The sequence below is a fragment of the Bombina bombina genome, chromosome 2 (assembly GCF_027579735.1).
Source record: "Bombina bombina isolate aBomBom1 chromosome 2, aBomBom1.pri, whole genome shotgun sequence".
NCBI lineage: Eukaryota > Metazoa > Chordata > Amphibia > Anura > Bombinatoridae > Bombina > Bombina bombina.
Genome location: NC_069500.1, coordinates 852,313,646 through 852,457,824, shown reverse-complemented (window position 1 = coordinate 852,457,824; position 144,179 = coordinate 852,313,646). Strand labels below are relative to the sequence as shown.

The 144,179-nt window shown below is 39.9% G+C and overlaps 1 protein-coding gene across 1 annotated transcript; it reads left to right on the top strand.

The window, feature by feature from the left end:
- The first annotated feature begins 25,305 nt into the window (after window positions 1–25,305).
- Window positions 25,306–142,566, top strand: LOC128647336 (YY1-associated factor 2-like). The gene is made up of 3 exons (XM_053700121.1): window positions 25,306–25,662; window positions 122,612–122,675; window positions 141,538–142,566. Exons 1-3 carry the CDS (start codon window positions 25,306–25,308, stop codon window positions 142,038–142,040), a joined length of 924 nt encoding a protein of 307 aa, XP_053556096.1. The 3' UTR covers window positions 142,041–142,566.
- The last annotated feature ends 1,613 nt before the right edge of the window (window positions 142,567–144,179 follow it).

The window sequence follows — 144,179 nt, the reverse complement described above, 5'->3', positions numbered from 1 at the left end:
TAAATTACTTGGTTATCCTGTTGCCCAGGTTCAAAGTTTTTCTGTTTGCTTCAATGCCTCAGGGTAGCGTGGAAGAGAAAAATAAAGAAACAGCCAATAGTGCAATACTGTATATTTAATAATAACTTGTAACAATCTTTGTATATTACATGTGCACATGAAGCAACCTCAATATAATCAGCTAGATTATGAGTTGAGCGTTATGAGTCAAATAGCAGCGTTATGGGCCATAACGCATCATTTTCCATAACGCAGCCAGTTTCCGTAGCGCCACAAAAATCCCCATCTACGCTCAAATCCATAACGCTCTCCCAAACCAGTACTTATTGGTATATCGCTACCATAAACATTCACGAATTAATTCAAAAATATTATACAATGTACACTTACACTCATACACTGTACAATTTTAAATTTAAAAAAAATATATATTTTTTTAAAAATATAACGGATAAAAGATAAGAGATCTCGGGTGTTACAAAAAAAATGTACACAAACCCATTTTACATTGACTTACATAGACATACGTGAACGTACTCATATTTAGCTACATCTATGTACAAATATCATCACATACATACAGAAATCAATACATACAAACATATACAACACAAAACATTTTTTTAAATATGAAATTAACACGATTTCGGTACTTTATCTCAGAATGACATGACGTCACTCACTTTACGCTCAACAGAAGTGTTGGAAGATTTTTTCTTTCAATTTCTAGCCTTCATTGACTTCTATGGGGAATACGCGCTCGTGCATGTGACCGGCCTCTTTCCGTAACGCACACAATATTTTTCTCTTTAAAAACTTGTAATGGCAGAGTTACTATTTGACACTGGAGTTATGTGTTTTACTTGTGTGAACATCAGTACAACATCACATTCTTTTAGGAAATTACATTACATCAACAATAAATCACGATCAATTGTATCATCACCAATACGAAATCTGTTTCAAGAATTAACTCATATTTAAATGGACATGAAAAATACTTTTTAAGATTTCATTATTCAGAAACAGCAGGCAATTTTAAACACTTGTATCATTTATGTCTATTATAGCATTTCATTTATTCTATTCCTATGCTTTGATGAACAGCATATCTAGATAGGCTCACAGATGATGATTGATGGCTGCACATAGATGCCTTTTGTCATTGCCTCACACATGTGCATTGCTATTTATTCAACAAACAATATATAAACAATGAACACATTTACATCATACAAGTACATTGGAAGGTTGTTTAACATTGGTTTCTCTCTCTGAATCATGAAAGAAAAATGATGGCTTTAGTGTCCCTTTAACATCAGGATTTCAATATAATATAACATTAGGAATTCTGTATCATTATAAGATATCATTAGAAAATATTATAGTTGTCGCTTTTTTGGAAGGAACAACAATGCAATACTGCTTTATATAAATGAACATATGTGGGAGAGAATCACAATACATAACACATATCACACAACAACTAAAAACACACATTTATCTTTTTTATCATCACACAATAAGAATGTTGCAAACTAGAACAAGAGAACGAAGATTTGGAAAGTAGATAGGCATGTAGCTAATATGATGACATCATTCTAAGCTTCAACCATACAGATTCCAGAGTTAGGACTGTACTGCCCCTTTCATCAGTTTCTCACTCAATATTACATATACGTAGACGAGAGGTTTGGAAGATCATCATTATTATTGTGATTTCAATGAGACACGTAAAATACTGAAATCTTGCCAATCACTTATATATATAATATTATAGATGTCAGCCTTTACTTTATCGTTTTCCAACAATATTGCAGCAACATTGCTCAATCAGATTCTATGCCATGTCTATGCACACATTATACACAAGTATGCACTTTAAATCATGTTATCGTGAACGTGTGGTTTTTAATATAACTTCACGTTTACTAAGTATTTGCTACGCATATCAATAAACATTACAAAGATGCACTGTATATGTTAGATTTTACACTTTAACACTTTCACATTATGATTTATTGGGGAAAACCAAAATTTCATCAAACACAAAAAAAACACCCACTTTCAAAGCATTCACGCCACTCAGATACAATCAAGTGTATACAATCAGCAATCATTTTGAACACGCTACCATTGGACATTTTGCACTATAAATCACCCAAACATCATGGACAAAGCATTCCTTGTGATCGACATTGTATCAAATCACTTTTGTGTGTTTGCATACCTTGTAATTCCTTGTGTGTTTGCTCTGCTGTTTGGCTTTGTGCTGCTTGGCTTTGCAAATATGGATAACCCCCAGTTAGAGTGTGTAGGTGCTGTTGGACAAGTTTTGTACAACAGAATCAAGTCAGCTCAGCGTCTCCAAGAGAGGCGTGGGGAACGTCTGATTAGGGGTACTTAAACCTTATCTGGAGCAACACAGATGTATGCGCACTGCTATTCCTGGCCTGTCCAAGATGCTTTGCTGCATACATGTCCTGGCATCCAGAAGCTTTCAATCCTCAGAGGGGTACATTTCTGGGTTGTCCCAGGGTACCTTTACTGTGGTTTTTGACAAGTTTCTGAACGCTATGATACGAATTAGTAGGCTTTACATAGGATTCCCTCAAAATGAGGACAATTGGAGGTGACTCAAGAGGGAATTCTATGCAATAGCTGAAATGCCCAATGTTTTGGGAGCAATAGATTGCACCCATATTGTGCTGTGGGCTCCAGCAGAAGAGGGCCCCTAGTGAAATCGCAAACACATTCATAATTTGAACGTGCAGTTCGTTTGTGATGCACGGATGAAAATTATGCAGGTGTGTGCGCATTTCGGGGGGGCCAGTCATGATGCCCATATTCTCAGGCAGTCGTCACTTTTATTTGTCTCTTTCAGCAAATGTCTAGTTTTAGCTCCAAACAGATATGTAGCAGGTCATAGCTTAAATGTGCAGGTATAGGATGCGCTTTAACCATTTTTTGTCTCTTTCACCAAATGTCTAGTTTTATCTCCAAACAGATATGTAGCAGGTCATAGCTTAAATGTGCAGATATAGGATGTGTTTTAACCATTCTTTGTCTCTTTTACCAAATGTCTAGTTTTAGCTCCAAACAGATATATAGCAGGTCGTAGCTTAAATGTGCAGGTATAGGATGCGCTTTAACCATTTTTTTTCCCTTTCACCAAATGTCTAGTTTTAGCTCCAAACAGATATGTAGCAGGTCATAGCTTTAAGAAACAGTCTAGTCCAAAATAAACTTTCATGATTCAGATAGGGCATGTAATTTTAAACAATTTTCCAATTTACTTTTATCACCAATTTTGCTTTGTTCTCTTGGTATTTTTACTTGAAAGCTTAACCTAGGAGGTTCATATGCTAATTTCTAAGACCTTGAAGGCCACCTCTTTTCAGAATGTTTTTCACCACTAGAGGTTGTTAGTTCATGTGTTTCATATAGATAACACTGTGCTCATGCACGTGAAGTTACCTGGGAGCCAGCACTGATTGGCTAAACTGCAAGTCTGTCAAAATAACTGAAATAAAGGGGCAGTTTGCAGAGGCTTAAATACAAGATAATCACAGAGGTAAAAAGTATATAAATATAACTGTGTTGGTTATGCAAAAGTGGGGAATGGGTAATAAAGGGATTATCTATCTTTTAAAACAATAAAAATTCTGTTGTAGACTGTCCCTTTAAATGTGCAGATATAGGATGCGCTTTAACCATTTATTTGTCTCTTTCAGCAAATGTCTAGTTTTAGTGAAAAATGCATATGCAGAAGGTCATAGCTTAAATGTGCAGATATTGGATGTGCATTAACCATTTATTTGTCTCTTTCTGCAAATGTCTAGTTTAGGAGATTTTCGTATACACAAATGAATTGTTTAATTTTATTATTTACTTAAATGTATTTTTTCATATCGTCATTATTAAGATATTTGTAATATTGACATTTTGTAATGTCAATTATTTATAGGTGATTCGGGTTACATGAGCTGGCCTTGGCTCATTACGCCATTACGTAACCCAGCTGACGAGGCCAGGTGCGCTATAGTGGAGATGCCTAGACAGGTCTGGAGGAGTCCTCCAATACAGCCCTAGTAAGGTGGCGAAGATCGTTATAGCCTCCAGCGTCCTTCATAACATAGCTCAGCAGGCTTGGATGCTGTAGGCCGTCCAGGCACCCCGAGCCCTCCTCCAAGATGAGGAGAATGACGCAGTTCTAGAGGGGCCATTCCAGGATGAGGGGGTCAAAGTCAGAGACAACATCATCAGCCGCCACTAGACGGTAAATACTATAAGTTATATTGGAGCATTGTGAATATGTGAGACTTTTAGTAAAATTAAAGTAGAATTGTGCAAACATGTTATGATTGTTCAAGAAATGAATATAGGATTTTTCCCAATGATCCATCATATGTAGGCTGACCATATTGCCGCTTTAAAAAGGGACACATATGAAAAATACATATGTCAGGGTTCTTATACAAAACATTTCTTTAAACAACCCTGAAAATAGCCCTGACATATGTATATTTCATATGTGTCCCTTTTTAAAGCGGCAATATGGTCACCCTAATCATATGGCATACAATTAGTTTACATGTATTTAGTTTAGAAATTATTAGATTTTTGGTATTCTGAAAGGGATAAATGCCACAGAGAGCAGATAAAGGGACACTGTGAAACACATAGAATTGACAAAGTCATACATCAGAGGTTAAGTATGGACAATGTATGTGTAAAGATCATATTTGTGTATAACCTTTAAACTAATTTCCTCTATGCCAGGTAATCATGTCAGAGAAAAGAAATAAATTAGTTTTTGTATCACTAGGTAAACCAAACAAAGTTTGCAGTTTCCCTTAGTAAAATTTAGTTTTAGCCTCGGATAGAGTTCAAGTTATACTAACCAAGTAACATAACAAAATCCAGAGAGGCTTATTAATCAATAAGATAAACACAAAATATAGCGAGATTATAGATATGTGGAAATAAATTGCCTAACTAAATACTGACTAAATGTGAATGAAATATCAGGCAATAGCGTAACAATAAAGTGTGGAAATAGTGGTTTAAGTATTGGTTCAATCTGACCTGATACTGTTTGGAGTTTGGGAGAGGAGCCGGAGAGCTGCAGCGGTGAGAGTTCAGCGTGCACGCTGTGAGACACTGAGGTAGAGAGAGGAGCTGCGGGCCGTAGCTGATGACGCGTCAGGTGACACGTCTGAGTAAGGGTTCAGGATGAGCTCGGAGCGCTCCGGCAGTTGCTTTACTTTCCACAGCGGTGGAACAAAGTTGTTTTCCAGGTGAAGGTATTTCCTTGAACAACGTGTAGGAAGGATATCCGGAGATAAGGTTAAAGGCAGGAAGCTTGAGCAGCTAGTAGGAAAGTGGCATACTCAATTAACCAGCAAAGGTAGCTGGTTAACAACATGTTTAAATAGGGCTAAACAGGAAGAGGAAGGATCCAATAACTGTCACAGGGAATTAACCCTTACAGAGCCCCCCACTTAAAGAACCACAGCGAGGTTCAGGGTCTAGGCCTATCAGGATTACGTCGGTGGAATAAGGATACCAACCTAGGAGCAGACAAATTGGAGGCAGGTTCCCATGTGTCATCCTGATGACCATAACCCTTCCAGTGTACCAGGTAATAGAGTACCCCATGTCTAGAACGAGAGTCCAAAATGCTGTGAACTTCATACTGTTCGTCTGGATCCACAGTATCAGCTGGAAGCGGTGAAGCTGAATCAATAGGAGGGGTAGCGCAGGGTTTAATCAAAGAGACGTGGAAGGTTGGATGGATCTTGAATGAGGTAGGGAGCTGTAAAGTAACAGTGACTGGACTAGGTACTTGTAGGATACGGTAGGGTCCAATGAATAACTTGCCCAATTTCTTACATGGGTAAGGAATTCTTAAGTTCTTTGTGGACAACCAAACGAATTGCCCCACAGAGTAAGTGGGGTTAGGCCGATGACGTAAGTCATAGTATCGACGTTGGGATGCTTGAGCTTGAAGTATGTTGTCATGTACGACAGTAAGAGTGGCAGCTATGTTATTTACCAGATCATTTACCTCAGGACTTGGAGTCTCCACTCTGGGCATGAGAGAGAATGAAGGATGCATACCATAATTCACGTAAAAAGGACTGAATCCAGTTGTAGAGCTTTGATGGTGATTATAAGAAAACTCAGCTAGCGGCAAATAGGCAGCCCAGGAATCCTGTTGATGTGAACAGTAGCAGCGTAGGTACTGCTCTATCCACTGGTTCACCCTCTCCGTCTGCCCATTTGTTTGGGGATGGTATGAGGTGCTGAGTTTGCATTCGATGTGAAGTGCATCACAAAGATTTTTCCAGAATTTGGACGTAAATTGGGTTCCGCGATCACTTACGAAAGCCTTAGGTATGCCATGCAATCAAATGACATTCTGGATAACTAGATCACAAGTCTGTTTTGAAGTGGGCAATGTAGTGACGGGGATGAAATGTGCCATCTTAGAAAGCAGGTCCACAACAACGAAGATAACAGTATAACCATTCGACAGAGGGAGATCCACAATGAAGTCCATGGATACTACTTCCCAAGATCTGTGAGGAATAGGCAGGGATTGCAGGAGTCCCATCGGAAGTTGTTTGGAATGTTTGGAGGTGGCACAAATAGTATATTGAGTTAAAAAATGTTTTAAGTCGATTAGCATGGTAGGCCACCAATATGATCTCCTGAGGAGTTCTGTAGTTTTAACTTTTCCCATGTGACCAGCTAGGGGAGAATCATGTACAGACTTGAGTATCGCTGGTCGTAAGGTAGGAGGTACATACATTTTATCTTCCTTGTACAATAAGCCATCTGAACTTGTGGAGAGACCTGGTAGAGGCAGTGAAGTATCAGATTGTAGGGCGTCTTTGAAGTCTTGATTAGAATCAGTGAGTAAGCCCAGAATACAATGTTTAGGAATTATTGTCGAATTTAAATTTTCTGTTTTAATCTTTTGTCCTTGTCTAGATAGAGCGTCTGCCTTTCCATTTTTCGATCCGTTTCTGTAGGTGATAACATATTGGAATCTTGAGAAATATAAACTCCAACGGAGTTGTCTAGAGGATAAAGTACGGTTTGTTTGTAAATATTGAAGATTTTTGTGGTCTGTATATATAACTGTAGGGTGAGTGGACCCTTCCAATAGATGCCTCCACTGATCGAAGGAAGACTTGATCGCGAGTAATTCTTTTTCTCCGACTGGATAATTTAATTCAGCTGGTTGCATCAATCTGGAAAAATAGGCCACTGGATGGAGAGGTTCCTTAAATGACTTCCTCTGTGAAAGAACAGCTGCGATAGCAAAATCGGAAGCATCAACCTCTAATATGAACTGTTTATCCATATCGGGATATTGTAGAATAGGTGCCGTGGTAAATTTTGATTTTAAAAGGTTGAATACAGTTTGAGTCTGGTTGGTCCATTTGAATGGATGATCCAACTTGGTGAGTTCAGTTAAGGGTTTGGTTATAGATGCGAAACCAGGGATGAACTTTCGATAAAAGTTGGAGAACCCTAGAAATCGTTGTACATCTTTTTTAGTGCGGGGAATTGGCCAATTAAGAATTGCTTGAATTTTATCCTTTTGCATCTTTATGCCGGATGGGGATATCTGGTATCCTAAGAAGGATATATCGTTAGACTCAAAAGTACACTTTTCGAGTTTAGCATACAAGTTGTTATTTCTTAATCTGGTTAAAACCTCTTTTACATGTAGTCGATGTTGTTCAAGATTTTGAGAATAAATCAGAATGTTGTCTAAATAGACTACAATGTAAACATCCAACACATCCCTGAATAGATCATTGATGAGGCACTGAAATGTTGCTGGAGCATTACAAAGTCCGAATGGCATCACTGTATACTCAAATAACCCATATCGGGTTCTAAAAGCAGTGAGCCATTCGTCTCCAGCCCTCATTCGTATCAGATTATAGGCTCCACGGAGATCTAACTTAGTGAAAACCGTGGCACCCCTTAATCTTTCAATCAACTCGGGAATGAGTGGTAATGGGTATTTATTCTTTCGAGTACGCTTATTAAGTTCTCTGTAGTCGATGATGGGTCTTAAAGAACCATCCTTATTTGTTACGAAAAATATACCTGCGCCTGCGGGGGAGGTACTGGGTCTTATGAAACCCTTTTTTAGGTTTTCATCTATGTAATTTTTAAGATGTTCCAATTCTGGTTTGGAGAGTGGATATATATGCCCAAAAGGGATGGAAGCCCCTGGGAGTAAGTTAATAGGGCAATCATAGGCCCTATGGGGTGGTAAAGTTTCTGCATCTTTTTTGTTAAGTACATCAGAGAATTCAGAATATTGTGAAGGTAAATTGGAATCTTCCATATGCATAATACACATTTCATTTTTGATTTTAGAGGGGGTTTGAATATTAGGGAATGAGAGTGTAGAGTCAGCCCAATTTATATGGGGTTAGTGTGTGCACAACCAATTGATACCTAGTATAATATTAAACATGGGTGAAGAGATCACATCAAAGGAGATAGTGTCAGATACCTGTGGGTTAAAGATTACCTGTAGGGGAATGGTTTCATGAATGACCGGTCCTGATGAGAGTAAAGTGCCATCAATAACCTTAACAGAGACAGGTGTATGCTTATTCAAAACTGGAATTTTATTTTTTGTGACAAAATCTTGGTCAACAAAATTTTTACATGCACCAGTATCCACGATAGATTCAGTGGTGATCTTGTGTTGATCCCACTGCAAAATAAGAGGTATAGTGATGTAAGTAGTGTTATTAGACTTTGTTAACAGGTTAACAGATGGTTTTAATGTCGTACCCTTCTTGTTCTTTAATAGGACTGGACAGTCCTTAACGTCATGGGTAGGACAGGCACAGTACATACATAAACTTAATTGTTTCCTTCTGGATTTCTCTTGAGATGTCAAGGGACCTTTAAGGATTCCTATATCCATAGGTTGAGATGCATCTCGTGTCTGATAGGAGGTGGTTGAAAGGTAGCCTCTGGAGGAACTAGCCCTTTCAATTCGCCTTTCCCTGAGGCGTCTATCTATACTGATAGTCAAGGCAAAGAAATCTTCTAATGAAGTAGGGATTCCTATGCGTGACAGTTCATCTTTAATTTCTTCAGAAAGTCCTAATCTGAACTGAGTTTTTAGTGAGACTTCATTCCATTCTGAGTCTCTGGCATAAATTTTAAATTGAGTAATGTAAGTTTCTACTTGATTCTTTTTCTGCTTGAGAGAGCGCAAGGCATTTTCTGCCGATATCTGCCTGTAAGGATCATCGTATAAAGCTGACATTTGGGTAAAGAAGGCAGTAAGGGAACCCAAAACAGAATCCTGAGACTCATAAAAAGTATCAGCCCAAGCCCTTGGCTCTCCCCTGAGGTAAGATATTACCGTGAGAACTCTAGATCTTTCAGATGGATAGGTTCTGGGCTTCATTTCAAACATTAACATACATGAATTTTTAAATTCCCTAAATTGGGAACGATCTCCAGAAAATCTTTCTGGGGGAGAGACTAAAGGCTCAGGGTGAGTTTCTGCAGTTGGGGGTTTAGGGGCAAGTACTTCCCTTAAACAGGCTTTCAGGGCCTGATTTTCAACCTGCAGCTCATGAAATGAATTAGATAGAGAGTCCATCCTGTCATTGAGTGCTTGTATTCTATTACACATTGTTTCCTGATCCATAATTGTTATTTTTCAAGGAAAATCTATAGGAACAAAATAAAGTTTTAAACTCTAATTCCTAACTTTTTATGGCTGGTTAATTCTGTAAAGATCATATTTGTGTATAACCTTTAAACTAATTTCCTCTATGCCAGGTAATCATGTCAAAGAAAAGAAATAAATAAGTTTTTGTATCACTAGGTAAACCAAACAAAGTTTGCAGTTTCCCTTAGTGAAATTTAGTTTTAGCCTCGGATAGAGTTCAAGTTATACTAACTGAGTAACATAACAAAACCCAGAGAGGCTTATTAATCAATAAGATAAACACAAAATATAGCGAGATTATAGATATGTGGAAATAAATTGCCTAACTAAATACTGACTAAATGTGAATGAAATATCAGGCAATAGCGTAACAATAAAGTGTGGAAATAGTGGTTTAAGTATTGGTTCGATCTGACCTGATACTGTTTGGAGTTTGGGAGAGGAGCCGGAGAGCTGCAGCGGTGAGAGTTCAGCGTGCACGCTGTGAGACACTGAGGTAGAGAGAGGAGCTGCGGGCCGTAGCTGATGACGCGTCAGGTGACACGTCTGAGTAAGGGTTCAGGATGAGCTCGGAGCGTTCCGGCAGTTGCTTTACTTTCCACAGCGGTGGAACAAAGTTGTTTTCCAGGTGAAGGTATTTCCTTGAACAACGTGTAGGAAGGATATCCGGAGATAAGGTTAAAGGCAGGAAGCTTGAGCAGCTAGTAGGAAAGTGGCATACTCAATTAACCAGCAAAGGTAGCTGGTTAACAACATGTTTAAATAGGGCTAAACAGGAAGAGGAAGGATCCAATAACTGTCACAGGGAATTAACCCTTACAGTATGTGACTCTGCTTCACAATTTATTGTTATCACATAACACAAAAGATGCTACATACGCTTGGTAGGCTATTGATATAAATATTTTAGGAAATAGTTAGGGGGAGGGATGCAGAACTATGTACCATTTTATTAGAGATTTGATTTACACTTTATTTTCCATTAGGGATATTTACTTCATCTACAGACTGAAAGTGAAGAATACCAGCCTAAAAGTGAAGAATGCCTGTGTAATCATGTCTGTGGCATTGTATTTCAACTGTGCTGACTTCGAAAAACCATACAAAGACACGTCCACATGGTAAGTGTACACAATTGTCTGGACTGGGGATGCAGGATACATCCTATGGGAAACACTTATGTTTCCTCATTTCTTTTAGATGTTATTTCACAATCCTCTATTTGGAAAGTGATGAATGTGACACATAATGAAGATAAATTGATATTTTTAATAGAATCGACTTTTAAAGATCACACATCCAGGTTAGTTTGCACAATGCATGCTATTGGTAAGAATAATAGGAGGAATAATGTAAAAATAGTTCATAATATATTGAATGTGTCAGACAATTTTCACCATGTCCTATTTTTGAAGAAATGTATTTAATAAATATTCCCCCTACTTTGTGCTAGAGAGGACTCAGATTGTGATCGATCATACAGATAAAGGGATACATTTCATAGGTGACATTTAGGTTTATTAGTTTTTGAAGGGTCAGGAAATATTACATTCAATTATGTCCCTCATACAATTGAATAATTTGGAATTTTAGAACAAAATAGGATATTAGGCATTATTTTGTCTAATTTTAAATGTTAATATCTAAGTCAACGCTTGATTAGACAATTTAATGTGATTAATTTAAAATTATGTATATATATATATATATATATATATATATATATATATATATATATATATATATATATATATATATAGATAGATAGATAGATAGATAGATAGATAGATAGATATCCAGTCTGAGCCTGGCTTTAATATCAGAACAAACAATAAATGTTAGAGCATAGACAGAAGATGACTTTACAATTATTATACTTACAAAATATTTTTTTTAGTCATGTGTTATGAAATAACATAATTGCTTTCAGATTCTAATTATTTTTTTCTTTTTTCTTAGATTTTCAATTTTGCTGAATTCCCAAAAGAATATTGTTTTATTGTTACAATCTGTTTTTTTTTTAAAAAAAAAAAAATATCTTTGCATACTATAAGGCCTATTTATCAAGCCGATTCCGCAGCGTAATTGTGGCGAGCCTGATTTGCCTCATTTATCAAAGCCTACAGACCGGAAAAAGTTTAAATCTGTGACGTAACATATGTTCCGCCGGTCTCAATCCATCACAGATCGATGATTACGTCATTACAGATGTTCCGAATACAAATTCGGCACTATCTGATAACTTTTGCAAGTTATCAAACTTCTAACAGGTACGCTCGCCACTATTCCTGCCCAGCGTACCTGCTTTTTAATCCGCCGCCCTGGAGGCCGCGGATGTCATAGGAATCAATGAGAGTCTGAAAGCAGCGAAAGCTTATGTTCGCTGCTGCCCGATATCCCATTGATTTCTATGGGAGGATAAAAGTTAAGTTTACACCTAACACCCTAACATGTACCCCAAGTCTAAACACCCCTAATCTGCCACCCCGACATCTCCGCCACCTACATAATATTATTAACCCCTATTCTGCTGCTACCCGACATCGCCGCAACCTACATAATGCTATTAACCCCTTTCCCGCTGCTCCCGGACCCCACCGCCACCTAAATAATGTATTAACCCCTATCTCGCTGCTCCCGGACATCTCTGCAACTAAATAAAGTTATTAACTCCTATTCTGCCGCTCCCGGACCCCGCCGCAACTAAATAAAGTTATTAATCCATAAAACCCTGGCCTCCCACATCACTACCACTTATTAAACCTAATAACCCCTAAACCGCCAGCCCCGACATCGCCATAAACTAAATTAACCTATTATCCCTAAACAACCCGCTAACTGTACATTAAAATTACATCATCCTTATCTTATAATAAATTTAAACTTACCTGTAGAATTAAATTAAATTATATTAAACTATTAATTAACCTATCCTAACTATTATACTAAAATTACAATAAACTATATTAAACTATTAATTAATCTACCCTAACTATTATACTAAAATTACAATAAACTATATTAAACTATTAAATAATCTACCCTAACTATTATACTAAAATTACAATAAACTATATTAAACTAATAATTAACCTACCCTAACTGTTATACTAAAATTACATTAAACTACAAATTAAATTACCTATATTATATATTTAATAACCTAACCCTACTCAAATTATTTAAATCTACTATTAAAAATTACAGTTGCAAAGAACTAACAACTAAGTTACACGAAATAAAAAACACTAAGTTACAAAAAAAATAAACACTAAATTACACAAAATAAAAAATGATCAAATATTGAAACTAATTACACCCAATCTAAGAGCCCTATGAAAATAAAAAAGCCCCCCCAAAATAAAAAACCCTAGCCTACAATAAACTACCAATGGCCCTTAAAAGGGCCTTTTGCAGGGCATTGACCCAAAGAAATCAGCTCTTTTACCTGTAAAAAAAATACAAACACCCCCCCAACAGTAAAACCCACCACCCACACAACCAACCCCCCAAATAAAATTCTATATAAAAAACCTAAGCTCCCCATTGCCCTGAAAAGGGCATTTGGATGGGCATTGCCCTTAAAAGGGCATTTTGCTCTTTTTCCGCCCAAAGTCCCTAATCTAAAATTAAAACCCACCCAATAAACCCTTAAAAAAACCTAACACTAACCTCCGAAGATCCACTTACAGTTTTTGAAGACCCGACATCCATCCTCAATGAAGTGACAGAAGTCCAAAGCGAAGCCGGCAGAAGTCTTCATCCAAGTGGGCCGAAGTCTTCATCCAACCAGGCAGAAGTCTTCATCCAGACGGCATCTTCTATCTTCATCCATCCGGCGCGGAGCGGATCCATCTTCAAGACATCCGGCGTGGAGCATCCTCTTCTTCCGACGTCTTCTGGAACAATGAAGTTTCCTTTTAAATGACGTCATCCAAGATGGTGTCCCTTACATTCCAATTGGCTGATAGAATTCTATCAGCCAATAGGAATTAAGGTGGAAAAAATCCTATTGGCTGTTGCAATCAGCCAATAGGATTGAGCTTTCATCCTATTAGCTGTTGCAATCAGCCAATAGGTTTGAGCTCGCATTCTATTGGCTGATTGGAATTCAGCCAATCGGAATGTAAGGGACACCGTCTTGGATGACGTAATTTAAAGGGAAACTTCATTGCTCCAGAAGACGTCAGAAGAAGAGGATGCTCCGTGCCGGATGTCTTGAAGATGGAGCCGCTCCGCACCGGATGGATGAAGATGGAAGATGCCATCTGGATGAAGACTTCTGCCGGCTTGGATGAAGACTTCGGCCCACTTGGAAGAAGACTTCTGCCGGCTTTGCTGAGGACTTCTGCCGCTTCGTTGAGGATGGATGTCGGGTCTTCAAAAACTGTAAAAGTGGATCTTCGGGGGTTAGTGTTAGTTTTTTTTAAGGGTTTATTGGGTGGGTTTTAATTTTAGATTAGGGACTTTGGGTGGAAAAAGAGCTAAATGCCCTTTTAAGGGCAATGCCCATCCAATTGCCCTTTTCAGGGCAATGGGGAGCTTAGGTTTTTTAAATAGAATTTTATTTGGGGGGGTTGTTGGGGGGTATTTGTATTTTTTTTTTACAGGTAAAAGAGCTGATTTCTTTGGGGCAATGCCCCACAGAAAGGCCCTTTTAAGGGCCATTGGTAGTTTATTGTAGGCTAGGGTTTTTTTATTTTGGGAGGCTTTTTTATTTTCATAGGGCTTAGGTGTAATTAGTTTAAATATTTGATAATTTATTTTTTATTTTGTGTAATTTAGTGTTTATTTTGTTTTGTAACTTAGTGTTTATTTTTTTTTTGTAACTTAGTGTTTTTTATTTTGTGTAACTTAGGTGTTAGTTTTTTGTAACTTTGTAATTTTTTATAGTAGATTTAAATAACTTGAGTAGGGTTAGGATTTTAAATATATAATATAGTTAATTTAATTTGTAGTTTAATGTAATTTTAGTATAACAGTTAGGGTAGGTTAATTATTAGTTTAATATAGTTTATTGTAATTTTAGTATAATAGTTAGGGTAGATTAATTAATATGCAACTATACTTTAAAAGAAAGGATTGAGAACCAGTGACTATCAATCAAAGAAGGACAAATGCTGCACAGTGGTTTCAAACATTTATTACTACAATGGGTGTAGCTAGTCATTTCAGACCGTCTATCCTTCACCCAATTTCCAAAAGGCAAAAATCAACATAAAAATAAAAGTCTAAAACCTCAGGCTGTGTATAGTGAATGCACTTACAAGTGGAGATCACCTTACAAGTGCGCCCCTTGATAACTAAAAGTTCAGTCTAGTGCATACATGCAAACTACAAGTTCACTGTGGTGATATCCACTTGTAAGTGCATTCACTATACACAGCCTTTAACATTGCCATTGCTACGAGATAGATACAGCTTGTGCTATATAAGATGTCAGAGTATGCAGCAAACTTGTGACTGAAACATTGCAGTTGCTACAAGATAAATTCAGCCTGTGCTATATAAATACTTAATATGTAAATCGCTACAATTACCTTGTAACTTGCAAGCATGTGTTAAGCTAAACTATGAGTTATCAAAGTATGCACCAAACTTATCACTTTAAACATATCAAATGCCATAGATAGAAACAGCAAATGAACAATAACACTTCACAAGTGAAAAGTATGGGGCACCAATACTGCTGTAGAGTTTTTATAGTCTCTGAAACCAGGCACTTAGTGTATAAAACATGCTCAGGTATAGTTATTTCCAAAGACTGACTGTAAATTCCACTCAAATGTAGACAGCGGATAGCCATTTCTTTTCCTTCCAATAATAGCTATTGCGGCTAACAGTCACTTTACATCAAAGTAGGTCAGCAGGCTTGGTTAGTTTAACACTAATTACTTCAGCTATCCCTTCAAAGTACACAGAGTCCATGTAGTATGGATACCAATCCGGACCCGTATGAAGTTAAACAAGACTTTGAAGCCAAACCTTACCGTGATTACAGCATTTTCTCTTCCGCTAGACAGCCAACCCAGCACCCAGTATCTGTTAGAACAGCGGTTGTTGCTTTTGAAATTCAGCGGTAGGTTGGCGTCTTCACTTGCAGGCGGGACTTCGCTGGTGGTTTCTCCTTGTGCAACGTTCACACAGCCTGTGTAATCACCGTTACGTCAGTGTAGATCCTCAGTCATTCAGTCATGACGCGTTTCTCCCCTCCCACACAGGGCTGAATGTCGGTGCTTTGCTAGATAGGTTTTTAAATATATTTGTAGTTTAATGTAATTTTAGTATAACAGTTAGGGTAGGTTAATTATTAATTTAATATAGTTTATTGTAATTTTAGTATAATCGTTAGGGTAGATTAAATAATAGTTTAATATAGTTTAATTTAATTCAAAAGGTAAGTTTAAATTTATTATAAGATAGGGATGATGTAATGTTAATGTACAGTTAGTGGGTTGTTAGGTTTAGGGGTTAATAGGTTAATTTATTTTATGGCAATGTGTGGGGCTGGCGGTTTAGGGGTTAATAGGTTTAGTAAGTGGCAGTGATGTGGAAAGCCAGGGGTTTAGGGGTTAATACATTTATTTAGTTGCGGTGGGCTGCGGAAGCGGAGGGATAGGGGTTAATAACTTTATTAGAGTTGCAGTGGTCTCCGGGAGTGGTGGGATAGGGGTTAATACATTAATTTAGTTGCGGTGGTCTCCGGGAGTGGAGGGATAGGGGTTAATAACTTTACTAGAGTTGTGGTGGGCTCCGGGAGCGGAGGGATAGGGGTTAATACATTTATTTAGTTGCGGTGGTCTCCGGGAGCGGAAGGATAAGGGTTAATAACTTTATTAGAGTTTTGGTGGGCTCCGGGAGCAGAGGGATAGGGGTAAATACATTTAGTTAGTTGCAGCAGTGTAGGGAGCAGCAGAATAGTGGTTAATAAATTTATTAGAGTTGGGGTGGGCTCCAGGAGCAGCGGGATAGGGGTTAATAACTTTATTTAGTTGCGGCGGGGTCCGGGAGCGGCGGGATAGGGGTTAAACATTTTAGTATAGTGGTGGTGTTTAGTGACAGGATATAAATAAAGCTGGAAAAAAGCCAAATAGCAGCAAGATCAATGACTGTTAGTTAACAACAGTCCACTGCTCATCCTCCCGTACTTGGTGCGCGGCTTTTTGACAGCTTTTTTAATAAATATGGAGAATGTATTCAGGTCCACGGCCATGATGTTAGGCGATGTCAGCGTATTGGTGCCAGCGAATGCAAGAAAGTTGACGGCTTGATAAGTAGGCCTCTATATATTCTTTTATTTATTTAAATACATCTTTTATAATTTTTATATATATATATATATATATATATATATATTCTCTATCCAAGTAAGATAATAACAAATACATTGTTATTATTATACTTGATTTATGAAGCGCCATCATATTCTGCAGCGCTGTCCATGGATACAGTTCATTTAAATAAAACAATAATATAAAACTTCTAAGAGACAGGACAAAATTTACAAACACATACAGGAGGAATTGAGGGCCCTATTCCCGTGGGAACTTACAATCTAGAAGGGTAGGGGGTTGAGAAACAGGAGGTGAGGACTGCAAGATTGAGAAAGATGTTAATGCAGAGTTAGAGGAGGAAAATGTTGTTAGGTAAGAGGAATATTACTGAGCTGGGTGGTAGGCTTCTCTGAACAGAAAAGTCTTCAGAGAGCATTTAAAGGAAGAAAGATTAGGGCAAAGCCTGACAGCACGAGGGAGAGTGTTCCAGAGGGTAGGTGCTGCACAAAAGTCCTGCAGTCTAGCATGATAGGAGGTTATAGTTGCAGATGCAAGAAGCAGGTCATTGTTGGATCTTAGTGGGTGGGCTGGAGTATACTTGTTGATTAGAGAGGATAGGTAGAGGGGAGCGGTGTTGTGAGCGCTTTGTATGTCAGGGTGAGAATTTTGTATGCAAATCTGCTGTGTATGGGGAGCCAATGAAGGGACTCGCAGAGAGGTGTAGTAGATACAGGGCGAGGGGAAAGGTGGATCAGCCTGGCAGAGGCATTTAGAATAGATTAAAGGGGGAGAGGCGGGAAAGAGGAAGGCCAGTAAGTAGGTTATTGCAGTAGTCAAGTCTGGAAATAACAAGGGAGTGGATTATTTGCTTTGTGATGTAAGCGCACAGAAAAGGATGAATATTGGAAATGTTGAGTAGATGGTTGCGGCAGGATGTAGAAAGCGTTTGGAAATGGGGGGCGAAGGATAGATTTGAGTCAAGTGTAACTCAGAGGCAGCGGACTTGGGCGATGGGGAAATGGTGATGCAGTGAACAGGGATAGAGAAGACAGAAGTCGGCATAGAGCTTGAGGGGGGTATAAGAAGGAGCTCATACATGGACATGTTAATCTTTAGGTGGTGAGAGGCCATCCAGGAAGAAATACCAGATAGATAAGCAGTCGCTGACATGAGAAAGGACAGAGGGAGAGAGAGCAGGGGTGGAGAGGTAGATCTGGGTGTCAACAGCATATAGGTGATATTTGAAGCAATGACTGTTGATAATACATCCTTCTTATATTAGGACATGTAAAGAAAAGATTAGTCCCATGACTGATTGTTAAAGTATATATTTTACATTTTGATATTAAATATAATACAGTTACCTATTTTTTTTTATTTAAAATATCAACACAGCTCAAGCAGATAATGAGTGTTAAAGTCTTGTATTTTACAAAAGTTAAGGTGGAGTTAGACACAGCCATATAATTTTTGGTTGTGTGATTTAGAGATGTACAAATCATAAAATATTAATGACGATGCTATGCAGTATAAAGTCTACATAATAGATTAGATTAAAGTGACAGTGTAGCTTAATTTTATATTCTAATATCTATCATTCATATTTTTTTTTAAAGTTTAATAAATTCTTAAAATAAATATAGCTTAGTTATTATGGTATCATTATTTTCAAGGTAACCTAGGTAGATTAAATGATCTTTAAAGAAAACATGACAACTAAGTTTTTATTTTCACATTTAGACAGAGCTAGTTATTGTATGTCCTATTGATGACTTTTCACTCTAGTGGAGTCATTTGAAGGGACAGTTAACTCATAGATATTTAAAAATATAATTTCTCGCAATTATCCTCTTTACCTGCTGGAGTGTATAACATTGTTTACAAGTATTTCTGTTACCCTTAATTTTGATTTTAAAATAGTTTATTTCTCCTATGATATCTCCACCTATTCATAATGTTTTTGGCCATCATAAGCTATTACACTCCCAACAGGGCTGGATTGGGCAGCCGGGATACCGGGAAAAATCCCGGTGGGCCGCCAGCCGACAGCTCAGCTGGGCTGGCCTGGCTGCTGCTGTATATAAATTTATATTTTTTCAATTGCAGCTTTGCTCGCTAAGTTTGCGATATTGCGGCCACCAACAGGTAATCAGTCCCTCCTTACACTGACTAAGTCCTGTCCTGACTTCCCACTAAGGCGGAATACTGTGTAGTAAAATAAAATTGTTATTATTAACTTATTTAAGTTACATTAACCCCCTCTCCACTGCCTCCGCAAGTTAATTAACCCTTAACCGGACGGCGACGGCGCTAACCCTAAAACCTTACAATTTAAGCCAGCCTGAGCCCTGCCCTAACAAATCTATTGTTCTAATCTTCTTCTATCAAGACTATCATCATAATTTCACTCAGACAGTGACTGAGTCTGTGTCTGTCTCTCACACAGTCACAGGCTCAGTCTTAGTCTGTCTGTCGTTGCACAGCAGTGTGTGCCACTTGCTGAGGGCCAGGGCCTGGGCCACACTGGCTGGGCTGCCAGGGAGTAGGAGCCGGAGGACTCAGGATTCAATTTCAGGAATCCTCCTCATATGCGGGCCGGGGGCTCAGATGGGGTGGGCCAGCGGCTTGTGATGTCACGACAAGTGAGTTGACTGATGTTCACACCACACCACGTGACATAGTGGAGGGAGCCTGGGAGCGGCTGCGTCGGAGCATCAGTGAGCACTGAGCTCAAGCAGGCCATGTGGGGTCACGTGTGACACTGGAGTCGACAGTGGAAGCTGCAGGGACACTAGTCTGGACTGTGACTGGTCACTGAACAGAAGAGACGGCGGGACCGGCCACGGCAACGTGGGCACTGGGCAGCAGGCAAGCAGAGCAGAGGCAGGCAGCAGGCACATCATTCGGTTGGGTTCAAGTTACTAGTCTGAAGATCATCATGTATGTAGTATAATTTTTTTTATATTAATTAATGTGAAGTTGTGAACAGATTGGGATGCAAGTTAGTGACTGTCTGTGTGAAGTCCGGTAGAAGAGTAGACATATACTGACCGGGTCAAAATAAATATGGCACACTGTTTTTATATAAGCATGGCATCTACACACTTCATGCAGATATTCATTATGGTGGAGATATATTTATTTATTCATAGTGTTTTTACATGGAGCATTTTGCAAAAGCAGGTGTTGGGCTCAATTCTCTAGATAATCTAGAGAATGTATTATGTAGCCCAACACCTGCTTTTGCAAAAATGCTCCAAGTAAAAACACTATGAATAAATATATCTCCACCATAATGAATATATGTAATATGCATGAAGTGTAGATGCCATGCTATATAAAACAGTCTGCCATATTTTATTTTATTTGTTATAGCAACTTCTAAATAATTTACTCCTCAGGCCAGGGGCCTGCATGCTATTATGAAACTGAAGGTTCCTCAGCATAGCTTGCTTGAGAGAAGTCATACTTGAGTGAATGGATGGCTGACTGTATAAATATAGCTAGCAATTCCACCTAGTACCTTCTCCACAGGAGAAATAGTGGATATATTCATATATTTTGAGATTATATATATTACATATATTCATTATGGTGTAGATATATTTATTCATAGTGTTTTTACTTGGAGCATTTTTGCAAAAGCAGGTGTAGGGCTCAGGGTCAGACTTTATATCACTACCATTAAAGGGCCACTAAACCCAAAATCTTTCTTTCATGATTCAGATAGAGAATAGAAATTTAAACAACATTACAATTTACTTCCATTATTTATTTTGCTTCATTTTTTAAATATCCTTAGTTGAAGAAAAAGCAATGCACATGGTGAGCCAATCACACGCTGCTTCTATGTGCAACCAATCAGCAGCTAGTGAGCATATCTAGATATGCTTTTCATCAAAGAATATCAAGAGAATAAAACAAATTAGATAATATAAGTAAATTAGAAAGATGTTTAAAATTGCATTCTCTTTCTAAATCATAAAAGAAAAAATGTGGGTGGCATGTCCCTTTAAATACATTATGGTTGGGGGGTGGAGCCTGGAGGAGCTGAGGAATGGCTGCTTAGGTGCAGAGCTCCGTGTGGTTTAGCAATATCTTCAGCAAATACCAGAGTTGGAGAGTGGAGGCATGGCAATCTAGAAGCCACAAGTTGGTGGGAGCATCTAACTCGCCTAACGACTGTAAGCATAGCCCAGCTTGTTACAATTAAAGACCCAAACACAGCAGTTAGACCGTGAGACGGATCAGCCGCCATTTGCGCTACCCACGTGGCGCTGACAGCGCAACACTTGCTACACCGGTACTCTCTGGGAGGGGGGTCCGGAGCAAGTTGGTAGCCAGAACAGAGACAGCTATGACAGGCAAGATGGCTAAATGAACTCCGGAACACAGTGGGAGGTGAGAGAGACATTCAAAGGGGGCAAGTGAGTGGCTCCAGCAGCTCCTAAGCTACGGAGCAAGAAAGGCAGTATTGAAAGTAGATTAACTGTCCAGAAGGTTCTGAAAACATTGCTGGGGGTCAAGTAGCAACTCTGCAGTAGGGGAGAATAATAACTTGCAGGGGCTCTGACACAATGAGGAGAAATATTGTAATGAAACATAATTGGAAATAAAGTTAAGAAACTAAAGGAGCAACTTACGGTGGTGGGCCCACTGATGTATTACAAATGCAGTATATAAGGAGAGAATATCTATGTAAATAGATGCAGGGAGAGGGAGGTAAGAAGAAACTTTCTCTGCAATAAGGAAGAAAACAGTTACAGAGGCTGCAGAAGGTTTAAGAAAGGAGGTGGCAGTGTAAAGCTAATAAAACAGACCCACAGGGGCACCTGGAATTTTATGTTTTTCAAGTAGAATCCTCAGAGAGCTAAAATCAGCATAAGTCTTGAACTGCATTATTGCTATATAACCTATATCATTGATTTGAAGTCCCCTTTTATATATGTTCCTTAGACTTGGCAGAAGGTGCTGACATATTTAATTACACACTTAATTAAAGTACAAACTGTGGATTGTAATTCAACAGAGAGCTGAGGTCTGAGTGACCTGACATATATACACCTCCCCTGTCCTCATTGTATCTATAGTTAGCAGTAACCAACTAAAATGGCCGCCAGGAAGAATGCCAAACTAACCTCCACAGCTAAGAAAACTACACCTAGCCTCTTCTTTAAATCCATGAAAGGAGACAAACATCCTGAAACACAGTCACATCACTCAGAGGAAGAGGAGGAGATGGATGAGAGTAATAGGGATAAAATGGTGGACACTAGGCCTTTAACCAGGGCGGATCTAGATCATTTGGTCTCTAAGCAGGATATAGCGGTAAATTTTGACAAACTCCTAGAAAAAATGGAGAGCATGCAAAACTCTGTGACGAACAGTATAGCAGAATTAAAACAGGAAGTTGTTGAGCTGGGGTCCTTAGGAAACTCCCTAGAAGAAAACGGAGATTCTATGGTTGAAGATTTGAATGCAGTAACAGAAAAAGTCACCTCCCAACAAAAGGAACTGGAAGATGTATACGACAAGTTAGAGGACTTAGAAAATTGCAGTCGCAGATCCAACCTGTGCTTAAAAGGAATACCAGAATCAATAGGTCCTAAGGAATTAAATACATATCTATCTAGTCTCTTTCACGGTATCACTGGGACAGGAGGAGAAGACAAATTCCAGATGGAGAGGGCTCATAGAGCACTTCGACCCAAACCCAGGGGGGAAGACCCTCCTAGAGACGTTATTGTAAAGATGCTTTATTTCCAAGAAAAGGAAGAGATACTTGCAGCAGCGAGGAAAAACCCTACATTTAAACATCAAGGGAGTATCATTCAGTTTTTTCAAGATCTCTGCTTGCAGACCTTGCAAAGAAGAAGCTCACTACGACCTCTCACTTCCCTACTACGGAAAAACTAGGTCCCCTACAGGTGGGGCTTCCCCTTTGCTCTTCACATAACATGGGAAAACAGATCATTTTCTATCAGGGAGCCCCAAGAGATTCCAGAAGCCTGCCGCAGAATGAGGTTGGAGCCTCCGACCCTTGTGCATCAGGAGACCACTTCAGATCAACATCAGCAGGGAGGACAACCACGTCAGAAACAATGGTCCAAAATACCAGAGAAGAAACGTAAAACCTGATTCTATATGACATCACAGGGACCTACTACAGATAAAAGAGTCAAGTTTTTTCCCCGGATGTAACCTATATGGAGCTGGGGGACCTCCTGCTGAATCTGGGAGCCCAGAGGGCCGCTAAGAGAAGGACAAATAAGTAAAAGGATGTTGTTTTGACTTGGTATTTTACATTGTTCTGTTTTTTTTTTCATAACCATTTTGTTACGGGTTGGGGGTTTGAGCCTCATGATGGACTAGGTAACATGAGACAGGAGGCAGCACCTGAGATGAGGGACTTTTATCTTTTTTTTTAAGCCCCACAGGACGCATCCAAAGACTTTTCAAAGCAAAAGAAGTTAAGTTTGAGATGTTTTGCATTTTACAACTGTTCTGGTTTTTTTCATAACCTTTGTTTCACAGATTGGGGGGATTGAGCCTCATGGTAGACCTGGTATCATGAGCCATGAAGCAAGATTTGTGAAGAGGGACTTTTCCTTTTTTTTTTTTTAGCTTCCACAGGAAGCATCCAAAGACTTTACAAAGCAAAATATGTTTGTATTTGAGAGGTTCATAGATGTTGTTGGTTATGATTATAGAGATAGGCCAAAAGAGGTCTTAAATTCTGATGATAGTGTTAATTCCCCTGTTTCTTTTTTCTTTTTTCTTTTTCGTCTTCTCTCTTGGTCTCCTTTTTCTTCCTATTTTTATGGAGATGGCTTTGATGATTGTGTGTTTCTCTATTCTCTTATCCAATAGATTTCTACATGCAACGGGTATTGCTATAATAATCTACTCATGTAGCTAACCGCATTTAGGCATAGCAGGATGCGGAACTAGATGGAGAGTAATAATGTTTTTGTTTGTGTGATTATGGTTCAATGTTTTGTATTTTTTTTTTCTTTCATACCAGGTGTTTCCTCCCGAGCACGTAGGTAGGATAATGGGGCGGAGACAGGGGGTTTGGTTGACGCAGACTGCGATGGCTTTACAGGTAGGAAAAGATGGTCAGGGTACTCGAGAGTTAATTAAGATGCGATACAAACGAGAGCGGGGGGATAAGATGAGGATCCACACTGATGCCACATAATTTAAGACATATCCCACAATGTCAGGGGTCTGAATTCAGACATTAAAAGACAAACTGCTATGATGCACTACTTGAGGGAGAAAGCCAATATCATATACCTCCAAGAGACACATTTCATTTCCCAGACAATCCCAAAATTTTGGTCACATCAGTTCCCTCACCATTTTCACTCTACAACAGACTCTAAAAAAAGGGGGGTCTCAATTTTATTACATAAATCTTTAGATTTTGTCCTAGACAGTGAGATTAGGGATAAAGAGGGCAGGTTTGTGATAGTGAGAGGCACAATTCAGAATACTAGAGTCACTTTTTGTAATGTGTATGCGCCAAATGAAACGCAGAACGCTTTCTTTAGTAAAATCTCACAACATCTGACCCAATGGTCACAAGACAGAATCATTCTAGCGGGGGATTTTAATGTTGCTATGACTCCTTTTTCAGGGGGAGGCCCAGGCGGACTAACAAGCAAACAGCACTGTCATAACTCCATTGTTAAGTCGATCAGGGAGTCATTGGGAGCACATAATCTGGTAGATTCCTGGGAGGCGGTAGGCAACTCTAAACATGATTACACTTATTACTCCCCGGCACATAATACATACTCCACACTAGATTATGTGTTTATCAGTCAGATTTTAGTCCCTAATTTAGTTGCATCAAACACACATACATGTACCTGGTCAGATCATTCAATGGTAAATTTAGAACTGTCAGGAATTCTGAATCATTCTCGACCCAGGTTGTGGACATTTAATCCAACACTACTTAAGAGGCCAGAAATATATGAGAGTATAACAGTGGCATTAAGGGAATACTGGCAATTAAACGAAGGGTCCACAGATAGCCCTCTAATGACATAGGCAGCACATAAAGCGGTTTTGAGGGGCCTATTTATTAAAGAGAAGGCGGTAGTGGTGAGACAGTCAAAGCAGATAGCACAATCACTTCAGAAAGAGATAGAAACCCTGGAGAAGGAACACAGACGAACCCTTTCCTTGGGAGTTTATAAGTCCCTTCAATCCAAAAGACAGGAGTTGGCCAAGATATTAAATGAGTCCTCTATTCGAGCGGCCTTAAGGTTAAGAGCACATTACTACATGTACGCCAACAAGCCAGATAAATATCTGGCGTACAAACTGAGGGAGAGAACAAGGTCCTTCGCAATTCCCTCTGTTCACACTCAAAATGGGGTCCCCACTTCCAACCCTCAGGAAATAGCTGAAACCTTTGCTAGGTACTATGAGAAATTATACGATGGGAAAAAAGTGTCTCCGGGGGATCTCAGTCGGCAAACAAATGATTTTTTTAAACAGGCTAACCTGCCGATTATCCAAGACGCAGATCTAGCAAAACTTAATGCAGACATTTCAGCTATAGAAATTTTGAATGTAATTAAAGACCTTAAGTCGGGTAAAGCGCCTGGCCCAGATGGCCTTACGGGGGAGTATTATAAGGTATTTAGGAAAGAATTATTACCCCATCTTCTAACCCTATGTAACGGGATACTCGCGGGAGAGAAAATACCCAAAGACATGTTACTGGCCAAAATAATAGTAATTCCCAAGGTAGGGAAAAACCCGAAATATTGCCAGAACTATAGGCCAATCTCCCTAATTAACACAGACCTTAAAATTTTCACAAAGATCATGGCGAATAGACTTAAAATGTTCTTACCCTCTTTGATACATAAAGACCAAGTGGGTTTTATTAGGGAAAGGGAGGCCCCGGATAATGTTAGGAGGATTGTAACATTGGTAGATTTTTTATCTCAGACTAAAAAGTCCTTTCTTCTTTCACTCAACGCGGAAAAGGCGTTTGATAGGGTAGATTGGAATTTTATGTTTAGAGTTCTAGATACAATGGGCTTTAAAGGCGCCTTTATAAGAGCACTTACAAGCATATATTCGAGACCAACGGCAGTAGTGGGTGCGGCTGGGTACATTTCTAGATCCATAGATATTTTAAACGGGATTCGCCAGGGGTGTCCTCTATCACCGCTTTTATTTGCCATTAGCATTGAACCACTGGCAGCGTACATTAGACACACAACAGAAGTGAGGGGGGTGGAGATAGCAAAGGAAGAATATAAATTGACTTTATTCGCTGATGATGTCTTGCTGACTTTGACCAGACCCTTAGGCCTAGATTTGGAGTTCGGCGGTAGCCGTCAAAACCAGCGTTAGAGGCTCCTAACGCTGGTTTTGGCCGCCCGCTGGTATTTGGAGTCAGTGATTAAAGGGTCTAACGCTCACTTTTAAGCCGCGACTTTTCCATACCGCAGATCCCCCTACGCCATTTGCGTAGCCTATCTTTTCAATGGGATCTTTCTAACGCCGGTATTTAGAGTCGTTTCTGAAGTGAGCGTTAGAGCTCTAACGACAAAACTCCAGCCGCCTGAAAATAGCAGGAGTTAAGAGCTTTCTGGCTAACGCCGGTTCATAAAGCTCTTAACTACTGTACCCTAAAGTACACTAACACCCATAAACTACCTATGTACCCCTAAACCGAGCTCCCCCCACATCGCCGCCACTCGATTAAAATTTTTAACCCCTAATCTGCCGACCGCCACCTACGTTATACTTATGTACCCCTAATCTGCTGCCCCTAACCCCGCTGACCCCTGTATTACATTTATTAACCCCTAAACTGCCCCCCCACAACATCGCCGCCAGCTACTTAAAATAATTAACCCCTAATCTTCCGACCGCAAAGCGCCGCCACCTACGTTATCCTTATGTACCCCTAATCTGCTGCCCCTAACACCGCCGACCCCTATATTATATTTATTAACCCCTAATCTGCCCCCCTCAACGTCGCCGACACCTGCCTACACTTATTAACCCCTAATCTGCCGAGCGGACCGCACCGCTACTATAATAAAGTTATTAACCCCTAATCCGCCTCACTAACCCTATCATAAATAGTATTAACCCCTAATCTGCCCTCCCTAACATCGCCGACACCTACCTTCAATTATTAACCCCTAATCTGCCGACCGGACCTCACCGCTATTCTAATAAATGTATTAACCCCTAACGCTAAGTCTAACCCTAACACTAACACCCCCCTAAGTTAAATATAATTTACATCTAACGAAATAAATTAACTCTTATTAAATAAATTATTCCTATTTAAAGCTAAATACTTACCTGTAAAATACATCCTAATATAGCTACAATATAAATTATAATTACATTGTAGCTATTTTAGGATTAATATTTATTTTACAGGCAACTTTGTAATTATTTTAACCAGGTACAATAGCTATTAAATAGTTAAGAACTATTTAATAGTTACCTAGTTAAAATAATAACAAATTTACCTGTAAAATAAATCCTAACCTAAGATATAATTAAACCTAACACTACCCTATCAATAAAATAATTAAATAAACTACCTACAATTTTCTACAATTAACCTAACACTACACTATCAATAAATTAATTAAACACAATACCTACAAATAAATACAATTAAATAAACTAGCTAAAGTACAAAAAATAAAAAAGAACTAAGTTACAAAAAATAAAAAAATATTTACAAACATAAGAAAAATATTACAACAATTTTAAACTAATTACACCTACTCTAAGCCCCCTAATAAAATAACAAAGCCCCCCAAAATAAAAAATTCCCTACCCTATTCTAAATTAAAAAAGTTACAAGCTCTTTTACCTTACCAGCCCTGAACAGGGCCCTTTGCGGGGCATGCCCCAAGAATTTCAGCTCTTTTGCCTGTAAAAGAATAAATACAATACCCCCCCCAACATTACAACCCACCACCCACATACCCCTAATCTAACCCAAACCCCCCTTAAATAAACCTAACACTAAGCCCCTGAAGATCTTCCTACCTTGTCTTCACCATACCAGGTTCACCGATCCGTCCTGAAGAGCTCCTCCGATGTCCTGATCCAAGCCCAAGCGGGGGGCTGAAGAGGTCCATGATCCGGTCAAAGTCTTCATCCAAGTGGGGCAGAAGAGGATCTTCCATCCGATTGAAGTCATCATCCAGGCGGCATCTTCTATGGTCTTCCATCCGGAGCGAAGCGGCAGGATCCTGAAGACCTCCAGCGCGGAACATCCATCCGGACCGACGACTGAACGACGAATGACTGTTCCTTTAAGGGACGTCATCCAAGATGGCGTCCCTCAAATTCCGATTGGCTGATAGGATTCTATCAGCCAATCGGAATTAAGGTAGGAATTTTCTGATTGGCTGATGGAATCAGCCAATCAGAATCTAGTTCAATCCGATTGGCTGATCCAATCAGCCAATCAGATTGAGCTCGCATTCTATTGGCTGATCGGAACAGCCAATAGAATGCGAGCTCAATCTGATTGGCTGATTGGATCAGCCAATCGGATTGAACTTGATTCTGATTGGCTGATTCCATCAGCCAATCAGAAAATTCCTACCTTAATTCCGATTGGCTGATAGAATCCTATCAGCCAATCGGAATTCGAGGGACGCCATCTTGGATGACGTCCCTTAAAGGAACCGTCATTAGTCGGGAGACAACGGAAGAAGAGGATGGATCCGCGTCGCCTGCTTCAAGATGGACCCGCTCCGCACCGGATGGAAGAAGATCGAAGATGCCGCTTGGAGAAGATGTTTGCCGGTCCGGATGTCCTCTACTTGCCGGATAGGAGGAAGACTTTGGAGCCTCTTCTGGACCTCTTCAGCACCGGATGATGGATCGCCAACCCCCGCTTGGGTTGGATGAAGATGTTGGAGCCAGGACGGATCGGTGAACCTGGTATGGTGAAGACAAGGTAGGAAGATCTTCAGGGGCTTAGTGTTAGGTTTATTTAAGGGGGGTTTGGGTTAGATTAGGGGTATGTGGGTGGTGGGTTGTAATGTTGGGGGGGGTATTGTATTTATTCTTTTACAGGCAAAAGAGCTGAAATTCTTGGGGCATGCCCCGCAAAGGGCCCTGTTCAGGGCTGGTAAGGTAAAAGAGCTTGTAACTTTTTTAATTTAGAATAGGGTAGGGAATTTTTTATTTTGGGGGGCTTTGTTATTTTATTAGGGGGCTTAGAGTAGGTGTAATTAGTTTAAAATAGTTGTAATATTTTTCTTATGTTTGTAAATATTTTTTTATTTTTTGTAACTTAGTTCTTTTTTATTTTTTGTACTTTAGCTAGTTTATTTAATTGTATTTATTTGTAGCAATTGTGTTTAATTAATTTATTGATAGTGTAGTGTTAGGTTAATTGTAGGTAATTGTAGGTAGTTTAATTATTTTATTGATAGGGTAGTGTTAGGTTTAATTATATCTTAGGTTAGGATTTATTTTACAGGTAAATTTGTAATTATTTTAACTAGGTAGCTATTAAATAGTTCTTAACTATTTAATAGCTATTGTACCTGGTTAAAATAAATACCAAGTTGCCTGTAAAATAAATATTAATCCTAAAATAGCTATAATATAATTATAATTTATATTGTAGCTATATTAGGATTTATTTTACAGGTAAGTATTTAGCTTTAAATAGGAATAATTTATTTAATAAGAGTTAATTAATTTCGTTAGATGTAAATTATATTTAAGTTATGGGGGTGTTAGTGTTAGGGTTAGACTTAGCGTTAGGGGTTAATACATTTATTAGAATAGCGGTGAGCTCCGGTCGTCAGATTAGGGGTTAATAATTGAAGGTAGGTGTCGGCGATGTTAGGGAGGGCAGATTAGGGGTTAATACTATTTATGATAGGGTTAGTGAGGCGGATTAGGGGTTAATAACTTTATTATAGTAGCGCTCAGGTCCGCTCGGCAGATTAGGGGTTAATAAGTGTAGGCAGGTGTCTGGGACGTTGAGGGGGGCAGATTAGGGGTTAATAAATATAATATAGGGGTCGGCGATGTTAGGGCAGCAGATTAGGGGTACATAGGGATAACGTAGGTTGCGGCGGTTTACGGAGCGGCAGATTAGGGGTTAAAAAAAAATATGCAGGGGTCAGCGATAGCGGGGGCGGCAGATTAGGGGTTAATAAGTGTAAGGCTAGGGGTGTTTAGACTCGGGGTACATGTTAGAGTGTTAGGTGCAGACGTAGGAAGTGTTTCCCCATAGGAAACAATGGGGCTGCGTTAGGAGCTGAACGCTGCTTTTTTGCAGGTGTTAGGTTTTTTTTCAGCTCAAACTGCCCCATTGTTTCCTATGGGAGAATCGTGCACGAGCACGTTTTTGAGGCCAGCCGCGTCCGTAAGCAACTCTGGTATCGAGAGTTGCATTTGCGGTAAAAATGCTCTACGCTCCTTTTTTGGAGCCTAACGCAGCATTTGTTTGAACTCTCGATACCAGAGTTAAATTTATGGTGCGGCCGGAAAAAAGCCCGCGGAGCGTTAACAGCCCTTCTACCGCCAAACTCCAAATCTAGGCCTTAGTCTCCTTGCCTAGTTTATACAGTATCCTGGGAAGGTTCTCAGAAATATCGGGTTATAAGATTAACCTGGATAAGTGCGAAGCTTTGCCGTTAGGTCTCCCACCTCATACAAAAAAAAATGTGGAACTAAATTTCAACATGATATGGGCAAAAAAGCATATCACATATTTAGGGGTCAAGATCAACGGCTCTTTCTCAGACTTATATTCCCTAAATTATGAACCTATTTTTAAAACCATAAGAAGGGATCTAAACAACTGGAAAAAAGGCAGATTCTCGTGGTTCGGTAGATTGTCGGCTATCAAAATGAACGTGCTTCCCAGGGTGCTGTATCTTTTCAGAGCTTTGCCGATTGGGATTCCCCTAGCAGATCTAAATGCCCTACAATCCGATCTAATTCGATTCTTGAGGGGAGGGGGGGGCGAGGATAGCCTCACAGGTATTGAAGCAACATAGGCAGGTGGGGGGAGTGGGGGTTCCAAACCTGCTAGATTATTATCAGGCCTCTAGATTGGCACAATCTACCATTTTAGAGAAAAATGTTAAGGAGGTCATTTGGCCAAAAATGGAAGCAGATCTGGTAGGTTGTGAGACTCCGTCTGATATTCTGTGGGAACCAGCGTTGAAGTCGAGGTCACAAGCTTTTAGATCTTCATTTACAATAGAGACATTACATTTCTGGCATAAGTTCACCAAACAGAGGGGTCTGATAGCCCCTAAGTCCTTGTCTCTCCCGTTGAAGTTTTTGCTGCCCTCGGAACTTAGAAAGGTGGTAGGGAAATGGGAAAACAAGGGGTTGTATAGGGTGGCAGACTTTCTTGACAAAAATTTAGTCCTAACCTTTAATCAGATTAGAGACAAGATTCATCCACACACGTTACAGTGGTACCTCTATCTACAGATATCTACAGTGATAGCCAAATATACCTCTAAAAGAACGACTCAACCCTTGTCCACCTTAGAGCGCAAATGCAAAACACAGTCAAGAGGGAAACAAGTGATCTCTCAGCTGTACCTAATGCTCCAAGGAGGGAAAACTAATCTCAAATGTCCCCTTATGGAGAGGTGGGAGAAAGATACAGGTGAGACAAGGGAAAAAGAATCTTGGGAGATTATATTTTTTGAAGCTAGCAAGGGAATGATCAGTGCAGACATGAGGGAAAACTGTATGAAAGTGGCCTTTAGGTGGTACCTTACTCCGGAGCGGACTACACACATTCCATCCCTGAACACGGCAGCGTGTTATAGAGGTTGTGGGTTGAGAGGGTCATATAGGCATATGTGGTGGGACTGTCCGAAAATTCGTCCGCTATGGACAAGACTCTCGAAACTAATTTGTGACACCCTAGAGGAAGACATTGAACTGACTATAACCCAGGGACTGTTGAATGAAAGGGTTCGTCCGCTGAATGCGGCGATCAACACTTACATTAAGACTCTATGTACTTGTTTGCGCATTTGTATAGCTAGACACTGGAAGGTGGGGGCTCCGAGTTGGTCAGAGGTATTGGAGAAAATAAAAGACACATATACTATGACAGAATTGGTAGCATGGTCGCAGGGGAATGTGGATCATTTTCAGAAGGTATAGTTCTACTGGACGATGAATAGCAATTCAACCCATGTCTCCGACCCAGAGGGTAGTGAGAGAGGAGGAACAGAACATTAGGACAAAGACAGACATTAAGGTACAGGAACTGGGACTCCAGTCACCAAAACACCTAGAAGAAGAAGCAGCAAAGTGAGGGAAACACCTGGTAGGGGGGGGTGGGGGGAGAGGGGGGACTAAACGGGGGGGGGTTTGTTCTGTTATTGGGGTAAGTAGACCAAGTGCAATATAAGGTAGCAACTGTTAAAACCAACACCAAGGTTAACCGAAAATCCCATGTACAAGGTTACATTTAAAGCGAACTATGTTGGTTAATTTCAAAAACGTATTCTGTATCTGCATATATGACTTGTGAAAGTTCTGTAATCTGTCTTCACTTGTTTTATTCATATTGTATCTGGGTTGTAAGAAAACCAATAAAAAGTATTTCAACTAAATACATTATGGTTGTATATAACTATATATGTATATCACTGTATATCCCTATCATTAAAATACATTATGGTTTAATATCACTATATATGTATATCAATGTATATCACTATCATTAAAATACATTATGGTTGTATATCACTATATATGTATACCACTGTCTATATTATACAGTGATATACATATATAGTGATATACAACCATAATGTATTTTAATGATAGTGATATACAGAGATATACATATATAGTGATATACAACCATACTGTATTTTAATGATAATGATATACAGACTGAAAATACATTATGGTTGTATATCACTATATATGTATATCACTGTATATCACTATCACTAAAATACATTATGGTTGTATATCACTATACAGGGAGTGCAGAATTATTAGGCAAGTTGTATTTTTGAGGATTAATTTTATTATTGAACAACAACCATGTTCTCAATGAACCCAAAAAACTCATTAATATCAAAGCTGAATAGTTTGGAAGTAGTTTTTAGTTTGTTTTTAGTTATAGCTATTTTAGGGGGATATCTGTGTGTGCAGGTGACTATTACTGTGCATAATTATTAGGCAACTTAACAAAAAACAAATATATACCCATTTCAATTATTTATTTTTACCAGTGAAACCAATATAACATCTCAACATTCACAAATATACATTTCTGACATTCAAAAACAAAACAAAAACAAATCAGTGACCAATATAGCCACCTTTCTTTGCAAGGACACTCAAAAGCCTGCCATCCATGGATTCTGTCAGTGTTTTGATCTGTTCACTATCAACATTGCATGCAGCAGCAACCACAGCCTCCCAGACACTGTTCAGAGAGGTGTACTGTTTTCCCTCCTTGTAAATCTCACATTTGATGATGGACCACAGGTTCTCAATGGGGTTCAGATCAGGTGAACAAGGAGGCCATGTCATTAGATTTTCTTCTTTTATACCCTTTCTTGCCAGCCACGCTGTGGAGTACTTGGACGCGTGTGATGGAGCATTGTCCTGCATGAAAATCATGTTTTTCTTGAAGGATGCAGACTTCTTCCTGTACCACTGCTTGAAGAAGGTGTCTTCCAGAAACTGGCAGTAGGACTGGGAGTTGAGCTTGACTCCATCCTCAACCCGAAAAGGCCCCACAAGCTCATCTTTGATGATACCAGCCCAAACCAGTACTCCACCTCCACCTTGCTGGCGTCTGAGTCGGACTGGAGCTCTCTGCCCTTTACCAATCCAGCCACGGGCCCATCCATCTGGCCCATCAAGACTCACTCTCATTTCATCTGTCCATAAAACCTTAGAAAAATCAGTCTTGAGATATTTCTTGGCCCAGTCTTGACGTTTCAGCTTGTGTGTCTTGTTCAGTGGTGGTCGTCTTTCAGCCTTTCTTACCTTGGCCATGTCTCTGAGTATTGCACACCTTGTGCTTTTGGGCACTCCAGTGATGTTGCAGCTCTGAAATATGGCCAAACTGGTGGCAAGTGGCATCTTGACAGCTGCACGCTTGACTTTTCTCAGTTCATGGGCAGTTATTTTGCGCCTTGGTTTTTCCACACGCTTCTTGCGACCCTGTTGACTATTTTGAATGAAACGCTTGATTGTTCGATGATCACGCTTCAGAAGCTTTGCAATGTGTATGTAGTCATATATTCAACCTATATAGATCTTACAACAGACGTTACCTATGACGGTAGACATCTGAATATAGATTTGTCACAAATCAAATATGTATAATGCTTTTTCTTGTGCTCTCCCGAATATTCGTCACAGAGCTAAAATGGAATTGAGCATCCGTGAAAATTCTATCCTCCGCCATTTCATACATTGAATATCGATTCATACAAAACTTAGAAATAACATAATTTATGTAAGAACTTACCTGATAAATTCATTTCTTTCATATTAGCAAGAGTCCATGAGCTAGTGACGTATGGGATATACATTCCTACCAGGAGGGGCAAAGTTTCCCAAACCTCAAAATGCCTACAAATACACCCCTCACCACACCCACAAATCAGTTTAACGAATAGCCAAGAAGTGGGGTGATAAGAAAAAAAGTGCGAAAGCATAAAAAATAAGGAATTGGAATAATTGTGCTTTATACAAAAAAATCATAACCACCACAAAAAGGGTGGGCCTCATGGACTCTTGCTAATATGAAAGAAATGAATTTATCAGGTAAGTTCTTACATAAATTATGTTTTCTTTCATGTAATTAGCAAGAGTCCATGAGCTAGTGACGTATGGGATAATGACTACCCAAGATGTGGATCTTTCCACACAAGAGTCACTAGAGAGGGAGGGATAAAATAAAGACAGCCAATTCCACTGAAAAATAATCCACACCCAAAATAAAGTTTAAATTTTATAATGAAAAAAACTGAAAACATAAGCAGAAGATTCAAACTGAAACAGCTGCCTGAAGTACTTTTCTACCAAAAACAGCTTCAGAAGAAGAAAACACATCAAAATGGTAGAATTTAGTAAAAGTATGCAAAGAAGACCAAGTTGCTGCTTTGCAAATCTGATCAACCGAAGCTTCATTCCTAAAGGAAGTAGAAACTGACCTAGTAGAATGAGCTGTAATCCTTTGAGGCGGAGTTTTACCCGACTCGACATAAGCATGATGAATTAAAGATTTCACCCAAGATGCCAAAGAAATGGCAGAGGCCTTCTGACCTTTCCTAGAACCGGAAAAGATAACAAATAGACTAGAAGTCTTTCGGAAATTCTTAGTAGCTTCAACATAATATTTCAAAGCTCTAACTACATCCAAAGAATGCAATGATTTCTCCTTAGAATTCTTAGGATTAGGACATAATGAAGGAACCACAATTTCTCTACTAATGTTGTTGGAATTCAAAACCTTAGGTAAAAATTCAAAAGAAGTTCGCAACACCACCTTATCCTGATGAAAAATCAGAAAAGGAGACACACAAGAAAGAGCAGATAATTCAGAAACTCTTATGGCAGAAGAGATGGCCAAAAGGAACAAAACTTTCCAAGAAAGTAATTTAATGTCCAATGAATGCATAGGTTCAAACGGAGGAGCTTGAAGAGCCCCCAGAACCAAATTCAAACTCCAAGGAGGAGAAATTGACTTAATGACAGGTTTTATATGAACCAAAGCTTGTACAAAACAATGAATATCAGGAAGATTAGCAATCTTTCTGTGAAAAAGAACAGAAAGAGCAGAGATTTGTCCTTTCAAGGAACTTGCAGACAAACCTTTCTCCAAACCATCCTGAAGAAACTGTAAAATTCTCGGTATTCTAAAAGAATGCCAGGAAAAATGATGAGAAAGACACCAAGAAATATAAGTCTTCCAGACTCTATAATATATCTCCCTAGATACAGATTTACGAGCCTGTAACATAGTATTAATCACAGAGTCAGAGAAACCTCTTTGACTAAGAATCAAGCGTTCAATCTCCATACCTTTAAATTTAAGGATTTGAGATCCTGATGGAAAAAAGGACCTTGTGACAGAAGGTCTGGTCTTAACGGAAGAGTCCACGGTTGGCAAGAGGCCATCCGGGCAAGATCCGCATACCAAAACCTGTGTGAGGCAATGCTGGAGCTACCAGCAGAACAAACGAGCATTCCTTCAGAATCTTGGAGATCACTCTTGGAAGAAGAACTAGAGGCGGAAAGATGATACTTCCAAGGAAGTGACAATGCATCCACTGCTTCCGCTTGAGGATCCCTGGATCTGGACAGATACCGGGGAAGTTTCTTGTTTAGATGAGAGGCCATCAGATCTATTTCTGGAAGTCCCCACATTTGGACAATCTGAAGAAATACCTCTGGGTGAAGAGACCATTCGCCCGGATGCAACGTTTGGCGACTGAGATAATCCGCTTCCCAATTGTCTATACCTGGGATATGAACCGCAGAAATTAGACAGGAGCTGGATTCCGCCCAAACCAGAATTCGAGATATTTCTTTCATAGCCAGAGGGCTGTGAGTCCCTCCTTGATGATTGATGTATGCCACAGATGTGACATTGTCTGTCTGAAAACAAATGAACGATTCTCTCTTTAGAAGAGGCCATGACTGAAGAGCTCTGAAAATTGCACGGAGTTCCAAAATATTGATCGGTAATCTCACCTCCTGAGATTCCCAAACCCCTTGTGCCGTCAGAGACCCCCACACAGCTCCCCAACCTGTAAGACTTGCATCTGTTGAGATTACAGTCCAGGTCGGAAGAACAAAAGAAGCCCCCTGAACTAAACAATGGTGATCTGTTCACCACATCAGAGAGTGTCGTACAATCGGTTTTAAAGATATTAATTGAGATATCTTTGTGTAATCCCTGCAGCACTGGTTCAGCATACAGAGCTGAAGAGGTCGCATGTAAAAACGAGCAAAGGGGATCGCGTCCGATGCAGCAGTCATAAGACCTAGAATTTCCATGCATAAGGCTACCGAAGGGAATGATTGTGACTGAAGGTTTCGACAAGCTGATATCAATTTTAGACGTCTCTTGTCTGTCAAAGATAGAGTCATGGACACTGAATCTATCTGGAAACCCAAAAAGGTTACCTTTGTCTGAGGAATCAATTAACTTTTTAGTAAATTGATCCTCCAACCATGATCTTGAAGAAACAACACAAGTCGATTCGTATGAGATTCTGCTAAATGTGAAGACTGAGCAAGTACCAAGATATCGTCCAAATAAGGAAATACCACAATACCCTGTTCTCTGATTACAGACAGAAGGGCACCGAGAACCTTTGTAAAAATTCTTGGAGCTGTTGCTAGGCCAAACGGCAGAGCCACAAACTGGTAATGCTTGTCTAGGAACGAGAATCTCAGAAACTGATAATGATCTGGATGAATCGGAATATGCAGATATGCATCCTGTAAATCTATTGTAGACATATAATGCCCTTGCTGAACAAAAGGCAGGATAGTCCTTACAGTTACCATTTTGAATGTTGGTATCCTTACATAACGATTCAATATTTTTAGATCCAGAACTGGTCTGAAGGAATTCTCCTTCTTTGGTACAATGAAGAGATTTGAATAAAACCCCAGCCCCTGTTCCAGAACTGGAACTGGCATAATTACTCCAGCCAACTCTAGATCTGAAACACATTTCAGAAATGCTTGAGCCTTCGCTGGATTTCCTGGGACACGGGAAAGAAAAAATCTCTTTGCAGGAGGCCTTATCTTGAAGCCAGTTCTGTACCCTTCTGAAACAATATTCTGAATCCAAAGATTGTGAACGGAATTGATCCAAATTCCTTTGAAAAAACGTAATCTGCCCCCTACCAGCTGAGCTGGAATGAGGGCCGCACCTTCATGTGGACTTAGGAGCTGGCTTTGATTTTCTAAAAGGCTTGGATTTATTCCAGACTGGAGATGGTTTCCAAACTGATACCGCTCCTGAGGATGAAGGATCAGGCTTTTGTTCCTTGTTGTGACGAAAGGAACGAAAACGATTATTAGACCTAAATTTACCTTTAGATTTTTTATCCTGTGGTAAAAAAGTTCCTTTCCCTCCAGTAACAGTTGAGATAATAGAATCCAACTGAGAACCAAATAATTTATTACCCTGGAAAGAAAGGGAAAGCAGAGTAGACTTAGAAGACATATCAGCATTCCAAGTTTTAAGCCATAAAGCTCTTCTAGCTAAAATAGCTAGAGACATATACCTGACATCAACTCTAATGATATCAAAGATGGCATCACAAATAAAATTATTAGCATGTTGAAGAAGAATAATAATGCTATGAGAATTATGATCTGTTACTTGTTGCGCTAAAGCTTCCAACCAAAAAGTTGAAGCTGCAGCAACATCCGCCAAAGATATAGCAGGTCTAAGAAGATTACCTGAACACAAGTAAGATTTTCTTAGAAAGGATTCAATTTTCCTATCTAAAGGATCCTTAAAGGAAGTACCATCTGCCGTAGGAATGGTAGTACGCTTAGCAAGAGTAGAGACAGCCCCATCAACCTTAGGGATTTTGTCCCAAAATTCTAATCTGTCAGATGGCACAGGATATAATTGCTTAAAACGTTTAGAAGGAGTAAAATAATTACCCAAATTATTCCATTCCCTGGAAATTACTTCAGAAATAGCACCAGGAACAGGAAAAACTTCTGGAATAACTACAGGAGATTTAAAAACCTTATCCTTTCATCATTTTCTTTTCACTCACCTTGATGAACTAATTAATTTAATTTTCATATTAGTGGTCTAGTCTTCACATTTCGAAAGATATTATTTTAAATAGTTAATAATAATTTTATTTTATAATATCAAATATGTATATTTAAAGCTGATGTACAAATTGTGTTACATAATATTTATTTATATCTTTAATAGTTTAAGTTAATTTGACAAGCCCGGAGGTATCCAGCACTGAGGCAGACCTGCCTTTGCAGGATGCTTGTAAGTCCATTTACTCATTCATACATCATTAAAGGTGTATTTTGCAAACATATTTGGATCATAATTATGATGAAGCATTCCATTTGAATAAAACTTATAATGTACTCCTCTAATTATATATATATATATAGATATATATTTATTTTATTAGTTTAATATTAAGATCTCAAAGCTTCTTAGTCTACACCTTTGTGCTTCTAAACATGGCTAGCACATGCTGATATTTTGTATAAATGTAGACAACAATCATCAAGCGATACACACATGATAACTATTAAATGTTCTGTTTACTATGCTTTTTTATGGATTTACAAAATACTGACAATCACATTTAATTATTAATCATCATTAATTATATATTTTATTTCGTTTGCATGCTCCATCAAAATTATGAAATTCCTAACTTTGATTCAGAGAGGCCTATTTATCAAAGGTCTTGTGGACCTGATCCGAAAGTGCAGATCAGGTCCGCCAGACCTCGCTGAATGCGGAGAGCAATACACTCTCCATATTCAGAATTGCACCAGCAGCTCACAAGAGCTGCTGGTGCAATGCCGCCCCCTGCAGACTTCAGCAGGGAGGTGTTAATCAACCTGATCATACTCGATCGGGTTGAATTGTGGCAATTCCTGTCTGCCCTGCTCTGAGCAGGCAGACAGGGTTATGGAGCAGCAGTCTTTAGACAGGTTATGGACAGGGTTATGGAGCAGCGGTCTTCATAACTGCTGTTTCTGGTGAGTCTGAAGACTCGCCAGAAGCACGGGCCCACAAGCTCCATACGGAGGTTGATAAATGGGCCTCATTATCTCTTTAATGCAACATTGATATGTGTCCTTGAGCACCAGTAACACATTATAATATTTGATTTTAACGTGTACACAACATATTATGTTTTACAGATATGGATGTTACATGTGTGATGGAGGAGAATATGGCTCCCTTGGAGTCTGATGGTACGTCAAATATATATAACAACATGTATATAACGTGTATTGTTTCAAAATCATACTATTGAATAAAACTAAAGTCTACACAGCTTGGTCCCTTTAAAATATATTATTCCATTAATTTTAAAATCCACTAATGCCCCCCTTTCTATATCATGCTGCATGAACATAGAAATTATGGATTTATTTGCTTATTTATGTATAAATTGTCATGAATGACATCATGATGTCACATGCATATTACATCCAAACAACCAATAATCATCTTATGATTGTACAGACAGTCATTACTAATCATCTACTTGCCTAGATGCAGACCATCTCATTATGTCATCATTGTTCTGAGCTTCTCAGCCACTTCTAAGTATACATTAAACATAATCATGTTGAAATTCATTTATTTAATTTCATGATGTATGATATGTAAAGGGATTTGAAAATGATTTATGTGTAGACTGTCCATTTCACTCAAACAAACATTAATATTCCTCTAACCTAAAAAGTTAAATTCTGAATGTGTCTAAAGGGAGTGCAGAATTATTAGGCAAATGAGTATTTTGACCACATAATCCTCTTTATGCATGTTGTCTTACTCCAAGCTGTATAGGCTCGAAAGCCTACTACCAATTAAGCATATTAGGTGATGTGCATCTCTGTAATGAGAAGGGGTGTGGTCTAAAGACATCAACACCCTATATCAGGTGTGCATAATTATTAGGCAACTTCCTTTCCTTTGGCAAAATAGGTCAAAAGAAGGACTTGACAGGCTCAGAAAAGTAAAAAATAGTGAGATATCTTGCAGAGGGATGCAGCACTCTTAAAATTGCAAAGCTTCTGAAGCGTGATCATCGAACAATCAAGCGTTTCATTCAAAATAGTCAACAGGGTCGCAAGAAGCGTGTGGAAAAACCAAGGCGCAAAATAACTGCCCATGAACTGAGAAAAGTCAAGCGTGCAGCTGCCAAGATGCCACTTGCCACCAGTTTGGCCATATTTCAGAGCTGCAACATCACTGGAGTGCCCAAAAGCACAAGGTGTGCAATACTCAGAGACATGTTCAAGGTAAGAAAGGCTGATAGACGACCACCACTGAACAAGACACACAAGCTGAAAAATCAAGACTGGGCCAAGAAATATCTCAAGACTGATTTTTCTAAGGTTTTATGGACTGATGAAATGAGAGTGAGTCTTGATGGGCCAGATGGATGGGCCTGTGGCTGGATTGGTAAAGGGCAGAGAGCTCCAGTCCGACTCAGACGCCAGCAAGGTGGAGGTGGAGTACTTGTTTGGGCTGGTATCATCAAAGATGAGCTTGTGGGGCCTTTTCGGGTTGAGGATGGAGTCAAGCTCAACTCCCAGTCCTACTGCCAGTTTCTGGAAGACACCTTCTTCAAGCAGTGGTACAGGAAGAAGTCTGCATCCTTCAAGAAAAACATGATTTTCATGCAGGACAATGCTCCATCACACGCGTCCAAGTACTCCACAGCGTGGCTGGCAAGAAAGGGTATAAAAGAAGAAAATCTAATGACATGGCCTCCTTGTTCACCTGATCTGAACCCCATTGAGAACCTGTGGTCCATCATCAAATGTGAGATTTACAAGGAGGGAAACAGTACACCTCTCTGAACAGTGTCTGGGAGGCTGTGGTTGCTGCTGCACGCAATGTTGATGGTGAACAGATCAAAACACTGACAGAATCCATGGATGGCAGGCTTTTGAGTGTCCTTGCAAAGAAAGGTGGCTATATTGGTCACTGATTTGTTTTTGTTTTGTTTTTGAATGTCAGAAATGTATATTTGTGAATGTTGAGATGTTATATTGGTTTCACTGGTAAAAATAAATAATTGAAATGGGTATATATTTGTTTTTTGTTAAGTTGCCTAATAATTATGCACAGTAATAGTCACCTGCACACACAGATATCCCCCTAAAATAGCTAAAACTAAAAACAAACTAAAAACTACTTCCAAAAATATTCAGCTTTGATATTAATGAGTTTTTTGGGTTCATTGAGAACATGGTTGTTGTTCAATAATAAAATGAATCCTCAAAAACACAACTTGCCTAATAATTCTGCACTCCCTGTATTAATATTGGGATGACATACATTTAACCCTAATGTAAAAAATATATTCACAAAACATACTCTGTAAAAGTAATGTCAGATAGATACCATTCTATTCTTAATATTTAATATGAACGGTAGTAACAACCGTGTATATATTCTGAATAGTAATTGAATGAACCATCAAGCTTAAAAAAATTATATTTAAGATTACAAAGGCAATCATCTTAATCTATATGGTAATCAGTGATTACCTTGTTTCAAAGGCTATGTGGAGTGGCGATTTATATTTGACCATATTACACACTCCCATATTATCCAATTGGTGGAGTCTCCAAAGTCAATCCACGGCCATGTGTCTAAAAGAACTCTGGCATTTAATATCAAATGCATACATGTGTACTGATATATTATCAAAAAGAGAAATATCATATTGTAAAATGATTTGCACATAATGTTGACTTGAAAAATATGATTTTTAATGTATTGATCAAACGTTCCGTGAAAAAAAAATAGTGAGCAATCAGAGTTTCAAGGATCAAGTAAATATTATTATAAATTAGACTTGCTTCAAATCAATCAATATTTATAAATATTTTATGAGAAAATGAATACAAATTTAAAATGATGGTGCATATTAATTTATTTCAATATAATAATATATTTTCATATAATAAATGTATTTATAAAATTGTATTATATATTTCAGATGGACCTTCCACTTCTGACCTCAGATCAGACGAGGCAACCCACCAAATTTAAGCATATTACTAAGCGTAAGACGTCACATGTAATGGTGTTAAATCCGTCATTTGATTGGATTACGTTGTTCCGCGATATTGGATGTGCCATGTTGCATAAGATGTCATATGCAAAGGTGTTAAATCATCCGCGATATTGGATGCACCATGTTAGCGAATGAGAACACAAGTTTAAAACCATGATTTTCTGGGTTGTGTCAATCATGTACATTGTTGAAACATAGGTGATAAAGAGTAAATAAATATCTATTGATGGCTGTCTCGTGAAAGAAAGAAATGAAGGCAATGTGTTGTTGATCCTGAATATATTTTGAGGCAAGTGCTAATCCATTAATGTTCATCGATGAATATACTCAATCTTGTTTAATATGTTTGTCAACAATATTTGCACATTAACAAATAATGAATGTGTTGTGTTTAATTGTCTACATTGAAAATTCCTAAACATGCGCATTTGTATTTGAAGTCATGTCTCAATATGCATTCACCTATACCATGATATATATAGGAGATGTATACTTTTTATAGATTTTATGTCCTGAAATGTTCAATATCGTGTCATGTATCGATTCCACATTGTTGTTATCCAAATATAGTACTGTGAGCATGAATTTGAAATATAACTCTTAAAGGGACATGAAACCCTAAATGTATCTTTCATTAGTTATGTTGAACATAAAATTTAAACCCACTTTCCAATTCTCTTCTATTCTCAAATGTGCTTCAGTCTCTTAGTATAATGTGTTGAAGGAGCATCAATACACTACTAGTGATGTCCCGAACCTAAAAATTTCAGTTCGCGAATGGCGGACTCGAACTTCCGCAACTGTTCGCGAACCGGCGAACCACCATTGACTTCAATAGGCAGGCGAACTTTAAAACCAACAGGGACTCTTTCTGGCCACAATAGTGATGGAAAAGTTGTTTCAAGGGGACTAACACCTGGACTGTGGCATGCCGGAGGGGGATCCATGGCAAAACTCCCACGGAAAATTATATAGTTGATGCAGAGTCTGGTTTTAAGCCATAAAGGGCATAAATCACCTAACATTCCTAAATTGTTTGGAATAACGTGCTTTAAAACATCAGGTATGATGTTGTATCGATCAGGTAGTGTAAGGGTTACGCCCGCTTCACAGTGACAGACCAAACTCCCAGTGTAACGCACCGCAAACAACAGCAAACAGTCCATTTGCACAACCACGAGATAGATAGATTTGATAGATAGATACATAGATTACATAGATCAATAGATGCAATATACATTTGATAGATACGATTGATAGTTAGATAGATTTGATAGATAAATAGATAGATTTGATAGATATATAATTTTCCAGACAGAGAATTACAAGACGTGCGGTCTGACACCCATGGTAAGGTTCCCAGAGGCAGATGTGGCGCCAGGGGACGTGTATATGGCAGGGATTTTAGGAACCGGGAGATGGAAAAAGATGCTTGGTCGGTCCTCCTACTTCAAATTTGGGACACTGCGCGTGCAATCTACTGTGGCACCAGATATGAGTGGTGTGTTAAGTAGTACTATTCTGATCAGTTTAATACCTGTTACTCCCCCTATCGGGGGAGGTGTATATGGCATGGATTTTAGGAACCGGGAGATGGAAAAAGATGCTTTGTCGGTCCTCCTACTTCAAATTTGGGGCAGTGCACGTGCAATCTACTGTGGCACCAGATATGAGTGGTGTGTTAAGTAGTACTATTCTGATCACTTTAATACCTGTTACTACCCCTATCAGGGGAGGTGTATATGGCATGGATTTTAGGAACCGGGAGATGGAAAAAGATGCTTGGTCGGTCCTCCTACTTCCAATTTGGGGCACTGCGCGTGCAATCATGGCCGTACATTTGGCCGAAACACAAGTGGCTGTTACAAAACAGTCCGGCAACGAGATACATAGATTTGATAGATAAATACATAGATTACATAGATCAATAGATGCAATATACATTTGATAGATACGATTGATAGTTAGATGATTTGATAGATAAATAGATAGATTTGATAAATATATAATTTCCCAGACAGAGAATTACAAGACGTGCGGTCTGGGACCCATGGTAAGGTTCCCAGAGGCAGTTGCGGCACCAGGGGACGTGTATATGGCATGGATTTTAGGAACCTGGAGATGGAAAAAGATGCTTGGTTAGTCCTCCTACTTCAAATTTGGGGCACTGCGCGTGCAATCTATTGTGCCACCAGATATATGGTGTGTTAAGTAGTACTATTCTGATCAGTTTAATACCTGTTACTCCCCCTATCGGGGGAGGTGTATATGGCATGGATTTTAGGAACCGGAAGATGCAAAAAGATGCTTGGTCGGTCCTCCTGCTTCAAATTTGGGGCACTGCGCGTGCAATCTATTGTGCCACCAGATATGAGTGGTGTGTTAAGTAGTACTATTCTGATCAGTTTAATACCTGTTACTCCCTCTATCGGGGGAGGTGTATATGGCATGGATTTTAGGAACCGGGAGATGGAAAAAGATGCTTGGTCGGTCCTCCTACTTCAAATTTGAAACACAAGTGGCTGTCACAAAACAGTCCGGCCACGAGATAGATAGATTTGATAGATAGATAGATAGATACATAGATTACATAGATCAATAGATGCAATATACATTTGATAGATACGAATTACATAGATCAATAGATGCAATATACATTTGATAGATACGAATTACATAGATCAATAGATGCAATATACATTTGATAGATACGAATTACATAGATCAATAGATGCAATATACATTTCATAGATACGATTGATAGTTAGATAGATTTGATAGATAAATAGATAGATTTGATAGATATTTAATTTACCAGACAGAGAATTACCAGACGTGCGTTCTAGGACCCATGGTAAGGTTACTTCCTTTTGCACAATCAAGTACAGGTTGGGGATTGCCTTTTGTGCAAAGAAATTGTAGCCGGGTACCTTCCACTGCGGTGTCCCTTATCAGAGGACGTGTATATGGCATGGATTTTAGGAACCGGGAGATGGAAAAAGATGCTTGGACACCCAGTACAGGTCGTTCTCCTTCAGCCTTTTTATACGAGGGTCCCCGACCCTCAACAGGCACGACAGCATGAAAGACCACATATGCCATGACTTCCTTTTCCACAATCGAGTACAGGTATGGCATCGATTTTAGGAACCTGGAGATAATTTTTAGCAACCGGGAGATGGAAAAAGATGCTTGGACACCCAGTACAGGTCGTTCTCCTTCAGCCTTTTTATACGAGGGTCCCCGACCCTCAACAGGCACGACAGTATGAAAGACTACATATGCCATGACTTCCTTTTGCACAATCGAGTACAGGTATGGCATCGATTTTAGGAACCCGGAGATAATTTTTAGGAACCGGGAGATGGAAAAAGATGCTTGGACACCCAGTACAAGTCGTTCTCCTTCAGCCTTTTTATACGAGGGTCCCCCGACCCTCAACAGGCACGACAGCATGAAAGACCCCATATGCCATGACTTCCTTTTGCACAATCGAGTCCAGGTATGGCATCGATTTTAGGAACCCGGAGATAATTTTTAGGAACCGGGAGATGGAAAAAGATGCTTGGACACCCAGTACAGGTCATTCTCCTTCAGCCTTTTTATACGAGGGTCCCCGACCCTCAACAGGCACAACAGCATGAAAGACCCATATGCCATGACTTCCTTTTGCACATTCGAGTACAGGTATGGCATCGATTTTAGGAACCTGGAGATAATTTTTAGGAACCAGGAGATGGAAAAAGATGCTTGGACACCCAGTACATGTCGTTCTCCTTCAGCCTTTTTATACGAGGGCCCCCGACCCTCAACAGGCAGGACAGCATGAAAGACCACATATGCCATGACTTCCTTTTGCACAATTGAGTACAGGTATGGCATAGATTTTAGGAACCCGGAGATAATTTTTAGGAACCGGGAGATGGAAAAAGATGCTTGGACACCCAGTATAGGTCGTTCTCCTTCAGTTTTTTTATACGAGGGTCCCCGACCCTCAACAGGCATGACAGCATGAAAGACCCCATATGCCATGACTTCCTTTTGCACAATCGAGTACAGGTATGGCATCGATTTTAGGAACCCGGAGATAATTTTTAGGAACCGGGAGATGGAAAATGATGCTTGGACACCCAGTACATGTCATTCTCCTTCAGCCTTTTTATACGAGGGTCCCCGACCCTCAACAGGCACAACAGCATGAAAGACCCCATATGCCATGACTTCCTTTTGCACAATCGAGTCCAGGTATGGCATTGATTTTAGGAACCCAGAGATAATTTTTGGGAACCGGGAGATGGAAAAAGATGCTTGGACACCCAGTACAGGTCGTTCTCCTTCAGCCTTTTTATACGAGGGTCCCCAACCCTCAACAGGCACGACAGCATGAAAGACCCCATATGCCATGACTTCCTTTTGCACAATCGAGTACAGGTATGGTATCGATTTTAGAAAACGGGAGATAATTTTTAGGAACCGGGAGATAGAAAAAGATGCTTGGACACCCAGTACAGGTCCTTCTCCTTCAGCCTTTTTATACGAGGGTCCCCGACCCTCAACAGGCACGACAGCATGAAAGACCCCATATGCCATGACTTCCTTTTGCACAATAGAGTACAGGTATGGCATCGATTTTAGGAACCCGGAGATGATTTTAGGAACCTGGAGATGGAAAAAGATGCTTGGTCGGTCCAGCCACGAGATAGATAGATACATAGATTAGATAGATAGATAGATCAATAGATGCAATAGATACATTTGATGATAGATACGATAGATAGATAGATTTGATAGATAAATAGATAGATTTGATAGATAGATAGATAGATAGATAATTTCCCAGAAAGAGAATTACAACAAGACGTGCGGTCTGGGACCCATGGTAAGGTTACTTCCTTTTGCACAATCAAGTACAGGTTGGGGATTGCCTTTTGTGCAAAGAAATTTTGGCCGTGTAGCTTCCACTGCGGTGTCCCCTATCAAGGGACGTGTATATGGCATGGATTTTAGGAACCGGGAGATGGAAAAAGATGCTTGGTCGGTCCTCCTACTTCAAATTTGGGGCACTGCGCGTGCAATCTACTGTGCCACCAGATATGAGTGGTGTGTTAAGTAGTACTATTCTTAGCAGTTTAATCCCTGTTATGTGCCTTTTTTTTGGTTTGGGTTTTGAAGCGACAGTGCAGCACCAGAGGCCAGAAAAATTAGGCATGTACACATGCCTGAAAAATTAGGTATTGTTGCAGCCGCTGCTGTAGCAGCGGCCAGAAAAATTTATGTTTGTTTGACAGTTAGAAAGTGCCCTAAAACATTACGGCTTGAACCCTAGTTGTTGGCGGATAAGTCACGCAAGTCATCCGGCATTCGAAGATAAAATACAGCAGCGTGTGGACCATTTTTTGCCCAAGGCAGCTCATCTCATCGGGCCTTTTTTACTCGAATGTATCGCCCAATGTCAGTCCCTTCGGGATCCATCCCTCAATCATTTTAATAAAAGTGAGGTAATCTAGACTTTTTTGACCTAGGCGACTTCTCTTCTCAGTGACAATACCTCCTGCTGCACTGTAATGATCAGCAAATCGATTGCTGTTTCTTTAGTCTAATTATGAGTATTCTCTGGTAAATAGTTTGTATGTATCATGTGATTAAGTCTGTCTGCTAGTGAGGAGACAGAGTCTTAATCACCTGGAATAATGTAGCCCGGAATATTCACCTCAAAATTATAAGTAGTAAGATCAGGTGAATTATATCTGGGTCCAGAGATAAGTTTGTACTATGTAAACTTTTAGATAATAAGTAGCAGTTTATATAGGTTTGTGACAGATAAGTGAGGTCCCCTTTAAGGTAATACTGTGCCTTTAAATAATACACTTTGCAGTAAAGATAAGTTCACAGTGTGGAGTATAATGTTTCAGCTTGCTGGCCCTTTAAATAATACACCTTGTGGTAAAGATAAGTTCACAGTGTTAAGTTTACTGTTTCAGCTTACTGGGCCTTTAAATAATACACCTTGCAGTAAAGATTTGTAAACAGTGTTAAGAATACTGTATCAGCTTGCTGCGCTGTTAAACATTACACCATACGGTAAAGATAAGTTCACAGTCTTAACGGCAATGCTAACACTTGTATACGGAACCTGGCTCTAGCAGCTGTGTGCGTGCAGCCTCTCTGATCCTCTCTGCAGATTGCGGCCTGTGCTTGTTAAGCTGGAAGTTGTTAGAGCGGCGTGCGTGCTGCAGTTGCAACAGGTGACATCTGCTTTTGATGAGAAGTAGCTTCAGTTGAAGGAGACATCACAGAACAAGTGATACTCTGTTTTAGACAAGTAACAAGAAAGGCTGGAGAGTGAATGGGTATAAACCTTCAATAAACCAGCAAAGGTGTATGGGAAATGGAAAGCTTTTAAAGGAAAAGAGAGCCAGATAATTGATTCTTAAGGTGGTATGTGAGATGTAGTTACATAAGTTAAGGTGGAACTGAGGAGTTCATGACACATCCCCCCCTCAAAAGAACCTCAAGGAGGTGTCAAGGCGCTGGACGATCAGGAGGCCTACGGTGGAACACAGACACCAGACGGGGAGCCGATAGATTGGATGCCGGCTCCCAGGAATCCTCAGATGAGTCATACCCCGACCAGCGGACAAGGTATTGGAGTTCACCGTGATACCTTCGGGAGTCGACTATAGAATGTACTTCGTATTCTGGGTCGGGTGTAGGAGATTCTGGAGGAGATGGAGAGACATGGGTAGAGGGATCACAGGGTTTGACAAGTGACACATGAAATGTGGGATGTATACGGTAAGTTGCTGGGAGTTGTAGGGTAACAGTGACAGGGTTGCTTATAGCCACTATCGGGAAGGGTCCCACAAACAGTTTATTGAATTTTCTACAGGGTGTAGGTAATTTAAGATTTTTGGTGGCGAGCCAAACTAAGTCACCCACTTTGTAGGCGGGTTGGGGACGATGGAGTAGGTCGTAGTATCGTTTCTGGGTGGCTTGTGCTTGCTTGATGTTCTCTTGTATGACAGTATATGTCTGTTTAATGGAGTTGACCAAGTCATTTACTTGTGGACAGGGACTGTTTGCAGGAGGTAGCGGGTGAAAACGAGGGTGCCTTCCTGAGTTGACATAAAAGGGTGAAAATCCTGTGGATGAATTAGTAGTGTTATTGAAAGAAAATTCAGCCTGGGGAAGGAGCGAAGCCCAAGAGTCGTGTTTATGGGAGCAAAAACATCTCAGGTATTGCTCCAACCATTGGTTGGTACGTTCACATAGCCCATTTGTTTGCGGGTGGTACGATGTAGTCAGATGTTGCTGAATGCCAAGAGATTGACATAGGGATCTCCAAAACTTGGATGTAAATTGCGACCCTCTGTCACTGAGTACAGATACTGGAAGGCCATGCAGTCGAACAATCTCTTTGATAAATAGATCTGCAGTCTGCTGTGCTGTAGGAAGTGAAGCTGTAGGAATGAAGTGGGCCATTCTAGAGAACAGGTCAACTACGACAAAGATGACAGTCATACCACAGGAGCTTGGAAGATCAACGATAAAATCCATAGAGACGTATGCCCATAGATAGTCTGGTAAGGGTATGTTTTGCAATAGGCCCAGAGGGAGTTGATGAGATGGTTTACAGGTTTGACAGGTGGAACAGGAACTTATATATTGTTTTACTGAGTGTTTCATAGAAGGCCACCAGAAGTGCCTTTGTAGAAGGTCATAGGTCTTATGTATTCCCAAATGACCAGCTAAGGAGGAATCATGAGTTATAGATAACACTTTTGTCTGGAGAGATGGTGGTATGTAATATCTTGACTTATTACAGAGGATACCGTTTTGATCAGGGGTGAGAGGGTAAGTAGCCTTTGTTGTATCCAGTTGTTGTTGGTTCTTTAATTCAGTGCTATCAGGTGAGAGTACACCAATTATGGATGTAACGGGAACTATTGTTGAGTTGGGAGGAGCTGTGGAAGGCTTAATATCTTTTCGAGACAGAGCGTCCGCCTTACCGTTTCTTGATCCAGGTCGATATGTGATGGTGAAATTGAATCGTGAAAAGTACAAGCTCCACCTGAGCTGACAAGCTGACAAAGTACGACTAGTTTGAAGATATTGTAGGTTTTTATGGTCCGTATAAATTACTATTGGATGTTCTGCGCCCTCCAGCAAATGTCTCCACTGGTCAAATGAAGTCTTAATTGCGAGAAGCTCCTTTTCCCCCACTGGATAGTTGAGTTCAGCAGGTGTAAGGAGTCAGGAGAAGTAACACACTGGGTGCAAAGGATCTTTTGGTAAGAGTCTCTGGGATAGAATAGATCCGATGGCATATTCGGACGCATCCACTTCCAATACGAATTGTGCTTTGCTGTTGGGAATGTGCAGTACTGGGGAAGTGACAAATAGAGATTTAAGGAGTTCAAATGCTTTTTGAGTTTCTGGAGTCCAGTTGAATGGCTTAGAGGTCCTAGTCAGGTTAGTGAGTGGCCTAGCAATGGTTGCAAAATTGCAGATAAAGCGCCTGTAAAAATTGGCGAAGCCTAAGAACCGCTGGACTTCTTTTATGTTGGAAGGTATAGGCCAAGTGGTGATGGCAGAGATTTTACTATCCTCCATAGATATCCTGCTATTGCTAATGCGATAGCCAAGAAATGATACTTCATTTACATGGAAGAGACACTTCTCTAACTTGACATACAGCTTATGTGTCTGTAATCTGGATAACACTAACCTGACGTGTTTGACATGTTCAGAGAAAGAGGAAGAATAGATAAGAATATCGTCTAGATAGACCACCAGGAAAGTGTCGAGGATGTCCCTAAAGATATCATTAATGAAATTCTGGAATGTTGCCGGAGCATTACACAACCTGAATGGCATAACTGTATATTCGAAAAGACCATACCTGGTCCTAAATGCAGTCAGCCACTCGTCTCCGGACCTTATTTTTACAAGGTTGTAGGCGCCCCTAAGATCAAGTTTAGTAAAAATAGTGGCGCCTCTTAACCTCTCAATTAACTCGGGAATGAGAGGCAAAGGGTACCTGTTCTTTTTAGTACGCTTGTTTAATTCCCGATAATCTATTATCGGACGTAAAGACCCATCCTTGTTTTTCACGAAAAAAATGCCGGCACCGGCAGGGGAGGTGGAAGGGCGAATAAAACCTTTTTTTAGATTATCAGTGATATAGGTTTTTAAATGAGCCAATTCAGGTCTAGAAAGAGGATAGATGTGGCCATAGGGAATGGTTGCCCTGGGAAGTAAGTCTATGGGGCAATCGTAAGGCCTATGTGGGGGCAACGACTTGGCTTCTGTTTTATTTTAGACAGCAGAGAAGTCAAGATATTGTGTAGGAATAGGAGATGAGGAAGTAGTGAACAAGTGAGTGTTTGGAAAACAAGTTGAGACACAGTAGGGAGAGGAGAATGAAATGGTGAGGGTATCCCAATGTACCACAGGTTGGTGTAGTTGAAGCCAAGTGATTCCCAGAACAATAGGGTAAATGGGAGAAGAAATAATGTCAAAGGAGATAGTTTCAGTGTGACCAGGTGGAGAGGAAACGAGTAAAGGAATAGTCTGTTGAGACAATGGACCAGATGCTAAATGTGAACCATCAATGACTTTTATAGGTAAAGGTGTGCTTTTAAACTGAAAAGGTATTTTATTTAATTCAACCAAACGTAAATCAATAAAGTTGGCACAAGCGCCTGTATCGATGATGGCGTTACACTCTATCCTGTGTCGGTCCCACTGCAAAAGCAAGGGAATGGTAAGGTAAGCTGTAGCAGTGGTTTTTGTGTGGAAACAATGTTTTATGTTATGGATCTTACCTATCTTCTGCTTTAGTAATAGAGGGCACTCCTTAACTGCATGACCAGTACCTGCGCAGTACATACATAAATTCGCAGTTCGGCGTCTAGCCTTTTCCTGCGGGGTAAGTGGACCCATAATAAAACTGATGTCCATGGGTTGGTCGGACGGTGGACCAACGGTTGGAGGAGTTGGCAGTACCCTGCGAACAGGTGCTGTAGATGGGCTTCTTTCCTGCTTCCTCTCTCTAAGGTGTCTGTCAATTGTAATCGTGAGGGCATAAAGGTCGTCAAGACGATCCGGTATACCAATCCTGGCAAGCTCATCCTTGATCTCCTCTGCAAGTCCAAGACGGTATTGGTTTTTTAGAGGGAATCTCTAGCCCAGATTCTAAATCTGGTAATGTACTCTTCTACTGGTGCTTTAGACTGCTTTAAGTTCCTGAGTTTACTTTCTGCAGTTATTTGACGGTAGGGGTCATCGTAGAGGCCTGATAATGCCTTTAGGAAAGTATCCAGGGAATTTAGAATGGGGTCCTGGGTCTCATAAAAGGAGTCGGCCCAGGCCCTGGGTTCTCCCCTGAGATAGGAGAGTATGGTTAGAACCTTGGACCTATCAGTTGCATATGTCCTAGGACGAAGGTCAAAAAGCAAGAGGCATGCATTCCTAAACTGCCTAAATGTGGAACGATCTCCAGAAAATTTCTCCGGGTAGGAGATTTGGGGTTCTGCTTGATGATCAGTTCCAGAGTTCCTATTTGACAATGCTTCCCTTAAACAGGCTTTGAGACTCTGGTTTTCTACCTGCAGCTCTCTAAAAGCCTGTGTCAGACTATCCAAACGCTGATTTAGGGTATGGATTTGTGATGTCAGGTCACTGGGCTCCATTATCAAATATAGATTTTAAGGCTGGTTTATTATGTAATGATCAGCAATTCGATTGCTGTTTCTTTAGTCTAATTATGAGTATTCTCTGGTAAATAGTTTGTATGTATCATGTGATTAAGTCTGTCTGCTAGTGAGGAGACAGAGTCTTAATCAGCTGGAATAATGTAGCCCGGAATATTCACCTCAAAATTATAAGTAGTAAGATCAGGTGAATTATATCTGGGTCCAGAGATAAGTTTGTACTATGTAAACTTTTAGATAATAAGTAGCAGTTTATATAGGTTTGTGACAGATAAGTGAGGTCCCCTTTAAGGTAATACTGTGCCTTTAAATAATACACTTTGCAGTAAAGATAAGTTCACAGTGTGGAGTATAATGTTTCAGCTTGCTGGCCCTTTAAATAATACACCTTGTGGTAAAGATAAGTTCACATTGTTAAGTTTACTGTTTTAGCTTGCTGGGCCTTTAAATAATACACCTTGCAGTAAAGATTTGTAAACAGTGTTAAGAATACTGTATCAGCTTGCTGCGCTGTTAAACATTACACCATACGGTAAAGATAAGTTCACAGTCTTAACGGCAATGCTAACACTTGTATACGGAACCTGGCTCTAGCAGCTGTGTGCGTGCAGCCTCTCTGATCCTCTATGCAGATTGCGGCCTGTGCTTGTTAAGCTGGAAGTTGTTAGAGCGGCGTGCGTGCTGCAGTTGCAACAGGTGACATCTGCTTTTGATGAGAAGTAGCTTCAGTTGAAGGAGACAGAGCTAATCACAGAACAAGTGATACTCTGTTTTAGACAAGTAACAAGAAAGGCTGGAGAGTGAATGGGTATCAACCTTCAATAAACCAGCAAAGGTGTATGGGAAATGGAAAGCTTTTAAAGGAAAAGAGAGCCAGATAATTGATTCTTAAGGTGGTATGTGAGATGTAGTTACATAAGTTAAGGTGGAACTGAGGAGTTCATGACATGCACTGAAGGTCCTTTCTGACAGGACACTTGAAGCGGGGCAGGCCAGAAGTTCGATTGCAAATTGGGATAGCTCAGGCCACAGGTCAAGCCTGCACACCCAGTAGTCAAGGGGTTCATCGCTCCTCAGAGTGTCGAGATCTGCAGTTAAGGCGAGGTAGTCTGCTACCTGTCGGTTGAGTCATTCTCTGAGGCTGGATCCCGAAGGGCTGTGGCGATGCATAGGAGTTAAAAAGGTCCGCATGTCCTCCATCAACAACACGTCTGTAAAACGTCCTGTCCTTGCCGGCGTGGTCATGGGAGGAGGAGTATTACTTTCACCTCTTCCCCTGTTAGATTCCTGTTGTGCTGTGACATCACCCTTATACGCTGTGTAAAGCATACTTTTTAATTTATTTTTGAACTGCTCCATCCTTTCCGACTTGCTGGAATTCGGTAACATTTCAGTCACTTTATGCTTATACCGGGGGTGTAGTAGCGTGGACACCCAGTACAGTTTGTTCTCCTTCAGCTTTTTTATACGAGTGTCCCTCAACAGGCACGACAGCATGAAAGACCCCATTTGCACAAGGTTGGATGCCGAGCTATTCATGTCCCGTTCCTTGTCCTCACTGATCTCACTGAAGGTATCTTCTTCCCCCCAGCCACGTACAACACCACGGGTACCAGATAGGTGACAACGAGCACCCTGGGATGCCTGCTGTGCTTGGTCTTCCTCCTCCTCCTCCTCAAAGCCACATTCCTCCTCTGACTCCTCTTCCTCACAATCCTCTTCCTGCGTTGCCGCTGGTCCAGCAAGCGATGCTGATAAGGCTGTTTCTGGTGGTGATGGTGACCACAACTCTTCCTCTTTCTCTTCACGCTCATCTACGGCCTGATCCAGCACTCTTCACAGGGCACGCTCCAGGAAGAAAACAAATGGTATGATGTTGCTGATGGTGCCTTCGGTGCGACTGACTAGGTTTGTCACCTCCTCAAAAGAACAGAGGCTGTCCTAGAACCCCGGTCATACAAATACTTTTTAACAACTTTTTCTTGTTGGAGCAGGCGGTCGAACATTAGGAGTGTTGAATTCCAACGTGTCGGGCTGTCGCAAATCAAGCGCCTCACTGGCAGGTTGTTTCGCCGCTGGATATCTGACAAGTGCTCCATGGCCGTGTAGGAATGCCTGAAATGGACACACACCTTCCTGGCCTGCTTCAGGACGTCCTGTAAGCCTGGGTACATATGCACAAAGCATTGTACAATCAGATTACACACATGTGCCATGCACGGCACATGTGTCAACTTGCCCAATTTCAATGCCGCCACCAAATTACTTCCGTTGTCATAAACCACTTTTCTGATCTCCAGTTGGTGCGGAGTCAGCCACTGATCCACCTGTGCATTCAGGGCGGACAGGAGTGCTGCTGCGGTGTGACTCTCTGCTTTCAGGCAAGTCAACCCCAAGATGGCGTGACACTGCCTTATCCAGGATGTGGAATAGTACCTGGAGAGCTGGGGGGGTGCCGTTGATGTGAAGCAAGACGTAGCAGCAGAAGAGGACTCAGCCGAGGAGGTTATGGAAGAGGATGGAGTAGGAGGAGTAGAGGAGGTGGCAGCAGGCCTGCCTGCAAGTCGTGGCGGTGTCACCAACTCCTCTGCAGAGCCAGGCATTCCATGCTTGGCAGCCATCAGCAGGTTTACCCAATGCGCAGTGTAGGTGATATACCTGCCCTGACCATGCTTTGCAGACCAGCTATCAGTGGTCAGATGGACCCTTGCCCCAACACTGTGTGCCAGACATGCCATTACTTCCTTTCGCACAATCGAGTACAGGTTGGGGATTGCCTTTTGTGCAAAGAATTTTTTGAATGCCTCAGACTCCACCAGCTTGTATGGTAAAAGCTGGCGGGCTAAGAGTTCAGACAAGCCAGCTGTCAGACGCCGGGCAAGGGGGTGACTTGGTGACATTGACTTCTTACGCTCAAACATGTCCTTGACAGACACCTGACTGTGGGCAGATGAGCAGGAAGAGAGGCGGATTTGCGGATGGTTGAGAGGGGGCAAGGAGCACAGCAGTGGTTGACGTGGCTGAAGATGCTGGACCAGGAGGAGGATGGCGGCTTTGAGTTTGTGTGCTGCTTGTCCTTATGTGTTCATCCCATAGGCGTTTGTGACGTGAGATCATGTGCCTTCGCAAAGCAGTTGAACCTAGGTGGGTGTTGGACTTCCCACGACTCAGTTTCTTTTGACACAGGTTGCAAATGGCATTGCTGTTGTCAGAATCAGACACATAAAAAAATGCCACACTGCTGAGCTCTGCGATGACGGCATTCTGGTGGTGGCAACAGCATGCGTTGATTGGCGTGCTGTCTGGCTGACCCCGGGTGCCGATGCATGCTGTCTGACTGTGCCACTAGCTCCATGCGACGACCTCCCCGTGCTTCCAACTCGTCTCCTCCTCCTGCTCCTCTCTGTCTCCCCATCTGAACTTTCCCCCTGTTCTTCTTCTCTTCTACCGGGTGCCCACGTGACATCCACGGACGCATCGTCATCATCAACCCCTTCACTTGTATCTGACAACTCAACAACGGAAGCAACGGCGGGTACAAAATCATCATCACACCGTGCGTTGTCCATGTCTGTAATGCTGCCTGACTGAGACATATCACAGTTATCTACATCCTCTGTCAATGATGGTTGCGCATCACTCATTTTTTCACACTGAGGTGTACATAACTCCTCTGACAGATCAAGTGAGGTGGCTGTGGTGCTAGTGTCGGTGGTGGTGGCAGGCGGGTGAGTGGTAAGTTGAGAGGTGCCCGAAGCTAAGCTAGAGGAGGAGAATGGTGCGTCAAGGTTACGAGCGGAAGCTGTAGAAGATTGGGTGTCCTGTGTTATAAAGTCAACTATTTCATCAGAACTTTTCGTGTTCATGGTACGTGGCCTAACACTGGGCATTATTCTATGGTCAAAGGGAATCACAGCACCACGACCATGACGGCCCCTGTGGGTTGGCCTGCCTCTGCAAGCTACTGTGTGTGGGCAGAGTATACGCTGTGAGCCTGACACAAAAAAACCAGACTGATGTTTCACAGTCAAAATTTTTTTTTTTTTTTAAATGTACACTGACAGTGCACTACTATTAAACAAGATAATATGAGTGGTGGCACTGGGCAAGTGGGCACAGTATACGCTGTGAGCCTGACACAAAAAAAGCATACTGATGTTTGAAAGTCCAAATAGTTTTTTTTATTTTTAAAATGTACGCTTACACTACTATTTAACAAGATAATATGAGTAGTGGCACTGGACAAGTGGGCACAGTATACGCTGTGAGCCTGACACAAAAAAACAGACTGATGTTTCACAGTCAAAATATTTTTTTTATTTTTAAATGTACACTTACACTACTATTAAATAAGATATGTGTGGGTGCACTGGGCAAGTTGGCACAGTATACGCTGTGAGCCTGACACAAAAAAGCAGACTGATGTTTCAAAGTCAAAATATTTTTTTTATTTTTAAAATGTACACTTACACTACTATTAAACAAGATAATATGAGTGGTGGCACTGGACAAGTGGGCACAGTATACGCTGTGAGCCTGACACAAAAAAGCAGACTGATGTTTCATAGTCAAAATAGTTTTTTTATTTTTAAATTGTACACTTACACTACTATTAAACAAGATAATATGAGTGGTGGCACTGGACAAGTGGGAACAGTATACGCTGTGAGCCTGAAACAAAAAAGCAGACTGATGTTTCACAGTCAAAATATTTTTTTTATTTTTAAATGTACACTTACACTACTATTAAACAAGATATGAGTGGTGGCACTGGGCACGTGGGCACAGTATACGCTGTGAACCTGACACAAAAAAGCAGACTGATGTTTCAAAGTCAAAATAGATTTTTTATTTTTAAAATGTACACTTACACTACTCACTTACACTACTATTAAACAAGATAATATGAGTGGTGGCACTGGACAAGTGGGCACAGTATACGCTGTGAGCCTGACCCAAAAAAGCAGACTGATGTTTCACAGTCAAAATAGTTTTTTTATTTTTAAATGTACACTTACACTACTATTAAACAAGATATGAGTGGTGGCACTGGGCAAGTGGGCACAGTATACGCTGAGAGCCTGACACAAAAAAGCAGACTGATGTTTCAAAGTCAAAATAGTTTTTTTTATTTTTAAAATGTACACTTACACTACTATTAAACAAGATAATATGAGTGGTGGCACTGGACAAGTGGGCACAGTATATGCTGTGAGCCTGACACAAAAAAGCAGACTGATGTTTCACAGTCAAAATAGTTTTTTTATTTTTAAAATGTACACTTACACTACTGTTATTAAACAAGATAATGTGAGTGGTGGCACTGGACAAGTGGGCACAGTATACGCTGTGAGCCTGACACAAAAAAGCAGACTGATGTTTCACAGTCAAAATATTTTTTTGATTTTTAAATGTACACTTACACTACTATTAAACAAGATATGAGTGGTGGCACTGGGCAAGTGGGCACAGTATACGCTGTGAGCCTGACACAAAAAAGCAGACTGATGTTTCAAAGTCAAAATAGTTTTTTTATTTTTAAAATGTACACTTACACTACTATTAAACAAGATAATATGAGTGGTGGCACTGGACAAGTGGGCACAGTATACGCTGTGAGCCTGACACAAAAAAGCAGACTGATGTTTCACAGTCAAAATAGCTTTTTTTATTTTTAAATGTACACTTACACTACTATTAAATAAGATATGTGTGGGTGCACTGGGCAAGTTGGCACAGTATACGCTGTGAGCCTGACACAAAAAAGCAGACTGATGTTTCAAAGTCAAAATATTTTTTTATTTTTAAAATGTACACTTACACTACTATTAAACAAGATAATATGAGTGGTGGCACTGGACAAGTGGGCACAGTATACACTGTGAGCCTGACACAAAAAAGCAGACTGATGTTTCATAGTCAAAATAGTTTTTTTATTTTTAAATTGTACACTTACACTACTATTAAACAAGATAATATGAGTGGTGGCACTGGACAAGTGGGAACAGTATACGCTGTGAGCCTGAAACAAAAAAGCAGACTGATGTTTCACAGTCAAAATATTTTTTTTATTTTTAAATGTACACTTACACTACTATTAAACAAGATATGAGTGGTGGCACTGGGCACGTGGGCACAGTATACGCTGTGAACCTGACACAAAAAAGCAGACTGATGTTTCAAAGTCAAAATAGATTTTTTATTTTTAAAATGTACACTTACACTACTCACTTACACTACTATAAAACAAGATAATATGAGTGGTGGCACTGGACAAGTGGGCACAGTATACGCTGTGAGCCTGACCCAAAAAAGCAGACTGATGTTTCACAGTCAAAATAGTTTTTTTATTTTTAAATGTACACTTACACTACTATTAAACAAGATATGAGTGGTGGCACTGGGCAAGTGGGCACAGTATACGCTGAGAGTCTGACACAAAAAAGCAGACTGATGTTTCAAAGTCAAAATAGTTTTTTTTATTTTTAAAATGTACACTTACACTACTATTAAACAAGATAATATGAGTGGTGGCACTGGACAAGTGGGCACAGTATATGCTGTGAGCCTGACACAAAAAAGCAGACTGATGTTTCACAGTCAAAATAGTTTTTTTATTTTTAAAATGTACACTTACACTACTGTTATTAAAAAAGATAATGTGAGTGGTGGCACTGGACAAGTGGGCACAGTATACGCTGTGAGCCTGACACAAAAAAGCAGACTGATGTTTCAAAGTCAAAATAGTTTTTTTATTTTTAAAATGTACACTTACACTACTATTAAACAAGATAATATGAGTGGTGGCACTGGACAAGTGGGCACAGTATACGCTGTGAGCCTGACACAAAAAAGCAGACTGATGTTTCAAAGTCAAAATAGTTTTTTTATTTTTAAAATGTACACTTACACTACTATTATTGTACACTTACACTTCTATTAAACAAGATATGAGTGGTGGCACTGGGCAAGTGGGCACAGTATACGCTGTGAGCCTGACACAAAAAAGCAGACTGATGTTTCAAAGTCAAAATAGTTTTTTATTTTTAAAATGTACACTTACACTACTTTTAAACAAGATAATATGAGTGGTGGCACTGGACAAGTGGACACAGTATACACTGTGAGCCTGACACAAAAAAGCAGACTGATGTTTCAAAGTCAAAATAGTTTTTTTATTTTTAAAATGTACACTTACACTACTATTATTAAACAAGATAATGTGAGTGGTGGCACTGGACAAGTGGGCACAGTATACGCTGTGAGTCTGACACAAAAAAGCAGACTGATGTGTCACAGTCAAAATATTTTTTTGATTTTTAAATGTACACTTACACTACTATTAAACAAGATATGAGTGGTGGCACTGGGCAAGTGGGCACAGTATACGCTGTGAGCCTGACACAAAAAAGCAGACTGATGTTTCAAAGTCAAAATAGTTTTTTATTTTTAATATGTACATTTACACTACTATTAAACAAGATAATATGAGTGGTGGCACTGGACAAGTGGGCACAGTATACGCTGTGAGACTGACACAAAAAAGCAGACTGATGTTTCACAGTCAAAATAGTTTTTTTATTTTTAAATGTACACTTACACTACTATTAAACAAGATATGAGTGGTGGCACTGGGCAAGTGGGCACAGTATACGCTGTGAGGCTGACACACACACTGGCAGTGGCAGGCTGGCATGGCAATTGCAATTAGATTAGACTAGCAGACTGATGTAAAAGTTTTTTTTTTAAAAATGTACACTACTGTAAAATTTACACTACTGTTACACCAGATATGACTGGTGGGGGCACTGAGCAAGTAGGCACAGTATATGCTGTGAGCCTGACACACAGGCTGGCAGTGGCAGGCTGGCCTGGCAACTGAAATTAGATTACACTAGCAGACTGATGTAAAAGTTTTTTTAAACAAGGCTGGCAGTGGCAGGCAGGCAGGCAGCTGCTATTAGATTACACTAGCAGACTGATGTAAAAGTTTTTTTTTTTAATTTACACTAATGTTACACCAGATATGATTGATGGCACTGAGCAAGTAGGCACAGTATATGCTGTGAGCCAGACACACAGGCTGGCAGTGGCAGGCAACTGCTATTAGATTACACTAGCAGACTGATGTAAAAGTTTTTTTTTTTTTTTTTAAAAATTACACTACTGTTACACCAGATATGACTGGTGGGGGCACTGAGCAAGTAGGCACAGTCTATGCTGTGAGACTGACAAACAGGCTGGCAGTGGCAGGCTGGCCTGGCAACTGAAATTAGATTACACTAGCAGACTGATGTAAAAGTTTTTTTTTTAAATTTACACTAATGTTACACCAGATATGAGTGGTGGCACTGAGCAAGTAGGCACAGTATATGCTGTGAGCCTGACACACAGGCTGGCAGTGGCAGGCAGGCAACTGCTATTAGATTACACTAGCAGACTGATGTAAAAGTTTTTTTTAAAAAATGTTACACTACTGTTACACCAGATATGACTGGCGCTGGCACTGAGCAAGTAGGCACAGTATATGCTGTGAGCCTGACACACAGGCTGGCAGTGGCAGGCTGGCCTGGCAAATGAAATTAGATTACACTAGCAGACTGATGTAAAAGTTTTTTTTTTTAATTTACACTAATGTTACACCAGATATGAGTGGTGGCACTGAGCAAGTAGGCACAGTATATGCTGTGAGCCTGACACACAGGCTGGCAGTGGCAGGCAGGAAGGCAGGCAACTGCTATTAGATTACACTAGCAGACTGATGTAAAAGTTTTTTTTAAAAAAATGTACACTAATGTTACACCAGATATGATTGGTGGGGGCACTGAGCAAGTAGGCACAGTCTATGCTGTGAGCCTGACACACAGGCTGGCAGTGGCAGGCTGGCCTGGCAAATGAAATTAGATCACACTAGCAGACTGATGTAAAAGTTTTTTTTTTTAATTTACACTAATGTTACACCAGATATGAGTGGTGGCACTGAGCAAGTAGGCACAGTATATGGTGTGAGCCAGACACACAGGCTGGCAGTGGCAGGCAGGCAACTGCTATTAGATTACACTAGCAGACTGATGTAAAAGTTTTTTTTAATAAAATTTACACTAATGTTACACCAGATATGATTGGTGGGGGCACTGAGCAAGTAGGCACAGTCTATGCTGTGAGACTGACACACAGGCTGGCAGTGGCAGGCTGGCCTGGCAGCTGAAATTAGATTACACTAGCAGACTGATGTAAAAGTTTTTTGTTTTTTTTAATTTACACTAATGTTACACCAGATATGAGTGGTGGCACTAAGCAAGTAGGCACAGTATATGCTGTGAGCCTGACACACGCTGACAGGCAGGCAAATGCAATTAGATTACAAAGAAAAAAAAAAAAGACTGATGTTCTAGCCCTAAGATGAGTCCTTCAGGACTGTAGTGGACACTGAATACACTAGCCTAGCTATCAATTTCCCTATAAAATCAGCAGCAGCTACACTATCCCTCCTCTCACTAAGAATGCAGGATCAGAATGAATCTAAAATGGCTGCTGCCCAGGAGCTGGGAGGGTCTGGGAGGGAGTGTCTGCTGCTGATTGGCTGAAATGTGTCTGCAGACTGTGAGATACAGGGTGAAAGTTTACTCAATGATGACGAATAGGGGGCATGCCACGGCGAATGTGAACAAGCTATGTTCGCCGGGAACTGTTCTCCGGCGAACTGTTCGCGACATCACTATACACTACTAGTTTTTAAGTGGTGGCACTGAGCAAGTAGGCACAGTATATGCTGTGAGCCAGACACACAGGCTGGCAGGGCAGGCAGACAGGCAACTGCTATTAGATTACACTAGCAGACTGATGTAAAAGTTTTTTTTTAAAAAAATTTACACTACTGTTACACCAGATATGAGCAATTCAGAAATCCAGCACTTCAATCCTTGATAGGGTGCATACTGCAGTAGGATTACTGCAAAAATCCTCAAAGTAATGTAAAACAAAAGTAGCAGACGCACCACAAAGTCCTTATGCAGAGGTTCTCTTTATTGTCACAAACTGGGAGCCAGGAAAGCAGAACAACGTTTCGGGCTACAACCCCTTATTCATGTTCGTAACTTGTACATCACACATAATCACCTTAAATACCTACAACCAGGTAAAACCACACCTTTTTAATTTAACCCTTTACAAGGCACAAAGAAGGCCTGTCATAATGACCTCTAGTGGTTTATACCTGAAAATACATATTTTTCACCACATTTATTTAAAAACATTTTTTTTAATAAAAAATACAAAGTTAAAAAGCATTTAACAGATGTCATAGCAAGATATTATACAAAGAATTCAAAAAGCCAGAGAAACAATGATTATCACATAACTCTTAGTATTATTACACCTCTTAAAGGAACACACTCAAATCCAATTCTCTATTCATTCCATTGGGAGCTAATGTGTTTAACTTATTGATCCAGAAGGCCTCACGTTTTTGTAGCAATAATTCTCTATTACTATTATTAAAATGTTTTTAAATAAATGTGGTTAAAAATATGTATTTTCAGGTATAAACCACTAGAGGTCATTATGACAGGCCTTCTTTGTGCCTTGTAAAGGGTTAAATTAAAAAGGTGTGGTTTTACCTGGTTGTAGGTATTTAAGGTGATTATGTGTGATGTACAAGTTACGAACATGAATAAGGGTTTGTAGCCCGAAACGTTGTTCTGCTTTCCTGGCTCCCAGTTTGTGACAATAAAGAGAACCTCTGCATAAGGACTTTGTGGTGCGTCTGCTACTTTTGTTTTACGTTACACCAGATATGACTGGTGGTGGCACTGAGCAAGTAGGCACAGTATATGCTGTGAGCCTGACACACAGTCTGGCAGTGGCAGGCTGGCCTGGCAACTGAAATTAGATTACACTAGCAGACTGATGTAAAAGTTTTTTTTAAAAAAATTTACACTAATGTTACACCAGATATGAGTTGTGGCACTGAGCAAGTAGGCACAGTATATGCTGTGAGCCTGACACACAAGCTGGCAGTGGCAGGCTGGCCTGGCAACTGAAATTAGATTACACTAGCAGACTGATGTAAAAGTTTTTTGTTTTTTTTAATTTACACTAATGTTACACCAGATATGAGTGGTGGCACTAAGCAAGTAGGCACAGTATATGCTGTGAGCCTGACACACAGGCTGGCAGTGGCAGGCAGGCAACTGCTATTAGATTACACTAGCAGACTGATGTAAAAGTTTTTTTTTTAAAAATTACACTACTGTTACACCAGATATGACTGGTGGTGGCACTGAGCAAGTAGGCACAGTATATGCTGTGAGCCTGACACACAGGCTGGCAGTGGCAGGCTGGTCTGGCAACTGAAATTAGATTACACTAGCAGACTGATGTAAAAGTTTTTTTTTTTAAATTTACACTAATGTTACACCAGATATGAGTGGTGGCACTGAGCAAGTAGGCACAGTATATGCTGTGAGCCTGACACACGCTGACAGGCAGGCAAATGCAATTAGATTACAAGGAGAAAAAAAAAAGACTGACGTTCTAGACCTAAGATGAGTCCTTCAGGACTGTAGTGGACACTGAATACACTAGCCTAGCTATCAATTTCCCTATAAAATCAGCAGCAGCTACACTATCCCTCCTCTCACTAAGAATGCAGGATCAGAATGAATCTAAAATGGCTGCTGCCCAGGAGCTGGGAGGGTCTGGGAGGGAGTGTCTGCTGCTGATTGGCTGAAATGTGTCTGCAGACTGTGAGATACAGGGTGAACGTTTACTCAATGATGACTAATAAGGGGCATGCCACGGCGAATGTGAACAAGCTATGTTCGACGGGAACTGTTCTCCGGCGAACTGTTCGCGACATCACTATACACTACTCGTTTTTAAGTGGTGGCACTGAGCAAGTAGGCACAGTATATGCTGTGAGCCAGACACACAGGCTGGAAGGGCAGGCAGGCAGGCAACTGCTATTAGATTACACTAGCAGACTGATGTAAAAGTTTTTTTAACATTTTTTAATTTACACTAATGTTACACCAGATATGAGTGGTGGCACTGAGCAAGTAGGCACAGTATATGCTGTGAGCCAGACACACAGGCTGGCAGTGGCAGGCAGGCAACTGCTATTAGATTACACTAGCAGACTGATGTAAATGTTTTTTTTTAAAACAAATTACACTACTGTTACACCAGATATGACTGGTGGTGGCACTGAGCAAGTAGGCACAGTATATGCTGTGAGCCTGACACACAGGCTTGCAGTGGCAGGCTGGCCTGGCAACTGAAATTAGATTACACTAGCAGACTGATGTAAAAGTTTTTTTTTTAAATTTACACTAATGTTACACCAGATATGAGTGGTGGCAACTGAACAAGTAGGCACAGTATATGCTGTGAGCCTGACACACGCTGACAGACAGGCAAATGCAATTAGATTACAAAGAAAAGAAAAAAAGACTGATGTTCTAGCCCTAAGATGAGTCCTTCAGGACTGTAGTGGACACTGAATACACTAGCCTAGCTATCAATTTCCCTATAAAATCAGCAGCAGCTACACTATCCCTCCTCTCACTAAGAATGCAGGATCAGAATGAATCTAAAATGGCTGCTGCCCAGGAGCTGGGAGGGTCTGGGAGGGAGTGTCTGCTGCTGATTGGCTGAAATGTGTCTGCAGACTGTGAGATACAGGGTGAAAGTTTACTCAATGATGCCACGGCGAATGTAAACAAGCTATGTTCGCCGGGAACTGTTCTCCGGCGAACTGTTCGCGACATCACTATACACTACTAGTTTTTAAGTGGTGGCACTGAGCAAGTAGGCACAGTATATGCTGTAAACCAGACACACAGGCTGGCAGGGCAGTCAGACAGGCAACTGCTATTAGATTACACTAGCAGACTGATGTAAAAGTTTTTTTTAAAAAACATTTACACTACTGTTACACCAGATATGACTGGTGGTGGCACTGAGCAAGTAGGCACAGTATATGCTGTGAGCCTGACACACAGGCTGGCAGTGGCAGGCTGGCCTGGCAACTGAAATTAGATTACACTAGCAGACTGATGTAAAAGTTTTTTTTTAAAAAAATTACACTAATGTTACACCAGATATGAGTTGTGGCACTGAGCAAGTAGGCACAGTATATGCTGTGAGCCTGACACACAGGCTGGCAGTGGCAGGCTGGCCTGGCAACTGAAATTAGATTACACTAGCAGACTGATGTAAAAGTTTTTTGTTTTTTTTAATTTACACTAATGTTACACCAGATATGAGTGGTGGCACTAAGCAAGTAGGCACAGTATATGCTGTGAGCCTGACACACAGGCTGGCAGTGGCAGGCAGGCAACTGCTATTAGATTACACTAGCAGACTGATGTAAAAGTTTTTTTTTTTAAAATTACACTACTGTTACACCAGATATGACTGGTGGTGGCACTGAGCAAGTAGGCACAGTATATGCTGTGAGCCTGACACACAGGCTGGCAGTGGCAGGCTGGTCTGGCAACTGAAATTAGATTACACTAGCAGACTGATGTAAAAGTTTTTTTTTTTAAAATTTACACTAATGTTACACCAGATATGAGTGGTGGCACTGAGCAAGTAGGCACAGTATATGCTGTGAGCCTGACACACGCTGACAGGCAGGCAAATGCAATTAGATTACAAAGAAAAAAAAAAGACTGATGTTCTAGACCTAAGATGAGTCCTTCAGGACTGTAGTGGACACTAAATACACTAGCCTAGCTATCAATTTCCCTATAAAATCAGACGCAGCTACACTATCCCTCCTCTCACTAAGAATGCAGGATCAGAATGAATCTAAAATGTCTGCTGCCCAGGAGCTGGGAGGGTCTGGGAGGGAGTGTCTGCTGCTGATTGGCTGAAATGTGTCTGCAGACTGTGAGATACAGGGTGAAAGTTTACTCAATGATGACTAATAAGGGGCATGCCACGGCGAATGTGAACAAGCTATGTTCGCCGGGAACTGTTCTCCGGCAAACTGTTCGCGACATCACTATACACTACTCATTTTTAAGCGGTGGCACTGAGCAAGTAGGCACAGTATATGCTGTGAGCCAGACACACAGGCTGGAAGGGCAGGCAGGCAGGCAACTGCTATTAGATTACACTAGCAGACTGATGTAAAAGTTTTTTTAAAATTTACACTAATGTTACACCAGATATGAGTGGTGGCACTGAGCAAGTAGGCACAGTATATGCTGTGAGCCTGACACACAGGCTGGCAGTGGCAGGCAGGCAACTGCTATTAGATTACACTAGCAGACTGATGTAAACATTTTTTTTTTTAATTTACACTACTGTTACACCAGATATGACTGGTGGTGGCACTGAGAAAACAGGCACAGTATATGCTGTGAGACTGACACACAGGCTGCCAGTGTCAGGCTGGCCTGGCAACTGAAATTAGATTACACTAGCAGACTGATGTAAACATTTTTTTTTTAAATTTACACTAATGTTACACCAGATATGAGTGGTGGCACTGAGCAAGTAGGCACAGTATATGCTGTGAGCCTGACACACAGGCTGGCAGTGGCAGGCAGGCAACTGCTATTAGATTACACTAGCAGACTGATGTAAACTTTTTTTTTTTTTAAATTTACACTACTGTTAAACTAGATATGACTGGTGGTGGCACTGAGCAAGTAGGCGCAGTATATGCTGTGAGCCTGACACACAGGCTGGCAGTGGCAGGCTGGCCTGGCAACTGAAATTAGATTACACTAGCAGACTGATGTAAAAGTTTTTTTTTTTTAATTTACACTAATGTTACACCAGATATGAGTGGTGGCACTGAGCAAGTAGGCACAGTATATGCTGTGAGCCTGACACACAGGCTGGCAGTGGCAGGCTGGCCTGGCAACTGAAATTAGATTACACTAGCAGACTGATGTAAAAGTTTTTTTTTTAAATTTACACTAATGTTACACCAGATATGAGTGGTGGCACTGAGCAAGTAGGCACAGTATATGCTGTGAGCCAGACACACAGGCTGGCAGTGGCAGGCAGGCAACTGCTATTAGATTACACTAGCAGACTAATGTAAATGTTTTTTTTTTTTTTTTAAAACAAATTACACTACTGTTACACCAGATATGACTGGTGGTGGCACTGAGCAAGTAGGCACAGTATATGCTGTGAGCCTGACACACAGGCTGGCAGTGGCAGGCTGGCCTGGCAACTGAAATTAGATTACACTAGCAGACTGATGTAAAAGGTTTTTTTTTTTTAATTTACACTAATGTTACTCCAGATATGAGTGGTGGCACTGAGCAAGTATGCACAGTATATGCTGTGAGCCTGACACACAGGCTGGCAGTGGCAGGCTGGCCTGGCAACTGAAATTAGATTACACTAGCAGACTGATGTAAAAGTTTTTTTTTTAAATTTACACTAATGTTACACCAGATATGAATGGTGGCACTGAGCAAATAGGCACAGTATATGCTGTGAGCCAGACACACAGGCTGGCAGTGGCAGGCAGGCAACTGCTATTAGATTACACTAGCAAACTGATGTAAATGTTTTTTTTTAAAAAAAAATTACACTACTGTTACACCAGATATGACTGGTGGTGGCACTGAGCAAGTAGGCACAGTATATGCTGTGAGACTGACACACAGGCTGGCAGTGGCAGGCAGGCAGGCAGGCAGGCAACTGCTATTAGATTACACTAGCAGACTGATGTAAAAGTTTTTTTTTTTTTAAAAATTACACTACTGTTACACCAGATATGACTGGTGGGGGCACTGAGCAAGTAGGCACAGTCTATGCTGTGAGCCTGACACACAGGCTGGCAGTGGCAGGCTGGCCTGGCAACTGAAATTAGATTACACTAGCAGACTGATGTAAAAGTTTTTTTTTTTAATTTACACTAATGTTACACCAGATATGAGTGGTGGCACTGAGCAAGTAGGCACAGTATATGCTGTGAGCCAGACACACAGGCTGGCAGTGGCAGGCAGGCAACTGCTATTAGATTACACTAGCAGACTGATGTAAATGTTTTTTTTTTTTAAATTACACTACTGTTACACCAGATATGACTGGTGGTGGCACTGAGCAAGTAGGCACAGTATATGCTGTGAGCCTGACACACAGGCTGGCAGTGGCAGGCTGGCCTGGCAACTGAAATTAGATTACACTAGCAGACTGATGTAAAAGTTTTTTTTTTTTAAATTTACACTAATGTTACACCAGATATGAGTGGTGGCACTGAGCAAGTAGGCACAGTATATGCTGTGAGCCTGACACACAGGCTGGCAGTGGCAGGCAGGCAGGCAGGCAATTGCTATTAGATTACACTAGCAGACTGATGTAAAAGTTTTTTTTTTTAATTTACACTAATGTTACACCAGATATGAGTGGTGGCACTGAGCAAGTAGGCACAGTATATGCTGTGAGCCAGACACACAGGCTGGCAGTGGCAGGCAGGCAACTGCTATTAGATTACACTAGCAGACTGATGTAAAAGTTTTTTTTTTTTAATTTACACTAATGTTACACCAGATATGAGTGGTGGCACTGAGCAAGTAGGCACAGTATATGCTGTGAGCCTGACACACAGGCTGGCAGTGGCAGGCAGGCAGGCAATTGCTATTAGATTACACTAGCAGACTGATGCAAAAGTTTTTTTTAAAAAAAATTACACTACTGTTACACCAGATATGACTGGTGGTGGCACTGAGCAAGTAGGCACAGTATATGCTGTGAGCCTGACACACAGGCTGGCAGTGGCAGGCTTGCCTGGCAACTGAAATTAGATTACACTAGCAGACTGATGTAAAAGTTTTTTTTTTTTTTAATTTACACTAATGTTACACCAGATATGAGTGGTGGCACTGAGCAAGTAGGCACAGTATATGCTGTGAGCCAGACACACAGGCTGGCAGTGGCAGGCAGGCAGACAGGCAACTGCTATTAGATTACACTAGCAGACTGATGTAAAAGTTTTTTTTAAAAAAATTACACTAATGTTACACCAGATATGACTGGTGGGGGCACTGAGCAAGTAGGCACAGTCTATGCTGTGAGCCTGACACACAGGCTGCCAGTGTCAGGCTGGTCTGGCAACTGAAATTAGATTACACTAGCAGACTGATGTAAAAGTTTTTTTTTTTTTAAATTTACACTAATGTTACACCAGATATGAGTGGTGGCACTGAGCAAGTAGGCACAGTATATGCTGTGAGCCTGACACACGCTGACAGGCAGGCAAATGCAATTACATTACAAAGAAAAAAAAAAGACTGACGTTCTAGACCTAAGATGAGTCCTTCAGGACTGTAGTGGACACTGAATACACTAGCCTAGCTATCAATTTCCCTATAAAATCAGCAGCAGCTACACTATCCCTCCTCTCACTAAGAATGCAGGATCAGAATGAATCTAAAATGGCTGCTGCCCAGGAGCTGGGAGGGTCTGGGAGGGAGTGTCTGCTGCTGATTGGCTGAAATGTGTCTGCAGACTGTGAGATACAGGGTGAAAGTTTACTCAATGATGACTAATAAGGGGCATGCCACGGCGAATGTGAACAAGCTATGTTCGCCGGGAACTGTTCTCCGGCGAACTGTTCGCGACATCACTATACACTACTCGTTTTTAAGTGGTGGCACTGAGCAAGTAGGCACAGTATATGCTGTGAGCCAGACACACAGGCTGGAAGGGCAGGCAGGCAGGCAACTGCTATTAGATTACACTAGCAGACTGATGTAAAAGTTTTTTTAAAATTTACACTAATGTTACACCAGATATAAGTGGTGGCACTGAGCAAGTAGGCACAGTATATGCTGTGAGCCTGACACACAGGCTGGCAGTGGCAGGCAGGCAACTGCTATTAGATTACACTAGCAGACTGATGTAAACGTTTTTTTTTTTTAAATTTACACTACTGTTACACCAGATATGACTGGTGGTGGCACTGAGCAAGTAGGCACAGTATATGCTGTGAGCCTGACACACAGGCTGGCAGTGGCAGGCTGGCCTGGCAACTGAAATTAGATTACACTAGCAGACTGATGTAAAAGTTTTTTTTTTTTTAATTTACACTAATGTTACACCAGATATGAGTGGTGGCACTGAGCAAGTAGGCACAGTATATGCTGTGAGCCTGACATACAGGCTGGCAGTGGCAGGCTGGCCTGGCAACTGAAATTAGATTACACTAGCAGACTGATGTAAAAGTTTTTTTTTTTTAATTTACACTAATGTTACACCAGATATGAGTGGTGGCACTGAGCAAGTAGGCACAGTATATGCTGTGAGCCAGACACACAGGCTGGCAGTGGCAGGCAGGCAACTGCTATTAGATTACACTAGCAGACTGATGTAAATGTTTTTTTTTAAAACAAATTACACTACTGTTACACCAGATATGACTGGTGGTGGCACTGAGCAAGTAGGCACAGTATATGCTGTGAGCCTGACACACAGGCTTGCAGTGGCAGGCTGGCCTGGCAACTGAAATTAGATTACACTAGCAGACTGATGTAAAAGTTTTTTTTTTAAATTTACACTAATGTTGCACCAGATATGAGTGGTGGCAACTGAACAAGTAGGCACAGTATATGCTGTGAGCCTGACACACGCTAACAGACAGGCAAATGCAATTAGATTACAAAGAAAAAAAAAAAAGACTGATGTTCTAGCCCTAAGATGAGTCCTTCAGGACTGTAGTGGACACTGAATACACTAGCCTAGCTATCAATTTCCCTATAAAATCAGCAGCAGCTACACTATCCCTCCTCTCACTAAGAATGCAGGATCAGAATGAATCTAAAATGGCTGCTGCCCAGGAGCTGGGAGGGTCTGGGAGGGAGTGTCTGCTGCTGATTGGCTGAAAAGTGTCTGCAGACTGTGAGATACAGGGTGAAAGTTTACTCAATGATGATGAATAGGGGGCATGCCACGGCGAATGTAAACAAGCTATGTTCGCCGGGAACTGTTCTCCGGCGAACTGTTCGCGACATCACTATAAACTACTAGTTTTTAAGTGGTGGCACTGAGCAAGTAGGCACAGTATATGCTGTAAACCAGACACACAGGCTGGCAGGGCAGGCAGACAGGCAACTGCTATTAGATTACACTAGCAGACTGATGTAAAAGTTTTTTTTAAAAAACATTTACACTACTGTTACACCAGATATGACTGGTGGTGGCACTGAGCAAGTAGGCACAGTATATGCTGTGAGCCTGACACACAGGCTGGCAGTGGCAGGCTGGCCTGGCAACTGAAATTAGATTACACTAGCAGACTGATGTAAAAGTTTTTTGTTTTTTTTAAATTTACACTACTGTTAAACTAGATATGACTGGTGGTGGCACTGAGCAAGTAGGCACAGTATATGCTGTGAGCCTGACACACAGGCTGGCAGTGGCAGGCTGGCCTGGCAACTGAAATTAGATTACACTAGCAGACTGATGTAAAAGTTTTTTTTTTTTTAATTTACACTAATGTTACACCAGATATGAGTGGTGGCACTGAGCAAGTAGGCACAGTATATGCTGTGAGCCTGACACACAGGCTGGCAGTGGCAGGCTGGCCTGGCAACTGAAATTAGATTACACTAGCAGACTGATGTAAAAGTTTTTTTTTTAAATTTACACTAATGTTACACCAGATATGAGTGGTGGCACTGAGCAAGTAGGCACAGTATATGCTGTGAGCCAGACACACAGGCTGGCAGTGGCAGGCAGGCAACTGCTATTAGATTACACTAGCAGACTAATGTAAATGTTTTTTTTTTTTAAAAACAAATTACACTACTGTTACACCAGATATGACTGGTGGTGGCACTGAGCAAGTAGGCACAGTATATGCTGTGAGCCTGACACACAGGCTGGCAGTGGCAGGCTGGCCTGGCAACTGAAATTAGATTACACTAGCAGACTGATGTAAAAGGTTTTTTTTTTTTAATTTACACTAATGTTACTCCAGATATGAGTGGTGGCACTGAGCAAGTAGGCACAGTATATGCTGTGAGCCTGACACACAGGCTGGCAGTGGCAGGCAGGCAGGCAATTGCTATTAGATTACACTAGCAGACTGATGCAAAAGTTTTTTTTAAAAAAAATTACACTACTGTTACACCAGATATGACTGGTGGTGGCACTGAGCAAGTAGGCACAGTATATGCTGTGAGCCTGACACACAGGCTGGCAGTGGCAGGCTTGCCTGGCAACTGAAATTAGATTACACTAGCAGACTGATGTAAAAGTTTTTTTTTTTAAATTTACACTAATGTTACACCAGATATGAGTGGTGGCACTGAGCAAGTAGGCACAGTATATGCTGTGAGCCAGACACACAGGCTGGCAGTGGCAGGCAGGCAGACAGGCAACTGCTATTAGATTACACTAGCAGACTGATGTAAAAGTTTTTTAAAAAAAAAATTACACTAATGTTACACCAGATATGACTGGTGGGGGCACTGAGCAAGTAGGCACAGTCTATGCTGTGAGCCTGACACACAGGCTGGCAGTGGCAGGCTGGCCTGGCAAATGAAATTAGATTAAACTAGCAGACTGATGTAAAAGTTTTTTTAAAAAAATTTACACTAATGTTACACCAGATATGAGTGGTGGCACTGAGCAAGTAGGCACAGTATATGCTGTGAGCCTGACACACAGGCTGGCAGTGGCAGGCAGGCAACTGCTATTAGATTACACTAGCAGACTGATGTAAAAGTTTTTTTAAAAAAAATTTACACTACTGTTACACCAGATATGACTGGTGGTGGCACTGAGCAAGTAGGCACAGTATATGCTGTGAGCCTGACACACAGGCTGGCAGTGGCAGGCTGGCCTGGCAACTGAAATTAGATTGCACTAGCAGACTGATGTAAAAGTTTTTTTTTTTTAATTTACACTAATGTTACACCAGAAATGAGTGGTGGCACTGAGCAAGTAGGCACAGTATATGCTGTGAGCCTGACACACAGGCTGGCAGTGGCAGGCTGGCCTGGCAACTGAAATTAGATTACACTAGTAGACTGATGTAAAAGTTTTTTTTTTTAATTTACACTAATGTTACACCAGATATGAGTGGTGGCACTGAGCAAGTAGGCACAGTATATGCTGTGAGCCAGACACACAGGCTGGCAGTGGCAGGCAGGCAACTGCTATTAGATTACACTAGCAGACTGATGTAAATGTTTTTTTTTTTAAAAAAAATTACACTACTGTTACACCAGATATGACTGGTGGTGGCACTGAGCAAGTAGGCACAGTATATGCTGTGAGCCTGACACACAGGCTGGCAGTGGCAGGCTGGCCTGGCAACTGAAATTAGATTACACTAGCAGACTGATGTAAAAGTTTTTTTTTTTAAATTTACACTAATGTTACACCAGATATGACTGGTGGTGGCACTGAGCAAGTAGGCACAGTATATGCTGTGAGCCTGACACACAGGCTGGCAGTGGCAGGCTGGCCTGGCAACTGAAATTAGATTACACTAGTAGACTGATGTAAAAGTTTTTTTTTTTTTAATTTACACTAATGTTACACCAGATATGAGTGGTGGCACTGAGCAAGTAGGCACAGTATATGCTGTGAGCCAGACACACAGGCTGGCAGTGGCAGGCAGGCAACTGCTATTAGATTACACTAGCAGACTGATGTAAATGTTTTTTTTTTTAAAAAATTAGACTACTGTTACACCAGATATGACTGGTGGTGGCACTGAGCAAGTAGGCACAGTATATGCTGTGAGCCTGACACACAGGCTGGCAGTGGCAGGCTGGCCTGGCAACTGAAATTAGATTACACTAGCAGACTGATGTAAAAGTTTTTTTTTTTTAATTTACCCTAATGTTACACCAGATATGAGTGGTGGCACTGAGCAAGTAGGCACAGTATATGCTGTGAGCCTGACACACAGGCTGGCATTGGCAGGCTGGCCTGGCAACTGAAATTAGATTACACTAGCAGACTGATGTAAAAGTTTTTTTTTTTTTTTTAATTTACACTAATGTTACACCAGATATGAGTGGTGGCACTGAGCAAATAGGCACAGTATATGCTGTGAGCCAGACACACAGGCTGGCAGTGGCAGGCAGACAACTGCTATTAGATTACACTAGCAAACTGATGTAAATGTTTTTTTTTTTTTAAAAATTACACTACTGTTACACCAGATATGACTGGTGGTGGCACTGAGCAAGTAGGCACTGTATATGCTGTGAGCCTGACACACAGGCTGGCAGTGGCAGGCTGGCCTGGCAACTGAAATTAGATTACACTAGCAGACTGATGTAAAAGTTTTTTTTTTAATTTACACTAATGTTACACCAGATATGAGTGGTGGCACTGAGCAAGTAGGCACAGTATATGCTGTGAGCCTGACACACAGGCTGGCAGTGGCAGGCAGGCAACTGCTATTAGATTACACTAGCAGACTGATGTAAAAAAAAATTTTTTAAATTTACACTACTGTTACACCAGATATGACTGGTGGTGGCACTGAGCAAGTAGGCACAGTATATGCTGTGAGACTGACACACACAGGCTGGCAGTGGCGGGCTGGCCTGGCAACTGAAATTAGATTACACTAGCAGACTGATGTAAAAGTTTTTTTTTTTTTTAATTTACACTAATGTTACACCAGATATGAGTGGTGGCACTGAGCAAGTAGGCACAGTATATGCTGTGAGCCTGACACACAGGCTGGCAGTGGCAGGCAGGCAGGCAAATGCTATTAGATTACACTAGCAGACTGATGCAAAAGTTTTTTTTTAAAAAAATTACACTACTGTTACACCAGATATGACTGGTGGTGGCACTGAGCAAGTAGGCACAGTATATGCTGTGAGCCTGACACACAGGCTGGCAGTGGCAGGCTTGCCTGGCAACTGAAATTAGATTACACTAGCAGACTGATGTAAAAGTTTTTTTTTTTAATTTACACTAATGTTACACCAGATATGAGTGGTGGCACTGAGCAAGTAGGCACAGTATATGCTGTGAGCCAGACACACAGGCTGGCAGTGGCAGGCAGGCAGGCAGGCAGGCAACTGCTATTAGATTACACTAGCAGACTGATGTAAAAGTTTTTTTAAAAAAAATTTACACTAATGTTACACCAGATATGACTAGTGGGGGCACTGAGCAAGTAGGCACAGTCTATGCTGTGAGCCTGACACACAGGCTGGCAGTGGCAGGCTGGCCTAGCAAATGAAATTAGATTACACTAGCAGACTGATGTAAAAGTTTTTTAAAAAAAATTACACTAATGTTACACCAGATATGAGTGGTGGCACTGAGCAAGTAGGCACAGTATATGCTGTGAGCCTGACACACAGGCTGGCAGTGGCAGGCAGGCAACTGCTATTAGATTACACTAGCAGACTGATGTAAAAGTTTTTTTTAAAAAATTTTTTACACTACTGTTACACCAGATATGACTGGTGGTGGCACTGAGCAAGTAGGCACAGTATATGCTGTGAGCCTGACACACAGGCTGGCAGTGGCAGGCTGGCCTGGCAACTGAAATTAGATTACACTAGCAGACTGATGTAAAAGTTTTTATTTTTTAATTTACACTAATGTTACACCAGATATGAGTGGTGGCACTGAGCAAGTAGGCACAGTATATGCTGTGAGCCTGACACACAGGCTGGCAGTGGCAGGCAGGCAGGCAACTACTATTAGATTACACTAGCAGACTGATGTAAAAGTTTTTTAAAAAAAATTTACACTACTGTTACACCAGATATGACTGGTGGGGGCACTGAGCAAGTAGGCACAGTCTATGCTGTGAGCCTGACACACAGGCTGGCAGTGGCAGGCTGGCCTGGCAACTGAAATTAGATTACACTAGCAGACTGATGTAAAAGTTTTTTTTTTTTAATTTACACTAATGTTACACCAGATATGAGTGGTGGCACTGAGCAAGTAGGCATAGTATATGCTGTGAGCCAGACACACAGGCTGGCAGTGGCAGGCAGGCAGGCAACTGCTATTAGATTACACTAGCAGACTGATGTAAAAGTTTTTTAAAAAAAAATTTACACTACTGTTACACCAGATATGACTGGTGGGGGCACTGAGCAAGTAGGCACAGTCTATGCTGTGAGCCTGACACACAGGCTGGCAGTGGCAGGCTGGCCTGGCAACTGAAATTAGATTACACTAGCAGACTGATGTAAAAGTTTTTTTTTTTAAATTTACACTAATGTTACACCAGATATGAGTGGTGGCACTGAGCAAGTAGGCACAGTATATGCTGTGAGCCTGACACACAGGATGGCAGTAGCAGGCAGGCAACTACTATTAGATTACACTAGCAGACTGATGTAAATGTTTTTTTTTTTTTTTTTTAAATGTACACTACTGTTACACCAGATATGACTGGTGGTGGCACTGAGCAAGTAGGCACAGTCTATGCTGTGAGCCTGACACACAGGCTGGCAGTGGCAGGCTGGCCTGGCAACTGAAATTAGATTACACTAGCAGACTGATGTAAAAGGTTTTTTTTTTTTTAATTTACACTAATGTTACACCAGATATGAGTGGTGGCACTGAGCAAGTAGGCACAGTATATGCTGTGAGCCTGACACACAGGCTGGCAGTGGGAGGCTGGCCTGGCAACTGAAATTAGATTACACTAGCAGACTGATGTAAAAGTTTTTTGTTTTTTTTAATTTACACTAATGTTACACCAGATATGAGTGATGGCACTAAGCAAGTAGGCACAGTATATGCTGTGAGCCTGACACACAGGCTGGCAGTGGCAGGCAGGCAACTGCTATTAGATTACACTAGCAGACTGATGTAAAAGTTTTTTAAAAACAAATTTACACTACTGTTACACCAGATATGACTGGTGGGGGCACTGAGCAAGTAGGCACAGTCTATGCTGTGAGCCTGACACACAGGCTGGCAGTGGCAGGCTGGCCTGGCAACTGAAATTAGATTACACTAGCAGACTGATGTAAAAGTTTTTTTTTTTAAATTTACACTAATGTTACACCAGATATGAGTGGTGGCACTGAGCAAGTAGGCACAGTATATGCTGTGAGCCTGACACACAGGATGGCAGTAGCAGGCAGGCAACTACTATTAGATTACACTAGCAGACTGATGTAAATGTTTTTTTTTTTTTTTTTAAATGTACACTACTGTTACACCAGATATGACTGGTGGTGGCACTGAGCAAGTAGGCACAGTCTATGCTGTGAGCCTGACACACAGGCTGGCAGTGGCAGGCTGGCCTGGCAACTGAAATTAGATTACACTAGCAGACTGATGTAAAAGTTTTTTTTTTTTTAATTTACACTAATGTTACACCAGATATGAGTGGTGGCACTGAGCAAGTAGGCACAGTATATGCTGTGAGCCTGACACACAGGCTGGCAGTGGCAGGCTGGCCTGGCAACTGAAATTAGATTACACTAGCAGACTGATGTAAAAGTTTTTTGTTTTTTTTAATTTACACTAATGTTACACCAGATATGAGTGATGGCACTAAGCAAGTAGGCACAGTATATGCTGTGAGCCTGACACACAGGCTGGCAGTGGCAGGCAGGCAACTGCTATTAGATTACACTAGCAGACTGATGTAAAAGTTTTTTTAAAAAAAAATTACACTACTGTTACACCAGATATGACTGGTGGTGGCACTGAGCAAGTAGGCACAGTATATGCTGTGAGCCTGACACACAGGCTGGCAGTGGCAGGCTGGCCTGGCAACTGAAATTAGATTACGCTAGCAGACTGATGTAAAAGGTTTTTTTTTTTAAATTTACACTAATGTTACACCAGATATGAGTGTTGACACTGAGCAAGTAGGCACAGTATATGCTGTGAGCCTGACACACGCTGACAGGCAGGCAAATGCAATTAGATTACAAAGAAAAAAAAAAAAGACTGATGTTCTAGCCCTAAGATGAGTCCTTCAGGACTGTAGTGGACACTGAATACACTAGCCTAGCTATCAATTTCCCTATAAAATCAGCAGCAGCTACACTATCCCTCCTCTCACTAAGAATGCAGGATCAGAATGAATCTAAAATGGCTGCTGCCCAGGAGCTGGGAGGGTCTGGGAGGGAGTGTCTGCTGCTGATTGGCTGAAATGTGTCTGCAGACTGTGAGATACAGGGTGAAAGTTTACTCAATGATGACGAATAGGGGGCGCGCCGCGGCGAACGTGAACAAGCTATGTTCACCAGGAACTGTTCTCTGGCGAACTGTTCGCGACATCACTATACACTACTAGTTTTTAAGTGGTGGCACTGAGCAAGTAGGCACAGTATATGCTGTGAGCCAGACACACAGGCTGGCAGTGGCAGGCAAGCAGGCAACTGCTATTAGATTACACTAGCAGGCTGATGTAAAAGTTTTTTTTAAAAAAATTTACACTACTGTTACACCAGATATGACTGCTGGGGGCACTGAGCAAGTAGGCACAGTCTATGCTGTGAGCCTGACACACAGGCTGGCAGTGTCAGGCTGGCCTGGCAACTGAAATTAGATTACACTAGCAGACTGATGTAAAAGTTTTTTTTTTTAAATTTACACTAATGTTACACCAGATATGAGTGGTGGCACTGAGCAAGTAGGCACAGTATATGCTGTGAGCCTGACACACAGGTTGGCAGTAGCAGGCAGGCAACTGCTATTAGATTACACTAGCAGACTGCTGTAAATGTTTTTTTGTTTTTTTTTAATTTACACTACTGTTACACCAGATATGACTGGTGGTGGCACTGAGCAAGTAGGCACAGTATATGCTGTGAGACTGACACACAGGCTGGCAGTGGCAGGCTGGCCTGGCAACTGAAATTAGATTACACTAGCAGACTGATGTAAAAGTTTTTTTTTAAAACAATTACACTAATGTTACTCCAGATATGAGTGGTGGCACTGAGCAAGTATGCACAGTATATGCTGTGAGCCTGACACACAGGCTGGCAGTGGCAGGCTGGCCTGGCAACTGAAATTAGATTACACTAGCAGACTGATGTAAAAGTTTTTTTTTTTTTTTTTTAATTTACACTAATGTTACACCAGATATGAGTGGTGGCACTAAGCAAGTAGGCACAGTCTATGCTGTGAGCCTGACACACAGGCTGGCAGTGGCAGGCAGGCAACTGCTATTAGATTACACTAGCAGACTGATGTAAAAGTTTTTTTTTAAAAAATTACACTACTGTTACACCAGATATGACTGGTGGTGGCACTGAGCAAGTAGGCACAGTATATGCTGTGAGCCTGACACACAGGCTGGCAGTGGCAGGCTGGCCTGGCAACTGAAATTAGATTACACTAGCAGACTGATGTAAAAGTTTTTTTTTAAAATTTACACTAATGTTACACCAGATATGAGTGGTGGCAACTGAACAAGTAGGCACAGTATATGCTGTGAGCCTGACACACGCTGACAGACAGGCAAATGCAATTAGATTACAAAGAAAAAAAAAAAAGAATGATGTTCTAGCCCTAAGATGAGTCCTTCAGGACTGTAGTGGACACTGAATACACTAGCCTAGCTATCAATTTCCCTATAAAATCAGCAGCAGCTACACTATCCCTCCTCTCACTAAGAATGCAGGATCAGAATGAATCTAAAATGGCTGCTGCCCAGGAGCTGGGAGGGTCTGGGAGGGAGTGTCTGCTGCTGATTGGCTGAAATGTGTCTGCAGACTGTGAGATACAGGGTGAAAGTTTACTCAATGATGACGAATAGGGGGCGCGCCGCGGCGAACGTGAACAAGCTATGTTCGCCGGGAACTGTTCTCCGGCACACTGTTCGCGACATCACTATACACTACTAGTTTTTAAGTGAACACATGGGTGAGGAAATGACAATCGGTAATATATGCAGCCACCAATCAGCAGATCGAAGCTATGTTCTTTACTGCTTTGGAGCTTTCCTAGATAAACCTTACAGCAAAGGATAACAAGATAACAAATCAAAGAATATGAGTAAACATGAATGTTGTTTAAAATGTTATGCCCTGTCAAAATCATGTAAGCAAATTTTCTGCTTTCATGCACCTTTTAAATGAAATATATTTCTCAAATAAGTAAAACACTTTAAGCTAGCATGAAAAATATACACTTTATTGTACGTATTCAATGTTGTCAATACATGGAGAGAAATATGGCATACAGGCTTATTATAAACTACAAATATTTGCTTGATTTAACAAGCACATGTAGATTACCAATAAGCAATAAGAATTCGAAAATTTTAGCATATGTTCTTGTTTAAGCTGTAAGATTTTAAGGTGTATAAATGTAGTATTACTGTAGTTTTAGAAAGATGGTATTATTACAGTTATAAAGAGGTTAATATGTTCTGTTTACTATTTTAAAACATCAGGCATGGAGCAATGCTGAGGTAGCCAGTTTATGTATACCAAGAGTTAAGATCATGTATGGGTAGAGAAGATTGCTGTGGATAGCAAGAGCTTACAATAGTGTAGAGCACCTTATTTGGAATAGAGCCAAAAGTATATGGTCAGCATTCTTAAAGGGTATAAAAGTTAGGAGAAAGGAGAATGAGCTAGAGTTCATCTTTGAAAGGAAAACATCAACAGCTGTAGCCGGGACTCCCACAGGAAACAAACGGGGTAATATTCATTTATGTATTATTTCTCTGTTAAATTGTTTTTATGTGTTTAACCTTGTAAACAGTAACATGTAATCTTGTTATTTATCTGTTCTTTAATAAATGTGTGATGGTTTAAATAGTTGAAGGTAGTATGGTTGTCTGTTTCTGGAGGGTTTCAAAGATATACAGTACGGTATATGAAATTCGTTTGTACAGGGCCGATTATTAATATATTTATATATTAATTTTTAGACGTGAATGGTTTTTAACATAAGATCCTTTGGTTATTTAAGAGTAATATCTTACATTTTGGCGGCAGCAGGTAGGAGATTTGTTAAGATTCGTGTTCACAACAGATAGCTTTATTTTTAGATTTTGTTAAAGAGAGATAGATTACTTGTGCTGAAGAAGTAGCTAGCATTCTTTAGATGAGTAATTGTTTATAACATTCACAAGGTTAAAAGGTTATGGAGCTGTATTTGGGAAAAATCGCTTCAGTTAAAAAAACAGAATGAAATTTTAAACTATAGTGAAGGAGTTTTTAATCCATGGTCTAATGTGCAAGAGTATGTTAATAAATCTATTGACAATAAGATATTTTCCAAGTCTGAGGGAAAGAAAGCATTAATGTTTAGTGCATACAAAATAGCAGAGAATTATTCTAAAGTAACTGGAGAATTGCAGGATTTACAAAGACAGTTAACTGAGGTAAAGTGTCAGAATGAATCTTTAACTCTATCAAATACTTCAGCTGTTTCTTTTAGTCAGGAAACTAGAGAAGCTTTGTTGACAAATAGAGAATTGAGTGCAGAGATTGGGTCTTTACAACAAATGTTACTTGATGCTTATGGAGCAATACAAGTTTTAAAACATTCAGGGCAAGTGTGTGTACCTGAGGATCATTCTAAATGTCATGAAATTATTAATGATTTACAAATAAAACTGGGTCAAAGAAATGCATTAATCGCTGCATGTAAAATACCAGTTAATTTTGTAGAGTCAAAGTGTGTTGATGAAGTTGTGTGTGACAAAAAGAATGTGGAGAATGTAAAGATGACACCAATTCTAGTTAAGGAACAGTTGGATGAAGAAAGAAAGATCATTTCATGTACTAAAATTAACCAGTCTTTGTCTAGCACAGAAATTGCTACATTAAATAAAGAACTAGGACAGTTTAAATTAAGCGATGATCCCTTAGATGTTATGATTAGGTTATCACAGTTTGAAAGAATACACAAAGAATTGCAAACAAATGACATATTTGATATAATTGTAACAAGTATGGATGATGCATTAAAAGCAAGCATGCCTTCAGATGTTTTTCTTAGACCAAGAGTTAAACAACAGTTAGTGCATGAGTTACTAAAAACATTAGGAATTGATGAAATGGATGCTCATTCATCATATGAAAATTGCAAGCAGAGAAAGAATGAATCAGTGCAAGGATTTGCTGATAGACTGTTTGAAATTTATAAACTAACTTTGCCTGAAAATACTGAAGTAGATCATAACAATAAAATATATAAGCATGAGATAAACTGCAGTAATCCAGAAATTATAAAATTGTTGGATTTGACTGTGTTTTCAAGTAACACTTTTAACAAAATAATTGAATGTCTAAAAAGAGCAGAGTTGTGTAATGAAACTAACAAGGGAATAAAACAGAGAATGTCTGCAGTTGGAAAGCCATTCCCAGATAACAGAGAATGTACTAAAATCATTTATAACAAGAAAATATTGGTAAAATTGAAGTATTATCTTTGTAAAAAATGGAGACATATTAATGCTAAATTTGTACAAAGATACAATACTGTACAAATTGGAAAATCTAAAAAAAGAACTGGAAAGAGTTAAATTGATTCAAATTACAAATAAAATTACCAGTTCTGAAAATGGGTAAAAAGAGATATTTGCCTCCAAATCTTGTCTGGAGTGAGGTTCAGACGTAATGTATATAGTTGCCCAGTTTTTAAAGGAGTCATGAATGGGGGCTCATGATGGAATATATTTTTAATAAATACTGGTGTGCCTATATTCATTATTTATACCTCACAAAAACCTCAATCTAATCCATTGTTCATAGGGGGAAAAACAAATTGTGTTGCAAGTTTTTCAAGGTTCATATAAAGATGTTTTAAAGCTAAAAATGATATGAATTTAATTGATAATGGTATTTTGAATTAGAAGAATATTTAGTGAATTTGTCTGATGAAATGTCAATTTTGGGTTATAAATTTCTAACAAAATATAATGTTTTACTTTATTATGCTAATGGTAAAATGTAGTTTAATACAGATGATAAACATTATGTTATTTCTGTTTCACATTATGTTTATAGTCTAAAGAAACATGACAGGTGAAGTTTACTTGTACATACAAATGCTAAGGTTACAAATATTTTGCAGCAGTTTGCACATGCATTTGCTAAACATAAATATAATTTGGGAAATTGCAAGAGGAGGAGTTTATCACAGGAAATGTACATTTAGCTATAAAAGCAATATCCATATTATTATTATTATTATTATTATTATTGTTATTATTATATTATTAAGGAAAGTGAGCCATATGTACAGCAAATTATATATTATTTTACTTGAACAAGGAGTATTGAGAAAATGTAAATCGGTTACTAATTTTACTATTTAGTTTGTACAGAAACCTGATGGAAATGGGCATTTAACAATTGATTAAGGTAAATTACATCCAGTGACATCTGCCTAGGCATCAAAATGTCAGAGAGGTTCCTACTTTTTCCTTTATCCCTCCAAATACAAAGTTTTATTTAAGCCTTGATATAGCAAACAGTTATTGGTTTGTATCTCTGCACCCAAAGTCACAATACAAGTTTGTCTTCAAGTGGAAAGAAGATCACATTATGTTTATGTCTTCCTGTGGTCCTGAACAATTCAGAAACAATTTTCCATAAAAAGATGGCTACTATTCTATCAAGATTGTCAAGACTATTAGCACTTATGCAATATGTTTATTATTTGGTATGTACTACAGAAACAGAAAAAGAACATTTTAAATTGTTTACAGAATTGTTGAAATTATTGGCAAATGCTGGACTAAAAGTGAATATAAAGAAATGCCAATTTTTACAGACAACAGTGAACTTTACAAGAGTGACAATATCATCTGAAAAAAAGACTCCAGATCAACAAAAGTGGATGTCATAAAAGACTAAACATACCTGTGTCAAAGACTGTTTTAAGATAATTTTGGGATTGTTCCAATACCAAAGAGACTTTATTCCAAAGTTTAAAGTTTTGGCTGGACCCTTGTATGACTTGCTAAAGAAAGAAAACATTTGAGAATCTAAAAAAAGGATCAATACGATGGTGTTGCTTACACAGACCCCAGAAAAGTGTTTCAATTGGAAGTTACTACTTAAAAAAAAAAAAAAAAAGAAAGACTTTATCTGCAGTGCTATGTAAAGAGAAGGTTGGAAAACTGAAACCAGTGACCTGCATCACGACCTTTAGAAATATCTGAAGAAAAGTATTCCTGTGTGAGGAACAGTTGTTGTCAGTATTCTGGACATAAGAACATTTTAAATAACATGATTTCAAAAAGTGTTATTGCAAAGTTCACATTTTCCTTGAACTTACTGGTGAAACTAGGAAACAGTATAATTTAATCTGCAAGATTTTAAAAGTGGGTGCTGATGCTAATGAAAAGAAATATAGACATTATAATAATGGAAACAACTTTGTTGCCAGCATGTTTGCTATATGAAGGTCAACCACATAGTCACTTTGTTGTGTTCTGTTTTTTCCTTTCAATTCAAGTTTATATATTTTGGTGCAAAGTACAGATGTTTACTGTGATGGTTCTTTTTATCATAAGGATGGTAAAGCATATACAGGTTTTTCAATAATTTTACCTGATAAAATAGATATGCATTTATGTGAGATACATTATTCTCAATATGCTAAATTGGCTAATTTTTGTTGTACATTGGAACACTAAGCAGATATGGCTATTGACATTTATAATAATAGTGCATATGTGGTTAATACACTGACAATGCTTCCTTTGTATGTATATAATGGTTTTAAGTCATATGATGAAAGACCATTGGTACATATAAATACAAATCTGTTGAAGTATATTTCATAGTTGCTAAATAAATGTAAATTGCCATATGCAATAATTAAAGTAAAAAGCTCACACTAAAAGTGATGAACATAATGAACAAAATAACTTAGTTAATGCTTGTGCTAAAAAGGCTGCAAAACAAGTAAAATTATGGGAGTTCCATGAGGAACCTGAGATTTCTGCAATTACATTAAAAAAATAAAATTAAAAAGATAAAATAAAAATAAAGCAAATTTGGTGTCATTGCAAAATTCTTATATTTCATATGTAATGTTAAAATAAAGGCATTTAGCAGGGAAACCTTTATCAATGCCAGTATCATGGGCAAATGACAAATTTATAAAATCTGAAGAAAATGGAACTTTAATGTGCTTAAATAAGTAAAATATGTTGTTTGTATTTCCAGTAGTTGTATTCCTTAAAGGGACAGTAAACACCAGAATTTTGTTGTTTTAAAAGATAGATAATCTCTTAATCACCAATTTTCCAGTTTTGCATAACCAACATAGTTTTAATTATACAAGTTTACCTCTGTAATTAATTTGTATCTAAGCTTCAGAAGACTGCTCCCTTATTTCAGTTATTTTGATAGACTTGCAGTTTAGCCAATCAGAGCTGTCTCCATTGTAAATTCATGTGCATGAGTTCAATATTATCTATATGGAACACGTGAACTAATGCCTTCTAGTGGTGAAAAACTATAAAAATGCATTTAGATTAGAGGTGAATTTCAAGGTCTAAGAAATTTGCATATGAACCTCCTAGGTTTAGCTTTCAACTAAGAACACCAAAAGAACAAAGCAAAATTGGTGATACAAGTGAATTGGAAAGTTGTTTAAAATTACATGCCCTATTTTAAACATGAAAGTTTATTTTCCCTTTAAGAATGTGTAGATTAATTTTCAAAAATGTAATTTGCTTCCTATAGGCGGACATTATTCTGCAGATAGAACATGTGACAAAAATACAGAAAAATTTGTAATGGTGGCCACCAATGAAAGATAATATTTTTTGTTTTTTTTTCCAATATGTTCTAGAAATTTGCCTTGTATGTAGTTTAATTTTTCAGTCAATATGAATCAATAATTATTAAGGTTTTTACTTTTCCCCATGACAAACCTTGGTTACAAATATAAATAGATATTATTTTGTTTTGTTGGTTTTTACCTAGAATACTAGAAGAATACATGTATAGTTTAGTGGTAATAGATGTATTTACAAAATGGATTGAGGTTTTTTCCAAAAACAAATCAAGTAGTTTTATAGTTGCATAGGTTATTTATTTGAGCTTTTCTCTAGATGGGAATGCCATTTGTAGTAGAAAGTAATAATGAGCCTGCATTTAGTGGAAAAATATTTCAAGGAAATTAATTAATCATTGGGAATTAAGCATAAATTATATTGCTTATAAACTGTAATCATCAGGAGCAGTAGAAAGGGGTAATAAATACTATAAACAATTATAAACTAAAATTTGTAGTATTAAACTTTCAACATGGGCAAAACATTACCTTTATGTTCAATGACCATAAGATCTATCCTACATTCTACTACAGGTGTCATGCCATATCAAGTAATAACTTGTAGATTGAATAAAACATTTGGAAGGACTTTACTTTCAATTGCTACATCAAATTTACAAGGGGCAATAATAAAAATTTGGATAAAAACATAAATTATGCTTACCTGATAATTTTCTTTCTATTTATGAAGAAAATGAGTATCACAGTATATTGACAATGTAAATATGTTGGTAGCTCAAAATATTGTAAGGAGTAAAGCTCAAATAAAAACATATTTTAACAAAATGTTAGATCTTTTGAATGTAATAGTTTTAGTAATGATAATGAGATTTTATGTCTAAAAAAGTCACTCATTTGTTCCTAAAATGAATTGTTCTTTTTGTATTTTGGATAAAGATAATCTTATTGTTTTATTTCTTTGAAATAACGAATAAGAAAACAAAAAACTATTTTTAAATTATATTATATTAAACAATTTTAAAAATATATGAATTAACAGATACTGCATTTGATTTTTCTTAGAAAGAATCTGAAGAGATATCAAAAAGATGACAACCTATCTTCAAGTTGGGAAAATCCATGTCCTAATGTTGTTATGACTGATTATGGAGGGTTTTGCTGGACGAAATTCTTTTGCATTTTCAGAGGACTGCATGGTTATTTTGGGTTTGACTCAGACAACTTCAAGATGGAAATCGTGATTTTGGTATCAAAATCAATGTAACTGAACTGGTTTTGGAAGATGATCAACAACATCAAAATAAACATTATGATCCTAAATGTATTAATATAGCATTGGGCAAAGGATCCAGTCTAATGTTACAAAGTTATACAGAATGGGTTAAATGTGGCAAAGAAACATCTATTTTTAAGTTTGTTTTTGCAAAATATAAAAAACAAGGACAATGACAATGACATTATTTTGGGAACAAAAGAACGTTACAACATCCGATTGTACGAGTTTAAAAATGTTGATTGTTGTTAAATGTATAATTATTTTGTTTATGTTAATTTTGTATAAAGAGAATAGTTTATAGAGTAATGTGCTAAACCTTACCGTTACACTATAAGGCCTAGCAAAGGGGTGGAATGTAAGATTTTAAGGTGTATAAATGTAGTATTACTGTAGTTTTAGAAAGATGGTATTATTACAGTTATAAAGAGGTTAATATGTTCTGTTTACTATTTTAAAACATCAGGCATGGAGCAATGCTGAGGTAGCCAGTTTATGTATACCAAGAGTTAAGATCATGTATGGGTAGAGAAGATTGCTGTGGATAGCAAGAGCTTACAATAGTGTAGAGCACCTTATTTGGAATAGAGCCAAAAGTATATGGTCAGCATTCTTAAAGGGTATAAAAGTTAGGAGAAAGGAGAATGAGCTAGAGTTCATCTTTGAAAGGAAAACATCAACAGCTGTAGCCGGGACTCCCACAGGAAACAAACGGGGTAATATTCATTTATGTATTATTTCTCTGTTAAATTGTTTTTATGTGTTTAACCTTGTAAACAGTAACATGTAATCTTGTTATTTATCTGTTCTTTAATAAATGTGTGATGGTTTAAATAGTTGAAGGTAGTATGGTTGTCTGTTTCTGGAGGGTTTCAAAGATATACAGTACGGTATATGAAATTCGTTTGTACAGGGCCGATTATTAATATATTTATATATTAATTTTTAGACGTGAATGGTTTTTAACATAAGATCCTTTGGTTATTTAAGAGTAATATCTTACAAAGCTATGTTGTTTGCATCAACACAGTGATATGCCATCATGTATATTTGTAATGGTCATTGTTTTGTATTATGAGAACAGGTTTGAACATCACATCACAAAAAAACAATCAATCTAATTAACAAGAACAGCATGTGATGATGTTGTCTCAACACACTTGTAAAACACACTCTGCAAACAATATGCCTCCATGGACCCGGTCCCATAGAAGCCTATTAAATACAGAGTGTGCTCCACAAGTGTAAGAAGACATCATCACATACCTATCATTTACACATTAAATTTAAATATATATATATATATACATAATTACTTCTTCCTCCTTCCCTTCTTCCCACGAGACGGAGGCTCTGGGAAGGGCAAATGCCTCCTTATTGGAGATGGTTGGGGAAGAAGGGGAGGAGGAGTACTGTGAGTGGTTGGGGATTGACCAAGCAGAGTAGGAGATGAGGAGGCAGAGTAGGAGATGGAAGAGGCACAGGAGCTGATGGTCCAGGAGTTGATGGTCTAGGCTCTTGCGGTCTTCCCATTTCCGGATATGGTCTGCTTGGCAACTCCCGGAGGATCTGCAATATATTATTTAGAACATTTAACATATTCATTTGTCCTTCGATCAGGCGGTTCAGTACGATGGTCATAAACTCGGTGTGTGCCTTTTGTGCCCTCCGGGAGTTCTGAATTTTCTCCAGGAAGCCCCTCATTAGCTCCACCTCTGGGATTTTAGGGGGGATGTTCTCCTCAGGAGGAGCTGCTGCACAATGGACTGCTGCTGCTGCACAGCGAGCTGCATGGGGGGCTGCTGCTGCATGTGGGGCTGCTGCTGCAGGGATATCTTCTGCAGGGGGGGCTTCTGCAGGGGGGAATGGTGCAGGGATATCTTCCAGTTCTCCCCGAGGTGGCCTGTCATCTGCTGCACCACTCTCATGCCTGGTTGAAGGAGGAGCATGTTCGTGCTGTGTTTCCTCCTCTTCGGCCTCAAATGTATATTTGGAAATTAAAGGAATAAGAGACATTAGCACAGTTCCAAATAAAGATGTCAATTTTATTTTGAAAGTGTATTAATGAGGCTGCCTTCATAATTCAATTGTAACCATAAGCAATCAATACGATTTACGTACTTGCAAACCCGTTTTTTTTTTCGGATATCTAGATGGTTAATATGAATGTATTTTTGCGTGCATCTTAAATCTGTTTAAATGCAAAACAATTTGTCTTTCTTCCTCAGAGTAATCTAATCTCATATATATATATATATATATATATATATATATATATATATATATATATATATATATATATATATAGTATCCCACAAAAGTGAGTACACCCCTCACATTTTTGTAAATATTTCATTATATTTTTTTATGTGACAACACTGAAGAAATTACACTTTGCTACAATGTAAAGTAGTGAGTGTACAGCATGTATAACAGTGTAAATGTTCTGTCCCCTCAAAATAACTGAACACACAGCCATTAATGTCTAAACCATTGGCAACAAAAATGAGTACACCCCTAAGTGAAAATGTCCAAATTGGGCCCAATTAGCCATTTTTTCCTCCCCGGTGTCATGTGACTCGTTGGTGTTACAAGATATCAGGTGTGAATGATGAGCAGGTGTGTTAAATTTGGTGTTATCGCTCTCACACTCTCTCATACTGGCCACTGGAAGTTCAAAATGGCACCTCATGGCAAAGAACTCTCTGTGGATCTGAAAAAAGAATTGATGCTCTACATAAAGATGGCCTAGGCTATAAAAAGATTTCCAAGACCCTGAAACTGAGCTGCAGCATGGTGGGCAAGACCATCCAGCGGTTTCACAGAACAGGTTCCACTCAGAACAGGCCTTGCCATGGTTGACCAAAGAAGTTGAGTGCCCATGCTCAGCGTCATATCCAGAGTTTTTCTTTGGGAAATAGATGTATGAGTGCTGCCAGCATTGCTGCAGAGGTTGAAGGGGTGGGGGGTCAGCCTGTCAGTGTTCAGACCATATGCCGCAAACTGCATCAAATTAGTCTGCATGTCTGTCATCCTAGAAGGAAGCCTCTTCTAAAGATGATGCCCAAGAAAGCCTGCAAACAGTTTGCTGAATATAAGCAGACTAAGGACATAGATTACTAGAACCATGTCCTGTGGTCCGATGAGACCAAGATAAACTTATTTGGTTAAGATGGTGTCAAGCGTGTGTGGCAGCAACCAGGTGAGGAGTACAAAGAGAAGTGTGTCTTGCCTACAGTCAAGCATGGTGGTGGAAATGTCATGGTCTGGGCCTGCATGAGTGCTGCCGGCATTAGGGAGCTACAGTTCATTGAGGGAACCATGAATGCCAACATGTACTAACATACTAAAGCAGAGCATGATCTCCTCCCTTCGGAGACTGGGCCACAGAGCAGTATTCAGTATTCAAACATGATAACGACCCCAAACACACCTCCAAGACGACCACTGCCTTGCTAAAGAAGCTGAGGGTAAAGGTGATGGACTGGCCAAGCATGTCTCCAGACCTAAACCGTATTAAGCATCTGTGGGGCATCCTCAAACGGAAGGTGGGGGAGTGCAAGGTCTCTAACATCCACCAGCTCTGTGATGCCGTCATGGAGGAGTGAAAGAGGACTCCAGTGGCAACCTGTGAAGCTCTGGTGAACTCCATGCCCAAGAGGGTTAAGGCAGTGCTGGAAAATAATGGTGGCCACATAAAATATTGACACTTTGGGCCCAATTTGGACATTTCCACTTATGTGTATACTCACTTTTGTTGCCAATGGTTTAGACATTAATGGCTGTGTGTTGAGTTATTTTGAGGGGACAGCAAATTTACACTGTTATACAGGCTGTACACTCACTACTTTACATTGTAACAAAGTGTAATTTCTTCAGTGTTGTCACATGAAAAGATATAATAAAATATTTACAAAAATGTGAGGGGTGTACTCACGTTTGTGGGATACTTTATATAGACAGAAAGCAGGACCTGGTACTAAATGGGAGGTCTTATAAGACCAAGCCCTACATGTAGCATTCCCCTTTCTGTTAAAAACTCCAGGGAAAGATTGTGTGTTTAAATTGTGTAGTTTATAGTATCATTGGCCTCTGTGTTGGGGTGTTTGAAGATAATGGTGGACCAGTACTCCAATAGCTATGAAGCTGTCCAGGCCAGGCTTTGATTAGAAGCTGGTTAATCACAGGTGTGGCTCATAATTGCAGCTCCTAGAATTTAAAAAGAAGCCGGACTTAGGCCTTTTATACTGTCTGCAGTCAGGAGGGCTGGTTTTTGCTGCATTTTTTCCCTAGAAGACTGTGGCTTAAAGTGTTAAAGTGTGTGTGTATATATATATATATATATATATATATATATATATATATATATATATATATATATGTATGTACACACATACATGTGTTTTGTTATACTTTTATTCTAGTGTTTCCACTTTACTTCAGCTATTCATTGATGCTAACACACCACTTGTAATATTAGGGATGATGGTGCACCCTGTACTATCCATTGAAAGAACACAGCACACTAATAAAATGTTGGCCGCACTATGATTCTCTATTAAAACTATTTTGCCATCCACTTTTAATAGAAGATTGTGCACTATTCTTAAGATATAGATAGTGCTCCCTGCGCCATCAATAATGTCCCACTTGTGATCTAGGCCTAAACTGTCCAAAAGTTGTTTTTTTTATCTTTTTTGGGGGTTTTTTGGGTTTCATTTTTTTCTTACATTTTTTGTTTGATTTGTCAGTTAAAAAATCTGACCTCAATCTCCATAGAAACCAGCTGCTAGTTTATTGTTATTTCAGAGCGATGAAAAATTCAAGATACACATATTCATTCAGTTATGTTTATTTACTTTTAAATATTGTACTAATAAATATTTAAGTTTTCAATTATCTTGATACATAACTATTTTAAGCCATCTGACTGTATCCTTAAAAGTTACAGTCCAGCCATCTGAGAAGTGAGTTACAAATGATCCTTGCAATGTAGAGCTTTTTTGCTGTTTATGACAACTTTTGAAACATAACCGGAGATAGTCAATACAGTCACTTACTCACAGGATGTGAGTCCCATTGGGACTTATTAGTGGGATTCTGGTTTTTGGTTGCCGTTTTGTGTAACCTGCTTTATGCCTTCATGATAGAAACACAGTATAATTATAACTGAGTGAACAGTGGTTGTTTTTTTTTTGCAGAATAATTACGTACAATGGATGATTACATGGTCTATAATGATATCACAAGAGTTAATGGTATTTATGATGAGCCCTCTTGATAAGTTTAATGCAAATTAAGCAATTCCTCTTGCTAACTGTATAATCCAAATGCTGTTACTGTGAGATTGATGGATGTTATGAACCTGCTAATCATGTGATTACTTGAACTTAGCAGAAACCTCTGACTTCATAATTATCTCATGGTAATTATTTTATCTAATGCAAACCTTTTGGTCTTTTAAAGCTTTTTTTAATTTAGAAAAGGACTATAAAAAGCAATAATATGGAAATGGAACATTATGTATAAAAACATAGCTAAGTGGTCTAATTAACTCACGCCTAGATTACGAGTTTTACGCTATAGAGGGTGCAAAATGAACGCAACAAAAGTTGCGTTATTTCACCCTCCACAGTGCTGCCATTACAAGTTTCTGAAAAGCCTCCTTGTGCATGCGATATGATGGCGATAAGCTCCATACCGCACAAAAGCCAAGGGCTGCTTTGACGTGCTTGTGCAAGCTTTCCCCATAGACATCAATGGGGAGAGAGTGTTAGAAAAAACCTAACACCTGAAGCGCAGAATGAAAAGCTCCATAACGCAACCCCATTGTTGTCTATGGGGAAAAAAAGTTAAGTTTAAACCTAACACCCTAACATAAACCCCAAGTCTAAACACCAGTAATTCGCCGACACCAAAATAAAGTTAATAACCCCTAATCTGCCACCCTTGACATCAGCGACACTAATAAAAGTTATTAATCCCTATTCCGCCGCTCCCCGACATCGCTGCCACTAATAAAAGTTAGTAACCCCTTTTCCCCCGCTCCCCGAGAACGCTGCCACTATAATAAATTTATTAACCCATAAACCTCTGGCCTCCCACATCACCGCCACTAAATAAACCTATTAACCCCTAAACCTCCAGTCATCCACATCGCAAAAAACTAAATTAAACTATTAACCCCTAAACCTAACTACCCCCTAACTTTATATTAAAATAACAATATCCCTATCTTAAAATAAATAAAAAATTACCTGTGAAATTAAAAAAAAACTTAAGTTTAAACTATAAATTAACCTAACATAACTATTATACTAAAATTAAAATAACTACAAATTAAAAAAACTAAATTACACATTAAAAAACAAAAACAAATATTTTCTTTCATGATTCAGATAGAGAATACATTTTTAAACAACTTTCCAATTTACTTGTATTATCTAAATTGCTTCATTGCTTACGAAAAATAACAAACGAAATTATCAAAATAAAAACAATTACACCTAATCTAATAGCCCTATAAAAATAAAAAGCATCCCCAAAATAAAAAAAACCTAGCCTGCAATAAAAAGCGCCTTTTGTAGGGCATTGCCCTAAAGAAATAATCTATTTTACCTGGAAAAAAATACAAAGACCCCCAACAGTAAAAGCCACTACCCAACCAACCCCCCAAAATAAAAAAACCTAACATTAACAAAAACCTAAGCTACCCATTGCCCTGAAAAGGGCATTTGTATGGGCATTGCCCTTAAGGGCATTCAGCTCTTTTACCTAAAGCCCAAGCCCTAATCTAAAAAAATAAACCACCCAAAAAATAACCCCCGAAGATCCACTCACAGTTTCTGAAGTCCGGACATCCATCCTCATCCAGGTGGCGAGAAGTCTTCATCCAGGCAGCATCTTCTATCTTCATCCCGGTGGCGCGGAGCAGATCCATCCTTGAAGACATCCGGCGCGCAGCGTTCTCTTCATATGATCACCGCTGTACACTGGATCTTCAATGCAAGGGAGCCTTTTCAAAATGGCATCCCTTGCATTCCTATTGGCTGATTTGATTCTTGCAATTCAAATCAGCCAATAGGATGAGAGCTACTGAAATCCTATTGGCTGTTCAAATCAGCTAATAGGATGAGAGCTACTGAAATTCTATTGGCTGATTTGAATAACAAATCTGCAGGGTGCGGCATTGCACAAGCATTTCACAAGGAATGCTTGTGTGATGATAAATGCAGACAGCGTATGCTGTCGGCATTTATCAATGTGGGCAGACATTGTATAATCGGCCCCTTAGACTGAAAATTACTAATTGGATTTACTTTAGCATAGATATAGAACCAGATGGGTTCTGTTGTGTTTTTTTTTTGTTTTCAAGTTAATACACTAAAATCATTAAAGTTAGAAGTTGAAATATACAATTTGTGTGTGCTAAAAAACGAAAAATACACTAAGGGCTAGATTTATCAACGCTGAGGCGTACAGGGGCGCGTATATGCGCCCCTGTACGCCTCAGCTCGCCTGATGACCGCTGCTTGATAAATCACGGCGAGCAAGTTCTTGAGAGAACTTGCTGCCGTAGGGGCTTAATAAATCTAGCCCTATATTTAGCATGCTTAAAAGAGTTGTCTGTGTAACATATATACAATGTAATCTTCTAGTTCTCATGTGTACTAGACTATAAGTATGTAACTTGTATACAACCTTAATGTTTCTTTTGCGTTTTTTCTTTTTACTTTGTATGCTTAAGAACCTCAATAAAAATAATAATAATAAAAAAAAAAAGAGTTGTCTGTGACATAAAATCATATTATTATGATGATAATAATATGAATAAGCCACAGGCATATATATGATCTTCTATTAATACAAGAGAAAGTGATCAAAATGTCCGGCATACTATGTTTCAGATGAATGATGGTTAAAGATTTCCCTAAAAGAATATCTAAGGTTTTAAGAATGTTTTTGGAAAAGGAGATTATAGTTAATATTGGATAATTTTCTAATAATTTCTGTCCAGTCCCAAAGATTGTGTTAGAGCATTTTGGGGTTGATCACAATCTATCAGCTGTGGCCTATTTCTATTTCTAGAAGGTTATGTAGAACTGTGCACTGTTTTTCTATCGCTAAATGGTCGCTTGACAACTTTCACAAGGTTTTTATTTAAAACAAGATTTTTTCTATTATTTGTTAAAGGCTGGTTCCATTTTGGAACAAAATGGCAGTTGTGAGTTTCTATGTAAAGCACTTAAAAAAAAAAATATATATATATACTGTATATCACTTCTTTAAAACTTTAAATCTCGACCCTGCTGCGTTGCTACTTAGTATCTTTCTAAGAGACCCATAAATAAGTTCATGAAATCATTAACAAGTTTTTATAGGGGACAAACCTCCAAGCTTGTTCATGACAGTGTATATATTATTGAGCTTGTAATCTGGAATGAGCATTCATGACCATGAGTTCAATAATATATGCTTTTGAATGAGTTTGGATTTAGGGGTCGAATTATCAAGCTCCGAATGGAGCTTGATGCCCCTGTTTCCGCGCAAGCTTTAAGGCTTGCCGGAAACAGCAGTTATGAAGCAGCGGTCTTAAGACCGCAGCTCCATAACTGGTCTGCCTGCTCTGAGGCTGCAGACATCAATCCGCCCGATCCTATACGATCGGGCTGATTGACACCCCCTGCTAGCAGCCGATTGGCCACAAATCTGCAGGGGGCGGCATTGCGTAAGCAGTTCACAAGAACTGCTTGTGCAATGATAAATGCCGACAGCGTATGCATTCATCTATGTCTGTTGGATCATGTCGGACAGACCGATGATAAATCGGCCCCTTAACGTGCATTTCATTGTCTCTAAAAACCCTGTCATGATTGCGCAATTTTGTTTGTGGGTCTCATAGAAAGATACTAAGCAACAAGTCAGCAGGGTGAAGATTTACAGTTTCTCTCTCTCTCCGCACAGACAGTGCACTCACTGAAACCAAATATAGATTCTGTGTAGGCACACTCCTAAGTTTTTTTCTTACACCTACTCTAACTACCTCAGGTAATGTAGTCTTGACAGCTGATGGCAAGAAAATCATGGCCGATACGCTACTTGCAACCTGCAATTTGCTGATTCTTTTGCCTGTGGAATAACTTTGTCAATAATGGTCACATGATCACTAGGAACAGGCGTTATTTTAATTAGGCACAAATTGAACCGGCGCAAAATTAGGGCTATCTGTATATCCTTCCTTTAATTGTATGTCATGCTCATATGTAGTACCATTATATACCCCACAGCAATGAATCAGAATTTTGGGCATAGGTTCATTTGCACTTTTGCTACACATGTAAATTTCTACCTTTTTCCTCATTTATGTCCCAGTTATTTATCACTATTTCTATTGATATTTATTTTGCTCTAAAATTTGTCTACCTACAATAATGCAATTAGTGGTTAAAGAATAACAGGCTCAGGGGAAAAATATGTTGCCATTGACAAGGTATATTATATTTAAATTTTACTCTAGAGTGTTTTTAGTTATTCAGTGTGCCAGCCTTTATTGGGATCTTATATTCACAATGCTTGGCTCAATGTAGACAATAATTCAATTATTTTTGATCAGCTTTCACTTTGTCAGGGTATTCTGTTTTTATAATGTTACTTGAGATACCAATTTGAAATTTTGCCACTTACTGATACATATATTATCTGTGACACATTATCAAAGTATTTACATTTATATATCATATTTCATCCTTCAACATAATGCTTGTGCTGACCACATTGGCTTATCTTGTCAGCAATCTAAATTGAAATCAATATATGGATTTAAATATATTATTGCAACACTTGCATATTCCTCCTCTGGTTGGACAGTTTCCTAGTGTAATATATTTCTTAGGGCCCGATAAGCGAAAGTTCACCACCAAAAATCTGCAAAACAATGTTTAGCCTCACAGGGACAGTCTTCGTGCAATTATTAACGAAAATGGGCTGTCCCTGTGAGGAGGTAGGTGAACTTAATTAATATAACACCAAATACAAATCAAAATATGCTGTTTTCAGTACACTGTACCTTAAAATCACTATTTTCGTATGCTTAGTTTTTCTTTTCAGAGTAATTAGGGTTTTGAGTATTTTGATAAAAGCTTGCCACCTTTTAAATTGCGAGAAAAAAAAAGTGATGTCTGTAGGGCGAAAATGTTTAGATAATTAAGTTTGGATTTGAGAGACAATCTCATACTTGTTCATGGAACGTCGATGTTCAGCCCATTTTATGATAAAAAACAATTACACTTTGTACTTAAAAGTACAAATGTGTTTTTGTTACATCAATTGTACTTATCCCCTTAACAACACACGTTGTAAGGGTACGTCATACCCTGTACGTCATTAGGGGTTTAAAGCGGATGGAAGCGATCCTGATCGCTTCCAGTCGCTTTTAAGGTATTGCCATGATGCCTCAATATTTAGGCATTGCTGCAATACCTTTTTTAACACACAGATGCAGAGAGAGCCACTCTGTGGCCCTCTCTGCATCGGGCAGCGAATGTGCGATCGTTGGTGGGTGGGAGCAGCTGCAGGGAGGCGGGTGAGCGGCCATCACTGGGGGAATGATGTCAGAGGGGGGCAGGATCACGCGCGGGGGCGCTGGGAGTGCGCATGTATGTGGGCACGCGCACGGGGGCGGAGGCGGGAGCGCGCACGGGGGCAGGAGAATCCTACACTATGGAACAGTGTAAAGGGAAGAAGGGAGAGAGGAGGGGGACATTTTTTATCTAAGGGATCTGGGAGGGGGTGGGGGTTGGTTATTGAGGGGGGAAGCTACACTACAGAAAAATAATAAATAAATAAAATAAAACATTTTTTTTTTTATTTGTATGCAAACTGGGTACTGGCAGACAGCTGCCAGTACCCAAGATGGCAGACAATAAGGAAGAGGGGGAGGGTTAGAGAGCTGTTTGAGGGGGGGATCAGGGAAGTTGAGGGCTAAGGGGGAATCCTACACAGCAGAATATGTATTTTATTTTTTAGAAAGAAAAAAAAGCCTTTTATTTTAGTACTGGCAGACTTTCTGCCAGTACTTAAGATGGTGGGGACAATTTTGGGGTGGGGGAGGGAAGAGAGCTGTATGAGAGGGGTCAGGGAGGGATCAGGGGGTGGGATGTGTCAGGTGGGAGGCTGATCTATACACTAAAGCTAGCTAGCATGAGAGGAGGTGATGGTAGAGGACGCAAGAAGCAGGTAGTTTTTGGATCTTAGGGGACGGGCAGGAGTATATTTGTTGATGAGTGAGGACAGGTAGAGTGGGGCAGCATTGGTGAGGGCTTTGTAGGTCAGGGTGAGAATTTTGAATGTAACTCTATTGTGAATGGGGAGCCAGTGAAGGGACTCACAGAGAGGTGCAGCAGAAACAGAGCGCCAAGAGAGGTGGATTAGCCTGGCAGATGCATTTAGGATGGATTGGAGGGGAGAGAGGCGGGAGAGAGGGAGGCCAGTTAGTAAGTTGTTACAGTAGTCAAGTCAGGAAATTACCAGGGAGTGGATTAGCTGTTTACTAGTTTCAGCACTCAGAAACGGATGAATTTTGGAGATATTGCGTAGGTGGTTGCGGCAGGATGAAGAGAGCAGTTGGATGTGGGGAACGAAGGACAGATTTGAGTCAAGCATGACTCCGAGGCAGCGGACCTGGGGTGATGGGGAGATAGTGGTGCCCCCAACAGTGATAGAAAAATTAGAAGCTGGAGTGGAGTTAGAGAGGGGAATTAGAAGTAGTTGGGTCTTGGACATATTTATTTTTAGGTGGTGAGAGACCATCCAGGAGGAAATGCCAGATAAGCAGTCACTGATGTGAGAGTTGACAGAAGGAGAGAGTGCAGGGGTGGAAAGGTAGATCTGGGTATCATCAGCATAGAGGTGATAGCTGAAGCCATAGCTTTTAATAAGTTTTCCCAGTGAAGAAGTGTAAATAGAGAAGAGTAGAGGACTTAGGACAGAGCCTTGAGGTACTTCAACAGACAGGGGCAATAGAGAGGAGGAGTCACCAGCAAAAAAAAAACTGAGAAGGATCTGTTAGAGAGATAAGAGTGAATCCAGGAGAGGGCGGTGTCACAGAGACCAAGAGAGCTGAGACACCATAGGAGAAGGGGATGGTCAACAGTGTCAAAGGCAGCAGATAGGTCAAGTAAGATGAGTATAGAGTAGTAGCCTTTGTTTTTAGCAGAAAGGAGAAAATAGCAAAGTGCAACTTGTATTTATTGCCCTATAACTTGCAAAAAAGCAAACAACATGTAAACATTGGGTATTTCTAAACTCAGGACAAAATTTAGAAACTATTTAGCATGGTTGTTTTTTTCGTGGTTGTAGATGTGTAACAGATTTTGGGGGTCAAAGTTAAAAAAAAGTGGGTTTTTTTTTCATTTTTTCATCACATTTTATAATTTTTTTGTAGTAAACTAGTTTTTTTTTAAAATTTAAATTAGCCAATAGCATGAGAGCAAGTGAAATTCTATTGGCTGATTTGAATAGCCAATAAAATTTCACTTGCTCTCATCCTATTGGCTAATTTAAATAGCCAATAGGATTTGAGTAGCTTTCATCCTATTGGCTGATTTGAATTGGAAGAATCAAATCAGCCAATAGAAATTCAAGGGACGCCATCTTTAATCGCATACCTTGAATTCACTATTCAGTGTACGATGGAGATCGTACGAAGAGAATGCTCCATGCTTCATGGTTTCGCGGTCGCCGGTCTTCAGTGCCAAGGTCGCTGGTCTTCAGCTCCGCGGTCTTCAGTCTTCAGCACCACTCTGCGCAGGATTTTCCTGGAAGAAGAAGAGATTGCGCTTGGAAGAAGACTTCACCGCCTGGAACAGGATTTTCTCCACCGAACTTCAGGAACCGTGAGTACCAACCTGGGGGTTAGACTTAGGATTTTTTAAGGCTTTTTGGGGGGATTTGTTTTATTTAGATTAGGGATGGGCAGAAAATGAGCTAAATGCCCTTTGGGTAATTTAGGTTTTTTTAGTGTTAGATTCTTTTATTTTGGGGGTGGGGGGGTTAATGTTAGGTGGGACTTTGTATATTTTTTGTAAAAGAGCTAATTATCTTGGGGCAATGCCCTGCAAAAAGCCCTTTTAAGGGCTACTGGTAGTTTATTATTAGAGTAGGGGGTGTTTTTATTTTGGGGGGTCTTTTTTATTTTAATAGGGATTAGGTTTAATTTTGTTAAATTTGGTAATTTGATTTTTTTATTTTCTGTAATGTTAGGTTTTTTTTTGTAAACTTATTTTTTTTTATTTTTTGTAACTTTAGAATGTATTAGTTTAGGTAATTTCGGTTTACTTAATGGGGTGTTAGGTTAGGGGTTGTTAGGTTAGGGGGTGTTAGGTTAGGGGGTGTTAGGTTAGGGGGTGTTAGGTTAGTGTACTGTACTTAGTTATTTAAATAGTTATTTGTTTTGTGGGTTTTGCGGTTTAAAGGGTTAATATGTTAAATAGGTTTATTGCAAGGTAAGGGTTTTGCGGTTTAGGGGTTAATAGGGTAAATAGGTTTATTGCAATGTAGGAGTTTTGCGGTTTAGGGGTTAATAGGGTAAATCGGTTTATTGCGATGTAGGGGTTTTGCGGTTTAGGGGTTAATAGGGAAAATAGGTTTATTGCGATGTAGGTGTTTTGTGGTTTAGGGGTTAATAAGTTAAATAGGTTTATTGCGATGTAGGGGTTTTGCGGTTTAGGGGTTAATAGGGTAAATAGGTTTATTGAGATGTGGGGGGTTTGCGGTTTAGGAATTAATACTTCGTGTAGGATTTTTTTTTGTTATATTTCGTGCGGGCGGTGTTTTTTTTTAATACTTGATGCGGGCGGTTAGTTTTTTAAAAAAAATACTTTAATGTGGGCGATTAGATGTTGCTTTTGTAATGCTCTGTTTGCCTTCGCTGCATCCACCTTCAGTGGATTCTTTCACCACCCTGCCATTTTCGGAATTCACCTGGATGCAGCTTCGCTGCATCCAGGTGAATTCTTTTGTCCTTGCGCTGCCAACATTCCATTGAGGATGTGTGCGCAACTGCCGACGGTGACGGACATTATAAACGCAATTATAGTATAGATTATAAGATATGATGAAAATAATGGTATCTTTAGAAAGTCCATTTAATAGCGAGAAAAACGGTATATAATATGTATGGGTACAGTAAATGAGTAAGAGGAAAATTACAGCTAAATACAAACACCACAGAAGTGAAGGGGTTAATTAGGGAGCTTGTAGGGTTAATTTTAGCTTTAGTTTAGTGTAGTAGACAACCCAAAGTACTGCTTTTTTTGCAAGTTATAGGGAAATAAATACAAGTAGCACTTTGCTATTTCCAAACCTTTTTTTTTTACTTAAAGGGACACTGTACACAAATGTTTTCTTTCATGATTCAGATAGAGAATATAATTTTAAACAACTTTCCAATTTACTGCTATTATTTATTTTGATTCCTTCTCTTGTTATCATTTGCTAAAAGGTTTATCTAGGTAAGCTCAGGAGCAGCAAATAACCTAGGTTCTCGCTGTTGATTGGTGGCTGCATATATATACCGATTTTCATTGGCTCACCCATGTGTTCAGTGAGAAACTAGTAGTGCATTGCTGCTCCTTCAACAAATGATACCAAGAGAATGAAACAAATTCGATAATATAAGTAAATTAGAAAGTTGTTTAAAATTGTATTCTCTATCTGAATCATGAAATACATTTTTTGGGTTTCATGTACCTTTAAGGGTAAGACAATTGAAAAATGGTCTTGTCCTTAAGGGGTTAAATTACAATTTATGCTGTGCATATTTAATACAGTTTATTCATGTGTAAAGTGAACATTTTATAAGTGAGGCATTAAGAAAGAATTATACAAGAATTGAACAAGGAATGGGCAAGGGGCAAGACACAAGGCAAGTACTTTAGTAATATTACGTTCCATGTATCTCATTGTTTGCTTATGCAATTGCTGCTGTAATACTGTGTCTTATGTGTTTAATTGGTTCCCACTTTTGTAAAAATGCTCAATATATTAATAATCCTTTTTGCTACCTCTTGTCTCTATAACTCTATAAACTCACCTTACCTTTGTACTCACAAACTTTACCTATTCCTAAACACTCTCTTTCCCCCCTGCACCTTGTCTCAAAAACAGTCTCATTACTGCAAATCTGTATCTCATCTCATGTCACTCTCCGTCTTGCTTTTAATAATTGCAGGTGACATCTCCCCTAATCCTGGTCCCCAACAACTGCCTAGCCGTGCACATCCATGTGTACCGTCCCATAGACTCAGAATACAAAACTCTGTCAACCTTACTCCCATTCCTCTTGCATCTAAAACCAATACCCCTTTCACTTGTGCACTCTGGAACTCTCGGTCTGTTTGCAACAAGCTCACTTCTATACATGACCTCTTTATCTCCCGCTCCCTTTTCTCCCCTAGACACAGCATCCACTGCTGCTCTGTGACATTGGGGTCTCCACTTCAACCACACTCCTAGGTCTGGTATTAGACAAAGAGGTCGTGTAGGTATTTTACTTTCCTCTCGTTGCAACTTTCAACAAATACAACCCATCTCTTCCCTCACATTTTCCTCATTCAAAATCCACATGTAGTGATGTCGCGAACCGCCATTGAATTCAATAGGCAGGCGAACTTTAAAACCTACAAGGACTCTTTCTGGCCACAATAGTGATGGAAAAGTTGTTTCAAGGGTACTAACACCTGGACTGTTGCATGCTGGAGGGGGATCCCTGGCAAAACTCCCATGGAAAATTACATAGTTGATGCAGAGTCTGCTTTTAAGCCATAATGGGTCTAAATCAACTAACATTCCCAAAGTGGCTGTCTCAAAACATCCCGGAGAGAAGATAGATTGATAGTGATAGATAGGATAGATAGATATACATAGATTGATAGTTAGATAGAATCGATAGAAGAGAAATAGATAGATTTGTTAGATATATAATTACCCTAATAAATTCTAATAATCAAACATGCGTTCTTGGACCCAACTAGCTTGTGTTAATTAGTACTTTTCTTAGCACTTTAATCCCTGTTCCCCCCCCCTATCGGGGGAGTTCTATATGGCCTGCCAGATTACCCTGAAAAATTATAATAATAAGACAGGTGGTCTGCTACCTATTTTAACGAGGTTGTGTTTTAAGTACTACCATTCTTAGCACTTTAATCTCTGTAACTCCCCCTATTTGGTGAGGTCTATACGGCCTGGATGATTACCCATACAAAATATAATAATAAGACATCTGCTCTTGGTCTGCGACCCATGGTAACTATGTTGTGTTAATTAGTAATGTCCTTCGCATTTTAATAGCTGTTACTCATACCCTATCGGTGGAGGTCTATATGGCCTGCATGATTACCCTTACAAAATATAACAACCAAACATATGCTCTGGGACCCATGGTAAGTAGGTTGTGTTAAGTAGTACTGTTCTTTGCATTTTCATACCTGTTACAACACCAAATGGTGGCAGGTCTATCTGGCCTTCATGATTAGCTGCACCCAAACCCAAAAAAAAGCCGAGTGGTCTTAGACTAACACCCATGGCTAACTCGGTTGTTTCAATTAGTACTATTCTTACCACTTTCATCCCTGTTACGGGCGGTCTACATGGCCATCATGATTAGCCGAACAAAATACTACAATCCAACCTTTGCTCAGTCTTCATAGGCCCTTCATTGTCTGTATTTTGATAGTACAGTTCTTATTATTTTTATAGCTGATACAACACCGAATGGTGGCAGCTCTATATGGTCTGCATGATTAGCCGCACCCAATACAAAAATAAATCCAAGCGGTCTTGGATTAACACCCATGGCTAACTCTGTTGTTTCAAGTAGTACTATTCTTAGCACTTTCATCTCATCATCCCTGTTACTTCCAGGACTCTCGGTGGTGGTGGTCTACATGGCCATCATGATTAGCCTAACCAAATACTACAATCCAACCTTGGCTCAGTCTTCCTAAGGCCCTTCATTGGCTGTATTTTGGTAGTACTGTTCTAATTAGTTTAATAGCTGATACGACACTGAATGTTGTCAGCTCTATATGGCCTGCATGAATAGCCCCACCCAAAGCCAAAAAAAAGCCAAGCGGTTTTGCACTAACACCCATGGCTAACTCTGTTGTTTCAAGTTCTACTATTCTTAGCTCTTTCATCTCATCATCCCTGTTACTTCCAGGACTCTCGGTGGTGGTGGTCTACATGGCCATCATGATTAGCCTAACCAAATACTACAATCCAACCTTGGCTCAGTCTTCCTAAGGCCCTTCATTGGCTGTATTTTGGTAGTACTGTTCTTATTAGTTTAATAGCTGATACGACACCGAATGTTGTCAGCTCTATATGGCCTGCATGAATAGCCGCACCCAAAGCCAAAAAAAAGCCAAGCGGTTTTGCACTAACACCCAAGATCATCAACAATAAAGATTTTTTTAATTGTAATTAGTAACTATACTGTGACAAAAAATTAGGATTGGTGTAAATAGTTGGCAAGATGGCCTGGCACAAAAGGATGGCAGGCAGGAGGTAGATGCAATTCAAGGACACTAGGAGACTGATTACTGACAGTCTAAACAGTGATAATTGACAATTTTTGCAATACTGTTAACAGAAATATGATTGATGACAACAATTGGCTAGATGGGCCTGGCTCACAGCAGGCTGCAAGGCAGGAGGAAAGTACTATTCAATGGTACCAGCAAACTGAGGATTCAAATCACAGCAACTATTACCAAAAATTTTAATTTTTAATTATTAGAATACTGTCACAACAAATATGATTGGTGAAAATATTTTTTAAGTAGGCCTGGCACACAGGCTTGGAAGGCTTTAGAAAGTGCTATTCTAGGGCACGAGCAAACTGAGGATTAAGATCATCAACAATAAAGATTTTTTTAATTGTAATTAGTAACTATACTGTGACAAAAAATTAGGATTGGTGAAAATAGTTGGAAAAACGGCCTGGCACAAAAGGATGGCAGGCAGGAGGTAGATGCAATTCAAGGACACTAGGAGACTGATTACTGACAGTCTAAACAGTGATGATTGACAATTTTTGCAATACTGTTAACAGAAATATGATTGCTGATAACAATTGGCTAGGTGGGCCTGGCTCAAAGCAGGCTGCAAGGCAGGAGGAAAGTGCTATTCAATGGCACCAGCAAACTGAGGATTCAAATCACAGCAACTATTGCCAAAAATTTAAATTTTTAATTATTAGAATAATGTCACAACAAATAGGATTGGTGTAAATATTTTTCAAGTAGGCCTGGCACACAGGCTTGGAAGGCTGTAGAAAAGTGCAATTCTAGGGCACGAGCAAACTGAGGATTAAAATCATCAACAATCAAGATTTTTTTAATTTTAATTAGTAACTATACTGTGACAAAAAATTAGGATTGGTGTAAATAGTTGGCAAGACGGCCTGGCACAAAAGGATGGCAGGCAGGAGGTAGATGCAATTCAAGGACACTAGGAGACTGATTACTGACAGTCTAAACAGTAATGATTGACAATTTTTGCAATACTGTTAACAGAAATATGATTGCTGACAAGAATTGGCTAGGTGGGCCTGGCTCACAGCAGGCTGCAAGGCAGGAGGAAAGTGCTATTCAATGGCACCAGCAAACTGAGGATTCAAATCACAGCAACTATTACCAAAATTTTTAATTTTTAATTATTAGAATACTGTCACAACAAATATGATTGGTGTAAATATTTTTTAAGTAGGCCTGGCACACAGGCTTGGAAGGCGGTAGAAAAGTGCAATTCAAAGGCACGAGCAAACTGAGGATTAAGATCATCAACAATAAAGATTTTTTTAATTGTAATTAGTAACTATACTGTGACAAAAAATTTGAATTGGTGTAAATAGTTGGCAAGACGGCCTGGCACAAAAGGATGGCAGGCAGGAGGTAGATGCAATTCAAGGAAACTAGGAGACTGATTACTGACAGTCTAAACAGTGATGATTGACAATTTTTGCAATACTGTTAACAGAAATATGATTGCTGACAACAATTGGCTAGGTGGGCCTGGCTCACAGCAGGCTGCAAGGCAGGAGGAAAGTGCTATTCAATGGCACCAGCAAACTGAGGATTCAAATCACAGCAACTATTACCAAAAATTTTTATTTTTAATTATTAGAATACTGTCACAACAAATATGATTGGTGTAAATATTTTTTAAGTAGGCCTGGCACACAGGCTTGGAAGGCTTTAGAAAGTGCTATTCTAGGGCACGAGCAAACTGAGGATTAAGATCATCAACAATAAAGATTTTTTTAATTGTAATTAGTAACTATACTGTGACAAAAAATTAGGATTGGTGAAAATAGTTGGAAAAACGGCCTGGCACAAAAGGATGGCAGGCAGGAGGTAGATGCAATTCAAGGACACTAGGAGACTGATTACTGACAGTCTAAACAGTGATGATTGACAATTTTTGCAATACTGTTAACAGAAATATGATTGCTGATAACAATTGGCTAGGTGGGCCTGGCTCAAAGCAGGCTGCAAGGCAGGAGGAAAGTGCTATTCAATGGCACCAGCAAACTGAGGATTCAAATCACAGCAACTATTGCCAAAAATTTAAATTTTTAATTATTAGAATAATGTCACAACAAATAGGATTGGTGTAAATATTTTTCAAGTAGGCCTGGCACACAGGCTTGGAAGGCTGTAGAAAAGTGCAATTCTAGGGCACGAGCAAACTGAGGATTAAAATCATCAACAATCAAGATTTTTTTAATTTTAATTAGTAACTATACTGTGACAAAAAATTAGGATTGGTGTAAATAGTTGGCAAGACGGCCTGGCACAAAAGGATGGCAGGCAGGAGGTAGATGCAATTCAAGGACACTAGGAGACTGATTACTGACAGTCTAAACAGTAATGATTGACAATTTTTGCAATACTGTTAACAGAAATATGATTGCTGACAAGAATTGGCTAGGTGGGCCTGGCTCACAGCAGGCTGCAAGGCAGGAGGAAAGTGCTATTCAATGGCACCAGCAAACTGAGGATTCAAATCACAGCAACTATTACCAAAATTTTTAATTTTTAATTATTAGAATACTGTCACAACAAATATGATTGGTGTAAATATTTTTTAAGTAGGCCTGGCACACAGGCTTGGAAGGCGGTAGAAAAGTGCAATTCAAAGGCACGAGCAAACTGAGGATTAAGATCATCAACAATAAAGATTTTTTTAATTGTAATTAGTAACTATACTGTGACAAAAAATTTGAATTGGTGTAAATAGTTGGCAAGACGGCCTGGCACAAAAGGATGGCAGGCAGGAGGTAGATGCAATTCAAGGAAACTAGGAGACTGATTACTGACAGTCTAAACAGTGATGATTGACAATTTTTGCAATACTGTTAACAGAAATATGATTGCTGACAACAATTGGCTAGGTGGGCCTGGCTCACAGCAGGCTGCAAGGCAGGAGGAAAGTGCTATTCAATGGCACCAGCAAACTGAGGATTCAAATCACAGCAACTATTACCAAAAAATTTTATTTTTAATTATTAGAATACTGTCACAACAAATATGATTGGTGTAAATATTTTTTAAGTAGGCCTGGCACACAGGCTTGGAAGGCTGTAGAAAAGTGCAATTCAAAGGCACGAGCAAACTGAGGATTAAGATCATCAACAATCAAGATTTTTTTAATTTTAATTAGTAACTATACTGTGACAAAAAATTAGGATTGGTGTAAATAGTTGGCAAGACGGCCTGACACAAAAGGATGGCAGGCAGGAGGTAGATGCAATTCAAGGACACTAGGAGACTGATTACTGACAGTATAAACAGTGATGATTGACAATTTTTGCAATACTGTTAACAGAAATATGATTGCTGACAAGAATTGGCTAGGTGGGCCTGGCTCACAGCAGGCTGCAAGGCAGGAGGAAAGTGCTATTCAATGGCACCAGCAAACTGAGGATTAAAATCACAGCAACTATTACCAAAAATTTTAATTTTTAATTATTAGAATACTGTCACAACAAATATGATTGGTGTAAATATTTTTTAAGTAGGCCTGGCACACAGGCTTGGAAGGCTGTAGAAAAGTGCAATTCAAAGGCACAAGCAAACTGAGGATTAAGATCAACACTAAAAAATTTTTTTATTTAAATTAATAACTATACTGTCTGACTGTGACAACAATTATGATTGGTGTAAATAGTTGGCTAGACGGCCTGGCACAAAAGGCTGGCAGTGGCAGGCAGGAGGTAAATGAAATTCAATGGCACTAGGAGACTGAATATTTGCAGTCCAAAAAATTATGATTTTTTTTTTTTTTTATTACTGTTACAAGAATTGTGATTGGTGCCACTAATTGGCTACTTGGGCCTGGCAGACAGGCTGGCAGATATGAGTCGTGGATGGTAGGTAGGGCAGCAATTTAACACAGTATGCTGTGTAAGTGACAAAAACACAGGACTGATAGAAAATTAAGTTACATTACACTAGCAAAATATTTTAAAATTTTAGATTTTAATATTAAAATTATGTTAAGAAGTGCAATGCACATATGACTCTATGAGTGGTCGCACTGGCTGGCTGCTACGTAGGGCAGCAATTATAACAACAGTATGCTGTGTAAGTCAGATAGACAGTTAGACACAGGCCTGATAGAAAATACAATTAGATTACACTAGCATAATGATTTAAAGACTTTTTTTTGGAAATTTTAAGAAAAAGGTTAAGCACATACATATGAGTCGTGGCTGATAGCCTTGGAAGGGCAGCTATTAAAAACAGTAGGCTCTGTATGTCGGATACACACACGCCTGATAGAAAATACTATTAGATTACACTAGAAAAATGATTGAAATTATTTTTTTGGGGGGGGGAATTAAAAAAAGGTTAAACACATATGAGTCGTGGCTCATAGACTAGGGAGGGCAGCAAGTAAACACAGTAGGCTCTCTATGTCAGCAAAACACACAGGCCGGATAGAAAATTATATTAGATTACACTAGCAAACAAATTTAAACTTTTTTTTTTATATATATTAAAATTAAGGTGAAAGAAAAATAGATATGAGTGCTGGGTGGCTGCCTGGCACAGACCAATTAACCAAAAGACTGAAAAAAAAGAGGTATATTAATGCTGAGTGAGCCTGACAGACACAGGCATGATAGTAAATGTAATTAGATTACACTAGCGAAATATTTTTTTTTTTTTTTTTATTTAAAATAATGTTATAAACGGATATTAACACTGGTGGCTGCTGGCTGGCACAGAGCAATGAACCAGAGTATATGCTGTGTGACACTGGCCTAATAGAAAATGAAAAAAAATTACACTAGAAAAATAATTATATTTTTGGGTTAGTTAAATTTAAACTAATGTTGTTAGGGAGATATCAGTGGTGGCAGTAGTCACAGCATATGCTGTGAGCCTTAAACACACAGCTGAAAGCCAGGCAAATGCTAATAAAAACTAAAAAAAAAAAAAAAAAGGCACGAAATATAGCCCTAAAAAGGGCTTTTTGGGGTGCTGTGCTTGCAGCAGAGATGAGTGGAGTCCTTCTGGACTGTAAATACACTAGCCTAGCTATGTTTTTCCTATTAATGTCAGGAGCAAAAACACAACACGTCCTCTCATTAAAAAAGCAAGGTCGTTATGAGTCTAAAATGGCTGATTCCGAGTAGCTGGGAGTGTCTGTGAGGGAGTGTCTGATGTTGATTTGCTCTAATGTGTCAGACAGCTGTGACATAAAGGGTCAAAGTTTCCACAATGGTGACACATAGGGGCGGATTGAACATTGCCATGTGTTCCCCACAAACGCGAACACGAACAAGCTATGTTCGCTGTGAACCATTCGCGGGCGAACAGTTCGGGACATCACTACCCACATGATTAGCTTATTCTCTCCCCTCTCTATACTTGTTGCAGTCATATACTGACCCCCTGGCTCCTCAACTCAATTTCTAGATCACTTGGCTGCCTGGCTACCTTATTTCCTTTCCTCAGACACTCCTGCCCTCATTCTTGGCGACTTCAACATCCCTCTTAACATTCCTACTGCCTCCTCTGCAAAACAACTTCTGCAAAACACTTCCTCTTTAAGTTTGTCACAATGGACTGATTCTTCCACTCACAAAGTAGGTCACTCCCTTGACCTGATCAAACTTCACAAACTCCCCTTTTCCTCTTTCTGACCACCATCTCCTCACTTGCGACATATCATCCATCCCTACAACTCTCCCACCTCCTACTCCTCACATCAAATTCACAGAAGCATTATGTCACTAGATCAGCAACAGCTTGCTAATTCCCTCAAACCTCTCCTCTCATCCTTCTCCTCCTTTTCTTGCCCTGACCAATCTATTTGCCACTATAACTCCACCCTTACATCCGTCCTTGACAATCTGGCCCCTCTTACCATAGCTCGGAAATTACACACTCATCCTCAGCCCTGGCATACTCCTCTGACACGGTACCTACGCAGATGTTCCCGTACTGCTGAGCGGCACTGGAGAAAATCTTGGAGTTCTGCTGATTTTCTTCATTACAAATTCATCTTGAATGCCTTCTACTCTGCCCTTAATCTCTATAAGCAACATTACTTCTCTACTGTTAACTCTAATCTTTCTTCAAACCCAAAACGTCTATTCTCCACTTTAAATACTCTTCTCCGCCCACCCCCACCTCCTAATACAACTTCTCTGTCAGCTCAAGACTTTGCTAGCCACTTTAATAACAAAATTGACTCCATCAGAAACGAAATCAGCTCTTAACATAATTCCATTCTCTCACCCCCTCAAACGCTTCCAACCAACCACAACCCACATAGCCATAAACTTAGCTCTTTCTCCCCCGTTACTGAGGAAGAAGTTTCGGCACTTATACTATGCTCTCACCTCACCACCTGTCCCCTTGATCCTATCCCCTCACAGCTACTTCCCTCCCTCTCTTCTACCCTTACCCCTATACTCACACCCCTTTTTAACCTCTCCCTCAGCACCAGTATATTTCCCTCATCTCTGAAACATGCACTGGTCACACCTTTCCTCAAAAAACCTTCCCTTAATCCAACCTCCCCATCCAACTACTGCCCTATTTCCCTCCTCCCTCTTACCTCAAAGCTTCTCAAAAAGCTAGTATATTCACGTCTATCCCATTTCCTTACATTAAACTCCCTCCTTGACCCACTGCAATCTGGATTTCATCCCCATCACTCCACAGAGACAGCAATCGTTAAGGTTACCAATGACCTACTTACAGCAAAATCAAAAGGCCACTTTTCTCTGCTTATCCTCCTTGATCTGTCCGCAGCCTTTGATACTGTTGACCACCCTCTTTTGCTCCAAACCCTCCAATCTTTTGGCATCTGTAACACAGCCCTCTCGTGGTTCTCTTCTTACCTGTCAAACGGTACCTTTAGTGTAGCCTTCTCTAGGGCCTCCTCTGCCCCATCACCACTTTCTGTCAGGGTACCGCAAAGGCTCTGTCCTCGGTCCCCTTCTCTTCTCAATCTACACATCATTATTAGGTTCCCTAATAAAGTCCCACGGTTTCCAATATCATTTGTATGCCGACGACACCCAAATCTACTTCTCTGCACCAGACCTATCTCCTTACTTGCTAACCCGTGTCACTAACTGTCTTGCTCACATTTCTTCCTGGATGTCCTCTCACTACCTCAAACTAAATCTCTCCAAAACTGAGCTCCTTATTTTCCCCTCTTCTTCCAAAATCTCCACCCCCAATCTCTCTATAACTGTCGACAACTCCATCATTACCCCTACCCCACATGCCCGATGTCTCAGGGTCACATTTGACTCAGATCTTTCTTTCACTCCTCAAATTCAATCCTTGGCTAAAGCCTGCCACTATCCACCTTAAAAACATCTCTAAAATTAGACATTTCCTTACACAAGACACAACTAAGATTTTAATCCACTCTCTCATCCTTTCTTGCCTCGATTATTGCAACTCTGTCCTCTCTGGTCTCCCTAGCTGCTGCCTAGCTCCTTCCTACAATCCATAATGAATGCCTCTGCCAGGCTCATCTTCCTTACACGTCGCTCTTCATCTGCTGCACCTCTCTGCCAATCCCTTCACTGGCTTCCTCTTGCCTCTAGGATTAAACACAAAATTCTCACTCTGACATACAAAGCCCTCAACTGCACTGATCCCTCCTATATCTCAGACCTTGTCTTCAGATACTCTCCCTTCCGTCCCTTTGCTCTGCTCATGACCTCCTACTCTCCTCCTCTCTTGTTACCTCATCACACTCCAGTTTACAGGACTTCTCCAGACTGGCTCCCATCTTGTAGAGCTCTCTGCCTTGCTCTACACTAAACTACACTAACCTTTCTTTATACCAGTTCCTCTCCTCCATTGCTATCCCCTGAAGCCCCTTAGCATGTATGCCTAAGAGTCCAGCTGTTTGTAAATCACCTTCTTAAGAGCTGACTACAACAGTGCGACTCTTGGCAGGGCCCTCTACCCATTTGATCCCTATAATTGTTTTGTTGTACTCTCAGGGGCGTAACTAACAATGGTGCAAAGGTCGCCATTGCGACCGGGCCCAGCAGGTCTCTCACACAAGGGGGGGCCCAAGGCAGATGGTTGTTTTTTCAAATTTTTTTTTTTTTTTCTCCCCAGTCCCCAACCTTCACATATTATTTATATTTATTTATTTAATTAATTATTTTTGTAATTTGAAGCCAGGGCAGCAGCTCGAGACGGCATAGCAGATTTTGCACTTTTGTTGTCGTCGTCTCTGGCTGCTCTCTCTGCCGCTGGCTGCCCCGGAAGTTTGGAAGTGTAACTTTCCCTCCCGCTCCTCCTCCCTCCATGACTGGCTGCACCGCGCAGTGCGCACGTGTATCTAGACTACTCTGCACGTGCAGTGCTGTGCAGCCTGAGCCTAGTCAGTAGCAGCAGGAGACAGGAGGAGTCTGTCAGTGTGCGACGACGTGAGTCAGTGGTCTGGGACCTGGGTGGAAGTCGACCTCGTGCCTCGTCTGTCAGTGTCTGCTGACTGTGCTGTAGTCTGTTCTGGCGCCGGTGGTCATCATTCAATCAGCCAGGTAAGCTAGTACTGTCTATTGCCAATGGTAAGCTCAGTCAGAGTCAGACTAGTCAGACTGGGGGGGGGGCGCGATGCATGGTGACTGAGGCTGAGGAGGGCTCTCATGGTGAGGCTGAGGGGGTGTCACGTTTACATATTGTTTAATAACAACCAGTTACTTGTACTGAGAATATCCCTTTAATTCTCTGATCAATTTACCTGCTATGCTATTTAAGCCTCCTCCCCCCTCTCCACTTTGCTTGTTATTGTTTTCCACTAACCATAGTGTGATTCAAACTGAGCACTAATTTACCTCTTTGGATTTCATCCTAAATTATATCTTTTCGGATTCACCAAACTTTTCTTGCTGAAACCAGCCTACATCTTTTGTTACCGGATTGACATTTTTTCCCAAGCCGTTGCTGTCAGCTTACTTCATTCAGCCTAATCCTCCGCCCTGCATCGTGGAGCTGTGACGTCACACGCCAACATCTTCGGCATCAGCGCTGCAACCGCTTCCCCAATTCAAGCTGTGAGATTTTTCCTTAAACTTTCTAAATACTTTGTTTACCCTCAAGGTACAGTCTGTAACCTCTTACTTATTTTTCATGCTATTATCTTTTTTGCAATAACTGCTACGCATACTTGCCCATAATTCCTGATATATTGTGGTAAAGCTTTATATTTTCATAGTAGCTATTTTTTGTGTTAACACTGTTTCATTTTTCCTTTGGTTATAGTCATGGTTTTTCTGTTGTTCTTCCAGTAATCATTTACTCGATACAGCTATAGAAATATCTAATGCTATTTATCCATATAACAAAATTGCAAAGTTTACACTCGGATTCTGACATTACTTCTTTTAGTAATCCATGTTATTATCTAGTTTAAACCTTGCTACAAATCCTATTAACTCAGCAGTTGTGATTCATTTATATATTTTTCATACTACAACATAGTATCTTTAACATTACAGAATAACAAGCCTTAAAATATGGATCCAGCTGAGATGTCTAATCAGATACAAACTCTCTCTCAAAAAGTGGATGCCTTAACTGATGGCCTCAATACCCTCAAACAAGAAAACCAGGGACTGAAAACTTATATTAAAGACTTTGTAGATAGTAGAACCCGGTTCCAGGAACCACAAGTTAGTCTCCCAGATGTATTCTCAGGGGATAGAAAACAATTTAGAGATTTTAAAAACTCTTGTCTTCTGTTGTTTGCACTAAAACCATACACATATCCCACTGACAGAGTTAAGGTGATGACTACCATTTCCTATTTAAGAGCAGAACCCAGAAGTTGGGCTAATTCCTTCCTGGAAACAAACAATGATATACTTAACTCTCTAGATTCCTTCTTTTCTACCCTTGGTCAGCTTTATGACGACCCTTACAAACAATTAACCGCTGAAACTGCAATGCGCTCTCTTAAACAGAGAAGAAGAGATGTAGAAGATTATATTGCAGATTTTAAGAGGCTAGCTACTGACACCCAATGGAATAATTTGTCTCTAAAAAACCAGTTTAGACTGGGTTTGTCAGAATCTATTAAAGACGAACTTTCTCGCATTGAAATTCCTCACACTTTGGAGGAACTAATTAATCTCAGTATCAGTATTGACAGAAGGCTTAGGGAGAGACAAAACGAGAAAGGTTATCATGAATCAACACATAAAAAACAAAACCCTTCTTTACCAACATATTCTCATGTTAAAAACACCACTGAACCTATGGAAATTGGGTTTCTTAAAGGCCCATTAAGCAATCAAGAAAAGTTAAGAAGGCGCTCCCAGAATTTATGCATGTACTGTGCATCAGAAGAGCATACTGTCAAGGCCTGTCCCATTCTCCAGAAACAGAATAAGGGTAAGAACTCCCATCCTTTTTATTCCTTAAATGCTGTGTCACACTCTGCAAGCTACTGTAACCTATGCCTTCTCTTGCAGTGGGATCAACTTCGAGTGAACGTTTCAGGGATAATTGACTCTGGTGCTTCTGCCTCTTACATTGATGTGTCTTTTGCCACAAAAAATAAAATTCCACTTATAAAAAAAAAGGCTCCTGTACCTTTAAGGGGTATTGATGGGGAGGTTTTGTCCTCTGGACCGGTAATGTATGAAACAATACCATTGCTCCTATCCACACCAGACCACCATAGGGAGTACATTTCCTTTGATGTCATTACATCCCCCGTCTTCCCTCTCATTTTAGGCCTACAATGGTTAAAATTACATAACCCTCTGATTTCATGGTCAGATCTAACTGTAAAGCTTAATTCTGATTATTGCTTATCCACTTGCTACCCTACTCTGCTTTTACAACCACCTCAAATCTCCACTGATATAGAGATACCTGATGTTTATGCTGACTTTATTGATGTTTTCAGTAAAAAAGAATCTCAAAATCTACCGCCGCATCGTATTTATGACTGCCCTATTGATTTATTACCAGGTGCAGTCATACCTTGCGGTCATGTGTTCCCGTTGTCCAAACCTGAACTGGAACACTTAAAATCATATATTGAGGAAAATCTACAGAAGGGGTTCATCAGACCATCTACTTCCCCCGCTGCGGCCGGTATGTTTTTTGTAAAAAATAAAGATGGCAGTTTAAGACCCATAGTGGACTACCGGCAGCTGAACAAGGTTACTGTTAAAAATCGGTATCCTTTGCCCCTTATTTCAGAGCTAATTGAGCGTTTGGAAGGTGCCAAGGTCTTCACTAAACTTGACCTTCGAGGTGCATATAATCTCGTTCGGATGAGGGCTGGAGACGAATGGCTGACGGCATTCCGTACTCGTTATGGCTTGTACGAATATACCGTCATGCCATTCGGTCTCTGCAACGCCCCGGCAACCTTCCAACACTTTATTAACGATATTTTCAAAGATATTCTTGACACCTATATTGTAATCTATCTTGATGATATTTTGATCTATTCAAAAACATTAGAAGATCACATAAAACACGTCAGACAGGTATTATCACGCTTACGCTCACATTCTTTATATGCTAAAGCCGAGAAATGTATATTTCATACAAACCAGATCACCTTTCTTGGTTATCAGATTTCGGAATTTGGCATACAGATGGATGACTCAAAAATCACCACCATAAGACAGTGGCCAGAGCCAAGTAATAAGAAACAGGTACAAAGCTTCCTTGGCTTTGCAAATTTTTACCGAAAATTTATAAATAATTTTGCAGCAATTGCCAAACCACTTACCAACCTCACAAAATCAAATGCTAAGTTCATCTGGACTGCTGAATCCCAAAAGGCTTTTGATCTCCTAAAACAAAAATTTACCTCTGCACCTATATTACGTTACCCTAACAACCAACTCCAATATGTATTAGAGGTCGATGCCTCCGATTATGCTATTGGAGCCGTTCTTTCACAAAGAGAACACCTAAAGAAACCTCTACATCCCGTAGCTTTTTATTCAAGATGTTTGACGGCTCCTGAGTTGCATTACCCCGTGGGTGACAAAGAGTTACTGGCTATCAAGGTTGCTTTTGAACAGTGGCGTCATCTCCTTGAAGGTGTGACATACCCAACCATAGTGTATACTGATCATAGGAATTTACAGTACCTCAAAAGTACGAAAACCCTCACTGCACGACATGTTCGTTGGAATCTGTATTTCTCCAGATTTGATTTCCTTATCACTTACAGACCGGCTAGTAAGAACAAGAAGGCAGACGCTCTCTCACGACTGCCTACTCCCTCCGATCTCTGTCTTCCAAAAGAATCTGTAATCCCAGAGAATAAATACCTGTTGTTTCTCATTGATTCTATTCCATTCCTAAGAGAAGAACAACATAAAGATCAAACTAAGCCTCTTCAACAGTTACAAATGAAACAGGATTCCCTTTATTATTTTGATGAGAAGTTATATGTACCCCCTTCTATCAGAGATTTGATATTACATTCAGCTCATGAATCCTTATTTGCGGGACATACCGGAATCCACAAGACACAAGAGCTTATTAAAAGGAGTTACTGGTGGCCTGATATGAATACCGACATAATGAAGTACATTAACACCTGTTCAGTTTGTGCTACCACTAAAAGATCAAAACATAGGCCCTATGGGTTACTCATGCCTTTACCTACTCCATCACGACCTTGGGCCGACATAGCCTTGGATTATGTCGTTGATCTCCCCAGATCCTCCAATAATACTACTATCCTTGTCGTGGTGGACTTATTCAGTAAGATGATACATCTTATACCGTACCACAAGCTACCTACCGCTGCCGAAACTATACAATTGCTCTTACTACACGTCTTCAGACTTCACGGTCTCCCTCGACGCATTTTAACAGACCGTGGCTCCCAGTTTACTAGTTCTCTCTGGACTGAATTTTGCAAGATTTTCAATATTGACAAAAGACTTTCAACCTCTTATCATCCTCAGACTAATGGTCAGACTGAAAGGTCTAACCAAAGCATTGAACAATTCCTAAGGTCTTATTGTCATTTCGACCAACACTCTTGGTCTCAACATCTGCCCTATGCTGAATTTACCTTCAACAACACAGTACATTCCACAACCAACCAGACTCCATTCTTCATTAACTATGGATTCCATCCAACATTTCAACTACTACCCCAAATCAGTTCACTACCATATATCTCTGATTTAACAAATTCCATCACTTCTAATTTTGCAAAAGTCAGGAACGCTATTGAACAAGCTAAAACCAAACAGAAACTTTATTACGACTTAAGAAGGATGGCTCCACCACGGTACTCCCTTGGAGATTTAGTTTGGCTGTCAACCAAAAACTTACATCTTAATACTCCTAGCAAGAAACTTTCACCTTTATTCATTGGACCTTTTCAGATAATCAAAATCATAAATGAGAATGCAGTTCGGTTACAATTACCTAGCACTCTGAAAATACACCCTACCTTCCATGTTTCCCTACTAAAACCCTACCGTTCTGTACGTGATGCCACTTCACGCCAAAGTATTCCTCCTATCTCCATTGATCCCAACATTGAATATGAGGTTAAATCCATACTTGACTCTAGAATGTATAGGGGTAACTTACAGTATCTGATAAGATGGAAAGGCTACACTTCGGAACATGACTCTTGCGAGCCAGCTGTTAATATATCTGCCCCCAGACTCATCTCGCAATTCCATCAACAGAATCCGGATCGCCCTCATCCCTGATCCACGGAGTGGATCATTTAGGGGAGCATCCTGTCACGTTTACATATTGTTTAATAACAACCAGTTACTTGTACTGAGAATATCCCTTTAATTCTCTGATCAATTTACCTGCTATGCTATTTAAGCCTCCTCCCCCCTCTCCACTTTGCTTGTTATTGTTTTCCACTAACCATAGTGTGATTCAAACTGAGCACTAATTTACCTCTTTGGATTTCATCCTAAATTATATCTTTTCGGATTCACCAAACTTTTCTTGCTGAAACCAGCCTACATCTTTTGTTACCGGATTGACATTTTTTCCCAAGCCGTTGCTGTCAGCTTACTTCATTCAGCCTAATCCTCCGCCCTGCATCGTGGAGCTGTGACGTCACACGCCAACATCTTCGGCATCAGCGCTGCAACCGCTTCCCCAATTCAAGCTGTGAGATTTTTCCTTAAACTTTCTAAATACTTTGTTTACCCTCAAGGTACAGTCTGTAACCTCTTACTTATTTTTCATGCTATTATCTTTTTTGCAATAACTGCTACGCATACTTGCCCATAATTCCTGATATATTGTGGTAAAGCTTTATATTTTCATAGTAGCTATTTTTTGTGTTAACACTGTTTCATTTTTCCTTTGGTTATAGTCATGGTTTTTCTGTTGTTCCTCCAGTAATCATTTACTCGATACAGCTATAGAAATATCTAATGCTATTTATCCATATAACAAAATTGCAAAGTTTACACTCGGATTCTGACATTACTTCTTTTAGTAATCCATGTTATTATCTAGTTTAAACCTTGCTACAAATCCTATTAACTCAGCAGTTGTGATTCATTTATATATTTTTCATACTACAACATAGTATCTTTAACATTACAGGGGGGCTTGGGCTGCCTGGGGCACGGTCAGGTCAGTGAGCAGAGTAGTGAGTCTCAGTCAGATTTAGGGGGGCCCGGCCACGGACGGTACTTAGCGCGCGGGAGGGGGGGGAGGGGAGCTCGTACTGCCTGGGGCACGCCGGTCACTGCGGTCAGGTCACAGTGAGCAGAGTGAGCAGAGTCAGTCAGATTTAGGGGGGGGGGCCTGGCCATGGACGGTGCTTAGCGCCTAGGCTACGCCTAATATACAAAAGCTGTATTAATTACTTGGCTAGTTGGCTTGGCTGCTACTGTGCTACAAATAAAGAGAATAATATATAATAATATAATATTGTAATGTTATTCATTCAAATGCATCAGGAAGCTGTTAGTTTGTGGTTTGTCCCATCTAGCTTTCATCGTGTACCATACAACACTAGCTGTCACCATGCACATTCACTGAATGCCATTGCCCTGTGTGCCATGATGCTACAACCAGTGATCTGCAGGTATGCCCCTGTATGTCATGCTGCAACTACAATAGTCACTGTCTGTCTGTGCTATAACCAATGCTCTCCATATGTACCCTGTGTGATATACTACAACCAGTGCCCATCACAGTCTGTGTGTCCCCTTTACCATCCTGTCCCTACCAATGTTACAACCAATGGTCTCTATGAGGTAATTGTGTACCCTTTGTGCCATGCTGCAACCTGTGGTCACCACCATGTGGTCACCGTGTACATACCCAGTGGTGTTACTGGTAGCTACCACTGTGTACATACCCAGTGGTGTTACTGGTAGCTACCACTGGTAAGTAGTAGCTACCAGTAACACCACTGGGTATGTACACAGTGACCACATGGTGGTGACCACAGGTTGCAGCATGGCACAAAGGGTACACAATTGCCTCATAGAGACCATTGGTTGTAACATTGGTAGGGACAGGATGGTAAAGGGGACACACAGACTGTACATATGGAGAGCATTGGTTATAGCACAGTGACTATTGCAGTTGCAGCATGACATACAGGGGCATACCTGCAGATCACTGGTTGTAGCATCATGGCACACAGGGCAATGGCATTCAGTGAATGTGCATGGTGACAGCTAGTGTTGTATGGTACACGATGAAAGCTAAATGCAGTTTTGCATTTAGTTGTCAGAATGTGGTCACTGGGTTATAGTGTTGCAGTGGTCAGCCAATGGGGGACATGTGGCCGCTGTGTATAGTGATGAATTGGTCAATCTGTGGTCACTGTTTAATGCTGCAGTGGCCTTCATGTCCCCACTGTATATAGTGATGCAGTGGTCAGTATGTGGTCACTGTGTATAATGATGAAATGGTCAGTATGTGGTCACTGTAAAGGTATGCAATGGTCAGCTTGTGACCACTGTACAGTATAGTGTTGCAGCAAGTGCTCAGTACCCTGTGTGTAAAGTGCTGCAGCCAATGGTCAGCATGTGGTCACTGTGCAGTACTAAATTCAATAATCAGTACGTAATAACTGTGTTGTGTGTACAGTGCTGTACCATTGGTCAGTAACTGCAATGATCAAAGTTTCAAACAACTGTTTGTTTATTGTATAGTTTTGTAAATAAACGTGTAATTTGATTTGAGATAAATGTAATCATGGTGTTTTGGCATTCTGTAAGTGTTATATCATAGATGATAGCACAATACATTTTTGTGATTTAAAGCAATATATCCGGTGACACTGGGCTGGCACTAATTATCTCAGACAATAAGCACTGTGATATTACTGGGACACTGGCACCAAATATCTCAGACAATAAGCAATGTGATATTACTGTGAGTCCCAGTAATATCACAGTGCTTATTGTCTGAGCTAATTGGTGCCAGTGTCCCAGTAATATCACAGTGCTTATTGTCTGAGATAATTGGTGCCAGTGTCACAGTAATATCACAGTGCTTATTGTCTGAGATAATTGGTGCCAGTGTCACAGTAATATCACAGCGCTTATTGTCTGAGATATTTGGTGCCAGATATTTGGTGTGACCTGCTGTATGGCCATGTCTGATCTGGAAAGTACCACTGTTGATGATAACGGTAAGTTGAAATGATTTACACTTTTTTTTTTACTGTTAAATGTCGAAAATAATAATAATTTTAAAAAAATATGTGTCAAATTCACAATTTTTTTTGGTGGGGGGGGGGCCCTTCTTAGATTCTTGCACCTGGGCCCTGTGGATTCTAGTTACGCCTCTGTGTACTCTGCCTTTGTTTATAGCGCTGCGGAATCTGTTGGCACTCTATAAATAACGCATAATAATAATAATAATAATAATAATAATAATAATACATACATACAAAAATGCTATAATTTTCATTGTACACTACTGTAATGTATGCATCTCCTTGCCATACAAAAATGCAGTATATGTCCGTTTGAGAGACACCTTGTTTTCAGGGTAAAAAGCTTTAAACAATTCCACCAGGGAAGTGCTGGCGAGCATTTTTAAAGTACCTCGCCATCCCAGAGATCATTGGGCCCTAATTATTTCTGTTACATATCATGGTGGTCTGATTGTATACAATAAATTACATTTTCAATGTAATCATCTTTAATGATTTAACCAGGCATTTTTTTTTTTTAAGATATTCAGGTAGATTACAAGTTATACGCGCTTTAGGGAATTTAATGAACGCAACAATAGTTGCGTTATTTAACCCCCTATAGTGCAGCCATTGCAAGTTTTGAAACAGCCAGCTTGTGCGTACGATATGGTTGCATTGAGCTCCATGCGCACAAAATACAAGCGCTGTTTTGACATGCTCGTGCGCGCTTTCCCCATAGACATCAATGGGGAGAGAGTGTCACCTGCGATTGTGGAATGAAAAGCTCCGTAACACAGCCCCATTGATAGCCGAAACCTACTTAATGTTATTAACCCCTAATCTGCCATTCCTGATATTACCACCACCTAAATAAAGCTATTAACCCCTAATCTGCCGCTCCCGATATCGCCGCCACTATACTTTCACTAAATAAAGTTATTAACCCCTAAACCTCTGGCCTCCCACATCACTTCCACTAAATAAACCTATTAACCCCTGCCAGCCCCCATCGCAACAATCTAAATTAAACTATTAACCCCTAAACCTAACCCTAACGTAACCCTAACTTTAACATAATCAAAATAGAGCTAAATTAAAGTTATAATTATTAACTAAATAATACCTATTTAAAATTAAATACATACTTACCTGTGAAATAAAACCTAAGCTAGCTACAATATAACTAATAGTTATATTCTATCTAGCTTAGGTTTTATTTTTATTTCACAGGTAAGTTTGTATTTATATTAACTACAGTAGGTAGACTAGTTAGTAAATAGTTATTACCTATTTACTAACTACCTAGTTAAAATAAATACAAACTTACCTGTGAAATAAAACCTAAGCTGCCTTACACTAAAACCTAACATTACAAAAAATAAAAAACACTAAAATTACAAAAAATAAAAAAACTACCATTACAAAAAATAACAAACGAAATAAAAAAATAAAAAATAACAAACGAAAAAAAAAAGATGAGAGCTACTGAAATTCTATCGCCTATTCAAATCAACCAATAGAATTTCAGTAGCTCTCATCCTATTGGCTGATTTGAGTTTCCAAAATCAAATCAGCCAATAGGAATTCAAGGAACGCCATTTTGAATCGCGTACCTTGCATTGAAGATTCAGTATACACTGGCGACCGTATGAAGAGGATGCTCCATGCCGGATGTCTTCAGGATGGACCTGCTCTGCGTCGCCGGGATGAAGATAGAAGACGCCGCCGGGATGAAAATAGAAGATGCCGCCTATATGAAGATGGAGCCACTTGGATTAAGATGGAGCCGCCGGGATGAAGATCCTTCAAACAGGACTTCAGCAACTGTAAGTGGATCTTCGGGGGTTAGTGTTAGATTATTTAAGGGTTTTTGGGTGTTTTTTTTTTTTAGTTTAGGGTTTAGGCTTTTCTTAAAAGAGCTTAATGCCCTTTTCAGGGCAATGCAAAAGAGCTAAATGCCCTTTTAAGGCAATGCCCATACAAATGCCCTTTTCAGGGCAATGGGTAGCTTAGTTTTTTTTTAGAGTTGGGATTTTTATTTTGGAGGGTTGGTTGAGTGGTGGTTTTTACTGTTGGGGGGTCTTTGTATTTTTTTTACAGGTAAAAGAGCTGTTTAACTTAGGGCAATGCCCTACAAAAGGCCCTTTTAAGGGCTATTGGTTGTTTATTGTAGGCTAGGGTTTTTTTATTTGGGGGGGGGGGGGCTTTATTATTTTTATAGGGCAGTTAAATTAGGTGTAATTCTTTTTTATAATTTCGTTTGTTATTTTTTGTAATTTATTGTTTGCTATTTTTTTAAATTTAGTCTTTTTTATTTTTTGTAATTAGATAGTTTGTAATTTTTAAAGTAGCGTTAGGATTTTTTAAATGTGTATTGTAGTTTTATTTAATTGGTAGTTTAATTTTAGTTTAATAGTTATATTAGTTTAATTGTTAGTTTAAAATTAGTTTTTTTAATTTGACAGGTAAGTTTTAATTTTAAACGTGCGTTTTAAGAATGTGATTGCCAAACTGTTTTTTTAATCATGTTTTTTCACATTTTCAGCAGTTACGACATATATATTGGGCCAATAAATGCAATTAGAATAGTAAATTACAGTAGCAACCAATTCATTTAGGCCATTGTTTCATAAGATATTTCAGTATGTCATTATCAGTTATATTTAGTGTGTTTTGCCCATGTATTAAACTACTATTCCAGTCTAAAATGTCTTAAACTTGCTAATAAGTCAAAAAAGCCTTTTTGTCAAGTCTCTTTAGCTCTCAAGCTCAAATAGTAAATAGTTGTCCTAAATATTTGTTGAAAAATATTGAGAAACTGGATTGTGATCATCTTGAACAGGCCATTAAAGCCTAGATAACGAGTAGAATGTAGTCAATAGGTGTGCTATCCATATTCCAACCCTGTGCTAAGGATAGCTCACAGTGCTCTTTTATATACAATAATAAATGCAAATAAAGGGTTAAAATGGATATGGAATATAACATGGTGTTGGATTGGAAAGGGCTCAAAGGTATGTTTTTATGTGTGTTTGCATGTGTGTGTGTATGTATATATGTATGTGTATTTGTATAAATTAATACAGAAATTACCTGGTTTGAAGACTGAAACAACTTTTGCAGGAGAAGTTCTGAGCAGGTCTTAAAGGGACAGTCTACACCAGAATTTTTATTGTTTTAAAAGATAGATAATCCCTTTATTACCCATTCCCCAGTTTTGCATAACCAACACAGTTATATTAATATACTTTTAACCTCTGTGATTATCTTGTATCTAAGCCTCTGCAAACTGCCCCTTTATTTCAGTTCTTTTGACAGACTTGCAGTTTAGCCAATCAGTGCTTGCTCCCAGATAACTTCACGTGCACGAGCACATTGTTATTTATATGAAACACATGAACTAACACCCTCTAGTGGTGAAAAACTGTTAAAATGCATTCTGAAAATAGGTAGCCTTCAAGGTCTATGAAATTAGCATATGAACCTCCTAGGTTAATCTTTCAACTAAGAATACCAAGAGAACAAAGCAAAATTGGTGATAAAAGTAAATTGGAAAATTGTTTAAAATTACATGCTCTATCTGAATCATGAAAGTTTATTTTGGCCTAGACTGTCCCTTTAACTTGATACAGCTTCTAGTAGACAGGAGCAAAACCAGGCAGACTTAAAGGCACATGAAACCTAACATTTTAAAGAAGGATGCAGCAATGCATTACTTAAATCTAATTGAACAGTAAACCAATGACAAGAGGCATATTTGTGCAGCCAGCAATCAGCAGCTAGCTCCCAGCTCCAGAGATTACCTAGGTATCCTTTTCAACAAAGGTTTCCAAGAAAACAAAGAAAATGAGATAGTTGAAGTATATTTGAAAGTTGTTTAAAATGGTATGCTCTATTTGAATCATGAAAGAAAATGTTTGGGTTTCATTTCCCTTTACAAAAGCCAAAAGGATAGTTGGGTAACAGGCCAAAGATCAACATTGCCCTTTAGTAGTTTCAAGAATATAACTTTATTTTTTTAAGTTATTTGATACAAATTAGCTCTTGTTTTGCCACAGTCCAGTGCAATTGGTGACCATGCTCAGTAGGATCCTTCTTTTTTTAACACATTATCAAGGGATATGAAATGTAAAAGTTTTCTTGTATGATTCAGAGAGAACATACATTTTTAAATAACTTTCCAATTAACTATTTTAAATTTAGCTTCATTCTTTTGGTGTTATTTATTGAATGAGCAGCAATGCACTACTGGGAGCTAGCTGAACACATTGGTAAGCCAATACAAGAGGCAAATATTTGCAGACCCAATCAGCATCAAGCTCTCAGCTCCTGAGTCTACCTAGGTATAGTTTTCAACAAAGGATGCAATAGAACAAAGCAAATTTAATAATAGAAGTAAAATGGAAAGTTGGTTAAAATTGTATTCTCTACCTGAATCATGAAATAAAACAATAGTGTTTAATTTCCCTTTAAACTGACGAAGGAACTACAGTAAAGTAACTGTGCTACACAAGCCAGATACACACTGCATTGCAAGTCCTGAGGCATGCCTCCTGATTGACAGCTTAAAGGGACATAGAACCCAAACATTTTTCTTTCATGATTTAGACAGAGCATACCATTTTCTAATTTACTTCTATTATCATATTTTCAAGTTACCCTTTGTTAAAAAGCAGGGATATAATCTTAGGAGTGTGCACGTGTTTGCAGCACTATATGGCAGCAGTTTTGCAACAATCTTATACATTAGCAAGAGCACTAGATGGCAGCACTATTTCCTGTCATGTAGTGCTTCAGGCATGTGCACACTACCTACCTAGGTATCTCTTAAACAAAGAATAACATGAGAATAAAGCAAATTTAATAATAGACATAAAATGAATTATCTATCTGCATAATAAAAGAAAAAATGTGGGTTTACATACGCCTAGATTTAGAGTTTTGCGGCCAAAGGGGTGCGTTAGCTACGCGTGCTTTTTTTCCCCCGCACCTTTTAAATACCGCTGGTATTTAGAGTTCACAGAAGGGCTGGGTTTTCAGTGCGTTAGGCTCCAAAAAGGGAGCGTAGAGCATAATTTAACGCCACTGCAACTCTAGATACCAGCGGTGCTTACGGACGCGGCCAGCCTAAAAAACGTGCTCGTGCACGATTCCCCCATAGGAAACAATGGGGCTGTTTGAGCTGAAAAAAAACCTAACACCTGCAAAAAAGCCGCGTTCAGCTCCTAACGCAGCCCCATTGTTTCCTATGGGGAAACACTTCCTACGTCTGCACCTAACACTCTAACATGTACCCCGAGTCTAAACACCCCTAGCCTTACACTTATTAACCCCTAATCTGCTGCCCCCGCTATCGCTGACCCCTGAATATTATTTTTAACCCCTAATCTGCCGCTCTGTACACCGCCGCCACTTACATTATCCCTATGTACCCCTAATCTGCTGCCCCTAACACCGCCGACCCCTATATTATATTTATTAACCCCTAATCTGCCGCTCCCAACGTCGCCTCCACCTAACTACACTTATTAACCCCTAATCTGCCGACCGGACCTGAGCGCTACTATAATAAAGTTATTAACCCCTAATCCGCCTCACTCCCGCCTCAATAACCCTATAAGAAATAGTATTAACCCCTAATCTGCCCCCCTAAATTAAATATAATTTAAATCTAACTAAATAAATTAACTCTTATTATATAAATTATTCCTATTTAAAGCTAAATACTTACCTGTAAAATAAACCCTAATATAGCTACAATATAAATAATAATTATATTGTTGCTATTTTAGGATTAATATTTATTTTACAGGTAACTTTGTATTTATTTTAACCAGGTACAATAGCTATTAAATAGTTAAGAACTATTTAATAGCTAAAATAGTTAAAATAATTACAAAATCACCTGTAAAATAAATCCTAACCTAAGTTACAATTAAACCTAACACTACACTATCAATAAATTAATTAAATAAAATACCTACAATTATCTACAATTAAACCTAACACTACACTATCAATAAACTAAAGTACAAAAAATAAAAAAGAACTAAGTTACAAAAAATAAAAAAATATTTACAAACATTAGAAAAATATTACAACAATATTAAACTAATTACACCTTCTCTAAGCCCCCTAATAAAATAACAAAGCCCCCCAAAATAAAAAAATGCCCTACCCTATTCTAAATTAAAAAAATTCAAAGCTCTTTTACCTTACCAGCCCTGAACAGGGCCCTTTGCGGGGCATGCCCCAAAGAATTCAGCTCTTTTGCCTGTAAAAAAAAAACATACAATACCCCCCCAACATTACAACCCACCACCCACATACCCCTAATCTAACCCAAACCCCCCTTAAATAAACCTAACACTAAGCTCCTGAAGATCTTCCTACCTTGTCTTCACCATGCCAGGTTCACCGATTGGTCCAGAGTCTTGATCCAAGCCCAAGCGGGGGGCTGAAGAGTGACGTCCATCCTCGGGCTGAAGTCTGGATCCAAGCGGCGGCTGAAGAAATCCATCATCGGGCTGAAGTCGGAAGTCCATCATCGGGATGAAGTCTTCTATCAAGCCGCATCTTCAATCTTCTTTCTTCTGGAGCGGAGCCATCTTCTTTCCAACCGACGTGGATCCAACCTCTTCAACCAACACCTACTCGCCGAATGAAGGTTCCTTTAAGGGACGTCATCCAAGATGGCGTCCCTCGAATTCCGATTGGCTGATAGGATTCTATCAGCCAATCGGAATTAAGATAGAACCCTTAAAGGAACCTTCATTCGGCGAGTAGGCGTCGGTTGAAGAGGTTGGATCCGCGTCGGTTGGAAAGAAGATGGCTCCGCTCCGCTCCGCTCCAGAAGAAAGAAGATTGAAGATGTGGCTTGATAGAAGACTTCATCCCGATGATGGACTTCCGACTTCAGCCCGATGATGGATTTCTTCAGCCGCCGCTTGGATCCAGACTTCAGCCCGAGGATGGACGTCACTCTTCAGCCCCCCGCTTGGGCTTGGATCAAGACTCTGGACCAATCGGTGAACCTGGCATGGTGAAGACAAGGTAGGAAGATCTTCAGGGGCTTAGTGTTAGGTTTATTTAAGGGGGGTTTGGGTTAGATTAGGGGTATGTGGGTGGTGGGTTGTAATGTTGGGGGGGGGTATTGTATGTTTTTTTTTACAGGCAAAAGAGCTGAATTCTTTGGGGCATGCCCCACAAAGGGCCCTGTTCAGGGCTGGTAAGGTAAAAGAGCTTTGAACTTTTTTAATTTAGAATAGGGTAGGGCATTTTTTTATTTTGGGGGGCTTTGTTATTTTATTAGGGGGCTTAGAGTAGGTGTAATTAGTTTAAAATTGTTGTAATATTTTTCTAATGATTGAAAATATTTTTCTATTTTTTTGTAACTTAGTTCTTTTTTATTTTTTGTACTTTAGTTAGTTTATTTCATTGTATTTATTTGTAGATATTGTATTTAATTAATTTATTGATAGTGTAGTGTAAGGTTTAATTGTAGATAATTGTAGGTATTTTATTTAATTAATTTATTGATAGTGTAGTGTTAGGTTTAATTGTAACTTAGGTTAGGATTTATTTTACAGGTGATTTTGTAATTATTTTAACTATTTTAGCTATTAAATAGTTCTTAACTATTTAATAGCTATTGTACCTGGTTAAAATAAATACAAAGTTACCTGTAAAATAAATATAAATCCTAAAATAGCTACAATATAATTATTATTTATATTGTAGCTATATTAGGGTTTGTTTTACATGTAAGTATTTAGCTTTAAATAGGAATAATTTATGTAATAAGAGTTAATTTATTTTGTTAGATTTAAATTATATTTAACTTAGGGTGGTGTTAGTGTTAGGCTTAGACTTAGCTTTAGGGGTTAAAAAATTTATTAGAATAGCGGTGAGCTCCGGTCGGCAGATTAGGGGTTAATGTTTGAAGTTAGGTGTCAGCGATGTTAGGGAGGGCAGATTAGGGGTTAATACTATTTCTTATAGGGTTATTGAGGTGGGAGTGAGGCAGATTAGGGGTTAATAACTTTATTATAGTAGGGGTGCGGTCCGCTCGGCAGATTAGGGGTTAATAAGTGTAGGTAGGTGGCGGCGACGTTGTGGGGGGCAGATTAGGGGTTAATAAATATAATATAGGGGTCGGCGGTGTTAGGGGCAGCAGATTAGGGGTACATAAGGATAACGTAGGTGCCGGCGCTTTGCGGTCGGCAGATTAGGGGTTAATTATTGTAGGTAGCTGGCGGCGACGTTGTGGGGGGCAGATTAGAGTTTAATAAATATAATATAGGGGTCGGCGGTGTTAGGGGCAGCAGATTAGGGGTACATAAGTATAACGTAGGTGGCGGTCGGCAGATTAGGGGTTAAAAAGATGTAATCGAGTGGTGGCGATGTGGGGGGACCTCGGTTTAGGGGTACATAGGTAGTTTATAGGTGTTAGTGTACTGTAGAGCTCAGTAGTTAAGAGTTTTATGAACCGGCGTTAGCCCAAAAAGCTCTTAACTACTGACTTTTTTCTGCGGCTGGAGTTTTGTCGTTAGAGTTCTAAATCTCACTCCAGCCACGACTCTAAATACCGGCGTTAGAAAGATCCCATTGAAAAGATAGGATACGCAAATGACGTAAGGGGATCTGCGGTATGGAAAAGTCGCGGCTGGAAAGTGAGCGTTAGACCCTTTCCTGACTGACTCCAAATACCAGAGGGCGTTAAAAATCAGCGTTAGGAGCCTCTAACGCTGGTTTTCATGGCTACCGCCCAACTATAAATCTAGGCCATAGTAACATAGTAGATGAGATTAAAAAAAAGACAGAAGTCCATTGAGTTTAACCTATGCAAATCTTAATATGCAAAGTTCCAGATGAGCTTAAATTAATCCCATTAAAAAAGTGCAGACACAGCGTACGATGCAACCCGGATACAAGGGCGGACACGCTCTGATCCTGAATCGACGAGGTTCAGCACACATTGAATCACCGCAGTGACAGGAGCCTAGGTGAGCCGCACAAACCAGATTCTTCATAGAGCGCAACATACAGGGTAAGACCGCTTTTCTTTAAATTGGACATATTACCTTGATTTTGTGGACCGCATTTCTCTGAGTCTGATAATGACTTTGTATTGTGGATGGGTTTGTGATTACCAAGATTAGCAAACTTTTAAGAGTCTGAAGAATTTTTTCCTCCTTTTGCTGTTCTGCGATAGCACTATAAACTTGTAGTGCCTAGACGCTTAGACCTAGATTTGGAGTTTGGCGTTAGCCGTGAAAACCAGCGTTAGAGGCTCCTAACGCTGGTTTTAGGCTACCGCCGGTATTTGGAGTCACTCAAAATAGGGTCTAACGCTCACTTTTCAGCCGCGACTTTTCCATACCACAGATCCCCTTACGTCAATTGCGTATCCTATCTTTTCAATGGGATTTTTATAACTCCGGTATTTAGAGTCGTTTCTGAAGTGAGCGTTAGACATCTAACGACAAAACTCCAGCCGCAGGAAAAAGGTCAGTAGTTAAGAGCTTTCTGGGCTAACGCCGGTTCATAAAGCTCTTAACTACTGTACTCTAAAGTACACTAACACCCATAAACTACCTATGTACCCCTAAACCGAGGTCCCCCCACATCGCCGACACTCGAATAATTTTTTTAACCCCTAATCTGCCGACCGCCACCTACGTTATCCTTATGTACCCCTAATCTGCTCCCCCTAACACCGCCGACCCCTGTATTATATTTATTACCCCCTAATCTGCCCCCCTCAACGTCGCCTCCATCTGCCTACACTTATTAACCCCTAATCTGCCGACCGCAAAGCGCCGCCACCTACGTTATCCTTATGTACCCCTAATCTGCTGCCCCTAACACCGCCGACCCCTATATTATATTTATTAACCCCTAATCTGCCCCCCACAACGTCACCTCCACCTGCCTACACTTATTAACCCCTAATCTGCCGAGCGGACCTGAGCGCTACTATAATAAAGTTATTAACCCCTAATCCGCATCACTAACCCTATAATAAATAGTATTAACCCCTAATCTGCCCTCCCTAACATCGCCGACACTTAACTTCAATTATTAACCCCTAATCTGCCGACTGGAGCTCACCGCTACTCTAATAAATGTATTAACCCCTAAAGCTAAGTCTAACCCTAACACCCCCCTAAGTTAAATATAATTTACATCTAACGAAATTAATTAACTCTTATTAAATAAATTATTCCTATTTAAAGATAAATACTTACCTGTAAAATAAATCCTAATATAGCTACAATATAAATTATAATTATATTATAGCTATTTTAGGATTAATATTTATTTTACAGGTAACTTTGTATTTATTTTAACCAGGTACAATAGCTATTAAATAGTTAAGAACTATTTAATAGCTAAAATAGTTAAAATAATTACAAAATTACCTGTAAAATAAATACTAACCTAAGTTACAATTAAACCTAACACTACACTATCAATAAATTATTAATTAAATAAACTACCTACAATTACCTACAATTAACCTAACACTACACTATCAATGAATTAATTAAATACAATTCCTACAAATAAATACAATTAAATAAACTAGCTAAAGTACAAAAAATAAAAAAGAACTAAGTTACAAAAAATAAAAAAATATTTACAAACATAAGAAAAATATTACAACAATTTTAAACTAATTACACCTACTCTAAGCCCCCTAATAAAACAACAAAGCCCCCCAAAATAAAAAATGCCCTACCCTATTCTAAATTACTAAAGTTAAAAGCTCTTTTACCTTACCAGCTCTGAACAGGGCCCTTTGCGGGGCATGCCCCAAGAACTTCAGCTCTTTTGCCTGTAAAAAAAACCCATACAATACCCCCCCCCCAACATTACAACCCACCACCCACATACCCCTAATCTAACCCAAACCCCCCTTAAATAAACCTAACACTAAGCCCCTGAAGATGTTCCTACCTTGTCTTCACCTCACCGGGTATCACCGATCGGTCCTGGCTCCGATATCTTCATCCAACCCAAGCGGGGGCTAGACATCCACTGAAGAAGTCCAGAAGAGGGTCCAAAGTCTTCATCCTATCCGGGAAGAAGAGGCGATCCGGACCGGCAACCATCTTGATCCAAGCGGCATCTTCTATCTTCATCCGATGACGACCGGCTCCATCCTGAAGACCTCCACCGCGGTCCAATCAGCCAATCAGATTGAGCTCGCATTCTATTGGCTGATCGGAACAGCCAATAGAATGCGAGCTCAATCTGATTGGCTGATTGGATCAGCCAATCGGATTGAACTTGATTCTGATTGGCTGATTCCATCAGCCAATCAGAATATTCCTACCTTAATTCCGATTGGCTGATAGAATCCTATCAGCCAATCGGAATATTGTGGGATGCCATCTTGGATGACGTCCCTTAAAGGAACCGTCATTCTTCAGTTGGACGTCGCCGGAAGAAGATGGGTCCGCGGTGGAGGTCTTCAGGATGGAGCCGGTCGTCATCGGATGAAGATAGAAGATGCCGCTTGGATCAAGATGGTTGCCGGTCCGGATCGCCTCTTCTTCCCGGATAGGATAAAGACTTTGGACCCTCTTCTGGACTTCTTCAGTGGATGTCTAGCCCCCGCTTGGGTTGGATGAAGATATCGGAGCCAGGACCGATCGGTGATACCCGGTGAGGTGAAGACAAGATAGGAACATCTTCAGGGGCTTAGTGTTAGGTTTATTTAAGGGGGGTTTGGGTTAGATTAGGGGTATGTGGGTGGTGGGTTGTAATGTTGGGGGGGGGTATTGTATGTTTTTTTTTACAGGCAAAAGAGCTGAACTTCTTGGGGCATGCCCCGCAAAGGGCCCTGTTCAGGGCTGGTAAGGTAAAAGAGCTTTTAACTTTAGTAATTTAGAATAGGGTAGGGCATTTTTTATTTTGGGGGGCTTTGTTGTTTTATTAGGGGGCTTAGAGTAGGTGTAATTAGTTTAAAATTGTTGTAATATTTTTCTTATGTTTGTAAATATTTTTTTATTTTTTGTAACTTAGTTCTTTTTTATTTTTTGTACTTTAGCTAGTTTATTTAATTGTATTTATTTGTAGGAATTGTATTTAATTAATTTATTGATAGTGTAGTGTTAGGTTAATTGTAGGTAATTGTAGGTAGTTTATTTAATAAATTTATTGATAGTGTAGTGTTAGGTTTAATTGTAACTTAGGTTAGTATTTATTTTACAGGTAATTTTGTAATTATTTTAACTATTTTAGCTATTAAATAGTTCTTAACTATTTAATAGCTATTGTACCTGGTTAAAATAAATACAAAGTTACCTGTAAAATAAATATTAATCCTAAAATAGCTATAATATAATTATAATTTATATTGTAGCTATATTAGGATTTATTTTACAGGTAAGTATTTATCTTTAAATAGGAATAATTTATTTAATAAGAGTTAATTAATTTCGTTAGATGTAAATTATATTTAACTTAGGGGGGTGTTAGTGTTAGGGTTAGACTTAGCTTTAGGGGTTAATACATTTATTAGCATAGCGGTGAGCTCCGGTCGGCAGATTAGGGGTTAATAAGTGTAGGCAGGTGGAGGCGACGTTGTGGGGGGCAGATTAGGGGTTAATAAATATAATACAGGGGTCGGCGGTGTTAGGGGCAGCAGATTAGGGGTACATAAGGATAACGTAGGAGGCGGCGCTTTGCGGTCGGCAGATTAGGGGTTAATTATTGTAGGTAGCTGGCTGCGACGTTGTGGGGGGCAGATTAGGGGTTAATAAATATAATATAGGGGTCGGCGGTGTTAGGGGCAGCAGATTAGGGGTACATAGGGATAATGTAAGTAGCGGCGGTTTACGGATCGGCAGATTAGGGGTTAAAAATAAAATGCAGGTGTCAGCGATAGCGGGGGCGGCAGATTAGGGGTTAATAAGTGTAAGGTTAGGGGTGTTTAGACTTGGGGTACATGTTAGAGTGTTAGGTGCAGACGTAGGAAGTGTTTCCCCATAGCAAACAATGGGGCTGCGTTAAGAGCTGAACGCGGCTTTTTTGCAGGTGTTAGGTTTTTTTTCAGCTCAAACAGCCCCATTGTTTCCTATGGGGGAATCGTGCACGAGCACGTTTTTGAGGCTGGCCGCGTCCGTAAGCAACTCTGGTATTGAGAGTTGAAGCTGCGTTAAAAATGCTCTACGCTCCTTTTTTTGGAGCCTAACGCAGCCTTTATGTGGACTCTCAATACCAGAGTTATTTTTATGGTGCGGCCAGAAAAAAGCCGGCGTTAGTTTTTCGGGTCGTTACCGACAAAACTCCAAATCTAGCGGTTATTTTGGGAGACAAAGCTATGGCACATTAGCGAAACAATCCCAGTCCAAAGGTACCTAGAGTGGTTTGTCAGGATCTTTCTTCAAATTTTGGATTTGTTCAATCCCTATTTTTTCCCCTGTTTTTTTTCTTTCTCCACTCAGTTTCCGTTTTCAAGGGATTTACTGTGAACTAAGACCTAATTGGACGATGTGTATATATAGTTGTCCCAAATACAAAACACAAGCATGGAATCTTTAATACCTTTTTTCCTTAGGGGAATGTCTGATTTGGGCCAATCCAGACTATCCCTCAATGAACTGTTTCATGCAAGACTCGAGATATGGCAATCTCAGATGTGTTCCAAAGCTGGAGACCCTACACATAAAACCTTAGAATCCTAGAGGTTTAAGAATCTATACATTTCCTACATATATGGTGACAGAACAAACTTTCCCCCTCTCTTTTGCTCTCTTTCTCTCCCCCTTCTTTTGCTCTCTCTCTCTCCCCCCCTCTCTTTTGCTCTCTCTCTCCTACCTCTCTTTTGCTCTCTCTCTCCTCCCTCTCTTTTGCTCTCTCATCACTTTTGCTCTCTCCCCTCTTTTTTTCTATCTCTATCTTTCCCCCCTCTTTTTCTCTCTCTCTCCCTCTCTTTTGCTCTCTCTCCCCCCCTCTCTTTTGCTCTCTCATCCCCTCTCTTTTGTGCTCTCATCCCTCTTTCTTTTGCTCTCTCTCTCCCTCCTCTCTTTTGTTCTCTCTCTTCCCTTTCTTTTGCGCTCTCTTACCTTTCTTTTGCCCTCTCTCCTCCCTCTCTTTTGCTCTCTCTCCTCCCTCTCTTTTGCTCTCTCTCCCCCCCTCTCTTTTGCTCTCTCTCTCCCCCTCCTCTCTTTTGCTCTCTCTCTCCCACCTCTCTTTTGCTCTCTCTCTCTTCTCTCTCTTTTGCTCTCTCTATCCCTTTTGCTCTCTCTCCCCATCTTTTTTGTTCTCTCTCTCGCCTCTTTTTTTCTCTCTCTCTCTTTCCCCCTCTCTTTTGCTTTCTCTCTACCCCTCTCTTTTGCTCTCTCTCACCCCCTCTCTTTTGCTCTCTCTCCCCCCTCTCTTTTGCTCTCTCACCCCCTCTCTTTTGCTCTCTCACCCCTCTCTCTTTTGCTCTCTCCCCCCCTCTCTTTTGTTCTCTCTCTCTTCCCTCTCTTTTGCTCTCTCTCTCTCCCCTCCCTCTCTTTCACACTCTCTCTCTCTCCCCCCTCTTTTTTGCTCTCTCCCCTCTTTTTTTCTCTATCTCTCTTTACCCACTCCTTTGCTCTCTCTACCTCTCTCTTTTGCTTTCTCTCTCTCCCCCTCTCTTTTGCTCTCTCTCCCCTCTTTTTATCTCTCTCTCTCACCCTTTCTTTTGCTATCTCTCTCTCTTCCCCTCTCCTTTGCTCTCTCTCTCCCATTCTATTGCTCTCTCTCACCCCTTCTCTTTTGCTCTCACACCCCTCTCTCTTTTGCTCACTCTCTCCCCCCCCCTCTCTTTGCTCTCTCTCTCCCCCCCCTCTTTTTTCTCTCTCTCTCTCTTTCCCCTTCTTTTGCTCTCTCTATCCCCCCTCTCTTTTGCTCTCTCTCACCCCCTCTATTTTGCTCCCTCTCCTCCCTCTCTTTTGCTCTCTCCCTCTTTCCCCCTCTCTTTTGCTCTCTCTCTCTCCCTCATCTCTTTTATTATATCTCTCCCCTTCTCTTTTGCTCTCTCTCTGTCAGGGTTTTTCCCTGTTTTGTTTGCCATGTGCTGCTGGCAGCCATTTTACTCACCTCTCTTCCTGACTATGGTGCATTGTGGGGGATGATGCTCATTTCCTGCACTTCCTGTTATGGCCAGACTGGTGTGCATCATCCATGTGCGACAGGATGCAGTCTCAGAATTGTGATGTCATCACTTATTATTTAAAGGGCCTCTGTTCAGTATGCTTTGCCTTTGCGTTGTCTCAGACCTGTTTGTGAGAGTTCCTGTGTATTACCTGGCTGCCTGACGTCCTTCCTGGTTCCTGATCCCTGGCTTGTTCCTGACTCTGCTGTTTTCCTTGTTCCTGATTCCGGCTCATCTGACTATTCGCTTTGGCTCCTGACTCGGCTCGTCTGACTACGAGCTCTGGTTTTGACTCCTGGCCTGTTATTTGACTTGTGGACTTTTTATTATTTTTTTGCTATTAATAAACATGTGATTATTTTTGCACTTCTCGTCTCAGTCTGATTCCTGGCACCCTGACATTACGCAAAGGCCATGAATCCTGATGGTGCTAATTATCCACTTTTACCTGCCATCATTTCCAGGATGGATGTAAAGGATCACCGCTTGGATCAATTTGCACTAGCCCTGCAAACCCTGCTGACTCACACTGCACATTTGGACCAAAGTGTCCCGTAAGTTATGGCTGCTCCTGTTTCCGCTGCTGCACCTAGTCCTACCAGGAGCATGTCCGGTTCTGAACCTCTACCTCAGCGATATGGAGGTGATCCTATTCAGTGCAGAGGGTTTTTGAACAAGATGGGCATTTACTTTGAGATGTTACCTCAGGCGTTGCCCTCTGACAGAGCTAAGGTGGGATTTCTCATCTCGTTACTCTCTGACACAGCTCTTGCCTGGGCTAATCCCTTGTGGGAGACTAATAAACCTGTGATTTCAAATTACCCTGAATTTGTGGCCTCCTTTCGAAGGGTATTTGATGTTCTGGCTCGCTCCTCCTCTGCTGCTAAACGACTCATGTCCATTCAGCAAGGTACAAGATCTGTTGCTCAGTATGCTATTGAGTTCCGTACGCTTGCCACAGAGGTAGGTTGGAACAATGAAGCCCTTTTTGCCGCCTTCTTTCATGGGCTCTCTGATGCGATTAAAGACGAAGTTGCTGCCAGAGATTTACCAGAGGATCTCGAGGCATTGGTGTCTTTTTTGATCCTAATTGACATCAGACTCAGAGAGAGGCCCTCTTTCAAGGAGCGCTTGTGGAAGCCTCCTGTTCCATTGTCTCCTATGTGTTCGTTCCCACCCATGCCTCCCTCTCCTCCCATGCCTCCTGGTCCCGAGTCACCAGGTACTGCTGAGCCGATGCAGTTGTGATTCACGTGTCTCTCCGCGGCAGAGAGGGCCTTTAGGAGGAGGGAGGGGCTCTGCCTCTATTGTGGGTTACAGGGCCACCTTTTGAAGTCTTGTCCTACACAGCTGGGAAACGCTCACACCTAAGGTCCTGTCGGGGGCAGACCTTGGGTGGTTTATCCTTGTCCCCGGAACCACTTAAGGAGAAACCTTTGGTCACGGTTGTCCTTTCCTGGGTGGACTCCATAGTCACTCAGGCTCTTGTTGACTACAGTGCTGTGGGCTATTTCATTGACAGTGCTTTTGTATCAAAGCACTCCATTCCTGTTTTGACTCGATCTGTTCTGCTTGCTATTGAAGCCATTGATGGCAGGCCCCTTCAGCCCGCACTCGTTACTCATGAAACTGCTCCGTTATCCATGGCTGTTGGGGCTCTCCATTTTGAAAGCCTCCAGTTCCAGGTGATAAACTCTCCACATTTTCCGGTTGTTCTGGGTTATCCCTGGCTCCAAAAGCACAATCCCAGTCTCGACTGGCGCAGGTCCGAAATTTTGTCGTGGTCCCCGCAATGTATTTCCACTTGTCTTCGGAAACCAGTTAAAGTCTTGTGCACTTCTTCTGTATCTCAATTGCTAGAGGAGTATCGAGAGTTACTAGACATTTTTGACAAGGTGCGTGCCGGTACGTTGCTTCCTCACTGGTTTTAAGATTATGTCATAGACCTGCAACCCGGAGCCATTCCTCCTCGGGGCCGGGTGTACCCTCTGTCTGTTGCAGAAAATAGTGCTATGGAGGAGTATGTTGCCGATGCTCTGTCGTGGGGGATCATCCGCAAATCCTGCTCTCCTACAGGGGCTGGTTTCTTCTTTGTGAAGAAAAAGGGTGGCGAGTTAAGACCATGCATCGATTATAGGGGTCTTAATCGTATTACCATTAAGAATGCTTACCCTATTCCGCTCATTACGGAACTCTTTGACGGCCTCAAGGGAGCTACGGTCTTTACTAAAATTGATTTGAGAGGAGCGTACAATCTCGTTAGGATTAAGGAGGGCCACAAATGGAAAACAGCATTTAACACCAGGAGTGGGCATTATGAGTATCTTGTAATGCCCTTTGGTCTATGTAATGCTCCTGCTGTTTTTCAGGAATTTATTAATGATGTGCTACGAGATATGTTGCAACAGCGTGTTGTGGTGTACTTAGATGACATCCTCATACACTCACCCACACTTGAGGCTCATCGTTCTGATGTTACATGGGTTCTTCAGAGACTACGTGAGAACGGCCTGTTTTGTAAATTCGAGAAATGTGAGTTCCATCAGACTCAAGTAACCTTCCTAGGCTATGTTATCTCAGTTGCAGTGTTCTCCATGGATCCTGGAAAGTTATCTGCAGTTCTGCAGTGGCCTCGCCCAGTTGGTCTTCGGTCTATTCAATGTTTTTTGGGGTTCGCCAATTACTATAGAAAGTTTATTAAAAACTTTTCTTCCTTGGTCAAACCTATCACAGACATGACTTGTAAAGAGAATGATCCACTCCATTGGTCACCTACTGCCATTAAGGCCTTTGATAGTCTTAAGACTGCCTTTGCTGCCGCTCCAGTTCTGGCTCATCCTAACCCTGTCCTGCCTTTCGTTCTTGAGGTCGATGCGTCTGAGACTGGAGTAGGTGCCCTCTTGTCTCAACATCCTACGCCTGACGGTTCCTTGCATCCGTGTGGTTTCTTCTCTAAGAAATTGTCTCCAGCGGAGTGCAATTATGAAATTGGCAACAGGGAATTACTGGCCATAATTTTGGCACTCAAGGAATGGAGGCATCTTCTCGAGGGTACTAGCATGCCAGTGCTCATTCTTACTGACCACAAGAATTTAATTTATCTATCTGAAGCAAAACGTTTGTCGCCCCGACAGGCCAGATGGGCGCTATTTTTGTCTTGGTTTAATTATGTGGTCTCCTACCTGCCTGGTAGTAAGAATGTTAGGGCTGATGCCATCTCTGAACAATTTTTACCTCTGTCCAAGGAGGTGTCTGTACCTACTCCTGTTATACCTCCTGACCATATTTTGGCTTCCATACGTACTAATTTGACTTCTCTCTTGGGGGAGGAGATTCTGGCTGCACAAACCAATGCACCTCCTGAGAAACCTAGTGGTAAGTGTTTTGTGCCTGAGAATTCTCGAACTAAACTTTTGCACACTATACCACTATCCTAAAGCCGCAGGTCACCCAGGCAAGAACCAAATGATTTGGTCTATCACTCAAAAATTCTGATAGCCAGGTCTTCGTTCTGATGTTGCTGCGTATCTTGCCTCCTGCTCAGTTTGTGCACAGAATAAGACTCCTCGACGTCTTCCTGTGGGTCTTCTTCAACCTATTGCTAATGGTGACCGTCCTTGGACACATCTTTCCATGGACTTCATTGTTGAGCTCCCTGTTTCCAATGGCAATACCGTTATCCTTATGGTGGTTGACCGTTTTTCTAAAATGTCACATTGTCAAAACCTTCATCAGACGATGGTTATTGGGACTGCAGTGTATGTACCTTCAGGAACAGCGCTGAGGCCTTCAAGTGCTTGATGTGTGATGTGCGCAAGGGAACCTCTACCCGGAAACCTCGACCTGTTTCTCAATTGGTTGCACAGCAGGTAACTCCGCAGTTTGTGCCTCCCATGCAGTCAAAGAAAGAAAAAAAAGACAAAGTAGAAAAGGAGAAGAGTGAAAAGGAAACTACTATCAAAAAGAACAGTCATAAGAAAACCAGGCCACGTTTGAAATATGTGGATAGAAGTAGTGCACAGCATTTGGAAGTCACTGTGGGAGATCTGACGGTCATTATTACAGACTTTAAGGAAAAAACAAAGTCCCCTCCTACATCCAGTGCTACGTCTGTGGATCATAGTCAAAGTGGTTCTGGTTCTGAAAACACGGAGAGGGGCATATCCAGGTCTTCATCTCCAAGAGGAGAGGCATCATCAGTAAATGGAGAATCTCATTAAAGTTTATTTTATCCCGTCTTTAGGCTTTTCTCTGTTCAGCTAAACATCACCTGCCAACTACATTTTCATGAAAAATTAATAATCTGATGCAAAACATTTTTTTTTAATGGTATGCACTTTTTTTTTTGTACCTTTTGATTTATAAGTGCTGTATTCATCTTCATACCCGATCCTGGAATCCAGTTACTTGTCATATGGTAAGTGAAGCGGAATAGGACCTGCATTGTACTTTTTCACATTAAGATAAATCCATGCTCCTCGAAACATAAGATAAAAGGACTATTTTATGTTAAAAATGGCATAGGTAGGTAGAGACAGTTGACTAATAACCAGCAAAACCTGAGCTGTGTAAAATTTAAGAACATGTTGAAACGTAGCAGATGTTATGCCTATTTCTAAACTGTCAGGCAAAATCACACCTGTAACAAGAACTTGGTGATGAGGACCAATACAAAATGTCCCTGTACTCTGCCAGCTATGACAATTACATACACTTAAAAGTAAATCATATTTTTAGAGTTCGATATATTTTTTTTATGAGTCTTTCAGATGTTTTAAGTTCTTTTGCCCCCATTGAACTATATAGACTTTTATGCACTGACGTGGCTCATAAAACGTCTTAAATGTTACAGATTAATCTCGGAGTGCCATGAAAATGTGGTTATTTTATGCAGTGTTATTAGCAAGTCATCTTTGCTTTCAGGTTAGTTAGTTAGTACTAACATTTTTTTCTTCAATTATTTCTCATGGGCATGTACTGAAATACTTTTTTTTTTTATAGTTCAAAGCTGCCTAAATATGTATTATTTGGATAATCGTGGCTCATAGTTATGTATACAAGAAACACTTTTTTTTTTTTTTTCTGCAATAGGTATTTTAAAGTGGTTATCTAAAATACACCTGCTGGTACTTGGTGTGATTTAATAGGGGAAAATATATAAAATAAAGCCTTTTTTATGAAGTTTTGCCAATCTTTCTTTTGCCCATTCACCTTGACTTTCCTACTTGCAACATTTTACATGAATGTTTAAAGTTACATTTTAAAGTCTTTAGCTGTACAAAAATGTCATGTTGAATATTCTGGTAAAATGTTAAAGGGACACTGAACCCAAAATCGTGGTTCAGATGGCGCATGCAATTTTGGGCAATTTTCTGGTTTACACCTGTTATCACTTTTTCTTCGTTCTCTTGCTTTCTTTGTTTGAAGAGGAAGGCATCTAGGCTATTTTTTAGTACAGAACCATGGAAAGCACTTTTTGTTGGTGGGTAAATTTGTCCACCGGTCGGCGGGGGCGGCCCGGTTTTTTCACCGGGAGTGGGCCGGCATCTGGGCTTGCATTCTTTGCATTTCAAGTGGAGATGCAAAGAGAATGAAGACAATTTGATAGTGGGGGTCAGTTGGAAGGTTGCTTGGAGTTGCGTGCTCTATCTGTATCGCGGGAGAAAAGGGGTGGGTTCAGTGTCCCTTTAAGTAGATTGTTGGCTGTTAATCTGGAAAAAATATTTTTTTCACTCGTTTTTACACTAGTCTGATCTTTCTTGATTGTGCAATTTTAATTTCAAATGTATTTGTGATCACTAAAAAAAATATATATCTTTATGATGGTGTTTTAATGTCAACTTACCCAAAGCTTTTGTCTTTATATGTACCCTTTTGACTTGTCATTTGCATTAAAACAATTATTAGAAATGCTGCACAACCATAAAAAGGAAAATATATATTTTGGTTTTTTTTTTATATTGACAGTTATGATGACATACCAGTAAGAGGCACGGTGAATATATATTTAAAGGAACTATATAATCTAAAGAAGCCCTTAAGTACCCTGTGGTTCTTTTTAGTAGTGAACTCTTCTTTCAGTATGTTATTTTGCATGTTTTGCTATAAAATGCTTTATGTTTGTTTTAAGATGCCTTTCTGCGGTGCCTTTTTGAGCTTGTTTTTCTAATAAAATGACTAGCTCCTGTAATGGCACAACACTAAGCAAATAAATAACTCTGGTTAAATAAATAAGAATCTAAGATTTAACTAGTCACTTTTCATAGTGATGGGAATGGTTTTATGCATCTAGAAAGCTGCATTTTAAAGGCCAGTAGAAATACAACAATTTTATTGTAAAACACATTCAGTTACTGAAA

Excerpts from the sequence above, each read along its gene's own strand:
- LOC128647336 (XM_053700121.1), top strand. The coding sequence starts at position 25,306 with ATGTACGCCAACAAGCCAGATAAATATCTGGCGTACAAACTGAGGGAG. Across the intron at positions 25,663-122,611 it reads TTACGGGGGAGTATTATAAG|ATATTTGGTGTGACCTGCTG; the intron begins GTATTTAGGAAA and ends ATTTGGTGCCAG. Across the intron at positions 122,676-141,537 it reads TACCACTGTTGATGATAACG|TGTCAAAACCTTCATCAGAC; the intron begins GTAAGTTGAAAT and ends AAAATGTCACAT.